Source organism: Conger conger, chromosome 13 (assembly GCF_963514075.1).
Source record: "Conger conger chromosome 13, fConCon1.1, whole genome shotgun sequence".
NCBI lineage: Eukaryota > Metazoa > Chordata > Actinopteri > Anguilliformes > Congridae > Conger > Conger conger.
This window is the reverse complement of record NC_083772.1, coordinates 12024399-12168577: the sequence shown is the minus strand read 5'-3', so window position 1 is coordinate 12168577 and position 144179 is coordinate 12024399. Positions and strand designations below refer to the sequence as shown.

The 144179-nt window shown below is 40.6% G+C and overlaps 6 protein-coding genes across 6 annotated transcripts; 1 reads left to right on the top strand and 5 right to left on the bottom strand.

Annotated features, from left to right (window-relative positions):
- Positions 1-47247: 47247 nt before the first annotated feature.
- LOC133107335 (odorant receptor 131-2-like) lies at positions 47248-49068 on the bottom strand. Its single transcript, XM_061216326.1, has 2 exons — positions 48951-49068; positions 47248-48197 (listed from the first exon to the last, which is right to left on the bottom strand). Exons 1-2 carry the CDS (start codon positions 49066-49068, stop codon positions 47248-47250), a joined length of 1068 nt encoding a protein of 355 aa, XP_061072310.1.
- Positions 49069-54302: 5234 nt separating this feature from the next.
- Positions 54303-59460, bottom strand: LOC133107334 (odorant receptor 131-2-like). The gene is made up of 3 exons (XM_061216325.1): positions 59043-59460; positions 58673-58874; positions 54303-54492 (listed from the first exon to the last, which is right to left on the bottom strand). Exons 1-3 carry the CDS (start codon positions 59458-59460, stop codon positions 54303-54305), a joined length of 810 nt encoding a protein of 269 aa, XP_061072309.1.
- A 5757-nt stretch (positions 59461-65217) lies between these two features.
- On the bottom strand, positions 65218-66429 carry LOC133107333 (odorant receptor 131-2-like). The gene is made up of 2 exons (XM_061216324.1): positions 65642-66429; positions 65218-65221 (listed from the first exon to the last, which is right to left on the bottom strand). The coding sequence occupies exons 1-2, from the start codon at positions 66427-66429 to the stop codon at positions 65218-65220; spliced, it is 792 nt and encodes a 263-aa protein (XP_061072308.1).
- A 4836-nt stretch (positions 66430-71265) lies between these two features.
- LOC133107332 (odorant receptor 131-2-like) lies at positions 71266-72180 on the bottom strand. Its single transcript, XM_061216323.1, has 2 exons — positions 71787-72180; positions 71266-71591 (listed from the first exon to the last, which is right to left on the bottom strand). The coding sequence occupies exons 1-2, from the start codon at positions 72178-72180 to the stop codon at positions 71266-71268; spliced, it is 720 nt and encodes a 239-aa protein (XP_061072307.1).
- Positions 72181-75745: 3565 nt separating this feature from the next.
- Positions 75746-76645, bottom strand: LOC133107331 (odorant receptor 131-2-like). Its single transcript, XM_061216321.1, has one exon. It carries the CDS (start codon positions 76637-76639, stop codon positions 75746-75748), a length of 894 nt encoding a protein of 297 aa, XP_061072305.1. The 5' UTR covers positions 76640-76645.
- A 2342-nt stretch (positions 76646-78987) lies between these two features.
- Positions 78988-106929, top strand: LOC133107330 (odorant receptor 131-2-like). The gene is made up of 4 exons (XM_061216320.1): positions 78988-79084; positions 96470-96553; positions 105442-105516; positions 105955-106929. Exons 2-4 carry the CDS (start codon positions 96491-96493, stop codon positions 106927-106929), a joined length of 1113 nt encoding a protein of 370 aa, XP_061072304.1. The 5' UTR covers positions 78988-79084; positions 96470-96490.
- The last annotated feature ends 37250 nt before the right edge of the window (positions 106930-144179 follow it).

Genomic DNA, 144179 nt, shown 5'->3' with positions numbered 1-144179 from the left:
ATGTTGGCCAGGAACATGTATTAGCAATGGTCAGGCAGACATTTTGTGTAATTAGTGGCAGACAAGCAGTTAAAAGGGTCCTCAGACAATGTGTTACATGTAGAAGGTGGAGTTCCAAGGTAGTTACACAGCGCATTGGACGCCACCAATCCGCCATTTAGTGGCGTAGGGATAGATTTCTTTGGTCCACTGACGGTTAAATGTGGCAGAAGTGTCTTGAAAAGATATGGGTGTTTGTTTACCTGCATGACGGTCAGGGCCGTTCACCTCGAAATGTGTCACTCACTTGACACGGATTCCTTTATTCACTGTTTGCACCGATTCATGGCTCGTAGAGGTTGTCCAAAGGACATTTACTGTGATAATGGGACCAATTTTGTTGGGGCTGAAAGACAGCTGAAGGGATTACTTGGGGGTTTGGACCAGAATAGGATTCAGGGAATGTTGCTCACCAAGGGAGTGGACTGGCATTTCGACCCACCTCATGCCCCTCATGTGGGAGGTGCCTGGGAGCGTTTAGTTCGGTCGGTAAAAAAGGTGTTGCGCCCCATGCTTTCAGAACAAGTAATGGATGATGAGGCCCTTACTACCCTAATGTGCATTGTTGAGTCTGTGATAAACAGTAGACCACTCACTACTTTCAGATGATGTGTCTGATTCAGAGCCGCTTACCCCAAATCATTTCCTTCGCCCAGGTACTTGTTCATTTGCTTACCCAGAGAAGGAGTTTGATCACAAGGATCTCTATGTCAGACGCAGATGGCAACAAGTTCAGTATCACGCAGACGTGTTCTGGCGAAGATGGACAAGAGAGTATCTCCCAATGTTGCAAGCTAGGGTAAAGTGGCACAAATTGCAAAGGGATATTGGAGATGTTGTTTTGCTAGTTGAAGAGACTCCAAGGGGAGAATGGCCTTTAGCGAGAGTAACAGAGATTTACCCAGGGGCAGGTGGGTGCAAGGTCAAGGTGAGGACAAGGTCCACAGAGCTTATCCGGCCTATTACAAGGTTGTGCTTGTTGGAGGAGGTAAATTAGGATAAAGGTCCCTTTGCGGCGCTTTAGGGGGGAGTGTAAGTTATGGAGTTGGATAATTGTATGCCCGCCTGGCCAGCAGGTGGAACCATTGATGTACCTATCGCATTAATGTGAGGCGCATAGATGACGTCTTCATGCAGCACAGGCGATTCAGAACAGTGCTAAGAAACAAAGCAAATGGTTGCATGGAGTTGAGCTCCCGAGAAAACAAGTGTTAATTCAAATGCGATAAAGTGGAAACGTTGTAAGTGCACTGTTTGTAATTATATGTGAATTCCGACTATCATATATACAAATGTTAGATCGAGTTTGAATGTTTGTATGAAGCTAAATGAGCTCGGTAGATTCTTGTATAATTCCGCGACTGAGCTAATGGCGGTAGCTATCGTGTTGTCAGGAAAACGCTTGTAAAATGCCGCTAATATTGTTTGTTTTATTATTACCGATGTGAATTTCATTTGATGCATTGTAAATGAGATATTTGATGTTAAGAAAAATGTATAAGTGCGTGGTCCACTTGGTAATTGAACTAAATGGAAATGTATGTATGTTCATGCAGGTTGAACCAGCTCAGAACGATCGCTACAGCTCACTACTGCTCAGCGCAGCACGTGCGCAGCACGTGTACAGCCAGTGTAAGGCCCCACAATAGTTGTCAGCATTTCGTCATCCGGCACGTGTTGTTCAGCAAGCTGTGTGTTCAGCTAGCCGTTTATCAGTCAACCAAACGACCAGCTTATGTTAGCTCATGTGCAGTTTGGAAACAGCTTATGTTAGCTTGTGTACAGGAAGAAATACATTTTCAACGAACATTTGTGTCATCTCGTCATTTATTGGGCTGCGTTCACAACGCCACTAAGTCTCAACAATTGCTACAGATAGTGAATCTGTGTCAGTCCAAACGTTTGTAGTTCAAACGTTTACATCATGTGTTGTTCAACTACCGACAGTAAAAGACTGTCAAGATAAGTTGCTTTGTGGCCATGTGCCTGACTAACTGCATGCCGTTTTTCAGACCAAATGTCAGAATGTGGAAGAAATGTGATAGAAGTGACTTTGACCGTGGATTGATTGTGGGTGCCAGACAGGGTGGTTTGAGTATCTCAGAAACTGATCTCCTGGGATTTTCATGCACAGTCTCTAGAGTTTGCAGAGAATGGTGCGAAAAAACAAAACCATCCAGTGAGCAGCAGTTCTGCGGGCAAAAACGCATTGATAATGAGAATGAAACTCTGTCAGTGAAAGATAAACAATAAATTTTAACTTTTATATGAATTTATGATAGGCGAAACATTGTGCCTACATTTAGAAATTGCTCTGGGTACGATTCAAAAGGATAGCTTAGTTATTGATTTTTATGTATTTATCGTTATTGTTATAGTTTGAACGTCTTATATTGGCCCCATTCAATACATTACATCTTTTCAAAACCAGATAACCTTTTTTTATCTTCACACTGTATGATTTTTCTAATTATCTCCTTTGGTGGGATTCAGTAGTAAACATGCAATAAACATAATGCTATGTTCTGTAGAAGTCCTAAGAATGTTTTGTGTGGGCTTATTATGAAGCTCTATCTGTATATCATGCAAGAAAATAACTATTTTCATTTTTTTCTGGACAATTCTGGTGGCACTCTCCCATATAGGTGCCAAACATTCAATTACTGTATTTTAGGCTTAAAATCTCACAGTTTTTTCATATTTATGGATAACAGGCCAGTCATTTAGGAGATGCTAAAAAGGTTACACACAAATGTAAACATTTTTCAATTGCAATAATCTTGCATTTATTTAAACTGTTGGGTACAATTTGGCCCCAAACATTCATTCATTCATTCATTCATTCATTATCCTAACCTGCTTATCCTGAACAGGGTCGCAGGGGGGCTGGAGCCTATCCCAGCATACATTGGGCGAAAGGCAGGAATACACCCCGGACAGGTCGCCAGTCCATCGCAGGGCACACATACCATTCACTCACACACTCATACCTATGGGCAATTTAGAATCAGCCTAACCTGCCTGTCTTTGGACTGTGGGAGGAAACCGGAGTACCCAGAAGAAACCCACGCAGACACGGGGAGAACATGCAAGCTCCACACAGAGAGGCCCCGGCAGACGGGGATTCAAACGCAGGACCTCCTTGCTGTGAGGCGGCAGTGCTACCCACTGCACCATCCATGCCGCCGGCCCCAAACATAAAAGCCGTAATTCAATCTTAACAGTTTATGAGGGGTAACTCAATTTAGACTGGATATTGTTTTTGAATTTTGGATTCTCCTGTCAAACGGTAAAGTGCGAGAAATTTATCACAAGCAATTAAATTTGTAATTACTTTTGAAAGTCACATGGCAGGTTATTTTATGTAATTTAATGCCCTGTTGTAGTAACTGAACTGGGCCAATTGCAATTTCAGAGTTGAAAAATGAAAACGTCAGCAGGCGGGATTTCAACCGAGGATCTCTGCTTTACTAGGCAGACGCCTTATCCACGAGGTCAAATAACAAGTACATGCCTGTGTCTGTTTTATCATTTTGAATTACCCAGCGTAACTAGCTGATTGTGCTCACAGGTTACTTTCTCATGCGTACAAGTTAGTTTCTCAAGCACACAAGTTTTCTTGTGAGCATGAGACACTTCATGATTCTTTTTTTTTTCAATGTTCCTTTAGGGGCTCCGTAGAAATGTAATCTATTAAAGAAGCTACCCCAAATTATGTAGGATGCATTTTTTATTTTTATTTTTATTTTTTATTTATTAAGTATGCATTCCGCATTCATTCCAAATCAACATTTCTTTGGAAACTAAAAACCATAACCCTGTGACACAGACATTTTCATGAGGTTAAAGGAAATCATAGGGGAAACATTGCGTTGTAAGCAAAGAAATTATTGATTGTGGTTTGTAATAGGAGTTTAATAGTTGTCCTTTCTTATGAATCCGTTTGCGACCTGGAAAATGAATAGGAGTGCACATCTTTCTCTAATTAACCTCTGGCTTGATTTTATTTTTCAGGCCAAAAGTGAAATAATGAATAAAGACAGGCCTGAACATTTCATCCCTCAACCCATATATCAGGGGACTCAGACACCTGGGAAGAATGATAAAAACCATGAAATTGACATATCTGACATTTGACCCTGTGCTGGCCTCCAAGCGTGATGCCAGCTCATTTAAAGCACCGACTGCAAAGGAAGACAGGCACAGGCCCAGCTGAATTAGGTGAAGCAGCACAGTGTTTCGGGCCTTTGTGGCCTTGTTTTTGTCGGAGGATGCAGATTTAGCCTCAACCATTATGGCAATATATGTGTACATGATAATGAACCCGACTAAAACAAAATAAACAACTGTGAACACTTTATTGATGTTGGAGAAAAATTTTAGATTCAACAATTGTCTTCGTCCACAATCAGCCTGCACTACAGCGAAAGGAGGCCCTATGTTAAGAAACAGGAAAAATTGTGTCACAGGATTCAATGAGCCCAGCAGCCACACCACGCCAATGGCTACACCAGTCCACTTACTGGTGGCAATCTCAGCATGCCTGAGTGGGAAGCAAATGGCAGAGTACCTCTCCAGAGCCATTACAGCCAGATTGAGTGGGGAGATGTAAGTGGTTATATTTGCCAGGGACAGGATAACACCACATAATCCATTGCTCATGTACACCTTTGCCACGGCGATAAAGTATGAAAGCATGCTACATAGAAACTGAAGGGAGTCAGCCAAGAGCATGTTGATGTTAAGAAAAATGTATAAGTGTGTGGTCCACTTGGTAATTGAACTAAATGGAAATGTATGTATGTTCACGCAGGTTGAACCAGCTCCGAACGATCGCTACAGCTCACTACTGCTCAGCGCCGCACGTGTACAGCCAGTGTAAGGCCACACAGTAGTGGTCAGCATTTCGTCTTCCGGCACGCTGTTGTTCAGCAAGCTGTGTGTTTAGCTAGCCGTGTATCAGTCAACCAAACGACCAGCTTATGTTAGCTCATGTGCCGTTTGGAAACAGCTTATGTTAGCTTGTGTACAGGAAGAATATCAAAAGTAACAAGCTGCAGTGGAGCAGCTAGTTCAAGAGCATCAGGAAGAGCCGCATCCTTATCTGTCATCGCAGAATCCCTGCAAGAGCGTCAACGTCTGGAGAGGGAGGAGCTGCGTATTCGCCAACAGAGGGAGGAGCTGGAGCTGAGGACCTAGTTGGCTGCGGCGCAGGCGGAGATGGCTGCCACAGGGGGGAGCCGGGTGTCAAGCATCCGATCGAACAAGGAACAGCAACGAGCTTTAACAAACGTGGACCGCAAAAAGAACGGGACACTGAATGCTGATGCAGAAGAGTTTTGTCCTCGACCTGCAGCTGTCAAGACTGTTGAGCCTTTTCAAGATGTTGCTGAGGCTGTCCGTTTAGGGCAGCAACAGATGTTAAATGTTGTACAGTTACCTAAACCAGAGCTTATTTGTTTCGATGGGGATGCATTGAAGTATTGGGTTTTTATCAAGGCTTTTGACAGTAGGGTGACTGCAGTAGATGATGCTGCCAAACTCATGCTCTTGATTCAGTATTGTTCAGGTAAGGCCAAAGCCCTCATCGAGCCTTGTGTGTGTTTTGAAAATGGGTATTCACGGGCAAGGGAATTACTGAAACAGCGATTTGGGGATGATTATACAATTTCACAAGCCTGGGTTAGGAAGGTAGCAGAGGGCCAACAGATTGGACCCAAGGATGCATTTAAGTTACAGGAGCTGGCAGATGATTTAAGCTGTTATGTTGATACTCTTAGGGTCGTTCAGTTCAAGCAGGTAGGCCGGCTGTAACAGCTAACAAGAGCTGTGAATTGTGTATGAATGGCAACCACAGTCTGTTTGGTTGTGGCAAGTTCAAGGATATGACTCCACAAAGTAGGAAGAAATATGTACTTAACAAACGCTTATGTTTTAATTGTCTCAGGACAGGTCATGTGTCATCCAGCTGTAAGTTGGATAGGTTTTGTACCGTAGATGGTTGTTCCCAAAAACACACAAAGTTCTTGCATATGCCTGAGTCACAAGGGAAGCCAGACTCAGAGTCTGAGAGTACATATGTTGCCAGTAAGGCAGGGTGCAATGCAGTCAGTGGAGGCAGATCCAGACTAGCTTTGCCTATTGTACCCGTAAGAGTTAAAGCGCCTGGTAGCAGCCAAATGTTTTGCACTTATGCTCTTTTAGAAAATGGGTCTACCTCAATGTTTTGCACAGACGGTTTGGTAGAGAGACTGGGGGTGAGAAGAGAAGTTGAAACTTTGATCCTAAACACTATTGATAGGCCTAATAAAATTGATACCAGGGTGGTTACTATTGAAATATCTGCTGTTAATCATGATGGGTTTTATGTGTTGAATCCTGTGTACACCAGGTTTGCTATCCCTTGCTATCGCCACTAAGGCTGATGTGGTGAGATTCCCCCACCTGAAAGGGTTACGTCTACCAGATGTGAGAAGTGATCAGGTCATGATTCATATTGGGCAAGACAACGCCGAATTGATGATACCCTTGGAGATCAGGAAAGAAGCGGGTCCTGGCATGCCATACGCTGTCAAGACCAGATTAGGTTGGGCTTTGAATGGGCCACTTTCGCCAGGTACAGGTATGTCATTGTCAGCCAATTTTGTAGACTGTCACTTAGAGGTCCAGTTCGAAAAGTTCTGGAAGGTTGAGGGTTGGGAACAGCGGAATGGTCCAGAGAAGTCGTTATCATTAGAGGATGAACGTACTTTGAGTTTGTGGAAGGGTACCATTACTCAGGATATGGATGGCCATTATGTGCTGCCGGTTCCATTCAGGGGCCAGCCCAGTTTTCCAGATAGCCGTCCTCTTGTTGAGAGAAGACTTCAGTCGCTCCGTAAGAGGTTAGTAAGGGATCAGGATTATGACCGCATTGTTCAGGAACGGTCATGCAAAGGAGGTATCAGAGTGTGATGCTGTTGATGACCCAGTGTGGTACTTGCCACACCATCCAGTTGTTTCTCCAAAGAAAGTGAGAGTAGTATTTGACTGTGCAGCTCAGGTTAATGATGTTTCACTGAATAAGCATGTCATGCAAGGCCCAGATGTTACCAATGATTTAGCTAGTGTTCTCCTCAGATTCAGACTTGGACCAATAGCAGTACAGGGGGACACAGAAGCTATGTTTTACCAGGTCAAGGTTTGTCCCAGGGACAGAGATGTTCTCCGGTTTCTTTGGTGGAGGGACGGGGACCTGAATGATGATGTGGTAGTCTATCGCATGACGACACATCTATTTGGTGGTACTTGGTCGCCTGCTTGTTGTGGGTTTGTGTTGCGTCATGTTGCCGACCAGGGTAGTGCCAAATATGGTAGTTTGGCTGTAGAGACAGTCAGAAGGAATTTCTATGTTGACGACTGCCTTGTGGCTGTTGACACAGTTCAGGGTGCTGTACGTCTAGTTCAAGATTTGAAAGGTATGCTTTCAGAAGGCGGCTTTAGAATAGCTAAGTTTGCTAGCAACTCCCGGGAAGTTGTGGATTCAATCCCTGTAGAGGACAGGGCTAAGGGTGTTCAGTATCTTGACCTTGATTCAGATGAAGTAGCTTATGAGAAGGCCCTAGGACTAATTTGGGAACTGGGCTCAGACACTTTGTCATTTAGTGTACGTACTGGAGACGAACCTCACACTAGAAGAGGCATGCTTTGTGGGGTTAGTGCTGTGTTTGACCCTCTTGGATTTGTGATGCCATTTGTGGTCAAGGGACCTTCAGCCTCCAGATGCTATTGTGACAGATTGGAAGAATTGTGGAACCATTGATGTCCCAATCACATTAATGTGAGGCGCATAGATGACGTCTTCATGCAGCGCAGCCGATTCAGAACAGTGCAACGAAACAAAGCACATTGTTGCATGGAGTTGAGCTCCCGAGAAAACAAGTGTTAATTTAAATGCGATAAAGTGGGAACGTTGTAAGTGCACTGTTTGTATTTGTATGTGAATTCCGAGTATTATATATACAAATGTTAGATGGAGTTTGAATGTTTGTATGAAGCTAAATGAGCTCGATAGATTCTTGTATAATTCCGCGACTGAGCTAATGGCGGTAGCTATCGTGTTGTCAGGAAAACGCATGTAAAATGCCGCTAATATTGTTTGTTTTATTATTACCGATGTGAATTTCATTTGATGCATTGTAAATGAGATATTTGATGTTAAGAAAAATGTATAAGTGCGTGGTGCACTTGGTAATTGAACTAAATGGAAATGTATGTATGTTCATGCAGGTTGAACCAGCTCAGAACGATCGCTACAGCTCACTACTGCTCAGCGCAGCACGTGCGCAGCACGTGTACAGCCAATGTAAGGCCCCACAATAGTTGTCAGCATTTCGTTCAGCTGTTTTTCAGACCAAATGTCAGAATGCGGAAGAAATGTGATAGAAGTGACTTTGACCGTGGATTGATTGTGGGTGCCAGACAGGGTGGTTTGAGTATCTCAGAAACTGATCTCCTTGAATTTTCATGCATTTTCTCTAGAGTGGAGAATGGTGCGACAAAACAAAAACATCCAGTGAGCAGCAGTTCTGCGGGCAAAAACGCATTGATAATGAGAAAGATAAACAATACATTTTAACTTTTATATGAATTTATGATAGGCGAAACATTGTGCCTACATTTTTCAGTTGCAATAATCTTGCATTTATTTAAACTGTTGGGTACAATTGGCCCCAAACATTCATTCATTCATTCATTATCCTAACCCGCTTATCCTGAACGGGGTCGCAGGGGGGCTGGAGCCTATCCCAGCATACATTGGGCGAAAGGCAGGAATACACCCTGGACAGGTCGCCAGTCCATCGCAGGGCACACACACCATTCACTCACACACTCATACCTATGGGCAATTTAGACTCTCCAATCAGCATAACCTGCATGTCTTTGGACTGTGCGTGGAAACCGGAGTACCCAGAAGAAACCCACGCGACACGGGGAGAACATGCAAACTCCACACAGAGAGGCCCTGGCCAACGGGGATTCGAACCCAGGACCTCCTTGCTGTGAGGCGGCAGTGCTACCCACTGCACCATCCATGCCGCCGGCCCCAAACATAAAAGCGGTAATTCAATCTTAACAGTTTATGAGGGGTAACTCAATTTAGACTGGATATTGTTTTTGAATTTTGGATTCCCCTGTCAAACGGTAGAGTGCGAGACATTTATCACAAGCAATTACATTTGTAATTACTTTTGAAAGTCACATGGCAGGTTATTTTATGTAATTGAATGCCCCGGTGTAGTAACTGAACTGGGGCTATTGCAATTTCAGAGTTGAAAAATGAAAACGTCAGCAGGAGGGATTTCAACCGAGGATCTCTGCTTTACTAGGCAGTCGCCTTATCCACTAGGTGAAATAACACAAGTACATGGCTGTGTCTATTTAATAATTTTGAATTACCCAGCGTAACTAGCTGATTGTGCTCACAGGTTACTTTCTCATGCGTACAAGTTCGTTTCTCAAGCACACAAGTTAGTTTTCTCATGAGCATGAGATACTTCATGATTCTTTTTTTTTTTTCAATGTTCCTTTAGGGGCTCCGTAAAAATGTAATCTATTAAAGAAGCTACCCCAAATTATGTAGGATGAATTTTTTTATTAAGTGCATTCCCCATTTATTCCAAATCAACATTTCTTTGGAACCTAAAAACTATAACCATGTGACACAGACATTTTCATGAGGTTAAAGGAAATCATAGGGGAAACATTGGGTTGTAAGCAAATAAATGATTGATTGTGGTTTGTAAAAGGAGTTTAATGGTTGTCCTTTCTTATGAATCCGTTTGCGACCTGGAAAATTAATAGGAGTGCACATCTTTCTCTAATTAACCTCTGGCTTGATTTTAATTTTCAGGCCAAAAGTGAAATAATAAATAAAGACAGGCCTGAACATTTCATCCCTCATCCCATATATTAGGGGACTCAGACACCTGGGCAGAATGATAAAAACCATGAAATTGACATATCTGACATTTGACCCTGTGCTGGCCTCCAAGCGTGATGCCAGCTCATTTAAAGCACCGACTGCAAAGGAAGACAGGCACAGGCCCAGCTGAATTAGGTGAAGCAGCACAGTGTTTCGGGCCTTTCTGGCCTTATTTTTGTCGGAGGATGCAGATTTAGCCTCAACCAATATGGCAATATATGTGTAGATGATAATGAACCCGACTAAAACAAAATAAACAACTGTGAACACTTTATTAATGTTGGAGAAGAATTTTAGATTGAACAATTGTCTTCGTCCACAATAAGCCTTCACTACAAAGAAAGGAGGCCCTATTGTTAGAAACAGGAAAAATCGTATTCCAGCATTCAAAGAGCCCAGCACCCACACCACACCAATGGCTACACCAGTCCACTTACTGGTGGCAATCTCAGCATGCCTGAGGGGGAAGCAAATGGCAGAGTACCTCTCCAGAGCCATTACAGCCAGGTTGAGTGGGGAGATGTAAGTGGTTATATTTGCCAGAGACAGGATAACAACGCATAATCCATTGCTCAGGTACACCTTTGCCACGGCGATAAAGTACGAAAGCATGCTACATAGAAACTGAAGGGAGTCAGCCAAGAGCATGTGGCCAAAGAGGATGTAGCGAGGCACTCCTTGGAATGCTGCCTTTCTTTTCAGGGTGAAAAGCATGACACAGTTGAGGTAGGTGAAGAAGACAACAGGGATCAGTGAAAAACTAAACTTTAGCATGTGAGAATAAGACAAATATTCCTGTGCATTGCTGGAAATGGTGGAGGCATTTTCCATGTCCCCTGGGGATAATCAGAAATTTAACAAAGTCAGATTTCAGTAAAGACAAAATCAGTATAAATGACAGTTAATATTCCAAGCAATAACAAGCCCTTCACAACATTTATCAGTTTTGGTTAATCAACCATGTTCTGCTCTGTCCTGCAACAAAACATCTTATTCATGCATTTTTATATGCAGCTGCATGCAAAGTATGGCTTATTTGCAGTGTCTTTCTAATACTTGACTGGTAGGGACAACATCAATAAAACATTTTTTAGATAGACTCTATGACTAATAACTGAAGAAAATATCACGGCACACCACACAACTGGAAATACAGCAGTTATTGTTCCCTTTTGCCGGCAGTCTTTCAGTAACCTGTGACCATTTTCTGCTGGCAGTAAAAATGAACTGTCAGCAGTTTATTTTTTGGCCTTACTATTTAGAATATATGATCCCATAAACTCTTATTCAAAGGTGGTCTGAAAGGTTTAAAACTCATACAAAGAACCCATTTTTCCTGACAAATATCCATTTCACTAAATCTTTTAGTTCTTCTAAGCCATCACAGGGTGTATATCAGTGCACTCATAACCTGTAAATGTACTGTATGTTTGAATAAATTTCATGACTTATATGAATATACCTTTGACTATAAACCTTGCAGCAGACATAACTGGTTCTGAAAGTGCAATATGGTGTCCCTTTTCACAATATGAAACAAATATTTACTCACTCTATGAAAAATCTTTACTTTACCTTGCCGTTGTCTTGTGACTCTGGTGACTGGCTGCTTGGAAGAGGATACATGGCAGATGTCTTCTGCCACTCTTCTTATCAGCTGAGACTTGTGACCAGTGACATCATTCAGTGTCATCACGACAGCCCACTGCTCTGTAGTCAGGGGCAAACTGACAGTTGTGTGCACGGGTATCACAATGGGGGAATAGTGGAACTGACCTCCCAGGTTGCAAGCCCCCAAAAGGCCTCGACTAAAATGTGGAAGGGGTCCCACAGAGACTTTATTTGCACAGGCCCCAGAAATCTGTGCTACACCTCTGGTTGAGTGTGATGGTTTGACAGGTAACATTGTTTTAGAGCTGCTAAGATGTCTAATCAGCCCCCTGGTTCCTGCTTGTTGAATTTCATGGGGGACGTAGGAATAGTGGGGGCAGGGAGACATTCAGGTTGGTGGGAGCTCATCAGTAGGCCTTGGTCATCCCTTCCTGTAGGACGTGGTTTTGCTGTTCTTATTGTGTGCTGAAGATCCCCCTTCCTACTCCTTAACTGCTTACCTGGTGTGCTGCTGTACCTGACTGCCAAAATGATCTGACTTCATTATGAAGCTTGAGACACATGAACATTATTGGCAGTGCCTTGGCCTCTATCTCAAGTAAGTCACAATATTTATATTATATTATATTATATTTATATTTATACTCACTTGTTGACCCTATTCATCACTTGGGCGAGTTTGTAAACATTAATTATTCAAATAAATATCAGATTTCTGGATTATCTGGGATCAGAGGAGACTGAGATTGCAGGTCATTGACAGGCTTTGCGATTTGATAATGATGTCATGTGTAAGTTATGTAGTTGGATAATTGTATGCCCGCCTGGCCAGCAGGTGGAACCATTGATGTACCTATCGCATTAATATGAGGCGCATAGATGACGTCTTCACGCAGCTCAGGCGATTCAGAACAGTGCAAAGAAACGAAGCACATGGAGTTGAGCTCCCGAGAAAACAAGTGTTAATTTAAATGCGATAAAGTGGAAACGTTGTAAGTGCACTGTTTGTATTTGGATGTGAATTCCGACTATCATATATACAAATGTTAGATCCAGTTTGAATATTTGTATGAAGCTAAATGAGCTCGGTAGATTCTTGTATAATTCCGCGACTGAGCTATTGGCGGTAGCTATCGTGTTGTCAGGAAAACGCTTGTAAAATGCCGATAATATTGTTTGTTTTATTATTACCGATGTGAATTTCATTTGATGCATTGTAAATGAGATATTTGATGTTAAGAAAAATGTATAAGTGCGTGGTCCACTTGGTAATTGAACTAAATGGAAATGTATGTATGTTCATGCAGGTTGAACCAGCTCAGAACGATCGCTACAGCTCACTACTGCTCAGCGCAGCACGTGTACAGCCAGTGTAAGGCCCCACAGTAGTTGTCAGCATTTCGTCTTCCGGCACGCTGTTGTTCAGCAAGCTGTGTGTTTAGCTAGCCGTGTATCAGTCAACCAAACGACCAGCTTATGTTAGCTCATGTGCAGTTTGGAAACAGCTTATGTTAGCTTGTGTACAGGAAGAAATTTTCAACGAACATTTGTGTCATCTCGTCATTTATTGGGCTGCGTTCACAACGCCACTAAGTCTCAACAATTGCTACAGATAGTGAATCTGTGTCAGTCCAAACGTTTGTAGTTCAAATGTTTACAGTTCAACAAAGCCCACAGTCTATCTGCAATTCTCACAATGTCCGCGGAGGTTCCGCAGCTGAAGGCAAGCCGTTGAGGTTTGCTAACCAAGAGGATAAAGGAAATTAATGAATCAGAGGATGATGTCCAGCGGTTACGGAATAGTCTAGATGCCGTGGCAGAGGCTTATGCGAAATTGCAAAGTGTTCAAGATCAAATATGTCAACTTTTAAATGAAGAAGATGAGATTGAAGAGCTGCAGGCCTATTTTGAAGGTATAGACCATGGAGTCCGTGAGCTCCGAGTACGGACAGAGGAAAAAATAAAGAAGCTGAAAGAAAGAAAGGTCCCATTCCAGTTCCCAGCTGATGACGTCAAGCCTGAAGATTCTGTGAGCCAAGCCGATCGCAGTAGTGCAGGAGGTTCGCGAGTATCAAGCTGCAGTGGAGCAGCTAGTTCAAGAGCATCAGGAAGAGCCGCATCCTTATCTGTCATCGCAGAATCCCTGCAAGAGCGTCAACGTCTGGAGAGGGAGGAGCTGCGTATTCGCCAACAGAGGGAGGAGCTGGAGCTGAGGACCTAGTTGGCTGCGGCGCAGGCGGAGATGGCTGCCACAGGGGGGAGCCGGGTGTCAAGCATCCGATCGAACAAGGAACAGCAACGAGCTTTAACAAACGTGGACCGCAAAAAGAACGGGACACTGAATGCTGATGCAGAAGAGTTTTGTCCTCGACCTGCAGCTGTCAAGACTGTTGAGCCTTTTCAAGATGTTGCTGAGGCTGTCCGTTTAGGGCAGCAACAGATGTTAAATGTTGTACAGTTACCTAAACCAGAGCTTATTTGTTTCGATGGGGATGCATTGAAGTATTGGGTTTTTATCAAGGCTTTTGACAATAGGGTGACTGCAGTAGATGATGCTGCCAAACTCATGCTCTTGATTCAGGTAAGGCCAAAGCCCTCATCGAGCCTTGTGTGTGTTTTGAAAATGGGTATTCATGGGCAAGGGAATTACTGAAACAGCGATTTGGGGATGATTATACAATTTCACAAGCCTGGGTTAGGAAGGTAGCAGAGGGCCAACAGATTGGACCCAAGGATGCATTTAAGTTACAGGAGCTGGCAGATGATTTAAGCTGTTATGTTGATACTCTTAGGGTCGTTCAGTTCAAGCAGGTAGGCTGGCTGTAACAGCTAACAAGAGCTGTGAATTGTGTATGAATGGCAACCACAGTCTGTTTGGTTGTGGCAAGTTCAAGGATATGACTCCACAAAGTAGGAAGAAATATGTACTTAACAAACGCTTATGTTTTAATTGTCTCAGGACAGGTCATGTGTCATCCAGCTGTAAGTTGGTTTTGTACCGTAGATGGTTGTTCCCAAAAACACACAAAGTTCTTGCATATGCCTGAGTCACAAGGGAAGCCAGACTCAGAGTCTGAGAGTACAGATGTTGCCAGTAAGGCAGGGTGCAATGCAGTCAGTGGAGGCTGATCCAGACTAGCTTTGCCATTTTGTACCCGTAAGAGTTAAAGCGTCTGGTAGCAGCCAAACGTTTTGCACTTATGCTCTTTTAGAAAATGGGTCTACCTCAACGTTTTGCACAGACAGTTTGGTAGAGAGACTGGGGGTGAGAGGAGAAGTTGAAACTTTGATCCTAAACACTATTGATAGGCCTAATAAAATTGATACCAGTGTGGTTACTATTGAAATATCTGCTGTTAATCATGATGGGTTTTATTTGTTGAATCCTGTGTACACCAGGTTTGCTATCCCTTGTGACAAGACTCACATCGCCACTGAGGCTGATGTGGTGAGATTCCCCCACCTGAAAGGGTTACGTCTACCAGATGTGAGAAGTGATCAGGTTATGATTCATATTGGGCAAGACAACGCCGAATTGATGATACCCTTGGAGGTCAGGAAAGAAACGGGTCCTGGCATGCCATACGCTGTCAAGACCAGATTAGGTTGGGCTTTGAATGGGCCACTTTCGCCAGGTACAGGTATGTCATTGTCAGCCAATTTTGTAGAGTGTCACTTAGAGGTCCAGTTCGAAAAGTTCTGGAAGGTTGAGGGTTGGGAACAGCGGAATGGTCCAGAGAAGTCTTATCATTAGAGGATGAACGTACTTTGAGTTTGTGGAAGGGTACCATTACTCAGGATATGGATGGTCCATTCAGGGGCCAGCCCAGTTTTCCAGATAGCCGTCCTCTTGTTGAGAGAAGACTTCAGTCGCTCCGTAAGAGGTTAGTAAGGGATCAGGATTATGACCGCATTGTTCAGGAACGGTCATGCAGAGGAGGTATCAGAGTGTGATGTTGTTGATGACCCAGTGTGGTACTCGCCACACCATCCAGTTGTTTCTCCAAAGAAAGTGAGAGTAGTATTTGACTGTGCAGCTCAGGTTAATGATGTTTCACTGAATAAGCATGTCATGCAAGGCCCAGATGTTACCAATGATTTAGCTAGTGTTCTCCTCAGATTCAGACTTGGACCAATAGCAGTACAGGGGGACATAGAAGCTATGTTTTACCAGGTCAAGGTTTGTCCCAGGGACAGAGATGTTCTCCGGTTTCTTTGGTGGAGGGACGGGGACCTGAATGATGATGTGGTAGTCTATCACATGACGACACATCTATTTGGTGGTACTTGGTCGCCTGCTTGTTGTGGGTTTGTGTTGCGTCATGTTGCCGACCAGGGTAGTGCCAAATATGGTAGTTTGGCTGTAGAGACAGTCAGAAGGAATTTCTATGTTGACGACTGCCTTGTGGCTGTTGACACAGTTGAGGGTGCTGTACGTCGAGTTCAAGATTTGAAAGGTATGCTTTCAGAAGGCGGCTTTAGAATAGCTAAGTTTGCTAGCAACTCCCGGGAAGTTGTGGATTCAATCCCTGTAGAGGACAGGGCTAAGGGTGTTCAGTATCTTGACCTTGATTCAGATGAAGTAGCTTATGAGAAGGCCCTAGGACTAATTTGGGAACTGGGCTCAGACACTTTGTCATTTAGTGCACGTACTGGAGACGAACCTCACACTAGAAGAGGCATGCTTAGTGGGGTTAGTGTTGTGTTTGACCCTCTTGGATTTGTGACGCCATTTGTGGTCAAGGGACCTTCAGCCTCCAGATGCTATTGTGACAGATTGGAAGAATTGGTCAGCTGAGTTACCAGTGCTGCAAGGGTTTAGAATTGACAGATGTGTGAAACCTACTAGTGCAATGAAGTTTCAGTTGCATCACTTCGCCGATGCATCAACCAAAGCATATGGTTCTGTCGTTTATTTACGCGTCCTGTCGGTGGACAATAGCGTTGATAGTCATTTGCTGATGTCAAGGTCCAGACTTGCTCCGTTGAAGCAGTTAAGTATCCCTAGGCTGGAGTTATCTGTCGCATCTTTGGCAGTATGCTACGAAGGGAGCTGTGTATTGAGATTGAGAACTCATATTTTTGGACTGACAGTATGATAGTTTTAGGCTACATCAAAAACCCCCCGAGGCGGTATCACACCTTTGTTGCGAACTGGGTTTCGGCCATTCAGGCAGGTTCCAGGCCTGATCAGTGGCGCCATGTGGCTTCTCACGATAACCCAGCAGATATCATTTCTCGTGGTGTAACAGCGCAGTCCCTCATTGACAGCAGTATGTGGATGAAGGGACCATGGTTTCTGACTAAGCCTGTAGAGTACTGGCCTATGTCAGATGTTAAGGCTACGGTAAATCCAAATGATCCTGAGGTCAAACAGCCACCACAAGTCAGTCTGAGTGTTGCTAGTAATATTGTTCAGGACTTCATCTTGTATCACTCGTCATGGTTTCAACTCAAGAGGAGAGTTGACTTGCTTTTAAGAGTCAAGGCTTGGCTAAGATTCAAGGTCTCAGATGGCGATGTACCTGATATTTCCCTGGCAGTTAATTCTCAGGAGATGGAAAAGGCAGAGCTTGCCATAATTCGCTTTGCTCAGAAGAAAGAATTTCCGTTGTACTTTAGGAAAGAGTTGCCACAGAGAGGCATGCTAGCTTCTCTCAGTCTTTGTGTCTCTGATGAGGACCTACTGGTGGTCGGTGGAAGGATTTCACGGGGGGAGTTTGAGGAGACAATGAAGCATCCTCTTATCCTGCCGAAACGGCATCACATTGTGGATTTAATAGTGCGTGAAGTTCACCAGACTCATGATCATGTTGGCCAGGAACATGTATTAGCAATGGTCAGGCAGACATTTTGGGTAATTAGTGGGAGACGAGCAGTTAAAAGGGTCCTCAGACAATGTGTTACATGTAGAAGGTGGAGTTCCAAGGTAGTTACACAGCGCATTGGAGGCCACCAATCCGCCATTTAGTGGCGTGGGGATAGATTTCTTTGGTCCACTGACGGTTAAATGTGGCAGAAGTGTCTTGAAAAGATATGGGTGTTTGTTTACCTGCATGACGGTCAGGGCCGTTCACCTCGAAATGTGTCACTCACTTGACACGGATTCCTTTATTCACTGTTTGCACCGATTCATGGCTCGTAGAGGTTGTCCAAAGGACATTTACTGTGATAATGGGACCAATTTTGTTGGGGCTGAAAGACAGCTGAAGGGATTACTTGGGGGTTTGGACCAGAATAGGATTCAGGGAATGTTGCTCACCAAGGGAGTGGACAAGGGAGCCTGGCATTTCAACCCACCTCATGCCCCTCATGTGGGAGGTGCCTGGGAGCGTTTAGTTCGGTCGGTAAAAAAGGTGTTGCGCCCCATGCTTTCAGAACAAGTAATGGATGATGAGGCCCTTACTACCCTAATGTGCATTGTTGAGTCTGTGATAAACAGTAGACCACTCACTACTTTCAGATGATGTGTCTGATTCAGAGCCGCTTACCCCAAATCATTTACTTCGCCCAGGTACTTGTTCATTTGCTTACCCAGAGAAGGAGTTTGATCACAAGGATCTCTATGTCAGACGCAGATGGCAACAAGTTCAGTATCACGCAGACGTGTTCTGGCGAAGATGGACAAGAGAGTATCTCCCAATGTTGCAAGCTAGGGTAAAGTGGCACAAATTGCAAAGGGATACCGCAGTTGGAGATGTTGTTTTGCTAGTTGAAGAGACTCCAAGGGGAGAATGGGCTTTAGCGAGAGTAACAGAGATTTACCCAGGGGCAGATGGGCGCAAGGTCAAGGTTAGGACAAGGTCCACAGAGCTTATCCGGCCTATTACAAGGTTGTGCTTGTTGGAGGAGGTAAATTAGGATAAAGGTCCCTTTGCGGCCCTTTAGGGGGGAGTGTAAGTTATGGAGTTGGATAATTGTATGCCCGCCTGGCCAGCAGGTGGAACCATTGATGTACCTATCGCATTAATGTGAGGCGCAAGGATGACGTCTTCATGCAGCGCAGGCGATTCAGAACAGTGCTAAGAAACAAAGCACATGGTTGCATGGAGTTGAGCTCCCGAGAAAACAAGTGTTAATTTAAATGCGATGAAGTGGAAACGTTGTAAGTGCACTGTTTGTAATTGTATGTGAATTCCGAGTATTATATATACAAATGTTAGATCGAGTTTGAATGTTTGTATGAAGCTAAATGAGCTCGGTAGATTCTTGTATAATTCCACGACTGAGCTAATGGCGGTAGCTATCGTGTTGTCAGGAAAACGCATGTAAAATGCCGCTAATATTGTTTGTTTTATTATTACCGATGTGAATTTCATTTGATGCATTGTAAATTAGATATTTGATGTTAAGAAAAATGTATAAGTGTGTGGTGCACTTGGTAATTGAACTAAATGGAAATGTATGTATGTTCATGCAGGTTGAACCAGCTCAGAACGATCGCTACAGCTCACTACTGCTCAGCGCAGCACGTGCGCAGCACGTGTACAGCCAGTGTAAGGCCCCACAGTAGTTGTCAGCATTTCGTCATCCGGCACGCTGTTGTTCAGCAAGCTGTGTGTTCAGCTAGCCGTTTATCAGTCAACCAAACGACCAGCTTATGTTAGCTCATGTGCAGTTTGGAAACAGCTTATGTTAGCTTGTGTACAGGAAGAAATACATTTTCAACGAACATTTGTGTCATCTCGTCATTTATTGGGCTGCGTTCACAACGCCACTAAGTCTCAACAATTGCTACAGATAGTGAATCTGTGTCAGTCCAAACGTTTGTAGTTCAAACGTTTACATCATGTGTTGTTCAACTACCGACAGTAAAAGTCTGTCAAGATAAGCTGCTTTGTGGCCATGTGCCTGACTAACTGCATGCCATTATCCAAATCATTAATGATTTGGTGCAATCCAGTGCCCAGTGAGGAACTGTACAGAGAACAAACAGCATTGGTGAAAGGTGACATCACTGAATGGGATATATTTATTTACACTTTACTAGATACACCTGTACACCAGCTTGTTAAGGCAAATATTTAATCAGCCAATCACCTGGCAGTAACTAAATGCATAAAAGACATGGTCAAGACGTTCAGCTGTTTTTCAGACCAAATGTCAGAATGTGGAAGAAATGTGATAGAAGTGACTTTGACCATGAATTGATTGTGGGTGCCAGACCCACATTCATACATTGAATAAAATCAGACAGGGTGGTTTGAGTATCTCAGAAACTGATCTCCTGGGATTTTCAGGCACAGTCTCTAGAGTTTGCAGAGAATGGTGCGAAAAAACAAAACCATCCAGTGAGCAGCAGTTCTGCGGGCAAAAACGCATTGATAATGAGAATGAAACTCTGTCAGTGAAAGATAAACAATAAATTTTAACTTTTATATGAATTTATGATAGGCGAAACATTGTGCCTACATTTAGAAATTGCTCTGGGTACGATTCAAAAGGATAGCTTAGTTATTGATTTTTATGTATTTATTGTTATTGTTATAGTTTGAACGTCTTATATTGGCCCCATTCAATAAATTACATCTTTTCAAAACCAGATAACCTTTTTTTAATCTTCACACTGTATGATTTTTCTAATTATCTCCTTTGGTGGGATTCAGTAGTAAACATGCAATAAACATAATGCTATGTTCTAAGAAGTCTTGTAGAAGTCCTAAGAATGTTTTGTGTGGGCTTATTATGAAGCTCTATCTGTATATCATGCAAGAAAATAACTATTTTCATTTTTTTCTGGACAATTCTGGTGGCACTCTCCCATATAGGTGCCAAACATTCAATTACTGTATTTTAGGCTTAAAATCTCACAGTTTTTTCCTATTTATGGATAAAAGGCCAGTCATTTAGGAGATGCTAAAAAGGTGACACACAAAAGTGTCTTTCTAATACTTGACTGGTAGGGACTAAATCAATAAAAAATTATTTTAATGAACTCGAAGACTTATAACTGAAGAAAATATCACTGTACACCACACAACCGGAAATACAGCAGTTATTGCCAGCAGTCTTTCAGTACCCTTTGATCATTTTCTGCCAACAGTAAAACCAAAACTTTATGTTGGCCTTTGTATTGAGAATATATGATGCCATACACTCTTAGACACTCTAAAGGTGTTCTGAAAGGTTTATTTGGCTTTTTACATTACATTATTGGCATTTGGCAGACGCTCTTATCCAGAGCGACGTACAACAAAGTGCATACCCATAACCAGGGATAAGTTCGCTGAAAGACCCTAGAGGTAAGTACAATTTCAGATAAGGACAAGGGCCATTTTTTTTTTTTTTTTTTTTTTTGAACAAACAAACAAACAGAGCAAAAGTCACCAAAGTTAACTATCCAAACACTGCTTACCTAGCCAACTAAAATACTGATACACAAGTCACAGAGACAACAATTAAGGTTCACAGGGAGGTAGGGAGGGATGGGGAGAGGTGCTGTTTGAAGAGGTGTGTCTTCAGCTTGCGCTTGAAGGTGGGGAGGGATTCTATAGTTCTGACCTCAACGGGGAGTTCGTTCCACCACCGTGGAGCCAGAACAGACAGTAGTCGTGAGCGTGAGGTGGAGGTTCTGAGAGGGGGAGGTGCCAAGCGGCCTGTGGAGGCTGAACGAAGAGGTCTGGCAGGGGTGTAGGGTCTGATGATTTTTAGCAGATAAGCTGGGGAAGACCCTTTAACTGCTTGGAAGGCTAGCACCAATGTTTTGAATTTGATGCGAGCCATGACAGGCAGCCAGTGGAGGGAAGTAAGCAGGGGGGTGACGTGTGAGTATTTGGGAAGGTTGAAGACCAGACGAGCTGCTGCATTCTGGATGAATTGGAGGGGTCTGATGGCGGACGCTGGGAGGCCAGCCAAGAGGGAATTGCAGTAGTCCAGGCGGGACAGAACCATCGCTTGGACCAGGAGCTGGGTCGAGTAGGGGGTGAGAAAGGGGCGGATTCTCCGTATGTTGTATAGGAAGAACCTGCAAGACCGGGTCACCGCCGCAATGTTCTCGGAAAGGGACAGTCTGCTGTCCATCACCACGCCGAGGTTCCTTGCACTGGGTGACGGCGTGAGTGTGGTATCCCCGAGGGAAATGGAGAGATCCAGATGGGGAGAGGTATTAGCAGGGATGAATATCATTTCAGTTTTACCTGGGTTGAGCTTTAGATGGTGGTTGTCCATCCAGCTCTGGATGTCCCTCAGGCAAGCAGAGGCTTTAGGTGTGAAGGGTGAAAACTCATATAAAGAACCCATTTTGCCTGACAAATAACCATTTCACTAGACTGCAATATGGTGTCCCTTTTCACAATATCAAACAAATATTTACTCACTCTATGATAAATCTGTACTTTACCTTGCCGTTGTCTTGTGACTCTGGTGACTGGCTGCTTGGAAGAGGATGCACGGCCGATGTCTTCTGCCACTCTTCTTATCAGCTGAGACTCGTGACCAGTGACATCATTCAGTGTCATCACGACAGCCCACTGCTCTGTAGTCAGGGGCAAACTGACAGTTGTGTGCACGGGTATCATAGTGGAGGGGATAGTGGAACTGACCTCCCTGGTTGCAAGCCCTCAAAAGGCCTTGACTACAAAGTGGAAGGGGTCCCTCAGAGACTTTATTTGCACAGGCCCCAGAAATCTGTGCTACACCTCTGGTTGAGTGTGATGGTTTGGCAGGTAACATTGTTTTAGACTCAGAGCTGCTAAGATGTCTAATCAGTCCCCTGGTTCCTGCTTGTTGAATTTCATGGGGGACGTAGGAATAGTGGAGGCATGGAGACATTCAGGTTGGTGGGAGCTCATCAGTAGGCCTTGGTCATCCCTTCCTGCAGGACGTGGTTTTGCTGTTCTTATTGTGTGCTGCAGATCCCCCTTTCTACTCCTTAACTGCTTACCTGGTGTGCTGCTGGACCTGACTACCAAAATGATCTGACTTTATTATGAAGCTTGAGACTCAGGATTATTACTGGTAGTGCCTTGGCCTCTATCTCAAGTCAGGCACAATATTTTGATTCAGAAGACCACTTGTTGACCCTATTCATCACTTGGGCGAGTTTGTAAACATTCATTATTCAAATAAATATCTGATTTCTGGATTATCTGGGATCAGAGGAGACTGAGATTGCAGGGAATTGACAGGCTATGCGATTTGATACTGATGTAATGTGTTGTTCAACTACCGCCAGTAAAAGTCAGTCATGATAAGGTGCTTTGTGGCCATGTGCCTGACTAACTGCATTTCATTATCCAAATCATTAATTATTTAGTGCAACCCAGTGACTAATGAGGAACTGTACAGAGAACAAACAGCATTGGTGAAAGGTGACATCACTGAATGGGATATATTTATTTACACTCACTGAGCACTTTATTAGATAGACCTGTACACCAGCTTGTTAATGCAAATATTTCATCAGCCAATCACATGGCAGCAACTAAATTCATAAAAGACATGGTCAAGAGGTTAATCTGTTTTTCAGACCAAATGTCAGAATGGAGAAGAAATGCAATCTAAGTGACTTTGACCATGGATTGATCGTTGGTGCCAGACAGGGTGGTTTGAGAACTCAGAAACTGATGTCCTCGGAATTTCAAGAACAGTCTCTTGAGTTTGCAGAGAATGGTGCGAAAAAACAAAAACATCCAGTGAGCAGCAGTTCTGTGGGCCAAAACGCATTGATTGTGAGATTGAAACTCTGTCAGTGAATGTTGGCCCCATTCAATACTTCACATCTTTTCAAGCCAGGTAACCTTTTTTCATCTTCACACTGTATGATTTTTCTAATTATCTCCTTTGGTGGGATTTAGTAGTAAACATGCAATAAAGATAATGTTATGTTTTCAGAAGTCCTGTACTTAGAATGTTTTGTGTGGGCTTATTATGAAACTCTGTATATCATGCAAGAAAATAACTATTTTCATTTTTTATCTGGACGATTTCGGTAGCGCTCCCATACAGGTGCCAAACATTCACTGACTGTACTTTCGGCTTAAAATCTCACAGATTTGTAATATTTATGGATAAAAGGCTAGTTATTTAGGAGATGGTAAAAAGGTGACACACAAATGTCAACATTTTTCAATTGCAATAATCTTGCATTCATTTAAACCAGTGGTCTCCAACCCTGGTCCTGGAGAGCTATTGGGTCTGCTGGTTTTCGTTCTTACCCTGCAATTAACTGTAATCAACTCCTCTAATTTAATTAACTCACCTCACCTTTTTACCTGGGTCTCAACAGGTGCTGATTTTAAGGTGAAAACAAAAACCAGCAGACCCAGTAGCTCTCCGGGACCAGGGTTGGAGACCCCTGGTTTAAACTGTTGAGTAGAATTTTGGATTCCCCTGTGAAACGATAGAGTTCGAGACATTTATCCCAAGCAATCAACTATATAATTACTTTTGAAAGTCACATGGCAGGTTATTTTATGTAATTTAATTCCTCATTCTAATAACTGAACTGGGCCAATTGCAATTTAAGAGTTGAAAAATGAAAACGTCAGCAGGCGGGATTTCAACCGAGGATCTCTGCTTTACTAGGCAGACGCCTTATCCACTAGGTCAAATAACAAGTACATGGCTGTGTCTATTTAATCATTTTGAATTACCCAGCGTAAATAGCTGATTGTGCTCACAGTGAAACGGGTGCGTGGGGGTTGGACCCAAAATGCACGACTCAGAAACAATAGTAATATAAAGTCCCGTCACGGCTTTATTCGGGACGAATCCCAGGAGCGTAGTCAAAACAAGCAAAGTCCATACATGTAGATCCTGCCAATGAAACAATAAATAGTCCGTAAACACGGTGCCGAAGGAAGAGGCAAACTCATAGTCGGTAGACGTGCAGGGAGATCCGGTAGCAGGAGAGCTGTCAGCGGGGCAGAAGTACAGGCGGGCGGCAGGCAGGGTCGTAGTGGAGGGCGATGCGGAAGTCGAAACCATAAACAAAGCAGCGAGGCAAAGGTACAAAAGCAGTAGGCGGGGACGTAGTCAAAAATAAAAGTGCGACTGGGCTATGAATGCGGGTGTAGACAGGTGTAGACAATTAGTTAGAGAGCAGCAAGGGAATGGAAAACAGGTGCGATGGATGACAAGTTTAACAAGGTAATTAGTAATCGTTAGTAATAAACCTATCCAGCCCTAGCATTAGTAAATTAGTAAATGACATGCACGAGAAACGTAAGGTAACATGAACACATGATTAGTATGTTAGTATTACCCAATCCTGATCTAGCATTAGTAGATTTTAGTAAATAGACAATCGAGACAATTAGGGTGTGAGTGACAGAAAGGGAGAGAGAGAAAGCCGGAATGCAAGGATTGCGGAAAGACAAGTAAACGTGTATGTTTAAACAACGACCAGTTTGTGTAACAATAAACATAAATCAAAACATAACACTAAACGAACTAAGACGATAACCACTCAACATACCAAGGTAAAATAATCGTAACGAAAACATAACTAGACATGACAAGACAATTAATCGTAACAAGAAATAAACTAAACAACATGACGAACCTAGACTAACATAATACATGATAAGACAATACGTGACTAAGACAAAATGATAAAACATAAAACAAGGCAAGACAGACCTGAAACGTGACACACAGGTTACTTTCTCTTGGGTACAAGTCAGTTTCTCATGCACACAAGTTTGTTTTCTTGTGAGCATGAGATACCTCATGATTCATTCTTTTTTCAATGTTCCTTTAGGGGCTCCGTAGAAATGTAATCTATTAAATATGCTACCCCAAATTATGTAGGATGCATTTTGAATAAAACATTTTTTTAAAGTAATTCAGTATGCATTCCACATTCATTCCAAATCAACATTTCTTTGGAAACTAAAAGCCATAACCATGTGACACAGACATTCCCATGAGGTTAAAGAAAAACATAGGGGAAACATTGGGTTGTAAGCAAATAAATTATTGATTGTGGTTTGTAACAGGAGTTTAATGGTTGTCCTTTCTTATGAATCAGTTTGCGACCTGGAAAATGAATAGGAGTGCACATCTTTCTCTAATTAATCTCTGGCTTGATTTTGCTTTTCAGGCCAAAAGTGAAATAATAAATAAAGATAGGCCTGAACATTTCATCCCTCATCCCATATATCAGCGGACTCAGACACCTGGGAAGAATGATAAAAACCATGAAATTGACATACCTAACATTATCACTTACGTGGGCCTCCAAGAGTGACGCCAGAGCACTTAAAGGAGTGACTGCAAAGGAAGACAGGCACAGGCCCAGCTGAATTAGATGAAGCAGCACAGTGTTTCTGGCTTTTGCAGCTTTGCTTTTGTCAGAGGATGCAGATTTAGCCTCAACCATTATGGCAATGTATGTGTAGATGATAATGAGCCCGACTAAAACAAAATAAACAGCTGTGAACACTTTATTAATGTTGGGGAACAATTTCAGACGGAAAGTTCTTCGTCCACAATATGCCTGCACGACAGATAAAGGAGGCCCTATTGCTAGAAACAGGAAAAATTGTGTCACAGGATTCAAAGAGCCCAGCACCCACACCACACCAATGGCTACACCAGTCCACTTACTGGTGGCAATCTCAGCATGCCTGAGGGGGAAGCAAATGGCAGAGTACCTCTCCAGAGCCATTACAGCCAGATTGAGTGGGGAGATGTAAGTGGTTATATTTGCCAGGGACAGGATAACACCACATAATCCATTGCTCATGTACACCTTTGCCACAGCGATAAAGTATGAAAGCATGCTACATAGAAACTGAAGGGAGTCAGCCAAGAGCATGTGGCCAAAGAGGATGTAGCGAGGCACTCCTTGGAATGCTGCCTTTCTTTTCAGGGTGAAAAGCATGACACAGTTGAGGTAGGTGAAGAAGACAACAGGGATCAGTGAAAAACTAAACCTTAGCATATGAGAATAAGACAAATATTCCTGTGCATTGCTGGAAATGGTGGATGCATTTTCCATGTCCCCTGGGGATAAACAGAAATTACAAAAAGTCAGATTTCAGTAAAGACAAAAAACTTTGTAAATGTATGACAGTAAATATTCCAAGCAATAACAAGCCCTTCAGAACATTTTTCAATTTTGGTTCATCAACCATGTTCTGCTCTGTCCTGCAACAAAACATCTTATTCATGCATTTGGATTTGCAGCTGCATGCAAAGTATGGCTTATTCGCAGTGTCTTTCTAATACTTGACTGGGAGGGACTAAATCAATAAAAAATGATTTAAATGAACTCGAAGATTAATAACTGAAGAAAATATCACGGCACACCACACAACCGGAAATACAGCAGTTATTGTTCCCTTTTGCCGCCAGTCTTTCAGTACCCTTTGATCATTTTCTGCCGAAAGTAAAAAAGATACTTTATGTTGGCCTTTGTATTGAGAATATTTTATGCCATACACTCTTAGACAAAGGTGTTCTGAAAGGTTTATTTGGCTTTAGGTGTGAAGGGTGAAAATTCATACGAAGAACCCATTTTGCCGGACAACCATTTCACAAGATTGGGTTCTTCTAAGCAATCACAGGGTTGTTATTGGAATAATTTTTTAGAGTGCATATCAGTGCACTCATAACCTGTAAATGTACTGTATGTTTGAATAAATTTCATGACTTATATGACTATACCTTTGACTATAAACCTTGCAGTAGACTTAGCTGATTCTGAAAGTGCAATATGGTATCCCTTTTCACAATATGAAACAAATAGTTACTCACTCTATGATAAATCTGTACTTTACCTTGCCGTTGTCTTGTGACTCTGGTGAATGGCTGCTTGGAAGAGGATGCAAGGCAGAGGTCTTCTGCCACTCTTCTTATCAGCTGAGACTCGTGACCAGTGACATCATTCAGTGTCATCACGACAGCCCACTGCTCCGTAGTCAGGGGCAAACTGACAGTTGTGTGCAGGGGTGTCACAGTGGGTTGGATAGTGGAACTGACCTCCCAGGGTACAAGCCCTCAAAAGGCCTCGACTAAAAAGTGGAAGGTGTCCCTCAGAGACTTTATTTGCACAGGCCCCAGAAATCTGTGCTACACCTCTGGTTGAGTGTAATGGTTTGACAGGTGGCATTGTTTTAGAATCAGAGCTGCCAAGATGTCTAATCAGCCCCTTGGTTCCTGCTTGTTGAATTTCATGGGGGACGTTGGAATAGTGGAGGCACGGAGACATTCAGGTTGGTGGGGGCTCCTCCGTAGACCTTAGTCATCCTTTCCTGCAGGAGGTGGTTTTGCTGTTCTTATTGTGTGCTGCAGATCCCCCTTCCTACTCCTTAACTGCTTACCTGGTGTGCTGCTGGACCTGACTGCCAAAATGATCCGACATTATTATGAAGCTTGAGACTCAGGATCATTACTGGTAGTACCTTGGCCTCTATCTCAAGTCAGTCACAATATTTTACACAAAATACAAAGACCACATGTTGACCCTATTTATCACTTGGGCGAGTTTGTAAACATTAATTATTCAAATAAATATCAAATTTCGGAATTTTCTGGGATCAGAGGAGACTGAGATTGCAGGGAAGTGACAGGCTATGCGATTTGATAATGATGTCGTGTTGTTCAACTACCGACAGTAAAGTCTGTCATGATAAGGTGCTTTGTGGCTATGTGCCTGACTAACTGCATGCCATTATCCAAATAATTAATGATTTGGTGCAATCCAGTGCCTAATGAGGAACTGTACAGAGAACAAACAGCATTGGTGAAAGGTGACATCACTGAATGGGATATAATTTACATGCACTGAGCACTTTATTAGATAGACCTGTACACCAGCTTGTTAATGCAAATATTTAATCAGCCAATCATGTGGCAGGAACTAAATGCATAAAAGACATGGTCAAGATGTTCAGCTGTTTTTCAGACCAAATGTCAAAATGTGGAAGAAATGTGATAGAAGTGACTTTGACCGTGGATTGATTGTGGGTGCCAGACAGGGTGGTTTGAGTTTCTCAGAAACTGATCTCCTGGGATTTTCATGCACAGTCTCTAGAGTTTGCAGAGAATGGTGCGAAAAAACAAAACCATCTAGTGAGCAGCAGTTCTGCCGGCAAAAACGCATTGATAATGAGAATGAAACTCTGTCAGTGAAAGATAAACAATAAATTTAAACTTTTATATGAATTCATGATAGGCGAAACATTGTGCCTACATTATGAAATTGCTCTGGGTACGATTCAAAAGGATAGGTTAGTTATTGTTTTTTATGTATTTATCGTTATTGTTATAGTTTGAACGTCTTATATTGGCCCCATGCAATACATTACATCTTTTCAAAACCAGGTAACCTTTTTTTATCTTCACACTGTATGATTTTTCTAATTATCTCCTTTGGTGGGATTCAGTAGTGAACATGCAATAAACATAATGCTATGTTTTCAGAAGTCCTGTAGAAGTCCTAAGTATGTTTTGTGTGGGCTTATTATGAAACTCTATCTGTATATCATGCAAGAAAATAACTATTTTCATTTTTTATCTGGACAATTCTGGTGGCACTCTCCCATACAGGTGCCAAACATTCAATTACTGTACTTTAGGCTTAAAATCTCACAGTTTTTTCCTATTTATGGATAAAAGGCCAGTCATTTAGGAGATGCTAAAAAGGTGACACACAAATGTCAACATTTTTCAATTGCAATAATCTTGCATTTATTTAAACTGTTGGGTACAATTTGGCCCCAAACATTCATTCATTCATTCATTCATTATCCTAACCCGCTTATCCTGAACAGGGTCTCAGGGGGGCTGGAGCCTATCCCAGCATACATTGGGCGAAAGGCAGGAATACACCCTGGACTGGTCGCCAGTCCATCGCAGGGCACACACACCATTCACTCACACACTCATACCTATGGGCAATTTAGACTCTCCAATCAGCCTAACCTGCATGTCTTTGGACTGTGGGAGGAAACCGGAGTACCCAGAAGAAACCCACGTGACACGGGGAGAACATGCAAACTCCACACAGAGAGGCCCCGGCCAACAGGGATTCGAACCCAGGACCTCCTTGCTGTGAGGTGGCAGTGCTACCCACAGCACCATCCATGCCGCCGGCCCCAAACATAAAAGCGGTAATTCAATCTTAACAGTTTATGAGGGGTAACTGAATTTAGACTGGATATTGTTTTTGAATTTTGGATTCCCCTGTCAAACGATAGAGTGCGAGACATTTATCACAAGCCATCAAATATATAATTACTTTTGAAAGTCACATGGCAGGTTATTTTATGTAATTGAATGCCCCGTTGCAGTAACAACTGGGCCAATTGCAATTTAAGAGTTGAAAATGTCAGCAGGCAGGATTTAAACCGAGGACCTCTGCTTTACAAGGCAGATGCCTTATCCACTTGGTCAAATAACAAGTACATGGCTGTGTCTATTTAATCATTTTGAATTACCCAGCGTGAATAGCTGAGTGTGCTCACAGGTAACTTTCTCATGCGTACAAGTTAGTTTCTCAAGCACACAAGTTTTCTCGTGAGCATGAGACACTTCATGATTCATTTTTTTTTCAATGTTCCTTTAGCGGCTCCGTAGAAATGTAATCTATTAAAGAAGCTACCCCAAATGATGTAGGATGCATTTTTTATTTTTATTTTTATTTTTTATTTATTAAGTATGCATTCCACATTCATTCCAAATCAACATTTCTTTGGAAACTAAAAACCATAACCCTGTGACACAGACATTTTCATGAGGTTAAAGGAAATCATAGGGGAAACATTGCGTTGTAAGCAAAGAAATTATTGATTGTGGTTTGTAATAGGAGTTTAATGGTTGTCCTTTCTTATGAATCCGTTTGCGACCTGGAAAATGAATAGGAGTGCACATCTTTCTCTAATTAACCTCTGGCTTGATTTTATTTTTCAGGCCAAAAGTGAAATAATGAATAAAGACAGGCCTGAACATTTCATCCCTCAACCCATATATTAGGGGACTCAGACACCTGGGCAGAATGATAAAAACCATGAAATTGACATATCTGACATTTGACCTTGTGCGAGCCTCCAAGCGTGATGCCAGTGTATTTAAAGCACTGACTGCCAAGGAAGATAGGCACAGGCCCAGCTGAATTAGGTGAAGCAGCACAGTGTTTCGGGCCTTTGTGGCCTTGTTTTTGTCTGAGGATGCAGATTTAGCCTCAACCATTATGGCAATATATGTGTAGATGATAATGAACCCGACTAAAACAAAATAAACAACTGTGAACACTTTATTGATGTTGGAGAAAAATTTTAGATTCAACAATTGTCTTTGTCCACAATCAGCCTGCACTACAGCGAAAGGAGGCCCTATGTTAAGAAACAGGAAAAATTGTGTCACAGGATTCAATGAGCCCAGCACCCACACCACACCCATGGCTACACCAGTCCACTTACTGGTGGCAATCTCAGCATGCCTGAGGGGGAAGCAAATGGCAGAGTACCTCTCCAGAGCCATTACAGCCAGATTGAGTGGGGAGATGTAAGTGGTTATATTTGCCAGGGACAGGATAACACCACATAATCCATTGCTCATGTACACCTTTGCCACAGCGATAAAGTATGAAAGCATGCTACATAGAAACTGAAGGGAGTCAGCCAAGAGCATGTGGCCAAAGAGGATGTAGCGAGGCACTCCTTGGAATGCTGCCTTTCTTTTCAGGGTGAAAAGCATGACACAGTTGAGGTAGGTGAAGAAGACAACAGGGATCAGTGAAAAACTAAACCTTAGCATATGAGAATAAGACAAATATTCCTGTGCATTGCTGGAAATGGTGGAGGCATTTTCCATGTCCCCTGGGGATAATCAGAAATTTAAAAAAGTCAGATTTCAGTAAAGACAAAATCAGTATAAATGTATGACAGTTAATATTCCAAGCAATAACAAGCCCTTCACAACATTGATCAGTTTTGGTTAATCAACCATGTTCTGCTCTGTCCTGCAACAAAACATCTTATTCATGCATTTTTATATGCAGCTGCATGCAAAGTATGGCTTATTCGCAGTGTCTTTCTAATACTTGACTGGTAGGGACAACATCAATAAAACATTTTTTAGATAGACTCTATGACTAATAACTGAAGAAAATATCACGGCACACCACACAACTGGAAATACAGCAGTTATTGTTCCCTTTTGCCGGCAGTCTTTCAGTAACCTGTGATCATTTTCTGCTGACAGTAAAAATGAACTTTTTTTTTTTTGGCCTTACTATTTAGAATATATGATGCCATACACTGTTATTCAAAGGTGGTCTGAAAGGTTTAAAACTCATACAAAGAACCCCTTTTTCCTGACAAATATCCATTTCACTAAATCTTTTAGTTCTTCTAAGCAATCACAGGGTGTATATCAGTGCACTCATAACCTGTAAATGTACTGTATGTTTGAATAAATTTCATGACTTATATGAATATACCTTTGACTATAAACCTTGCAGCAGACATAACTGGTTCTGAAAGTGCAATATGGTGTCCCTTTTCACAATATGAAACAAATATTTACTCACTCTATGAAAAATCTTTACTTTACCTTGCCGTTGTCTTGTGACTCTGGTGACTGGTTGCTTGGAAGAGGATACATGGCAGATGTCTTCTGCCACTCTTCTTATCAGCTGAGACTCGTGACCAGTGACATCATTCAGTGTCATCACGACAGCCCACTGCTCCGTAGTCAGGGGCAAACTGACAGTTGTGTGCACGGGTATCACAATGGGGGGATAGTGGAACTGACCTCCCAGGTTGCAAGCCCTCAAAAGGCCTCGACTAAAATGTGGAAGGGGTCCCACAGAGACTTTATTTGCACAGGCCCCAGAAATCTGTGCTACACCTCTGGTTGAGTGTGATGGTTTGACAGGTGACATTGTTTTAGACTCAGAACTGCCAGGTTGTCTAATCAGCCCCCTGGTTCCTGCTTGTTGAATTTCATGGGGGACGTAGGAATAGTGGAGGCAGGGAGACATTCAGGTTGGTGGGGGCTCATCAGTAGGCCTTGGTCATCCTTTTCTGCAGGATGTGGTTTTGCTGTTCTTATTGTATGCTGCAGATCCCCCTTCCTACTCCTTAACTGCTTACCTGGTGTGCTGCTGGACCTGACTGCCAAAATGATCTGACTTTATTATGAAGCTTGAGACACATGAACATTATTGGCAGTGCCATGGCCTCTATCTCAAGTCAGTCACAATATTTATATTCAGAAGATCACTTGTTGACCCTATTCATCACTTGGGCGAGTTTGTAAACATTAATTATTCAAATAAATATCAAATGAATTTTTTGGGATCAGAGGAGACTGAGATTGCTGGGAAGTGACAGGCTATGCGATTTGATAATGATGTAATGTGTTGTTCAACTACCGACAGTAAAAGTCAGTCATGATAAGGTGCTTTGTGGCCATGTGCCTGACTAACTGCATTTCATTATCCAAATCATTAATTATTTAGTGCAACCCAGTGACTAATGAGGAACTGTACAGAGAACAAGCAGCATTGGTGAAAGGTGACATCACTGAATGGGATATATTTATTTACACGCACTGAGCACTTTATTAGATAGACCTGTACACCTGTACAAAGTATTTCATCAGCCAATCACATGGCAGCAACTAAATTCATAAAAGACATGGTCAAGAGGTTAATCTGTTTTTCAGACCAAATGTCAGAATGGAGAAAAATGCAATCTAAGTGACTTTGACCGTGGATTGATCATTGGTGCCAGACAGGGTGGTTTGAGAACTCATAAACTGATCTCCTGGGATTTTCAAGCACAGTCTCTCGGTTTGCAGAGAATGGTGCGAAATAACAAAAACACCCAGTGAGCAGCAGTTCTGTGGGCCAAAACGCATTGCTTGTGAGATTGAAACTCTGTCAGTGAATGTTGGCCCCATTCAATACTTCACATCTTTTCAAAGCCAGGTAACCTTTTTTCATCTTCACACTGTATGATTTTTCTAATTATCTCCTTTGGTGGGATTTAGTAGTAAACATGCAATTAACATAATGTTATGTTTTCAGAAGTCCTGTACTTAGAATGTGTTGTGTGGGCTCATTATGAAACTCTCTGTATATCATGCAAGAAAATAACTATTTTCATTTTTTATCTGGACGATTCTGGTAGTGCTCCCATACAGGTGCCAAACATTCACTGACTGTACTTTCAGCTTAAAATCTCACAGATTTGTAATATTTATGAATAAAAGGCTAGTTATTTAGGAGATGGTAAAAAGGTGACACACAAATGTCAACATTTTTCAATTGCAATAATCTTGCATTCATTTAAACCAGTGGTCTCCAACCCTGGTCCTGGAGAGCTACTGTGTCTGCTGGTTTTCGTTCTTACCCTGCAATTAACTGTAATCAACTGCTCTAATTTAATTAACTCACCTCACCTTTTTACCTGGGTCTCAACAGGTGCTGATTTTAAGGTGAAAACAAAAACCAGCAGACCCAGTAGCTCTCCAGGACCAGGGTTGGAGACCCCTGGTTTAAACTGTTGAGTAGAATTTTGGATTCCCCTGTGAAACGATAGAGTTCGAGACATTTATCCCAAGCAATCAACTATATAATTACTTTTGAAAGTCACATGGCAGGTTATTTTATGTAATTTAATGCCTCATTCTAATAACTGAACTGGGCCAATTGCAATTTAAGAGTTGAAAAATGAAAACGTCAGCAGGCGGGATTTCAACAGAGGATCTCTGCTTTACTAGGCAGACGCCTTATCCACTAGGTCAAATAACAAGTACATGGCTGTGTCTATTTAATCATTTTGAATCACCCAGCGTAAATAGCTGATTGTGCTCACAGTGAGACGGGTGCGTGGGGGTTGGACCCAAAATGCACGACTCAGAAACAATAGTAATATAAAGTCCCGTCACGGCTTTATTTGGGACGAATCCCAGGAGCGTAGTCAAAACAAGCAAAGTCCATACATGTAGATCCTGCCAATGAAACAATAAATAGTCCGAAAACACGGTGCCGAAGGAAGAGGCAAACTCGTAGTCGGTAGACGTGCAGGGAGATCCTGCAGCAGGAGAGCTGTCAGTGGGGCAGAAGTACAGGCGGGCGGCAGGCAGGGTCGTAGTGGAGGGCGATGCGGAAGTCGAAACCATAAACAAAGCAGCGAGGCAAAGGTACAAAAGCAGTAGGCGGGGACGTAGTCAAAAACAAGCGATGGTCAACGAAACAGAAATCAATAAACAGTGGTCGAAAACAGGCTTGGATCTTAACGTGAAATCAATGGGATATAATGCTCAAGAGTTGCTTTGACGGACAAGAGGCAGACAATTTCGCAAAGAACAGAACTGCGACTGGGCTATAAATGCGGGTGTAGACAGGTGTAGACAATTAGTTTGAGAGCAGCAAGGGAATGGAAAACAGGTGCGATGGATGACAAGTTTAACAAGGTAATTAGTAATCGTTAGTAATAAACCTATCCAGCCCTAGCATTAGTTAATTAGTAAATGACATGCACGAGAAACGTAAGGTAACATGAACACATGATTAGTATGTTAGTATTACCCAATCCTGATCTAGCATTAGTAGATTTTAGTAAATAGACAATCGAGACAATTAGGGTGTGAGTGACAGAAAGGGAGAGAGAGAAAGCCGGAATGCAAGGATTGCGGAAAGACAAGTAAAAGTGTATGTTTAAACAACGACCAGTTTGTGTAACAATAAACATAAATCAAAACATAACACTAAACGAACTAAGACGATAACCACTCAACATAACGAGGTAAAATAATCGTAACGAAAACATAACTAGACATGACAAGACAATTAATCGTAACAAGAAATAAACTAAACAACATGACGAACCTAGACTAACATAATACATGATAAGACAATACGTGACTAAGACAAAATGATAAAACATAAACCAAGGCAAGACAGACCTGAAACGTGACACACAGGTGACGTTCTCATGGGTACAAGTCAGTTTCTCATGCACACAAGTTTGTTTTCTTGTGAGAATGAGATACCTCGTGATTCATTCTTTTTTCAATGTTCCTTTAGGGGCTCCGTAGAAATGTAATCTATTAAATATGCTACCCCAAATTATGTAGGATGCATTTTGAGTAAAAATTTTTAAAAAAGTAATTCAGTATGCATTCCACATTCATTCCAAATCAACATTTCTTCGGAAACTAAAAGCCATAACCATGTGACACAGACATTTCCATGAGGTTAAAGAAAAACATAGGGGAAACATTGGGTTGGAAGCAAATAAATTATTGATTGTGGTTTGTAATAGGAGTTTAATGGTTGTCCTTTCTTATGAATCAGTTTGCGACCTGGAAAATGAATAGGAGTGCACATCTTTCTCTAATTAATCTCTGGCTTGATTTTGCTTTTCAGGCCAAAAGTGAAATAATAAATAAAGACAGGCCTGAACATTTCATCCCTCATCCCATATATCAGTGGACTCAGACACCTGGGAAGAATGATAAAAACCATGAAATTGACATACATAACATTATCACTTGCATGGGTCTCCAAGCGTGACGCCAGAGCACTTAAAGGAGTGACTGCAAAGGAAGACAGGCACAGGCCCAGCTGAATTAGATGAAGCAGCACAGTGTTTCTGGCTTTTGCAGTCTTGCTTTTGTCAGAGGATGCAGATTTAGCCTCAACCATTATGGCAATGTATGTGTAGATAATAATGAGCCCGACTAAAACAAAATAAACAGCTGTGAACACTTTATTAATGTTGGGGAACAATTTCAGATGGAAAGTTCTTCGTCCACAATATGCCTGCACGACAGATAAAGGAGGCCCTATTGCTAGAAACATGAAAAATTGTGTCACAGGATTCAAAGAGCCCAGCACCCACACCACACCAATGGCTACACCAGTCCACTTACTGGTGGCAATCTCAGCATGCCTGAGGGGGAAGCAAATGGCAGAGTACCTCTCCAGAGCCATTACAGCCAGATTGAGTGGGGAGATGTAAGTGGTTATATTTGCCAGGGACAGGATAACACCACATAATCCATTGCTCATGTACACCTTTGCCACGGCGATAAAGTATGAAAGCATGCTACATAGAAACTGAAGGGAGTCAGCCAAGAGCATGTGGCCAAAGAGGATGTAACGAGGCACTCCTTGGAATGCTGCCTTTCTTTTCAGGGTGAAAAGCATGACACAGTTGAGGTAGGTGAAGAAGACAACAGGGATCAGTGAAAAACTATACCTTAGCATATGAGAATAAGACAAATATTCCTGTGCATTGCTGGAAATGGTGGATGCATTTTCCATGTCCCCTGGGGATAAACAGAAATTACAAAAAGTCAGATTTCAGTAAAGACAAAAAACTATGTAAATGTATGACAGTTAATATTCCAAGCAATAACAAGCCCTTCAGAACATTTATCAGTTTTGGTTCATCAACCATGTTCTGCTCGGTCCTGCAACAAAACATCTTATTCATGCATTTGGATTTGCAGCTGCATGCAAAGTATGGCTTATTCGCAGTCTCTTTCTAATACTTGACTGGTAGGGACTAAATCAATAAAAAATTATTTAAATGAACTCGAAGATTAATAACTGAAGAAAATATCACGGCACACCACACAACCGGAAATACAGCAGTTATTGTTCTCTTTTGCCAGCAGTCTTTCAGCACCCTTTGATCATTTTCTGCCAACAGTAAAAAAGGTACTTTATGTTGGCCGTTGTATTGAGAATATTTGATGCCATACACTCTGAGACAAAGGTGTTCTGAAAGGTTTATTTGGCTTTAGGTGTGAAGGGTGAAAATTCATACAAAGAACCCATTTTGCTGGACAAATAACCATTTCACTAGATTGGGTTCTTCTAAGCAATCACAGGGTTGTTATTGGAATCATTTTTTAGAGTGCATGCCAGTGCACTCATAACCTGTAAATGTACTGTATGTTTGAATAAATTTCATGACTTATATGACTATACCTTTGACTATAAACCTTGCAGTAGACTTAACTGGTTCTGAAAGTGCAATATGGTGTCCCTTTTCACAATACGAAACAAATAGTTACTCACTCTATGATACATCTGTACTTTACCTTGCCGTTGTCTTGTGACTCTGGTGAATGGCTGCTGTGAAGAGGATGCATGGCAGATGTCTTCTGCCACTCTTCTTATCAGCAGAGAGCCTTGTGACCAGTGACATCATTCAGTGTCATCAGGACAACCCACTGCTCCGTAGTCAGGGGCAAACTGACAGTTGTGTGCAGGGGTGTCACAGTGGGGGGGATAGTGGAACTGACCTCCCAGGGTACAAGCCCTCAAAAGGCCTTGACTAAAAAGTGGAAGGTGTCCCTCAGAGACTTTATTTTCACAGACCCCAGAAATCTGTGCTACACCTCTGGTTGAGTGTAATGGTTTGACAGGTGGCATTGTTTTAGAATCAGAGCTGCCAATATGTCTAATCAGCCCCTTGGTTCCTGCTTGTTGAATTTCATGGGGGACGTTGGAATAGTGGAGGCACGGAGACATTCAGGTTGGTGGGGGCTCATCAGTAGACCTTAGTCATCCTTTCCTGCAGGAGGTGGTTTTGCTGTTCTTATTGTGTGCTGCAGATCCCCCTTCCTACTCCTTAACTGCTCCTGGTGTGCTGCTGGACCTGACTGCCAAAATGATCTGACTTTATTATGAAGCTTGTGACACAGGATCATTACTGGTAGTGCCTTGACCTCTATCTCAAGTCAGTCACAATTTTGTACACAAAATACAAAGACCACATGTTGACCCTATTTATCACTTGGGCGAGTTTGTAAACATTAATTATTCAAATAAATATTTCTGGATTATCTGGGATCAGAGGAGACTGAGATTGCAGGGAAGTGACAGGCTATGCGATTTGATAATGATGTCATGTGTTGTTCAACTACCGACAGTAAAGTCTGTCATGATAAGGTGCTTTGTGGCCATGTGCCTGACAACTGCATTTCATTATCCAAATCATTAATGATTTGGTGCAATCCAGTGCCTAATGAGGAACTGTACAGAGAACAAACAGCATTGGTGAAAGGTGACATCACTGAATGGGATATATTTATTTACACGCACTGAGCACTTTATTAGATAGACCTGTACACAAGCTTGTTAATGCAAATATTGAATCAGCCAATCACCTGGCAGGAACTAAATGCATAAAAGACATGGTCAAGATGTTCAGCTGTTTTTCAGACCAAATTTCAGAATGCGGAAGAAATGTGACAGAAGTGGCTTTGACTGTGGATTGATTGTGGGTGCCAGACAGGGTGGTTTGAGTATCTCAGAAACTGATCTCCAGGGATTTTCATGCACAGTCTCTAGAGTTTGCAGAAAATGGTGCAACAAAACAAAAACATCCAGTGAGCAGCAGTTCTGCGGGCAAAAATGCATTGATAATGAGAATGCAACTCTGTCAGTGAAAGATAGACAATAAATTTCAATTTTTTAATGAATTTATGATAGGCGGAACATTGTGAAACAACATTAAGAAATTGCTCTGTGTGCGATCCAAAAGGATAGTTTAGTTATTGTTTTTTAATGTATTTATAGTTATTGTTATGGTTTGAACATATTATGTTGGCCCCATTCAATACTTCACATCTTTTCAAAACTAGGTTACCTTTTTTCATCTTCACTCTGTATGATTTTTCTAATTATCTCCTTTGGTGGGATTTAGTAGTAAACATGCAATAAACATAATGCTATGTTTTCAGAAGTCCTGTACTAAGAATGTGCTGTGTGGGCTTATTATGAAACACTCTATCTCTATCATGCAAGAAAATAACTATTTTCATTTTTTATCTGGACGATTCTGGTGGCACTCTCCCATACAGGTGCCAAACATTCACTTACATTCACTTTCAGCTTAAAATCTCACAGATTTCTCATATTTATTGATAAAAGGCCAGTCATTTAGGAGATGGTAAAAAGGTGACACACAAATGTCAACATTTTTCAATTGCAATAATCTTGCATTTATTTAAACTGTTGGGTACAATTTCGCCCCAAACATAAATGCAGTCATTAAATCTTCACATTATATGAGGGTTAACTCAATTTAGACTGGATACTGATTTTGTATTTTGTATTCCCCCGTGAAACAGTCGAGTGCGAGACATTTATCTCAGGCAATCAAATTTATAATTACATTTGAAAGTCACATGGCAGGTTATTTTATGTAATTTAATGCCCCGTTGTAGTAACTGAACTGGGCCAATTGCAATTTAAGAGTTGAAAAATGAAAATGTCAGCAGGCGGGATTTAAACCGAGGATCTCTGCTATACTAGGCAGATGCCTTATCCACTAGGTCAAATAACAAGTACATGGCTGTGTCTATTTAATCATTTTGAATTACCCAGCGTAAATAGCTGAAGTTACTTTCTCATGCGTACAAGTTAGTTTTCCCATGAGCATGAGATACTTCCTGATAAAAAAAAAATGTAATGTTCCTTTTCGGGCTCTGTAGAAATGTAATCTATTAAAGAAGCTACCCCAAATTATGTAGGATGCAATTTGAGTTTTTTATTTTTTTATTCAGTATGCATTCCACATTCATTCCAAATCAACATTTCTTTGGAAACTAAAAACCATCACCATGTGACAAAGACATTTTCATGAGGTTAAAGAAAAACATTGGGGAAACATTGGGTTGTAAGCAAAGAAATTATTGATTGTGGTTTGTAGTAGGAGTTTAATGGTTGTCCTTTCTTATGAATCAGTTTGCGACCTGGAAAATGAATAAGAGTGCACATCTTTCTCTAATTAACCTCTGGCTTGATTTTGCTTTTCAGGCCAAAAGTGAAATAATGAATAAAGACAGGCCTGAACATTTCATCCCTCATCCCATATATCAGCGGACTCAGACACCTGGGAAGAATGATTAAAAACATGAAATTGACATACCTGACATTTGACCCTGTGCGGGCCTCCAAGCGTGATGCCAGCTCATTTAAAGCACTGACTGCAAAGGAAGACAGGCACAGGCCCAGCTGAATTAGGTGAAGCAGCACAGTGTTTCGGGCCTTTGTGGCCTTGTTTTTATTGGAGGATGCAGATTTAGCCTCAACCATTATGGCAATATATGTGTAGATGATAATGAACCCGACTAAAACAAAATAAACAACAGTGAACACTTTATTAATGTTGGAGAACAATTCCAGATAGAGCAACTGTCTTCGTCCACAATAAGCCTTCACTACAAAGAAAGGAGGCCCTATTGTTAGAAACAGGAAAAATCGTATTACAGCATTCAAAGAGCCCAGCACCCACACCACACCAATGGCTACACCAGTCCACTTACTGGTGGCAATCTCAGCATGCCTGAGGGGGAAGCAGATGGCAGAGTACCTCTCCAGAGCCATTACAGCCAGATTGAGTGGGGAGATGTAAGTGGTTATATTTGCCAGAGATAGGATAACACCACATAATCCATTGCTCATGTACAATTTGGCCACAGCGATAAAGTATGAAAGCATGCTACATAGAAACTGAAGGGAGTCAGCCAAGAGCATGTGGCCAAAGAGGATGTAGCGAGGCACTCCTTGGAATGCTGCCTTTCTTTTCAGGGTGAAAAGCATGACACAGTTGAGGTAGGTGAAGAAGACAACAGGGATCAGTGAAAAACTAAACTTTAGCATGTGAGAATAAGACAAATATTCCTGTGCATTGCTGGAAATGGTGGAGGCATTTTCCATGTCCCCTAGGGAGAAACAGAATTGACAAAAAGATTGATATAAATGAGCAATACTGTCAGGTTTCAGTAAAGACAAAATCAGTATAAATGTATGACAGTTAATATTACAAGCAATAATAAGCCCTTCACAACATTTATCAGTTTTGGTTCATCAACCATGTTCTGCTCTGTCCTGCAACAAAACATCTCATTCATGCATTTTTATATGCAGCTGCATGCAAAGTATGGCTCATTCGCAGTATCTTTCTAATACTTGACTGGTAGGGATTAAATCAAAAAAACATTTTTGAAAATTAACTCTAAGGCTAATAAGTGAAGAAAATATCACGGCAAACCACACAACTGGAAATACAGCAGTTATTGTTCTCTTTTGCCGGCCGTCTTTCAGTACCCTGTGATCATTTGATCTGTGATACCCTGTGATCTGCTGACAGTAAAAATAAACTTCATGTTGGCCTAACTATTTAGAATATATGATGCCATACACTCTTATTCAAAGGTGGTCTGAAAGGTTTAAAACTCATACAAACAACCCATTTTGCCTGACAAATAACCGTTTCACTAAATCAGATTCTTCTAAGCAATCACAGGGTGTATATTAGTGCACTCATAACCTGTAAATGTACTGTATGTTTGAATAAATTTCATGACTTATATGAATATTCCTTTGACTATAAACCTTGCAGTAGACTTAACTGGTTCTGAAAGTGCAATATGGTGTCCCTTTTCACAATACGAAACAAATATTTACTCACTATTTGATAAATCTTTACTTTACCTTGCCGTTGTCTTGTGACTCTGGTGAATGGCTGCTGGGAAGAGGATGCATGGCAGATGTCTTCTGCCACTCTTCTTATCAGCAGAGAGCCTTGTGACCAGTGACATCATTCGGTGTCATCACGACAGCCCACTGCTCTGTTGTCAGGGGCAAACTGACAGTTGTGTGCACGGGTATCATAGTGGGGGGGATAGTGGAACTGACCTCCCAAGGTACAAGCCCTCAAAAGGCCTCGACTTAAATGTGAAAGGGGTCCCACAGAGACTTTATTTGCACAGGCCCCCGAAATCTGTGCTACACCTCTGGTTGTGTGTGATGGTTTGACAGGTAACATTGTTTGAGATTCAGAGCTGCCAGGTTGTCTAATCAGCCCCCTGGTTCCTGCTTGTTGAATTTCAAGGGAGACCTTGGTATAGTGGAGACAGGGAGACATTCAGGTTGGTGGGGGCTCATCAGTAGGCCTTGGTCATCCCTTCCTGCAGGACGTGGTTTTGCTGTTCTTATTGTGTGCTGCAGATCCCCCTTCCTACTCCTTAACTGCTTACCTGGTGTGCTGCTGGAACTGACTACCAAAATGATCTGACTTTATTATGAAGCTTGAGACTCAGGATTATTACTGGTAGTGCCTTGGCCTCTATCTCAAGTCAGTCACAATATTTTACACAAAATACAAAGACCACATGTTGACCCTATTTATCACTTGGGCGAGTTTGTATACATTAATTATTCAAATAAATATCAGATTTCTGGATTATCTGGGATCAGAGGAGACTGAGATTGCAGGGAAGTGACAGGCTATGCGATTTGATAATGATGTAATGTGTTGTTCAACTACCGACAGTAAAAGTCTGTCATGATAAGGTGCTTTGTGGCCATGTGCCTGACTCACTGCATGCCATTATCCAAATCATTAATGATTTGGTGCAATCCAGTGCCCAATGAGGAACTGTACAGAGAACAAACAGCATTGGTGAAAGGTGACATCACTGAATGGGATATATTTATTTTCACGCACTGAGCACTTTATTAGATAGACCTGTACACCAGCTTGTTAATGCAAATATTGAATCAGCCAATCACCTGGCAGGAACTAAATGCATAAAAGACATGGTCAAGATGTTCAGCTGTTTTTCAGACCAAATGTCAGAATGCGGAAGAAATGTGACAGAAGTGACTTTGACCGTGGATTGATTGTGGGTGCCAGACAGGGTGGTTTGAGTATCTCATTCTCCCTCCCTCTTCCTCCCCATCCTCCTCCCCCTCCTCCAACCCACACTTCCTCAGCCCGCCGTAACCTCCGCTCCCTCTCACCCTCTTCCTTTGCCAGCACCGTCACCGCCTCACTCCCCCCTCTCGAATCCTTCTCCAAACTCCCCGCTGACTCTGCATCTGCCACCCTCCTTTCATCTCTCTCCTCCGCCTTTGACTCTCTCTGTCCCCCTGTCTCAAAACCACCTCGCACATCCCCTCCCAGTCCTTGGATATCTGACACCCTCCGTACCTCCAGGGCCAGCCTCCGCGCAGCGGAGAGGAAGTGGGGGAAATCCAGAGACGCTTCCGTCCTCATGACTTACCAGTCTCTCCTGGCGGCATTCTCTTCCGATGTCACTGCCGACAAAGCAAAATACTATCAAACACAAATTCAGAACTCTGCTTCTAACCCCCGGAAACTTTTCTCCATTTTCTCCTCTCTCCTCAACGCACCGCCTCCTCCTCCTCAGTCCTCCTTCGCTGCTGATGACTTTGCTGATTTCTTCGATGAGAAGGTCACAGTCATCCGCAGATCCTTTACAACCACCGCCCCCCTCACTGTGCCCTTCCCCCCCTCTAGGCCCATCCCTTCCTTTTCCACTTTCTCCCCCCTTACGGACTCTGATGTTTCTCAACTCCTGCTCTGCCACCGCCCTACAACCTGTGCCCTTGACCCTATCCCCTCTTCTCTTCTCCAAACTATCACACCTGACATTCTCCCATTTGTCACCTCCCTTGTCAACTCCTCCCTGTCTTCCGGCTGTTTTCCGGCATCACTCCGCTGCTAAAAAAGCCTACCCTAGATCCCTCCATCATCCAGAACTACCGCCCGGTATCTCTTCTTCCTTTCCTTTCTAAAACTATAGAACGAGCCGCTTCTACTCAACTTTCTTCCTTCTTTTCTAACAACAACCTGCTAGACCCCCATCAGTCTGGCTTCAGATCGGGCCACTCGACAGAGACTGCGCTCCTCTCCGTCAGTGAGTCACTTCATGCCGCACGAGCAGCCTCCCTCTCCTCTATCCTCATTCTTCTAGATCTCTCTGCTGCCTTCGACACTGTGGATCACTCCATCCTCCTGTCTGCCCTGTCAGCAACGGGCATCTGTGGCACAGCCCTGGACTGGATTGAGTCCTACCTCTCTGGTCGCTCCTTCCAGGTTGCCTGGGCTGGTTCGGTATCGACACCTCGGCCCCTCGCCACAGGAGTTCCCCAGGGCTCAGTCCTTGGCCCACTTCTTTTTTCTCTCTACACTCGCTCCCTTGGCCCTGTGATCACTGCACATGGGCTATCCTACCACTGCTATGCGGACGATACCCAACTCTTCGTCTCGTTCCCGCCGTCTGATACGCAGGTTTCAGCCCGTATCTCTGCTTGCCTGCGGGACATCCAGAGCTGGATGGACAACCACCATCCAAAGCTCAACCCAGGTAAAACTGAAATGATATTCATCCCTGCTAATACCTCTCCCCATCTGGATCTCTCCATTTCTCTCGGGGATACCACACTCACGCCGTCACCCAGTGCAAGGAACCTCGGCGTGGTGATGGACAGCAGACTGTCCCTTTCCGAGAACATTGCGGCGGTGACCCGGTCTTGCAGGTTCTTCCTATACAACATACGGAGAATCCGCCCCTTTCTCACCCCCTACTCGACCCAGCTCCTGGTCCAAGCGATGGTTCTGTCCCGCCTGGACTACTGCAATTCCCTCTTGGCTGGCCTCCCAGCGTCCGCCATCAGATCCCTCCAATTCATCCAGAATGCAGCAGCTCGTCTGGTCTTCAACCTTCCCAAATACTCACACGTCACCCCCCTGCTTACTTCCCTCCACTGGCTGCCTGTCATGGCTCGCATCAAATTCAAAACATTGGTGCTAGCCTTCCAAGCAGTTAAAGGGTCTTCCCCAGCTTATCTGCAAAAAATCATCAGACCCTACACCCCTGCCAGACCTCTTCGTTCAGCCTCCACAGGCCGCTTGGCACCTCCCCCTCTCAGAACCTCCACCTCACGCTCACGACTACTGTCTGTTCTGGCTCCACGGTGGTGGAACGAACTCCCCGTTGAGGTCAGAACTATAGAATCTCTCCCCACCTTCAAGCGCAAGCTGAAGACGCACCTCTTCAAGCAGCACCTCTCCCCATCCCTCCCTACCTCCCTGTGAACCTTAATTGTTGTCTCTGTGACTTGCTTTGTGTATCGGTATTTTTAGTTGGCTAGGTAAGCAGTGTTTGGATAGTTAACTTTGGTGACTTTTGCTCTGTTTGTTTGTTTGTTTGTTCAAAAAAAAATAAATACAAAAAAACCCTTGTCCATATCTTTGTTGTACAGGTAGCAGTTGAAATTGTACTTACCTCTAGGGTCTTTCAGCGAACTTATCCCTGGTTATGGGTATGCACTTTGTTGTACGTCACTCTGGATAAGAGCGTCTGCCAAATGCCAATAATGTAATGTAATGTAATGTAATCTCAGAAACTGATCTCCTGGGATTTTCATGCACAGTCTCTAGAGTTTGCAGAGAATGGTGCAACAAAACAAAACCATCCAGTGAGCAGCAGTTCTGCGCACAAAAACGCATTGATAATGAGAATGAAACTCTGTCAGTGAAAGATAGACAATACATTTGAACGTTTCAATCAACTTATGATAGGTGGAACATTGTGCCTACATTTAGAAATTGCTCTGGGTGCGATCCAAAAGGACAGCTTTAGTTATTGTTTTTTTTTGTATTTATAGTTATTGTTATGGTTTGAACATATTATGTTGGCCCCATTCAATACTTCACATCTTTTCAAAACCAGGTAACCTTTTTTCATCTTCACTCTGTATGATTTTTCTAATTATCTCCTTTGGTGGGATTTGGTAGTAAACATGCAATAAACATAGTGCTATGTTTTCAGAAGTCCTGTACTAAGAATGTGCTGTGTGGGCTTATTATGGAACTCTCTATCTCTATCAAGCAAGAAAATAACTATTTTCATTTTTTATCTGGACGATTCTGGTGGCACTCTCCCATACAGGTGCCAAACATTCACTTACATTCACTTTCAGCTTAAAATCTCACAGATTTTTTATATTTATGGATAAAAGGGCAGTCATTTAGGAGATGGTAAAAAGGTGACACACAAATGTCAACATTTTTCAATTGCAATAAGCTTGCATTTATTTAAACTGTTGGGTACAATTTGGCCCCAAACATAAATGCAGTCATTAAATCTTCACATTATATGAGGGTTAACTCAATTTAGACTGGATACTGATTTTGTATTTTGTATTCCCCTGTGAAACAGTAGAGTGCGATACATTTATCTCAAGCAATCAAATTTATAATTACATTTGAAAGTCACATGGCAGGTTATTTTATGTAATTTAATGCCCCGTTGTAGTAACTGAACTGGGCCAATTGCAATTAAAGAGTTGAAAAATGAAAACGTCAGCAGGCGGGATTTCAACCGAGGACCTCTGCTTTACGAGGCAGATGCCTTATCCACTTGGTTAAATAACAAGTACATGCCTGCGTCTGTTTAATCATTTTGAATAACCCAGTGTAAATAGCTGAAGTTACTTTCTCATTCATACAAGTTAGTTTCTCATGCACACAAGTTTGTTTTCCCGTGAGCATGAGATACTTCCTGATAAAAAACAAATGTAATGTTCCTTTAGGGGCTCCGTAGAAATGTAATCTATTAAAGAAGCTACCCCAAATTATGTAGGATGCAATTTGAGTTTTTTATTTTTTTTATTCAGTATTCATTCCACATTCATTCCAAATCAACATTTCTTTGGAAACTAAAAACCATCACCATGTGACACAAACATTTTCATGAGGTTAAAGAAAAACATTGGGGAAACATTGGGCTGTAAGCAAAGAAATTATTGATTGTGGTTTGTAATAGGAGTTTAATGGTTGTCCTTTCTTATGAATCAGTTTGCGACCTGGAAAATGAATAGGAGTGCACATCTTTCTCTAATTAACCTCTGGCTTGATTTTGCTTTTCAGGCCAAAAGTGAAATAATAAATAAAGACAGGCCTGAACATTTCATCCCTCAACCCATATATCAGCGGACTCAGACACCTGGGCAGAATGATTAAAAACATGAAATTGACATACCTGACAAACCTGACATTTGACCCTGTGCCGGCCTCCAGGCGTGATGCCAGCTCATTTAAAGCACTAACTGCAAAGGAAGACAGGCACAGGCCCAGCTGAATTAGGTGAAGCAGCACAGTGTTTCGGGCCTTTGTGGCCTTGTTTTTATTGGAGGATGCAGATTTAGCCTCAACCATTATGGCAATATATGTGTAGATGATAATGAACCCGACTAAAACAAAATAAACAACTGTGAACACTTTATTAATGTTGGAGAACAATTCCAGATAGAGCAACTGTCTTCGTCCACAATAAGCCTTCACTACAAAGAAAGGAGGCCCTATTGTTAGAAACAGGAAAAATCGTATTACAGCATTCAAAGAGCCCAGCACCCACACCACACCAATGGCTACACCAGTCCACTTACTGGTGGCAATCTCAGCATGCCTGAGGGGGAAGCAGATGGCAGAGTACCTCTCCAGAGCCATTACAGCCAGATTGAGTGGGGAGATATAAGTGGTTATATTTGCCAGAGATAGGATAACACCACATAATCCATTGCTCAAGTACAATTTGGCCACAGTGATAAAGTATGAAAGCATGCTACATAGAAACTGAAGGGAGTCAGCCAAGAGCATGTGGCCAAAGAGGATGTAGCGAGGCACTCCTTGGAATGCTGCCTTTCTTTTCAGGGTGAAAAGCATGACACAGTTGAGGTAGGTGAAGAAGACAACAGGGATCAGTGAAAAACTAAACTTTAGCATGTGAGAATAAGACAAATATTCCTGTGCATTGCTGGAAATGGTGGAGGCATTTTCCATGTCCCCTAGGGAGAAACAGAATTGACAAAAAGATTGATATAAATGAGCAATACTGTCAGGTTTCAGTAAAGACAAAATCAGTATAAATGTATGACAGTTAATATTACAAGCAATAATAAGCCCTTCAGAACATTGATCAGTTTTGGTTCATCAACCATGTTCTGCTCTGTCCTGCAACAAAACATCTCATTCATGCATTATTATATGCAGCTGCATGCAAAGTATGGCTCATTCGCAGTGTCTTTCTAATACTTGACTGGTAGGGATTAAATCAAAAAAAATTTTTTTTAAATAAACTCCAAGACTAATAACTGAAGAAAATATCACGGCAAACCACACAACTGGAAATACAGCAGTTATTGTTCTCTTTTGCCGGCCGTCTTTCAGTAACCTGTGATCATTTTCTGCTGACAGTAAAAATAAACTTCATGTTGGCCTAACTATTTAGAATATATGATGCCATACACTCTTATTCAAAGGTGGTCTGAAAGGTTTAAAACTCATACAAACAACCCATTTTGCCTGACAAATAACCGTTTCACTAAATCAGATTCTTCTAAGCAATCACAGGGTGTATATTAGTGCACTCATAACCTGTAAATGTACTGTATGTTTGAATAAATTTCATGACTTATATGAATATTCCTTTGACTAGAAATCTTGCAGTAGACTTAACTGGTTCTGAAAATGCAATATGGTGTCCCTTTTCACAATACGAAACAAATATTTACTCACTATTTGATAAATCTTTACTTTACCTTGCCGTTGTCTTGTGACTCTGGTGACTGGCTGCTTGGAAGAGGATGCATGGCAGATGTCTTCTGCCACTCTTCTTATCAGCTGAGACTCGTGACCAGTGACATCATTCAGTGTCATCACGACAGCCCACTGCTCCATAGTCAGGGGCAATCTGACAGTTGTGTGCAGGGGTGTCACAATGGGGGGGATAGTGGAACTGACCTCCCAAGGTACAAGCCCTCAAAAGGCCTCGACTTAAATGTGAAAGGGGTCCCACAGAGACTTTATTTGCACAGGCCCCCGAAATCTGTGCTACACCTCTGGTTGTGTGTGATGGTTTGACAGGTAACATTGTTTGAGATTCAGAGCTGCCAGGTTGTCTAATCCTGCTTGTTGAATTTCAAGGGAGACCTTGGTATAGTGGAGGCAGGGAGACATTCAGGTTGGTGGGGGCTCATCAGTAGGCCTTGGTCATCCCTTCCTGCAGGACGTGGTTTTGCTGTTCTTATTGTGTGCTGCAGATCCCTCTTCCTACTCTTTAACTGCTTACCTGGTGTGCTGCTGGAACTGACTGCAAAAATGATCTTGAGACACAGGATCATTACTGGTAGTGCCTTGGCCTCTATCTCAAGTCAGTCACAATATTTTACACAAAATACAAAGACCACATGTTGACCCTGTTTATCACTTGGGCGAGTTTGTAAACATTAATTATTCAAATAAATATCAGATTTCTGGATTATCTGGGATCAGAGGAGACTGAGATTGCAGGGAAGTGACAGGCTATGCGATTTGATAATGATGTAATGTGTTGTTCAACTACCGACAGTGAAAGTCTGTCATGATAAGGTGCTTTGTGGCCATGTGCCTGACTAACTGCATTTCATTATCCAAATTATTCATTATTTAGTGCGCTCCAGTGCCTAATGAGGAACTGTACAGAGAACAAACAGCATTGGTGAAAGGTGACATCACTGAATGGGATATATTTATTTACACTCACTGAGCACTTTATTAGATAGACCTGTACACCAGCTTGTTAATGCAAATATTTAATCAGCCAATCATGTGGCAGGAACTAAATTCATAAAAGATATGGTCACGAGGTTAATCTGTTTTTCGACCAAATGTCAGAATGGGGAAGAAATGTGATATTGATTGACTTGAAGAAATGTGATAGAAGTGACTTTGACCGTGGATTGATTGTTGGTGCCAGACAGGGTGGTTTCAGTTTCTCAGAAACTGATCTCCTGGGATTTTCATGAACAGTCTCTAGAGCAGGGGTCACCAACCTTTTTGAAACTGAGAGCTACTTCATGGGTACTGAGTCATACTAAGGGCTACCAGTTTGTTTTGTCATGCGCACAATACTGACCTTTGAACTAGAGTAGGTCACCTCAAGTTATCTAAACTTCATGCATAATAAACATATTTTTAAGATATTGTCATTTTTAAATCTATATAAATGCAAGTGTGATTTAAAAAAAATAGCAACAGAATAAAATTAAATTTTAGATGCAGCTCACTAGTGAGTTGTGCTATTTTTAGAACAGGCCTGCGGGCAACTCATGTGGTCCTTGGGGGGACCTGGTGCCCGCGGGCACCGTGTTGGTGACCCCTGCTCTAGAGTTTGCAGAGAATGTTGCGAAAAAACAAAAACACCCAGTGAGCAGCAGTTCAAACAATACATTTTAACATTTGAATCAACTTATGATAGGTGGAAGTTACTTTGTCATTGTGCTTACATGAAGAAATTGCTCTGGGTGCAACCAAAAATCATAGTTTTAGTTGTTGTTTTTGCTGCATTTCTAGTTATTTTTATAGTGTGAACATATTATATGCATTCTGTTTGCATGTTCTCCCCGTGTCTGCGTGGGTTTCCTCCGGGTACTCCGGTTTCCTCCCACAGTCCAAAGACATGCAGGTTAGGCTGATTGGAGAGTCTAAATTGCCGATAGGTATGAGTGTATGAGTGTGTGAGTGAATGGTGTGTGTGCCCTGCGATGGACTGGCGACCTGTCCAGGGTGTATTCCTGCCTTTCGCCCAATGTATGCTGGGATAGGCTCCAGCCCCCCTGCAACCCTGTTCAGGATAAGCGGGTTAAGATAATGGATGGATGGATGGAATTATGTTTGGGGTCAATTTGACCCCATTCAGTATTTCACATCTCTTAAAAACTAGTTAACCTTTTTTCATCTTGACTCTGTATGATTTTTATCATTATCTTATTTGGTGGGATTAAATTGTAAAATATGCAATTAACATGTGTTTTCAGAAGTCCTGTACTAACTTATGAACCTCTCAATCTGTATAACATGCAAGAAAATAACTTTACATTTTTTATCCGGACGATTCTGGTGGCACTCTCCCATACAGGTGCCAGACATTCACTTACTGTACTTTAGGCTTACAATTTGGATTTTGATCACAGATTTTGAATATTCATGGTAAAAGGCTAGTCACTTAGGAGATGGTGAAAAGGTGACACACAAATGTCAACATTTTTCAATTGCAATAATTTTGCATTTATTTAAACTGTTGGGGCCAATTTGGCCCTAAACATGAAAGCAGTCTTTAAATCTTAACGTTATATGAGGGTTAACTCAATTTAGACTGGATATTGTTTTTGGATTTTGTATTCCCCTGTGAAACAGTAGAGTGTGAAACATTTTTCTCAAGCTCACATATTTTAAAGGTTTTGATACTTTTGTCTTGATTGTGCACTTTTGCCCTTCAAATACTGCCGTCATGCTTGCCTCTGTTTTGTGTTGCCACAAAGCTAAAAGGCTTTATTAACGATTTCTGCAAACAAACCAAAAATGACCTTTATAAGTGCAAGGGGATATAAGGTTATAAGATAATCAGCCATCTAGCACAGCCATATAGTTAATAGGTAGTGACATAAATTTTCCCGATACTTGAAACGCCTGTAACCACAAACATTACTTAGGTATCAAGTGCATTAATGCATTTCTAGTACTTCAGTTATGCTCTGTTTTGGGAAAAACCTACAGTACTGTGTCAAAGTTTTAGGCAGGTGTGAAAAAATGCTGTGAAATAAGAATGCTTTCAAAAATCGAAATGTTAGAAGTTAATTGTTATCAACAAAATGCATGAACAGAAGAAGTGAATGAACAGAAGAAAAATCTAAATCAAATCAATATTTGGTGTGACCACCCTTTGCCTTCAAAACAGCATCAGTTCTTCTAGGTATACTTGCACACAGTTTTTGAAGGAACTCGGCAGGTAGGTTGTTCCAAACATTTTGGAGAAATAGCCACAGTTCTTCTGTGGATTTAGGCAGCCTCAAATGCTTCTGTCTCTTCATGTAATCCCAGACAGACTCAATGATGTTGAGATCAGGGCTCTTTGGGGGCCATACCATCACTTCCAGGACTCCTTGTACTTCTTTACACTGAAGATAGTTCTTAATGACATTGACTGTATGTTTTGGGTCATTGTCCTGCCACATAATACATTTGGGGCCAATCAGATGCCTCCCTAATGGTATTGCATGATGGATAATATCTGCCTGTACTTCTCAGCATTGAGGAGACCATTAATTCTGACCAAATCCCCAACTCCGTTTGGAGAAATGTAGTGCCAAACTTGCAAGGAACCTCCACCATGCTTCACTGTTGCCTGCAGACACTCATTCTCGCACCGCTCTCCAGCCCTTCGGTAAACAAACTGCCTTCTGCTACAGGCAGATATTTCACATTTGGCTCATCAGTCCAGAGAACCTGCTGCCATTTTTCTGCACCCCAGTTCCTGTGTTTTTTCGTGCATAGTTGAGTCGCTTGGCCTTGTTTCCACGTCGGAGGTATGGCTTTTTGGCCGCACTTCTTCCATGAAGACCACTTCTGACCAGACTCCACACAGTAGATGGGTGTACCTGGGTCCCACTGGTTTCTGCCACTTCCGAGCTGATGGCACATCTGGACATCTTCCGATTGTGATGTAAGCATGGTATGTCTTTCATCTGCTGCACTAAGTTTCATTGGCCGACCACTGCGTCTATGGTCCTCAACGTTGCCCGTTTCTTTGTGCTTCTTCAACAGAGCTTGGACAGCACATCTGGAAACCCCTGTCTGCCTTGAGATTTCTGCCTGGGAGAGACCTTGCTGATGCAGTATAACCACCTTGTGTCTTGTTGCTGTGCTCAGTCTTGCCATGGTGTATGACTTCTGACATTAAACTGTCTTCAGCAACCTCACCTTGGAAGCAAAGTTTGGCTGTTCCTCACCCAGTTTTAATCCTCCTACACAGCTGTTTCTGTTTCAGTTGATTGTGTTTCAACCTATATATTAAATTGATGATCATGAGCTCCTGTTTGGTATAATTGGTTAATCACACACCTGACTATATGCCTACAAAATCCCTGACTTTGTGCAAGATTTGAGAGCAAAGGGTGGTCACACCAAATATTGATTTGATTTAGATTTTTCTTCTGTTCACCCACTTTGCATTTTGTTAATTGATCAAAATTTAACTATTAACATTTCATTTTTTGAAAGCATTCTAACATTACAGCATTTTTTCACACCTGCCTAAAACTTTTGCACAGTACTGTATTTGTCACTGTCTTTCAGTCACCTCTTGTTCGGGCCACACCCCTCATACCTAAGCACCGGAAGTCGGCTATATCAACTCCCAGACATAAGAAATAATTGATGCAGAAAGAGTTGGGGAAAATGGAAGTAATCCAGGAATTGCACAGTGACTGGGGCAACCTGATCATTCTTATTCCTAAATTGATGAGTCTGTTAGATTCTGCTTTGATTATCAAAAGGTAAATGCAGTTTTGAAATCTGAATCAAAATGTATCAATTTGACTTCTATATTTGAATGGTCTGAGTTCTGAGGATGAGAGGGGCCCGTGAAAAAATCTTGCAAAGATGCCCATCATATCTAGCTTCCACCACTGAATTTAGGCATTTTCTTTGTGCACTGGTTTAAGTTGCTTTGGATAGGAGCGTAAGGTAAATGCTTAAATTGTACATGTAAAATCTAAATCTAAAATCCAATATCAAATCTAATCATCTTCATTTGTAGCATTATTAATTCTAGTCAAAACATAAATGTAAGACAGTTCATCTATTAAAGAAGCCACCCCAAATCATGTAGGATGCATTTTTAGTTTTTTACAAAGTATGCATTCCACATTTATTCTAAATCAACATTTATTTGGAAACTAAAAACCATAACCATGGAACACAGACATTTCCCTGTGGTTAAAGAAAAACATAGAGGAAACATAGGGTTGAAAACAAGGAAATCCTTGGCTGTGGTTTCTAATAGGAGTTTAATGATTGTCCTTTCTTATGAATCAGTGTGAGACCTGGAAATGAATTGGAGTGCACATCTTTCTCTAATTAACCTCTGGCTTGATTTTGCTTTTCAGGCCAAAAGTGAAATAATAAATAAACACAGGCCTGAACATTTCATCCCTCATCCCATATATCAGCGGACTCAAACACCTGGGCAGAATGACAAAAACCATGAAATTGACATACCTAACATTATCACTTGTGTGGGCCTCCAAGCGTGACACCAGAGCACTTAAAGGAGTGACTGACAAGGAAGACAGGCACAGGCCCAGCTGAATTAAATGAAGCAGCACAGTGTTTCTGGCTTTTGCAGCTTTGCTTTTGTCAGAGGATGCAGATTTAGCCTCAACCATTATGGCAGTCTCTAGAGCAGAGGTCACCAACCTTTTTGAAACTGAGAGCTACTTCATGGGTACTGAGTCATACTAAGGGCTACCAGTTTGTTTTGTCATGCGCACAATACTGACCTTTGAACTAGAGTAGGTCAGAGTTCACCTAAACTTATCTAAGCTACATGCATAATAAACATATTTTTAAGATATTGTCATTTTTAAATCTATATAAATGCAAGTGTGATTAAAAAAAAATAGCAACAGAATAAAATTAAATTTTAGATGCAGCTCACTAGTGAGTTGTGCTATTTTTAGAACAGGCCTGCGGGCGACTCATGTGGTCCTTGGGGGCGACCTGGTGCCCGCGGGCACCGTGTTGGTGACCCCTGCTCTAGAGTTTGCAGAGAATGTTGCGAAAAAACAAAAACACCCAGTGAGCAGCAGTTCAAACAATACATTTTAACATTTGAATCAACTTATGATAGGTGGAAGTTACTTTGTCATTGTGCTTACATGAAGAAATTGCTCTGGGTGCAACCAAAAATCATAGTTTTAGTTGTTGTTTTTGCTGCATTTCTAGTTATTTTTATAGTGTGAACATATTATTTGCATTCTATTCAGATTCTGGTATTGACCTTCATAATTATGTTTGGGGTCAATTTGACCCCATTCAGTATTTGACATCTCTTAAAAACTAGTTAAAATTTTTTCATCTTGACTCTGTATGATTTTTATCATTATCTTATTTGGTGGGATTAAACAGTAAAATATGCAATTAACATTATGTTTTCAGAAGTCCTGTACTAACTTATGAACCTCTCAATCTGTATAACATGCAAGAAAATAACTTTACATTTTTTATCCGGACGATTCTGGTGGCACTCTCCCATACAGGTGCCAGACATTCACTTACTGTACTTTAGGCTTAAAATTTGGATTTTGACCACAGATTTTGAATATTCATGGTAAAAGGCTAGTCACTTAGGAGATGGTAAAAAGGTGACACACAAATGTCAACATTTTTCAATTGCAATAATTTTGCATTTATTTAAACTGTCGGGGCCAATTTGGCCCTAAACATGAAAGCAGTCTTTAAATCTTAACGTTATATGAGGGTTAACTCAATTTAGACTGGATATTGTTTTGGGATTTTGTATTCTCCTGTGAAACAGTAGAGTGTGAAACATTTTTCTCAAGCTCACATATTTTAAAGGTTTTGATGCTTTTGTCTTGATTGTGCACTTTTGCCCTTCAAATACTGCCATCATGCTTGCCTCTGTTTTGTGTTGCCACAAAGCTAAAAGGCTTTATTAACGATTCCTGCAAACAAACCAAAAATGACCTTTATAAGTGCAAGGGGACATAAGGTTATAAGATAATCAGCCATCTAGCACAGCCATATAGTTAATAGGTAGTGACATACATTTTCCCGATACTTGAAACGCCTGTAACCACAAACATTACTTAGGTATCAAGTGCATTAATGCATTTCTAGTACTTCAGTTATGCTCTGTTTTGGGAAAAACCTACAGTACTGTGTCAAAGTTTTAGGCAGGTGTGAAAAAATGCTGTGAAATAAGAATGCTTTCAAAAATCGAAATGTTCGCAGTTAATTGTTATCAACAAAATGCATGAACAGAAGAAGTGAATGAACAGAAGAAAAATCTAAATCAAATCAATATTTGGTGTGACCACCCTTTGCCTTCAAAACAGCATCAGTTCTTCTAGGTATACTTGCACACAGCTTTTGAAGGAACTCGGCAGGTAGGTTGTTCCAAACATTTTGGAGAAATAGCCGCAGTTCTTCTGTGGATTTAGGCAGCCTCAAATGCTTCTGTCTCTTCATGTAATCCCAGACAGACTCAATGATGTTGAGATCAGGGCTCTTTGGGGGCCATACCATCACTTCCAGGACTCCTTGTACTTCTTTACACTGAAGATAGTTCTTAATGACATTGACTGTATGTTTTGGGTCATTGTCCTGCCACATAATACATTTGGGGCCAATCAGATGCCTCCCTAATGGTATTGCATGATGGATAATATCTGCCTGTACTTCTCAGCATTGAGGAGACCATTAATTCTGACCAAATCCCCAACTCCGTTTGGAGAAATGTAGTGCCAAACTTGCAAGGAACCTCCACCATGCTTCACTGTTGCCTGCAGACACTCATTCTCGCACCGCTCTCCAGCCCTTCGGTAAACAAACTGCCTTCTGCTACAGGCAGATATTTCACATTTGGCTCATCAGTCCAGAGAACCTGCTGCCATTTTTCTGCACCCCAGTTCCTGTGTTTTCGTGCATAGTTGAGTCGCTTGGCCTTGTTTCCACGTCGGAGGTATGGCTTTTTGGCCGCACTTCTTCCATGAAGACCACTTCTGACCAGACTCCACACAGTAGATGGGTGTACCTGGGTCCCACTGGTTTCTGCCACTTCCGAGCTGATGGCACATCAGATGGACATCTTCCGATTGTGATGTAAGCATGGTATGTCTTTCATCTGCTGCACTAAGTTTCATTGGCCGACCACTGCGTCTACGGTCCTCAAAGTTGCCCGTTTCTTTGTGCTTCTTCAACAGAGCTTGGACAGCACATCTGGAAACCCCTGTCTGCCTTGAGATTTCTGCCTGGGAGAGACCTTGCTGATGCAGTATAACCACCTTGTGTCTTGTTGCTGTGCTCAGTCTTGCCATGGTGTATGACTTCTGACATTAAACTGTCTTCAGCAACCTCACCTTGGAAGCAAAGTTTGGCTGTTCCTCACCCAGTTTTAATCCTCCTACACAGCTGTTTCTGTTTCAGTTGATTGTGTTTCAACCTATATATTAAATTGATGATCATGAGCTCCTGTTTGGTATAATTGGTTAATCACACACCTGACTATATGCCTACAAAATCCCTGACTTTGTGCAAGATTTGAGAGCAAAGGGTGGTCACACCAAATATTGATTTGATTTAGATTTTTCTTCTGTTCACTCACTTTGCATTTTGTTAATTGATAAAAATTAAACTATTAACATTTCTATTTTTGAAAGCATTCTAACATTACAGCATTTTTTCACACCTGCCTAAAACTTTTGCACAGTACTGTATTTGTCACTGTCTTTTAGTCACCTCTTGTTCGGGCCACACACATTTATGGTTTCTAGATTGATGGATACAATGACTTTGCACACCCCTCATACCTAAGCACCGGAAGTCGGCTATATCAACTCCCAGACATAAGAAATAATTGATGCAGAAAGAGTTGGGGAAAATGGAAGTAATCCAGGAATTGCACAGTGACTGGGGCAACCTGATCATTCTTAATCCTAAATTGATGAGTCTGTTAGATTCTGCTTTGATTATCAAAAGGTAAATGCAGTTTTGAAATCTGAATCAAAATGTATCAATTTGACTTCTATATTTGAATGGTCTGAGTTCTGAGGATGAGAGGGGCCCGTGAAAAAATCTTGCAAAGATGCCCATCATATCTAGCTTCCACCACTGAATTTAGGCATTTTCTTTGTGCACTGGTTTAAGTTGCTTTGGATAGGAGCGTAAGGTAAATGCTTAAATTGTACATGTAAAATCTAAATCTAAAATCCAATATCAAATCTAATCATCTTCATTTGTAGCATTATTAATTCTAGTCAAAACATAAATGTAAGACAGTTCATCTATTAAAGAAGCCACCCCAAATCATGTAGGATGCATTTTTAGTTTTTTACAAAGTATGCATTCCACATTTATTCTAAATCAACATTTATTTGGAAACTAAAAACCATAACCATGGAACACAGACATTTCCCTGTGGTTAAAGAAAAACATAGAGGAAACATAGGGTTGAAAACAAGGAAATCCTTGGCTGTGGTTTCTAATAGGAGTTTAATGATTGTCCTTTCTTATGAATCAGTGTGAGACCTGGAAATGAATTGGAGTGCACATCTTTCTCTAATTAACCTCTGGCTTGATTTTGCTTTTCAGGCCAAAAGTGAAATAATAAATAAACACAGGCCTGAACATTTCATCCCTCATCCCATATATCAGTGGACTCAAACACCTGGGCAGAATGACAAAAACCATGAAATTGACATACCTAACATTATCACTTGTGTGGGCCTCCAAGCGTGACACCAGAGCACTTAAAGGAGTGACTGACAAGGAAGACAGGCACAGGCCCAGCTGAATTAGATGAAGCAGCACAGTGTTTCTGGCTTTTGCAGCTTTGCTTTTGTCAGAGGATGCAGATTTAGCCTCAACCATTATGGCAATATATGTGTAGATGATAATGAACCCGACTAAAACAAAATAAACAGCTGTGAACACTTTATTCATGTTGGAGAACAATTTCAGACTGAAAGTTCTTCGTCCACAATAAGCCTGCACTACAGCGAAAGGAGGCCCTATTGCTAGAAACATGAAAAATTGTGTCACAGGATTCAATGAGCCCAGCACCCACACCACACCAATGGCTACACCAGTCCACTTACTGGTGGCAATCTCAGCATGCCTGAGGGGGAAGCAGATGGCAGAGTACCTCTCCAGAGCCATTACAGCCAGGTTGAGTGGGGAAATGTGATTTGTTATATTTGCCAGAGACACAAAAACACCACATAATCCATTGCTCATGTACACCTTGACCACGGCAATTAAGTATGAAATCATGCTACATAGAAACTGAAGGGAGTCAGCCAAGAGCATGTGGCCAAAGAGGATGTAACGAGGCACTCCTTGGAATGCTGCCTTTCTTTTCAGGGTGAAAAGCATGACACAGTTGAGGTAGGTGAAGAAGACAACAGGGATCAGTGAGAAACCAAACAGTAGAAGGTGAGTATCAGACAAATATTCCTGTGCATTGCTGGAAATGGTGGAGGCATTTTCCATGTCCCCTGGGGATAAACAGAATTGACGAAAAGATTAATATAAATGAGCAATACTGTCAGGTTTTAGTAAAGACAAAATCAGTATGCCAGTTAATATTCCAAGCAATAACAAGCCCTTCAGAACATTGATCAGTTTTGGTTCATCAACCATGTTCTGCTCTGTCCTGCAACAAAACATCTTATTCATGCATTTTTATATGCAGCTGCATGCAAAGTATGGCTTATTCGCAGTGTCTTTCTAATACTTGACTAGTAGGGACTAAATCAATAAAAAACTTTTAAAATAAACTCTTAAGACTTATAACTGAAGAAAATATCACTGCACACCACACAACTGGAAATACACCAGTTATTGTTCTCTTTTGCCGGCAGTCTTTCAGTACCCTGTGATCATTTTCTGCTGACAGTAAAAATAAACTTCATGTTGGCCTTTCTATTGAGAATATATGATGACATACATTCTTATTCAAAGGTGTTCTGAAAGGTTTAAAACTCATACAAAGAACCCACAATATGGTGTCCCATTTCTCAATTACAAACAAATATTTACTCACTCTAAGTCTTTACTTTACCTTGCCGTTGTCTTGTGACTCTGGTGACTAGCTGCTTGGAAGAGGATTCATGGCAGATGTCTTCTGCCACTCTTCTTATCAGCAGAGAGCCTTGTGACCAGTGACATCATTCAGTGTCATCACGACAGCCCACTGCTCTGTAGTCAGGGGCAAACTGACAGTTGTGTGCAGGGGTGTCACAGTGGGAGGATAGTGGAACTGACCTCCCAGGGTGCAAGCCCTCAAAAGGCCTCGACTAAAGAGTGGAAGTGGTCCCACAGAGACTTTATTTGCACAGGCCCCAGAAATCTGTGCTACACCTCTGGTTGAGTGTGATGGTTTGACAGGTGACATTGTTTTAGACTCAGAGCTGCCAGGTTGTCTAATCAGCCCCCTGGTTCCTGCTTGTTGAATTTCATGGGGGACGTTCAGATTCGTGGGGGCTCATCAGTAGGCCCTTCCTGCAGGATGTGGTTTTGCTGTTCTTATTGTGTGCTGCAGATCCCCCTTCCTACTCCTTAACTGCTTACCTGGTGTGCTGCTGAACCTGACTGCCAAAATGATCTGACTTTATTATGAAGCTTGAGACACAGGATCATTACTGGTAGTGCCTTGGCCTCTATCTCAAGTCAGTCACAATATTTTACACAAAATACAAAGACCACATGTTGACCCTATTCATCACTTGGGTGAGTTTGTAAACATTAATTATTCAAATAAATATCAGATTTCTGAATTATCTGGGATCAGAGGAGACTGAGATTGCAGGGCAGTGACAGGCTATGTGATTTGATAATGATGTAATGTGTTGTTCAACTACCGACAGTAAAAGTCTGTCATGATACGGTGCTTTGTGGCCATGTGCCTGACTAACTGCATGTCATTATCCAAATCATTAATTATTTAGTGCAATCCAATGCCTAATGAGGAACTGTACAGAGAACAAACAGCATTGGTGAAAGGTGACATCACTGAATGGGGTATATTTATTTACACTCACTTTATTCAATAGACCTGTACACCATCTTGTTAATTCAATCAGCCAATCAAGTGGCAGGAACTAAATGTGACATCCACTCAGAGACCCAAGCGCAGACCAAGGGATAATCAGAATTGTAGTTTAATCAGTCCAATAGTCAAAGCCAGGTATTCCAATATACACAGTTCCAAAATCGAATAGTATAGAATAGAAGGTAAAACAGTCCAAGATCAAAATCCAAAAAGCAGAAGTGCAAAAGTACAAAAGGATAAGGCAAACGGGAAGTCGAAGAAACAAAATGGGTATCAAAACCAACTTGGAAAACGACAAATCTAAAGGGCAAAGGCAAACATGAAGTTGGGCAAAGGTGTGTCTCAGGAATCTCATACAATACAGGCTAACTAAGAATCGGCACTGGAAAGATGATAAACATTCTGACAAGGTTTCTACCAGAGATGGGGGGTTTAAATACATGAAGGGAAGTGACATACTAGGGTGGCACGGGAGTGAGGAGGGCTAAACAATTAAACAACAGGTGAGGAACATGATAGGGAAATATAACAATCACACGGGGGAAACGAAAACGCGAACTGGGTACACATAAACGAACACGTAAAACATACGGCTCCGGATTAGGGAGTGGACATTTGCAGAGAGTAGAAGACGTAGTGATAGCGAGAGGCAGGTGCAAACACTTCGCTGAAACTAGGCAAGTAATCAGTGATAGAATAGGGAGGCGGAGTTACAGGACAGAATTTAAACTGGAGATACGTTAATAAGTTAGTTATGCGCTTAAATCTAAATTACCCCAAACTTGTGACTGTTAGTTAATTAGTTAAACAGACAGTAAATGTGTTAATATAATTAGTACTGTACAATATCTATATTAGTCGTTATTAATAAGTTTAGAGCTATTCAACATGGGCTAGCGAGAAAGCAGGAAGTAAGAAAATGCGAGAGTGGGAAGGAATTGTGGAAACCCGGAAATGACTGAAACAAGGACTACAGGAACAAAACACTAAATGCATAACAGACAGGGTCAAGAGGTTCAGCTGTTTTTCAGACCAAATGTCAGAATGGGGAAGAAAAGTGATCGAAGTGACTTTGACCATGGATTGATTGTTGGTGCCAGACAGGGTGGTTTCAGTATCTCAGAAACTGATCCCCTAGTATTTTCATGCACAACAGTCTCTAGAGTTTGCGGAGAATGGTACAATAAACAAAAACCATCCTGTGAGCAGCAGTTCTGCAAACTTATGATAGGCGGAATATTGACCTTCTAATATTGATATTGACCTTCATATTATGTTTGGGGTCAATTTGACCCCATTCAGTATTTGACATGTATTAAAAACCACTTAACCTTTTTTCATCTTGACACTGTATGATTTTTATCATTATCTTTTATGGTGGGATTAAATAGGAAAACATGCAATAAACATAATGCTATGTTTCCAGAAGTCCTGTACTAACTTATAAACCTCTCTATCTGTATATCATGCAAGTAACAAAATAACTATTTTCATTTTTTATGTGGACAATTCAGGTGGCACTCTCCCATACAGGTGCCAGACATTCACTTACTGTACTTTAGGCTTAAAATCTCACTGATTTTTTCTATACATGGTTAAAAGGCTAGTCACTTAGGAGATGGTAAAAAGGTGACACACAAATGTCAACATTTTTCAAATGCATACATTTTGCATTTATTTAAACTGTTGGGTACAATTTGGCCCCAAACATAAAAGCGGTCTTTAAATCTTAACATGATATGAGGGTTAACTCAATTTAGACTAGATATTGTTTTTGGATTTTGTATTGCCCTGTGAAACAGTAGAGTGCAAGACATTTAACTCAAGCTCACATATTTGATAGGTTTTGATACTTTAGTCTTGAATGTGCACTTTTGCCCTTCAAATACTGTTGTCATGCTTGCCTCTGTTTTGTGTTGCCACAAAGCTAAAAGGCTTTATCTAAGAAGAAGAGTGCAAACCAGCCAAAAATGACCTTTATAAGTGCAAGGGGATCGAAGGTTATAAGATAATCAGCCATCTACCACAGCCATATAGCTAAATAGCTAGTGATATAAATTATCCCGATACTTGAAACGCCTGGAACCACAAACATTACTTAGGTATCAAATGCATTAATGCATTTCTTGTACTTCAGGAATGCTCTGTTTTAAAGTTGGGAAAAATCTTTTTGTCTATTAAGTCACCTCTTGTTTAGGCCACACGCATGTATGGTTTCTAGATTGATGGATACAATGACTTTGTTGCACACCCCTCATAGCTAACCACCAGAAGTCACCTATATCATCTCCCTGACATAAGAAACAATTGATGCAGAAAGAGTTTGGCTGGTGCAACCTGATCATACTTAATCCTAAATTGATGGGCCTGCTAGATACCGCTTTGATTATCAAAGGGTAAATGCAGTTTTGAAATATTTAGCCAATCCTGTGCCTTGTGGGAACAAGTTGTTGGGTTGGTTGAGTACGGCTCATTTTTATTCAACACTGGTAATGTTGTGGTGATGTGATCTATCCCTCCAGCCATTACATTTCTAGGTGATCACACAAACACACACACACACACACACTTTTGAATTGATTATTTTTTTGCAGGCCAGAATGATTTTAACTTTTTTGCACTTAGTGCACACATATTTTTACCAGCCAAAACAAGTAATAAAATATAAATCTTGCCTTGCTGGTTGTAGCAAGTGTATCTGTATCTGTCTGACTTCTTAGTTCTGAGGATGAGAGGGGGCCCGTGAAAAAATCTTGCACAGATGCCCATCATATCTAGCTTCCGCCACTGAGAGATGCCCATCATATCTAGTTTCCACCACTGAATTTAGGCATTTTCTTTGTGCCCTGGTTTAAGTTGCTTTAAAATGTACATGTCAAATCTAAATCTAAAATCCAATATCAAATCTGGGGTGCGTTTCCCAAAGCCTTCTTAACGTTACGTCGTTCGTAATTGCACCCTAAGCTCTACCTTAATGCTTCAGCGTGTTTCCCAAAACGTTCTAAACTAAGTATACCTTCTGTACGTCGTACTTTCGTATGGTTGGTCTAGACCACTCTTAGCGATGTTGTCACCTTGCTCCGCGAGTGTTACGACCGCAAGCCTCTGAAATCAGCTGTTGCTCTTAGTTGGATCTCAATCTGTTAAGTGATATGTACACTAATAATTCTACAGTTGTAGTTGGCTAATAATATTACTAAAATACCGCATTAATGGCATGGTTTTCATGCAAATAATACAATTGTAAATTACGAAGGATGCATATTGCACTTCATTGAATATGTTGCCTAATTGCCTTTTAAATGATATTCGTAAACTGATGATTTCCCACTCTCTCTGTGTGCTGGAGTGATGTTTAACCGTAGTTCTTTCTTTGTTTTGTTGGGCACGTAGTCCTAAAACTGGGAAATAATGTTTCTTTACTCAGCGCCACAAATAAAAATATCTCCCTTTCGTTTGCTGTGAATCTGTGGGACGGATTATTTATTTGTTTAGTTTTTTCCGCCGTATCTTATGTGAAAGAAAAGAAAAGAAAAAAAAATGGCGTGTGTTGGTGCATTTTGCTTGTTGGTGCGCTTTTATTGAAAACGTCAGCTAATCAGAGACAATAGTGAATTACACCAGTACTGTGATGGTGCTGCTGCCAAATCAACCCTGATTGCAAAGTCATTTAAGTCATTATGAAAAGATATAAAAATAATGAAAAAATGAAACATGACATGCCAAAGAAGGTGTATTGCAAGATGGTGTAGCCACAAACCGTATCACTAACCATACATATAATTTGGCGAAAATTATATTTATGGTTGGATAATTTAGTTTGTAAGTTCTTTATTCTATTCATACATTCCCACCAGTCGTGATAAATGCAATATGTTTAAGAATTCCTGCAGTGTTTTATTCATAAATAACACTACTTTCTCTCATAATGCAGTCAAACAGTCACTGCATGGAGTGAATAATCGATCTTAGAGCGAGTCGATGGGCCTAGTAACGTCGCAAGTAAAAGCTATCGCTTAAGCAACTGCTTAAGCGATAGTTTGGGGAACACACGTAGAAAAGTAAACAATTTTAGTAAGGTATACCTTAAAGAATCTTCGTTAAGCGCTAAGAGACAGCGTTATCCGGAAACGCACCCCTGATCATCTTCATTTGTTGCATTATTAAATCTAGTCAAAACATAAATGTAAGACAGTTCATCTATTAAAGAAGCCACCCCAAATCATGTAGGATGCACTTTTAGTTTTTTACAAAGTATGCATTCCACATTTAATCCAAATCAACTTTTCTTTGGAAACTAAAAACCATAACCATGGAACACAGACATTTTCATGTGGTTAAAGAAAAACGTAGAGGAAACATAGGGTTGAAAACAAGGAAATCCTTGGTTGTGGTTTCTAATAGGAGTTTAATGGTTGTCCTTTTTCATGAATCAGTGTGAGACCTGGAAAATGAATTGGAGTGCACATCTTTCTCTAATTAACCTCTGGCATGATTTTGCTTTTCAGGCCAAAAGTGAAATAATAAATAAACACAGGCCTGAACATTTCATCCCTCATCCCATATATCAGCGGACTCAAACACCTGGGCAGAATGACAAAAACCATGAAATTGACATACCTAACATTATCACTTGCGTGGGTCTCCAAGCGTGACGCTAGAGCACTTAAAGGAGTGACTGACAAGGAAGACAGGCACAGGCCCAGCTGAATTAAATGAAGCAGCACAGTGTTTCTGGCTTTTGCAGCTTTGCTTTTGTCAGAGGATGCAGATTTAGCCTCAACCATTATGGCAATGTATGTGTAGATGATAATGAACCCGACTAAAACAAAATAAACAGCTGTGAACACTTTATTCATGTTGGTGAACAATTTCAGACTGAAAGTTCTTTGTCCACAATACACCTGCACTACAGCGAAAGGAGGCCCTATTGCTAGATACATGAAAAATTGTGTCACAGGATTCAAAGAGCCCAGCACCCACACCACACCAATGGCTACACCAGTCCACTTACTGGTGGCAATCTCAGCATGCCTGAGGGGGAAGCAGATGGCAGAGTACCTCTCCAGAGCCATTACAGCCAGGTTGAGTGGGGAAATGTGATTTGTTATATTTGCCAGAGACAGGAAAACACCACATAATCCATTGGTCATGTACACCTTGACCACGGCAATTAAGTATGAAATCATGCTACATAGAAACTGAAGGGAGTCAGCCAAGAGCATGTGGCCAAAGAGGATGTAGCGAGGCACTCCTTGGAATGCTGCCTTTCTTTTCAGGGTGAAAAGCATGACACAGTTGAGGTAGGTGAAGAAGACAACAGGGATCAGTGAGAAACCAAACCGTAAAAGGTGAGAATCAGACAAATATTCCTGTGCATTGCTGGAAATGGTGGAGGCATTTTCCATGTCCCCTGGGGAGAAACAGAAATGACAAAAAAGCTTGAAATAAATGAGCAATACCATCAGTAAAGACAAAAATACTTGACAGTTAATATTCCAAGCAATATCAAGCCCTTCAGAACATTTATCAGTTTTGGTTCATCAATCATGTTCTGTTCTGTCCCTCAACAAAACATCTTATTCATGCATTTTTATATGCAGCTGCATGCACAGTATAGCTTATTCACAGTGGCTTTCTAATACATGACTGGTAGGGTGTAAATAAATAAAAAATGTATTTAACTCAAGCCTTGGATAAGAAACAGCATTGCACAGCCTTGTTCTTAAACTTATCCAAGGCGATAAGGTGGATCATGCTGTATTGACAGCTAGATTGATCAATGTAGGTCTATCTATGCAATTAGTCAGCTGGCTTGAAAATTATCTTTTTGACAGGACTCAATGTGTCCAAATGGATAATTATGCATCAGATTTTATGGCCACACGTAATGGGGTGCCCCGGCGTTCAATTCTCAGCCCTATCCTGTTTACTATATGTAAATTAACTGGGTCAAAACGTGGCAAATACCCATCTTCATTTTTATGCAAATGACACAGTATTATGTACTTTTGTGGCTTCAGTTAACGTGGCCTTGGAAGACCTTCAAAATGCTTTTAATAGTATTCAGGTGATCTTTTCTAAAACTTGGACTCAGGCTTTGAAACAACACATTGTAACCCAACGAAATAAATGAATAGATCAGGTAACTACATACAAGTACTTGGGATTTAATTTGGACTGTCAACTTTCTTTCACAAGTCATGTAGAAAAACTCAACAGAAACTGAAAATCAAATTGGATTTATTTTATAGAAAAAAAGCATGTTTTTTATTTCATGCTAGAAGACAACTTGTAATGGCAACATTTTTGTCAGTGATTGATTATGGAGCTGTTGTTTACATGCAGGCAAGTAAATCCTGTTTAAGCTTATTGGACTGTTTATAATGCAGTGTTAATGTTCATGACTGACTCCACTTATTGCACACATCACTGTACTCTGTATCTGAAAGCTGGACTGCCCTTACTCTCAGCATGTAGGCAACCCGATTGGTTAATTTTGATTCATAAAGCTGTCCTTGGTCAGCTCCTACTGTATTTAAGTTCTTTGCTAGAGTGGACAAATACAAATTCATTAAGATCACATGACATCATTTTGTTTAATGTTCCAAAAGTAAGTACTATTTTTGGTGAAGAAGCTTTCAGTTATGAAGAAGAAGCGACAAGAAAAAATCAAGCTTCATACACTGATACCGTTACAAACTTTTAAACTGCTTATCGGCGATACAATGGACACTGTTTGTTTTAGCCTAAATTATTGGTATATTGTCTATGTTCTGTTGTGTCTTGCTGTGTGTAATGCAACATCTGTGTTATTTCTTCTATTTTAAGCCATTTTGGCCAGGACCTGTAAAAGAGATGTAAATCTCAATGGGACTATTTCCTGGTAAAATAAAGGTAAAATAAAAAAATTGAATTAAATAAACTCTACACTTTATAACTACAGAAAATATCACTGCACACCACACAACTGGAAATACAGCAGTTATTGTTCTCTTTTGCCAGCAGTCTTTCAGTACGCTTTGATTATTTTCTGCCAACAGTAAAAAATAAACTTTCTATGTTGGCCTTTGTATTGAGAATATATGATGCCATCCACTCTGTGTCAAAGGTGTAAAACTTATACAAAGAACCCATTTTGCCTGACAAATAACCAATTCACTAAATCGGTTCTAAGCAATCACAGGGTTGTAATTGGAACCATTTTTTAGAGTATATATCAGTGCACTCATAACCTGTAAACGTACTGTATGTTTGAATAAATTACAAGTGCAATATGGTGTCCCATTTCACAATTACAAACAGATATTTACTCACTCTATGATAAATCTGTACTTTACCTTGCTGTTGTCTTGTGACTCTGGTGACTGGCTGCTTGGAAGAGGATGCACGGCCAATGTCTTCTGCCACTCTTCTTATCAGCAGAGAACCTCATCACCAGTGACATCATTCAGTGTCATCACGACAGCCCACTGCTCCGTAGTCAGGGGCAAACTGACAGTTGTGTGCAGGGGTGTCACAGTTGGGGATAGAGGAACTGACCTCCCAGGGCACAGGCCCTCAAAAGGCCTTGACTAAAGAGTGGAAGTGGTCCCACAGAGACTTTATTTGCACAGGCCCCAGAAATCTGTGCTACACCTCTGGTTGAGTGTGATGGTTTGACAGGTGACATTGTTTTAGACTCAGAGCTGCCAGGTTGTCTAATCAGCCCCCTGGTTCCTGCTTGTTGAATTTCATGGGGGACATAGGAATAGTGGAGGCAGGGAGACATTCAGGTTGGTGGGGGCTCATCAGCCATGATAAGTTGTTTTGTGGCCATGTGCCTGACCAACTGCATTTCATTATCCAAATCATTAATTATTTAGTGCAACCCAGTGCCTAATGAGGAACTGTACAGAGAACAAACAGCATTGGTGAAAGGTGACCACTGAATGGGGTATATTTATTTCCACTCACTGAGCACTTTATTAGATAGAAATTTACACCAGCTTGTTAATGCAAATATTTAATCAGCCAATCACATGGCAGCAACCAAATGCATAGAAGACATGGTCAAGAAGTTCAGCTGTTTTTCAGACCAAATGTCAGAATAGAGAATAAATGCGATCTAAGTGACTTTGACTGAAATGATTGTTGGTGCCAGATAGGGTAGTTTGAGTATCTCAGAGACTGATCTCCTGGGATTTTCATGCACAACAGTTGAGAGTTTGCAGAGCATGGTGCGATAAACCAAAACCATCCAATGAGCTGCAGTTCTGCAGGCAAAAATGCATTGATAATGAGAATGAAACTGTCAGTGAAAGATGTGACAATACATTTTAACTTTTAAATGAACTTGTGATCGGCGGAAGTTAATTTGTCATTGTGCGTACAGGAAGAAATTGCTCTGGGTGCGATCCAAAATTATAGTTTGTTATTGCTGCATTTATAGTTATTGTTACAGTGTGAACTTATATGCATTCTGTTCGGATTCTGGTATTGACCTTCATAACATGTTTGGGGTCAATTTGACGCCATTCAATTATTTGGCTAACCTTTTTTCATCTTAACACTATGATTTCTCATTATCTCATTTGGTGGGATTAAATAGTAAAACATGCAATAAACACAATGCTATTGTGACCTGGAATAACACCACTCGATTACGCCACCTTGGGAATTATGCCCAAGGAAATAGTTTGTAAGACTTGAGGATTGGTGATCAATCCCCACATAGGTATGTTCAATTAAATGAACAAGCAGAGACGTGGATTCAATTGTAAATCCTAAAATCCTACAATCCTAAAAAACCCCCACAAAAAACCACAGGGTCCCCAAACGTATGACATCAGCCGTTAAGCCTTCCCCGCCGCTAGGGGCGCTACTGGGTGCGTGCGGGTACGGGTCCGTGGAGGGTGGAGGACTTACCGGAAGTGGAACCGAAAGGTCACTCACTTGTGAAGGTGCTGTTGCGACAAATTCTATCCCGCTTACAAAACGTATCCCCTCCGGTTTCCGGTTCCGTCTCTGCAATGACGTCAATCATAGCCAAAAATTACCTTCATAAGTGCAAGGGGATATAAGGTTATACGATACTTCAGGAATGCTCTGTTTTAAAGTTGGGAAAAATCTTTTTGTCTATGTTTTAAGTCCCCTCTTGTTTAGGCCACACGCATGTATGGTTTCTAGATTGATGGATACAATGACTTTGTTGCACACCCCTCATAGCTAACCACCAGAAGTCACCTATATCATCTCCCTGACATAAGAAACAATTGATGCAGAAAGAGTTTGGCAAAATGGAAGTAATACAGGAATTGCACAGTGACTGGTGCAACCAGATCATACTTAATCCTAAATTGATGGGCCTGCTAGATTCCGCTTTGATTATCAAAGGGTAAATGCAGTTTTGAAATAATAAGCCAATCCTGTGCCTTGTGGGAACAAGTTATTGGGTTGGTCGAGTACGGCTCATTTTTATTCAACACTGGTAATGTTGTGGTGATGATGGTACTGTATCTATCCCTCCAGCCATTTAATTTCTAGGTGATCACACATACACACACACACACACACACACACACACACACACACACACACACACTTTTGAATTGATTATTTTTTTGCTGGCCAGAATGTCTGGGAGATTTTAACTTTTTTGTACTGACTGCATATTTTTACCAGTCAAAAAAAGTAATAAAATAAAAATTTTGGCTTGCTGGCTGTAGCAAGATGTATCAGTCTGACTTCTATATTTCAAAGGTCTTTGTTCTGAGGATGAGAGGGGCCCGTGAAAAAGTCTTGCACAGATGCCCATCATATCTAGCTTCCGCCACTGAATTTTCTTTGTGCACTGGTTTAAGTTGCTTTGGATAGGAGCGTAAGGTAAATGCCTAAAATGTACATGTAAAATCTAAATCAAAAATCCAATATCTAATCATCTTCATTTGTTGCATTATTAATTCTAGTCAAAACATAAATGTAAGACAGTTCATCTATTAAAGAAGCCACCCCAAATCATGTAGGATGCATTTTTAGTTTTTTACAAAGTATGCATTCCACATTTATTCTAAATCAACATTTATTTGGAAACTAAAAACCATAACCATGGAACACAGACATTTCCTGAGGTTAAAGAAAAACATAGAGGAAACATAGGGTTGTAAACAAGGAAGGTTTAATGCTTGTCCTTTCTCATGAATCAGTGTGAGACCTGGAAAATGAATTGGAGTGCACATCTTTCTCTAATTAACCTCTGGCTTGATTTAGATTTTCAGGCCAAAAGTGAAATAATAAATAAAGACAGGCCTGAACATTTCATCCCTCATCCCATATATCAGTGGACTCAGACACCTGGGAAGAATGATAAAAACCATGAAATTGACATACATAACATTTGACCTTGTGCGAGCCTCCAAGCGTGATGCCAGCTCATTTAAAGCACTGACTGCCAAGGAAGACAGGCACAGGCCCAGCTGAATTAGGTGAAGCAGCACTGTGTTTTGGGCTTTTGCAGCCTTGCGTTTGTTTGAGGATGCAGATTTAGCCTCAACCATTATTGCAATATATGTGTAGATGATAATGAGCCCAACTAAAACAAAATAAACAGCTGTGAACACTTTATCCATGTCTGTGTACAATTTCAAATTATATAAATCTTCTTTTCTACAATATGTCTGCAGAACAACGAAAGGAGGCCCTATTGCTAGAAACATGAAAAATTGTGTCACAGGATTCAATGAGCCCAGCACCCACACCACACCAATGGCTACACCAGTCCACTTACTGGTGGCAATCTCAGCATGCCTGAGTGGGAAGCAGATGGCAGAGTACCTCTCCAGAACCATTACAGCCAGGTTGAGTGGGGAGATGTGAGTGGTTATATTTGTCAGAGACAGAAGAACACCACATAATCCATTGGTCATGTACACCTTTGCCACGGCGATAAAGTATGAAAGCATGCTACATAGAAACTGAAGGGAGTCAGCCAAGAGCATGTGGCCAAAGAGGATGTAGCGAGGCACTCCTTGGAATGCTGCCTTTCTTTTCAGGGTGAAAAGCATGACACAGTTGAAGTAGGTGAAGAAGACAACAGGGATGAGTGAGAAACTAAACTTTAGCCTGTGAGAATCAGACAAATATTCCTGTGCATTGCTGGAAATGGTGGAGGCATTTTCCATGTCCCCTAGGGAGAAACAGAAATGTCAAGAAGCTTGATATAAATTCGCAATACTGTCAGGAATCAGTAAAGACAAAAATGCTTGACAGTTAATATTCCAAGCAATTACACGCCCTTCAGAACATTTATCAGTTTTGATTCATCAACCATGTTCTGCTCTGTCCCTCAACCAAACATCGTATTTGTGCATTTTTATATGCAGCTGCATGCAAAGTATGGCTGATTCACAGTGGCTTTCTAATTCTTGACTGGTAGGGACTAAATCAATAAAAATGTCTTTAAATAAACTCTACTGTTCTCTTTTGCCAGCAGTCTTTCAGTACCCTGTGATCATTTTCTGCCAACAGTAAAAAAACTTTAATAACTTTATGTTGACATTTGTGTTGAGAATATATGATGCCATACACACATACACACATAAAGGTGCTCTGAAAGGTTTATTTGGCTTTAGATGTGAAGTGTGAAAACTGTCATACAAAGAAACATTTAACTAGATAGGGTTCTTCTTAGCAGCCACAGGGTTGTTATTTGAACCATTTTTTAGAGTGTATATCAGTGCACTCATAACCTGTAAATGTACTGTATGTTTGAATAAATTATATGAATATACCTTTAACTTTAAACCTTGCAGTACACCTAACTGGTTCAGAAAGTACAATATGGTGTCCCTTTTCACAATTACAAACAGATATTTACTCATGCTATGATACATCTTGTGACCAGTGACATCACTCAGTGTCATGGGGGTTGGTGGACTTGCGTTGTATTTATTTATTTCATTCAGATGTCCAAACTATGACCCTATTCATCACTTGTGCCAATTTGCCAGCATGATTAAATCAGGCATCTCAGCTGTCTTGGATGAGAGGGGTCTGAGGTTGTGGTTACAGGCTTTGTGGTTACCATGATTTGATAATGATGCAATGTGTTGTTCAGCTACAGACCATAAGAGACTTCATAATAAGGTGCTTTGTGCCTAATTAACTGATTGTCTTTATCCAAATCATATAACTGGTAATTAATTATTTACTACAAGCCAGTGCCTAATGAGGAACTGTGGAGAAAACAAACAGCCTTGTTGAAAGGTGGCATCATTTAATAACTGAGAAATTAAAAATAGGCAAATATGGGTTTACAGATCACATTCAGTCACAAATAATCATCAACAAAATGCTTTCAATAAATAGTCTTCATCAAATACCATCATTTGTAGGTTTCATAAAAATATAAAACATAAAACATAAAAAATATGTTTCATATCATACAGCTTGTTACGTGGTAGGGCCAAATATTTCTGATGATCAACCAGCAGGATTGTGTACCTGCTGCCCAAGCCTTCTAAGAGAGACAGAATCCAATGTTTTTAGGTTTAATGTTTTGTAATGTTTACCCTTTCCTTTGTGATCTCCCAAAATTAGTCTCTTTGTTTTCTGCCCGCAACAACACAAAGAGGGGTCTGGGATTGCAGGGCAGTGACAGGCTATGTGATTTGATAATGATGTAATGTGTTGTGTTACCTACCATAACAAATTGGAGGTACGGTCATATTAAGGTGATTAGCGCCTGTGTACCTAATTAACTCTGAATCATAGAATTGGACATTAATTATTCAGTGCAATCCAGTGCCCACTGAGGAACAGTGGAGAGGACAAACAGGTGACATCACCCAATGGCTAAGAAATTACAGATAGGCAAATATGGGATACATTTATTTTAAAAAGACTTTTTCTGACTTTACACAGATCACATTAGGTCAAAAATAACTATCAACTTATTGCTTTCGATGATGAATATTTTCTTCATCAAGTCCTGTCATTTGTAAGCTTCTGAGCTTTCAGCTTTCTGAGCATGCACAGATCAACATTGAACCCAATGTGTCTTATTTCATTATGTTTATCACAATCCTCTTGAAAATATGTTTCATATCATACAGCTTGTTACGTGGTAGGGCCAAATGTTTCTGATGATCAACCAGCAGGATCGTGTACCTGCTGCCCAAGCCTTCTAAGAGAGACAGAATCCAATGTTTTTAGGTTTAATGTTTTGTAATGTTTACCCTTTCCTTCGTGATCTCCCAAAATTAGTCTCTTTGTTTTCTGCCCGCAACAACGCAAAGAGGGGTCTGGGATTGCAGGGCAGTGACAGGCTATGTGATTTGATAATGATGTAATGTGTTGTGTTACAGACCATAACAAATTGGAGGTACGGTCATATTAAGGTGATTAGCGCCTGTGTACCTAATTAACTCTGAATCATAGAATTGGACATTAATTATTCAGTGCAATCCAGTGCCCACTGAGGAACTGTGGAGAGGACAAACAGGTGACATCACCCAATGGCTGAGAAATTACAGATAGGCAAATATGGGATACATTTATTTTAAAAAGACTTTTTCTGACTTTACACAGATCACATTAGGTCAAAAATAACTATCAACTTATTGCTTTCGATGATGAATATTTTCTTCATCAAGTCCTGTCATTTGTAAGCTTTCTGAGCTTTCAGCTTTCTGAGCATGCACAGATCAACATTGAACCCACTGTGTCTTATTTCATTATGTTTATCACAATCCTCTTGAAAATATGTTTCATATCATACAGCTTGTTACGTGGTAGGGCCAAATGTTTCTGATGATCAACCAGCAGGATTGTGTACCTGCTGCCCAAGCCTTCAGAGAGAGACAGAATCCAATGTTTTTAGGTTTAATGTTTTGTAGGTGTAATGTCTTTTCCTTCCTATGTATGAATATCATGGGATGTATTAATTTGACTGAAGAAAGTGAAAATATTTTTTCTTAGCTACATTCGGTTTATCAAAATTGTGATTTTATTCAAGATTATTATTATTTTTTATTAATGCAGAGTAGGTTGACTGAGCACACAGCCTACTCTGCATAGCTTTGTACTGTGGGAGTACCCACACAGGCATGAGGAGAACATGCAGACAGAAGGGCCCTGGCCAGGATTTGAACCCACTGCACTTTTTTCGGGGGAAACATACATGATTTATGGAATTCAATATAGACTGTGCTGGTGAGATAGTGTCACGTTTTTTAATTTTATGCGTGTGTGTGTGTGTGTGTGTGTGTGTGTGTGTGTGTGTGGGCTTTTTTTAGTTTGGAAACATGGTGCAAAGATTTAGGTTTCCTGGAATATTTAAAGAAAAGTGTCATAGAACAGAATTATAGAACATATTATTATTGTTATCGTTATTCTTATGGTTATCATTATTTTCAATTCCTCTCTCCCCTCTTCAGGATGTTGGCATAAAGGCTACTGGGACACTGGAGTGTAGACTCAAAGAAATATGTTATAGTTACCCCAAACATTTGTGGAAATCTAAAAAAATAAAGACACAAATAGAAGTTAAATTCAGAAGTAGAATGAATACATACATTGTATTTTATTTTTACAACATGGAAATTGTCCAGTTGACAAATGCTTATTCACAAATTTAGCAATTTATTCAGAAATAAATGTTTAATTGCAACAGTGTTTTATACAAAGGATTGATGTATGACGTAATGTACAAAATTTGAGATGTACATGTATCGGTGGTATTGTAGTTTAGAGGTCATCAGAGGCTGGAGATGTTTTCTTTTTCAACCCACAAAGGGCATAATATTTCAGAACCATGAAAAACTTCTCATCTCTTAAACCGTACACAAGTGGACTGAGACATCGTGGGGCAAGGATGAAAGCAATATAGTTAAAATATCTCAGTAATCTGAACAGTTTATAATCAGTCTCCATTATTGCCGTCTCTATGAACGGGCACCACAGCTGAATCAAACAAAGCAGCAGCTGAATTCCATGAAGGGCGACTGTTCTCAGACCCTTGGTGGCAGATTTCTTATTGTCCGTCGAAGCAAGTTTGGCGGCGGCCATTATTTTTACATACGTGAAGACAATGACACTGGACATGACCAGAAAGTACAGCTGAGAAATTGCTGCCCTGAGATTCCCCTGCCATTTGTGCACAATAATCAACTCCACATTGCACAGCTTTTCAGTTGTGTAAAAACTCAATGGGACGCTGTAGATGAAGATAGAACTGATAATGATGAGCTGTATGGAGCTGAGCGCGTGGATGACTGGGATGCAGCGTATGGCTTTAGACGGGGTGGAGATTTCTGCGTGCCTTAGGGGTAAGCAGATAGCCACATAGCGCTCCAAGCTCATGGCCATCAGGGTCAGAGGCGTAGAAAACTTGAGGGTGCTCATCAGCATATAGAAGCACAGACACAGCCGAACAAGCATCAGAATGTGGTAATGGCTCAACAGAAGCAGGATGTTTGTCAAAATCAGGAGCAGGCTGTCACAGAACAGAATGTGCGCAAAGAAGATGTAGCGCACATTGTTATGAAAGGCCTCCTTCTTGAAAAATGTGAAGATCATGACACAGTTCACATAGAGGAAGATCCCCACTAACACCTGTACTAACAGGATCTTCTCATTCATTGGCCGCAATGTGGGGCTGGTGCCCATGCTGCCATTCTGGGCTGTGATGTTTTTAATCATGCTCACTCGCTGATATTTTAATAATTACAATACTACACATGCACATAAGAGAATCTAATTTTAAAAGCTGAAATTACCACATACCACACAAGATAATATTATGTTTTCCTGGAGTATTGTATTAAATATTTTGTCTTTACATATTAAAATATTGAGAAACAAAATGTTGAAAAGGGTTAAAATCATTACCTGTTTAATTCTTAAGATTGTCTTATTATTGCACATGAATCAATTATCAAAATTACAGATTAAATAAATTGACATTATTGAAGTACAATTTTCCCAGTAGAGTATCATTCTCCTTCATATGTCCTCAAGTGCAATCCTGGAAAAAGAGGATTGAACACTTCTTTTATAGGCTAAAATAAACTAATTAATTCTCTGAAGCGTGATACTGAGTTGTGAACAGTAAACAAATCAGATCCATGGCAACAATGATTGAAAAATATTCAAATGCACTAAGCACTGTACCTATAAAAAAATATATATCCCAAGGGGAGGAATTAGCTAAAATGTGAAAACTATGGGCCTGATTTACTTTAGTATGTGCAAAACATTTTAGTGCACATACAACTAATAACACAACCAATGGTTTGAGTGAATTACATGCAATGACCAAGTTAATTTAGTGTTTTTTTTAAGCCGTAAAGGTTAGCAATATGTTTGCCCTCAACAGCATCCTGGGGACAGATGGTCGTGTCAAAAGGGTCTTCTTGCATTGGCATATTGTGCCTACATGTTTGCGAGTCAATCAGGGAAGAAAATACAAAGAGAGCAAAAGGCTGCTCTGGCTCCCAGCAGATTGGTGTTGTGGTTAATGCAATTGTCTCTCATGCAGGAGAACTGGGTGCAAGACTCACGTGTTCCTTTTTTCCACTTATATCCTTTTTCGGTGCCAGTAATGTTGAATACAGTAAATTAACTGGTTATTTAAGCTTTGCACAATATGGAGCAATCGTGGACCACCTGTTGAAAGCCCAGCACCTTGAACAGGGCTTCCTATCCCTGTTTCTGGAAATCTACTGTCCTGTAGATTTTCACTCCAACCCAAAGAAAGCACATCACATTCAACAGTTTGAGATTTAGTTGAGCTGCTAATTCGTAGGAATTAAATTAAATTAAAACCTACATGATGGAATATGGTTGGGCAGCCCTAGCTTAGAGGATAGCACCAAAGCAATACTTATTTCTAATGTGGTCCTACATGGAGAAATCAGATCTAACAACACTGACATTATCATTTTATGGAACTTGACATAGAAACAGCAACAAATATTCAGTGGCCAGATTATTATTTTTCCAACAAAGGCATCTGGATTTGAAATTTGATTGTGAAGTGTAGAAAATCATCTTCATTATTCCATGGGTTTGAGAGTGCATTGTGTGGTGGAAAGTCTGTTTATCTTCCTTAAGGTGAGGTTGTCCAAAAAGACAGTCAGACAATATACACTCAGTCAGCAATTTATTAGGTTGACCTGTACACCAGCTTGTAAATGTTTAATCAGCCAATCATGTTTTGCACTGAAATCTCAATTAGTAAGTCAAGGATCTAGCCAGATCTACTTTGTATTTGGGCTCAAAGTTGATGTCAACTTGTGTACAAAATTTGAACGCCTGTCGATAAGAAAAAAAACCTATATGTTTATTCATGCAACTTCTGAATTGTATATTTTTGCTCTTATATTGGAAGATGTTTTTTTTCCACGTAGTGAAATGGTATCAAGGGTTGTTAGAAAATGCAGTTTTATTGCCCTGCTTTGCAAATATGGGGCAAACATTGAAAAAGCACGGTCGCCCTTTAACTTCAACCAGGACCTTGGAACAGCTAAAAGTAATTGATCAGAGGACCTCTAGTCACATAAGGGGACAGTAGGTCAGTAATGAATAAGGGAGCAAGCCCATTAAGTGCTTTTAAAACAATAAGTGAAATCGTAAAATGGATTCTAAAATGGACTGGAAGCAAGTGTAAGGAGGCTAAAATAGAGGTGATGTGATCCCTCTTCTTAGAACCTGTGAAGTCTTGCAGCAGCATTTTGAAGTAATTGTAAACGTGTTCGGAGAAACTGATTGAACCCAGCGTAAAATAAATTTCAGTAGTTTGGCGAGATGATTGTAACCTAGGTTAATATAACAGTAATCAAGTAATAAAAGTGCCATTTTACTTTGTGTACTGTTCCTTTAACAATTGCAGCGGTAATAGCCAATCAGTGTAACTATAGCACCGTTTTCTAGAAAGATTGAATAGTAGCTAAAAAGACGAGCAGTAGAATAGAATATAAAGTAGAATATAAACCCAGATTTTCCCAATTTTGGAGGATTTTGTGTTCACCTTTTATCTACCTTGCTGGTTTATGTTATTTTTATTTGAGTTTGAACAAGTATTTGGTGAGTTAAAACTATTTCTCCCCGTGTAAATTAGCATGCTATCTTTATTCTGCAAGCCCAACGTGCAACCGGCATGGTTAAGTTAGCCTTGTTAATAAAGTGATGTGAATGGCGCCCAATTTGAAAGTGCGGTTCCGATTAAATGAACAATTAACCTGTATTTAGTTGCAAGTCTTCCTCGAGTACTTCATTTTGTTAGGAAATATCTAAGACTAAAATGTTTGTATGTATATTGCACTGTTGTGCAACAGGCCAGGTTTTTTTTTTTTTTGTGAGGATCGCTTGGTGTTGGAAAAACTGGAAAAACTGGAAAAACTGGAAAAACAAGATGGCGAGCCACCCATAGGAGGAATTGCGTTGTTTCTGCAAGACCGAACTACACTCCAAAGATAATAAGGACATTGATTCATGCACCTGGATCGTGGGAGGACGGAATCTTACGTGTTTTGTTCCAAACCGCAGTGAAATTTAATCGGACTTGTAAAGGATTCAACAAAGGGACTGATTACACACGGTTTCAAAATACAAAAAGGGGTTGTGTTTCTGTACATTCTAAACTTAGCTTATGTACTGGTTAAGTAAATAAATGAGAAGATAGAGCTAAAGTCTTAAATAGGCCTAACTGAGAAAACGAGAACTAAAGTCTGAGTCAGCTCAAAGAAACGAGAAGCTAATAACAATTTAAAAATTTCCTTTTGAACCAAAGAGGTTTAATTCAGTGGTCTCCAACCCTGGTCCTGGATAGCTACTGGGTCTGCTGGTTTTTGTTTTCACCCTGCAATTAACTATAATCAACTGCTCTAATTTAATTAATTAACTCACCTCACCTGGTTACCTGGGTCTCAACAGGTGCTGATTTTAAGGTGAAAACAAAAACCAGCGGACCCAGTAGCTCTCCAGGACCAGGGTTGGAGACCCCAGGTTTAAATCAAACTCAAGTGAGGTGAAATAGGGAGAAATGCTCATAACATAGGATTTGGTTTTATGTTGGATGGTTTCAAGCGATTTACATACAAAAATCTGTGTGTGCATGAAATATGTGTTTTGGTACCAACTTATGCGTATGTCTACTACCAACTGTTCTATATAAATAAGCCGGCAGTTCAAATTTATCCCTTAGTCTGTGGTATGTTATTCCTGATTTCTAGTTATAAACTGCTCATCCGAACCTAGACTCTGGTCCTAGCTATCTGTAAATACTTGCAGTGCTACACTATCCTTCTTAATTGGAAGAAGCTCCCTTAAATAACCAAGATTATCTGTCTGTTAAATCAGAGCTCTGATTTGAACAAAACACCTAGGTTCCTGCCATGGGATTTGACAAATGGGCAGAGTTGACCTACACATTTTTATTTGTAGTCAAACAATTTATGTAGTTAAAGTGCAGATTTTCAGCTTTTATTAAAAAATATTGTATACATTTTGGTTTCACTAGAAATTACAGCACTTTTTATATATAGTCCCCTCCCCCCCATTCAGGATGCCATAATATTTGGGACCAATCACAGGTGCTAAATCAGGTCTGTTCAATAGCTTCCTTAATGCAGGTATAAGCGTATGCAATCTTGACTATTTGATTGGCACGTTGACTTTAGCTTAGTTATCATTTTATAGTGATAGCTAAGATGGTTCTACTGGTGTAGTCATTCTCCTACCATGTATACAGTATGTCATCTTAACAGTTTACAATCAGAGGTGGGTAGAGTAACAAATACTGTATTAATAATTAATACACCAATAATTCATATCTATTAATAATAATTAATAATAATTACTGAAGTAAAAGTTCTCTTCCAATTAACTACTCGGTTTATACTCGGTCTGCTAACATGGAATAATGGCCGGTGTGGAGGCTAAGAACCCCCCTGACGCATAGGTTATTATTCCACAATAGCAGACCACCTCTGAGTGGATGATCTCTTACATAAAGGCATATGGTGCAGGATTTTAATCTTGAAAATATTGTAAAACAAACATGCTCAGTCATTACTATGATACACTGGCTGAGTCTGTTCACTTTTTTTCAAGACCATGGTTGTCTACTTGTATTAGTTATTGTAAAAACTGCTTGGGCCTCTTCTGGACATGCATGTGTCCAACACACTGAACTCATACATTCTACAATCCAGTTGAAGGTGGATGGAGGGCAAAAGGAGACATTTGGCTTCTACAGGTGAGCTGGGTTTGCGATAGATCAGCCTAGATCAGCCTTTCTCAAACGTTGGCTGGGGCCCAGTCATATTTGACTTTGGGGTTTCAAGGCCCAGTAGGTGATGCCACCACCACCGCCACCGCCAACCGGCATAACTAGCTTCTCCCCCATCGTAAACGGTGCCTGACATTTTGAGATGTGGTGTGAAAGTAAGTAAGATGCTTTTGCTAACTTTTCATTTGCAGTGAAATTTGTTTTAAGCACAGTTGGTTTGGCTTGGTTGGCCAATTCATCTCTCTTTCTTTTAAAAAAATCTTCTGGTTTGTCTTAAGTGGGGATGTTGAGTTTCTAAATGCCAGCGCAATTTCGATGGCTTCATTGCCTCGTTGCTTAGCATTGCCTGGAAAATAACACAGATGGGTTGGGGGGAGAAGAATTGTTGGACACAAAGCGGAATTTGATGTAATTTTGGCCATCATTTTGAGTAAATGGGCGATGTTGTTTTGCCGGTGATTCATTGGGAACATCAGGTGTAGCATTAGTAGGTGCATCAGGTTGCCTTTTAAAGAAACCCTTGATACTAGCTTGCTTTGAGCATGCCATATAGTGCTCGTAGACGTAGTGTGTGTATGCCTGCGATTGAACGTTCAGAGTGACAGTGACAGATGGAACAGAGCACGTAACCTCTCGCGGACGGGAAAGCATCACGTTAGAGACTGTTGGACGGGCGACGTAGGGACGAGGGCGTGCCGAGCAGAGTCGCGATCATAGACAGTAAAAGAAATTGAATTTTGAGTGGAGGAAGGGCAGGATTCAGGGGACCGGCAGCGACCTCTCCACGGACCGGCACCGGTCCGCGGCCCATAGATTGAGAAACGATGGCCTAGATGGCTAACCATTAATCAAATAGCTGGCCAGCTTTCATTAAAATTAATTAGGTGCCGCATTATGAGAACTAGACTCAGTTTTGTATATCAGCTGCCTGGCTGCGATAACTGGGTCCCTTTGCACAGTACTAATGCTACTGCTTATGTTTTCGAGAGAGTCCACCAGCATATTTAATGGGGAGGGAGTTCAGGGCTAAATCCAAAATATAAAAATAAAAGTGGTAATGAGTTCATGCAAGTATGAGTATGCATGCTTATGTTACAGAATTGTCCAGGCAGGCTAACAGTTAGAGCAGACAAGTGGTGTGCAATGCGACTCATTTACTTCCGATTAGTGAAGTGGGTGGGGCGAGGAAACTCACCAGTACTTTCCTCCAAACTCTATAATTACAAAGGAAAGACAAAGCAATTGGTATCAAGTGGACCTAGCTGTGATTTTGATTATCATTCTGTTTTGTTTTGTTAAAACTATGCTGGCTGCTCAAACTGCCTCGGGAGAAAATAAGCAGTCTGCATCGAAGGGGAGGCGCACACTACTGCTCATCCCCATTGAAAACTTGTGGGGTGACATTAAAAATGCAGTTTCTGGAACAGAACCAAAAAATTCACAGGAACTGTGGGATGTAGTTTGTTCATCCTGGGCTGAAATACCTGTTTCTAGGTGCCAGAAGTTGGTTGACTCGATGCAAAGCAGATGCGCAGCAGTTATCAAAACCAATGGTTATGCAACTAAATATTAGTTCAGTAATTTAAGGTGAAATCTTGAAAAAGTTATTCAGTTTATACAGTAAGTGTTTGAGCTTGAAGAGAAAAATGTCGACACTGCCATTATTTTGAACAGATTAATATTCCTTTTCTTTGCTAGCTGTTAAAGAATAACACAAACTTGATAAAATGTGTTAATGCTTTGATTTGGAATTGAATGTGTAATGTTTCCACTATGTTTGAAATATGGCTATTAAAATATTTTTGTACTTTATTCACTTTATTTAAGGCACTACTATTTATTTGAACACAACTTTAGCATCACCTACTCAGGCCAAGTTCAGATATATTAAAACTCCCTGCACTGATAACAGCTGCCAGACAGTTACATTAAAGGAATATCAATACATCGCCATAAACTTAACAAATTATATTCCTGGGAGAGCAGTAAATGGAACACTTTATGCCCTGGGATGATATGTTGATATCATCCAATTAGACCTGCGTTTGGATCCTCCAATAGAGTCTGGTTGTTGGATTTGCCACCGGCATGGCAACATTAAAAAAGACATTGGACTGAAAACATGCTCACACTATAAAAACAGCCAGCAGCTGTTTCAATTTCACTGAGGGTTAGAATGCTAGAGTGAAGGGGTCAAGGTATAGACTATCATTATATACCTCTTTCATACCTGTCGGTGAGAAGTTTGAAATGTGATGGAGTCTGTTGAGGACTATTCATAACCTTTTTTCCTGGACTATTTTATTTATATTTTGAAAGCATTACTGGATGTGGAGTTGTTTTATTGTTGTCAACTATTAGAAAAGGTCTATATATTACACCCATTCATTATTTATAGTGCAATGTACATGTGTCAAAATGTATGACTAGATCGGATTAGATTAAAGTATGCTGAATGAGAGTACTTACAATCCTTTGTAACCCGCTTTTCCACTTTTCTCCAATAGGCTGCAGGTTTGAGCCATGAATCACAACAACAGCAGTGAGGAACTGCAGATAATTAGTAGCAACCCCATGGCGGCAAGCGTGAGGGTGACCATAGTGCAGATTCTGGTGTGGTTCTTTATTTTCATCGACATCTTCATGCTCTTCACCTTCTTCAGTCAGCAGGCTTTCCGGGGTAATACACGATATATCTTGTTTGCCCACACCCTGCTGATGGACTCAATCTACTTTCTGCTCACAAACCTCGTGGTGTTGCTTCACTTTTCGTATGTGCTGATTTCTGTGAGTTCCTGTATCGTGCTCTGCATTGTCATGGAGATTGTAACCATCTGCACACCACTGACCATCACTGCTATGTGCATAGAGCGCTATGTGGCCATCTGCATGCCACTGAGGCATGCTACCATCTCTACCACTGGCAGGACATTGGCTGCCATCGCCATCATCTCAGCCTATAGCTCCCTCAGCCCTTCTGTGGACCTCTTCATTCTGATTTTCACATCCCCGCCAGGCTACTTTGCCAGGCTGACTGTTTGCTACTATGATATCATGATTTTGAATGAGTGGCATCACGTCATGCATGTTATCTGGGGTCAAGTGGACCTAGCTGTGATTTTGATTATCATTCTGTTTTGTTTTGTTAAAACTATGCTGGCTGCTCAAACTGCCTCGGGAGAAAATAAGCAGTCTGCATCGAAGGGGAGGCGCACACTACTGCTCCATGCGTTACAGCTCTTCCTGTGTTTGTTTGACATGTTGAGTCCGTACACTGAGAAAATGGCTCTGGAGCGCAATTTGCAGCTCTACTTGACCATCCGATACTTCAATTTTGTGGCATTCGGTATCATCTCCAGGGCTCTGAGTTCAATAATATATGGGCTCCGGGATAAAAAGTTTTGTCTTAGTCTGATATATTATATACTACCTGCAAGTTCAATCACAATATAGCACCTTAAAACTATATTAAAAATGATAAGATTATAAAAATCCAATAAAATATCAAATAAAATTTTACAAGTCATAGATTTGTATAGATGAACAACAATGGGGGTTCTCCAAGGCCTCTTCGGCACTTGTAATTTGTGAATACCCCCAAGTCAAATATGCACTTGAAATACTTTAATTCTCCAGATGACTGTGAAATTAAAAAAAAAAAAAAATTCATTTGAAATGTATATGCAAGTAATTTGTAAATGTGTAAGCAGAAATTTGGCTGAAATTATATCAGAATTTTTTGACCCAGGTCTGATTAGATTAATAGTCTAGTGCAATACATATGTTACATTATTTGGGAAATGTTATATTCGGAGATGAATGAAATATGTGAAATCCTGTCTATTTCTGTTGTAGTTTTTATTTCTAGCATAAAGTGTCTTATAAAATGTCAAACTGCATAATATAATAAACAGTGAAATATAAGCATAAGACACTAAAGAAGGCTTTTCTCAATTACAAAAATTGAGGGGCGACTTTGTGTTTTGCCAAGGAATTTAAATAATACATTTTTTAGTAAAACACAATTTGGCGAATCATGTTTAACCCTCCTATTATGTTATGATTACGCCCTGGTGTGTCGAAGTGTCTCTGAGCAAGACACCTAAACCCAAATGCTCCGGATGACCTGGTTGGTGCCTTGCATGGCAACCAATCGCTGTTGTTGGGTGAGTGTATGTGTGAATGGGTGAATGAGAAGCCTTAATTGTACAGCGCTTTCGATAAAGGCACTATATAAATGCCAACCATTTACCATTTAAACACAAAAAATATTGTAATAGAAACATTTTGACATGTAGTGTATTGCCTTCTTATTGTCTCTGAGGCTACTAGGCTTGTATCCATAACTAGGAAAAATCTTTGAGAAACATCTTATTTTAGAGCCTAAGGAACAGTAAGTGAAAGTTTGGCACCTGTATGGAAAAATGTAAATGGTTTTATATTTTCTTAGATTTTATACTGTTACAGAGGGTAAAAATACTATATTCTTACCCTCAAATTCTATATTCTATGTCTACACTCAGTGATCAGTGTATTAGGTAGACCTGTACACCAGCTTGTTAATGCAAGTATATGCTGGGGGTTTTATTATGGCAAATCTGATTATTTCTGTTTCAAACCTGTTCAGTACGGCCATAGATATCAAGCTGTTGTTATGCCTAACATACTTGCCCCCATGGCGCCTCAAAAGCCTCCTCAGGAAAATATACAATGAAGTGTAGATGTTTAATTTCTGTCTTATTTTAGTTATTTTCTTTATTATTCTTATTATGATTATTTGTTATTATGATTATGATTATTTTTTATATGCTAAAGTTTAGTAAAGTAAATGTCATAAGTTATTTTACTAAACTTTAGTCTTTAGAGATTAACTTTTACTCAGTTAATCTCTTAAGTATTGCCCCATTTTCTTAACACAAGCTTGCAATTGACATACTCAGTGAGCACTTTTGGGCATTTATTAGACTTAAAACATCGACCTTTTTTAGGCATAAAGAACAGTCTCAGTGTATGTACTGAAATGTTATGATATCCTTTATGCAGGCTAAACATGTGTGTTGCTTTATGAGAAACACTGTTGAAAACTTAATTTCATGAGCTAAAATTGTAATCAATCGGCACTTTAATAGCATACACCGATCCAGTTGTATGCTGAGCAGAAGATATACTGTAGATTTCTGTATCAAAGAGGTGCGTTGCCTATAATTCAGCGACTGCTTTAATGGTACTGGTCAGAGATCCTTGTAGGTGTGCGGAATAGTAGGTGTTCCAGAGGGCCTATACAGAATGTAGATGATAGCGTTCATATGTACAAGTACTTTTGTGCAAGTATGCAATGACAAAATTTACAAAAAGCATAATTCCTCCAATTTTCTAGTTCAAAATGGTTTGCTTGACCCTTGTGAAAGGCTGGATTTCCAAAATACAGAGAAGATAAATCACTCAGTGGCCATATGAACATACCCTCTATGAATGTACCACATTTTATAGGTCTCACTGATGGTTAAATCAAAACAGAAAAGTGGACAATTGCTAATATAATTTCCATAATACACACAGTGAGGACATTAATAGGTATTTATTCGACATATTGTTTTGACTTATTGGTGTTCTGCTCCTGTAGCCAACGGCGGACTGAGGAAGTGTGGGTGGGAGGAGGGGGAGGAGGATGAGGAGGAAGAGGGAAGGAGAATGCGATGAAGTGGTGACACACTCCTTAATAAAAATCACCCTCAGCAAATGGTTTTCCATACTTCGCTATTAGCTTAGCAACCTCGTAGCTAGCCCTGGTAGCATTCTGCTGCATTTGATTGGCCCAACAAAACTGGGTTTGTTTAAATGACAGGCTTGCCGCCAACTGCTTTGCTTTCTCTTCTCTGACTGCTCTAGTATATGCCTTAAAAGACAGGGAATGTTTCATTTCATAATGTCTCTTAACATTAAATTATTTCATCACTGCTACTAGGGGTGAGCGAGTACTGCATTATTCCTATCCGTTTCCATATCCGTTAAACCAATAAAATTTTCCGTATCCGGCTATTCGTACTTGGAAGTGGGCGTAACATAACCTGGTAGTGGTGTCATTTAAACAGTCCCCTGTACTACATTGCGATTTACAGTACATTGACACCAAGACTTTCACCAGAATCACAACTACTACTGTTTTGCACTCTGTTATGCAGGTAAATCTCTATTAGATATTTATCAGGTTCATCTTAACATTAATTAAAAACCGAAACTGTCAATAAAAAAGGATGTGTGTACGTGTGTGAACAATTTTACAAGGAACACATTTTCCTGAGCCACCTGCTCGTTCGTATCAGAACCACTATCCATGTTGCCGTCACACTCGCCTTTAAAACACACACCCACGTTGTCCTAAAGCTCTGTATTCTTAAGCAACACATCTGTTACAGTTTGTTACACAAATAAAATAATTCAGATAAAAATCTTTTTTCTCCGATCAGGGATAATGTTCCAATTACTTGTACAACACTAAAAAAATAAAAAAAATTCGGAACTCAATAATCGTTATGGGTACTCATCTAAAATGAATACTCATATCACCCCCTAACTGCTACTATAACCTTAAAAATGAAACTTACACACTTGCCTCGGTACTCAGTGAAAAAGTATACATTTTGCCATTGTGACTGGAATTTCCAATTCACTTTCCACCTTTCGCTTCTTTGTAGTTGCCTTGTTGAAAAGCTTACGTGAAAAGCCCATTTTTAAGCCGCAGTAGCTGGAGAATTGCACATGATTATTATTCTTTGGTTTGGTGGATTGGCAAGTAACCTTGCTTCCCCCTAGTGTTAAACAACGAACAGACTTTTCCCTCTCATTTGCTGCAATGGGCCAGATTCTTCTGAAATGATTGGAGGGTTGGTTTGAAATGCTTCATGGGTTGTAATTGGCCCACAAGCTGTAGTTTGGACACCCCTGCTCTCGATGATACCTGCCAAATATTGTGGTGAACCGTTCAATGGCGTAGTAAAATAGAATCTGTAATTCTGGAGAAACAAATTGTGATTGATAAAACAATTAAATGGCAGAAAATGCAATATGGTGGAATTTGATGTGAATTGTGTTGATAGGACCTACGGATGAAAAAATGATCTTGACTATGCCAAACCATTCAAAAGTTAAGGGCAAAAATCTTTGGAGATGAACTGACCACAAAATTGGTGACTGGATAACTTGTCCTTTATCAGTGTGCAAAATTCCACAAAAATCTCCCAAGTGATTATATGGGTTACCACAGACTATCATGCCGGAAACTGGTTGTGAAAGATTCTAACAAGTACAATAGGTTCTTGTCCCATGAACGTATTACAAGTTACTATTCCCTGTACTTTTAACAGTTACAGTAGAAGAACCTTGAGCCATTGCCATATACTGAACAAAAAAAAAGATTCCTGGGATATAGCTGTAAATGGATCACTTTATGCACTGGGATGATATACTGATATCATGCAATTAGACCTGAGTTTGGATCCGCAGTAGGGCATGGCTGTTGGGTTTGTCACCAGCATGGAAATACTGAAAACAATTCCCTTTCCAGCCATTGGATAGAAAACATGCTCACCACTCTATAAAAACCGCTATCCGTTGTCACAATTTTACAGAGGGTGAGAATGCTAGATCAAGGTAAATAGACCATGTACAATCCATTTATGTTTTGCTTAATTTATATTGTAGTATCTACGGACATAACATTCAGAAATTGTGGAACTACAAATTTGTATCTTAATAATTAAGAAAAATCTAAACCATTTTATAGCTCCTTTGGTAGCAAATCTGAATGGGTTTATTTGATTGTTGCCTTCAAAAAGATTTGTTCAGCATTTAAATGATGGCTTATAGCTGTTTAGTGCTGCTTTTCAGAAAGATTCAGTAGTAGAAAGAAGAAAATATAATTTGTATTATTTTGTAACCCCCTTTTCCACTTCTCTCCTGGAGGTTGCATGTGTATGAGCCATGGATCTGAACAGCAGCAGTGAGGAACTACAATTAATTAGTAGCAACCCCATGGTGCTAAGGATGAAAATGGTCATAGTGCAGGTACTGGTGTGGTTCTTTATTTACATCAACATCTTCATGCTCTTCACCTTCTTCAGTAAGCAGGCTTTCTGGGGAACAGCACGCTACGTCCTGTTTGCTCACACCCTGCTGATGGACTCAATCTACCTGCTGCTCACAGCCCTGGTGGTGCTGCTTACTTATGACTATGTGTTGTTGCCTGTGGGTTCCTGTATCCCAATCTGCGTTGTCATGGAGATTGTTAGCAACTGCTCACCACTGACCATCACTGCTATGTGCATGGAGCGCTATGTGGCCATCTGCATGCCACTGAGGCATGCTAAGATCTCCACCATCGGCAAGACGTTGGCAGCCATCGCCATAATCTCAGCCTGGACCTCTGTTAGCCCTTTTCTGGACCTCTTTATCCTGCTTTTCACATCCCCGCCAGGCTATTTTGCCCGTCCAACCTTCTGCCACTATCAGATCATGATTCTGACTGAGTGGCATCACTCCATGTGGACTTATTGGTATCAAGTGGACCTAGCTGTGATTTTGATTATCATTCTGTTTTGTTATGTTAAAATTATGCTGGCTGCTCAAACTGCCTCGGGAGAAAATAAGCAGTCTGCATCAAAGGGGAGGCGCACACTCCTGCTCCATGCGTTACAGCTCTTCCTGTGTTTGTTCGACATGTTGAGTCCATACACTGAGAAAATGGCTCTGGAGCGCAATTTGCAGTTCTACTTGACCATCCGATACTTCAATTTTGTGGCATTCGGTATCATCTCCAGGGCTCTGAGTTCAATAATATATGGGCTCCGGGATAAAAAGTTTTGTCTTAGTCTGATATATTATACTACCTGCAAGTTTAATCGCAATATAGCACCTTAAAGACTCTTGAGGGATAGATTTGTATAGATGAACACAATGGTAGTTCTCCAATGCCTCTTTAGCACTTGTAATTTGTGAATACACCCGAGTCAAATATGCACTTGAAATACTTGAATTCTCGAGATGACTGAAATTTCAAACACTTCTGAAGATTCCTCAGAATTTGTGGAAACACATGACTAATCATTGATGAAAAATATTTTTTTTTATTTGAAATGTATACGCAAGTAATTTGTAAATGTGTAAGCAGAAATTTGGCTGAAATTATATCAGAATTTTTTGACCCAGGTCTGATTAGATTAATAGTCTAGTGCAATACATATGTTACATTATTTTTGGGAAATGTTATATTCGGAGATGAATGAAATATGTGAAATCCTGTCTATTTCTGTTGTAGTTTTTATTTCTAGCATAAAGTGTCTTATAAAATGTTAAACTGCATAGTACTGCATAATGTAACAAACAGTGAAATATAAGGATATAATATACTTTGTATAGAAGGCTTTTCCCTATTACAAAATTTTGAGGGGCAGATTTGTGTTTTGCCAAGGGATTTAAATAAATTTGGAAAATCATGTTTAACCCTCCTATTTCACCGGTTTGGGGGTGAAATTGAGCCCAACAGTTGAAATAAACACAAAAATATTGTAATAGAAAAATTTGACATGTAGTGTGCCTTCTTATTGTCTCCAGAATTACTAATATGAAAAATCAGTGAGAAACATCTTATTTTAGAGCCTAAGGAACAGTAAGTGAATGTTTGGCACCTGTACGGAAAAGTGGTACCAGATAAATTCACAAATAAATCCGAGAAAAATCTTTTAATGGTTGTATATTTTCTTACATTTTATACAGTTACAGAGGGTAAAAATAACTCCGCACAATACATTTGTCTGGTTGGTACAGGACTTTGCATAGCATTATGTTTATTGCATTTTTACTATATTTAATCCCACCAAATTAGAAAAGTCATACAGTATCAATATAAAAAAAATAGGTCAAAACTGGATGCTTTTCTCACAAAAGCTCTTCTTACAAAAGAGATTTATTAATTGTCAACAAAACATAAGGGCTTTTCCTTACAAAGTTACTCTAAACTCTAAAAGTCACATTTTGTTTTTCCATCATGACCCCCAGCAAAGTGTGAATGGCTCGAAAACAAAAACAAAACTGAGTATGATGCTCAAATTCTATATTCCATGTCTAAACTCAATGATCAGTTTCTTAGGTAGACCTGTACACCAGCTTATTAATGCAAGTTTTTAATCAGCCAATCAAGTGGCAGCACCTAAATGCTTACAAGCATGCAGGCATGGTCAAGAGGTTCTGCTGTTTTTCAGACTGAATTTCAGAATAGGGAATAAATGTGATCTTAGTGACTTTGTCAGCCAGTCAAGTAACCTTGCATATGGACACCTTCCTCCTTTATTTGTTGTCTGAGCTCATCCATGCTCCTCTTTCTTGGCTGCTGCTTCACTGGGTTCCCTGGCATCACAGGCCTCCCAAGCCCTGGGCCTTGTGATATAGGGATCCAACACTTTGTCTGAGCAGTTGCACTGACCTCTACATTTTCCTGCTACATATAGAGATGAATGAGGCATTGAGAAAGCAGGGAGGAATCTGCAGGCGGGCTTGTCTTCATTCACTTATTCCCCAACCCTGCATGTCAATGAGGTTCAGAGATATGGTATTATTTACAGTAATTTGACCCGATGATTGGATCCCAACAGATGGTACTCCTGTTGTCCTTCTGTCACCAAGCCATAAAATTACAATTTACATTGAAATAAAATCCTTTTGCCCGCCTCATTGAAGCTTGACAGGGTATGCAGATGTACTCAGAACCAGTATAATGTTACACAACACCCCAGAGAAACCTTGCTTTCTCAACAAAAGAACAAACATGAAGGTGCAATTAGGCACAGGTCTCAGGAGTTGTCCCATATTTTGTGGGAGTGTTTTCACTGTGGTGGTGGTGGTGGTGGTGGGGGTGGGGGGGGGGCTCTTAATTTGCTCTCTGGAGTTTTCTGGCAATGGCTCCCTCCGTGTGCAGAGCTGGAAGCATGCTGTAGCTACAGTATATTGCAATCTCCTCAGTCATGTTTCATCATGTGGTGGTTTGCTGCTTAAAGAGCTGGGCCACAAACAATGATTTGAAGGCCTAAAATGAAAGGCACTTTTGTGCTCTCCCATGTAATTTCAGAATTAAAAAACCTCAAATGTGCTCTGATAAAGCAATGTATCTATAAACAGGCAATGCTCTCAATGTATAAAAGCAGTGCAATGTTTGTCTAAAACAAAATTGTGTATTTAAAACAAAATGTACAGTTAGTGCATGATTAGTACAATTTCAGTGAGACGCATCAGACAGATCACATTTCTGAGCCATTCTTGCTCTTTAATTAAAGCCTGAACAACACGGAACAGGAGTTCAAGCACAGGAATTACTGGCCAACAACAACATCGCTGGTCACACACTCTTATTATATCTAGCATTCAGCTCCATGTGTAAATCTGTTATACAAATAATTGCGGCCCGTAAGTGCCTAATCAACAGACCAATAAACCTTGCACAGAGAAACCTTGCTTTCTCAATAAAATAACAAACACGACACTGCAATTAGGCAATTTAGTAACAATTATTTGCGCTACTGGTTAGTTACTCCAGTATTTCCTTGTGTGGCAAGTTTGGCGGGTTGGCGACAAGGCAAACAGTCAGCTGCTGCAAACAGGTCCTCCTCTACATGGTTCCCCTCTTTCCTTTTCTGCCAGTGGGTCTGGCCAAGGTGAGGATGTTACAGGCCAGGGCCCAGCAGTTGTGGATGGCAGATCTGGTAGCATTGCTGGGGGGATCCCCCAGCATCTGCCAGCCACACCAGAAATGCTGTCTCAAGCAGAGGGACTCCTGTGGTACCGGCATCCAGGACTTTACAGACTACATGTTTGCCCCTTGGAGAAGAGCCATCCAGCAGTCTTGAGACCGCAGTTTATGACCATTTTACAGGCCGTGAGGACCCCCTCCACTAGGGTGTTTATTTTTACATTATTACACTTATTCATGTGGTTATCTAATCAGCCAATTGTGTGGCAGCAGTGCAATACATACAATCATGTAGATATGGGACAGAAACTTCAGTTTATGTTAGGGGTGGCCTGTAGCGTAGTGGTTGAGGTAAATGACTGGGACACGCAAGATCGGTGGTTCTAATCCCGGTGTAGCCACAATAAGATCCGCCCAGCCGTTGGGCCCTTGAACAAGGCCCTTAACCCTGCATTGCTCCAGGGGAGGATTGTCTCCTGCTTAGTCTAATCAACTGTACGTCGCTCTGGATAAGAGTGTCTGCCAATAAAGTACTCACTGAGTGTAGACTTGACAGTTGGCTCTTCATGGAACTTCAGGGTTGTCTTTGATACACTTACAAAGTCCCCCTTGAATCCCTAGCTAGAGCTTGTAAGGGTAATTTTCTTAATTGACAATGTGTGTTAACATATAGACAATCACATGATTACAAATAAGCTTTTAGTGATAATCCTTATTACTATCAGACCACTTTCTGAATTAAGTGCTTACGATGAGTCTTTCTCTGTCTCTCTCCCAGCAGACAGACAGCCTTTGACCTTAATGCCTCTGCTTCTCAGCTAGCACATTCTGGTCTTACAGCAACAAGGGGTATTCAGAATACCGATAAATGTTCCTGGCCAGCTTCATGTCTTTTTGTTTTGGTAAAGCCCCCCCTTCTGGAAAAGTTTCAAGATTCAAATCAGAAAGCCGGTAAGCTTTCTCACTTTCTGTTATTTCTTTGCAAATAAATATGAAAGTTAAACTCAAGTATAGCTATCGTTTTTACTGGGATCCGTTTCATCAGGCGATGCTCACCTGTGAAATGTTAATCTTACAAAAACCAAACGTTCTTCTCGCCAATGCCTCAGCGCTGCATGTGAGTGAGCTACTGAAGGTTCTATCCGAAGGTTCTGCCTCCATGGTGGTTTTCCATCATATTTCATCTTTAGAAGCCGTCTCTTAGAGCAATGTAAATTTAACCCTTTCCACTTTGCCCCCCTAGAGGGCAATTTCCATCTATTTTGTACGAGTCCTATAAAAGTGTCAATATCTCAAACTGTTTACTGCACACACCAACCATTCCACCCTCCTGTTCCCCAGTCCCGCTGCTTGATCTCCCAGCTCTGACCTTTGCCTGTTTTTGGACATCGCTCTGCCTTCTGCTCATTGGTCTGCTTGCTTGGAATTTGACCCCTTGCCTGGACTTGACTATGTTTCTGGTAACCCTGTATTGCCCTGTTTGCCAGTTGTCTATGCACTTCGATTAAGGCCTGTTATTTACTACATATTAGTGTCTGTTAGTGGATCTGATTGGTTCTCCTAACAGAAGATCTGGCCACAATGGAACCAGCAGACCCACGTCAGGCTTCCGAGGCCCTTTGGTACCAGAGCGTACGGCTGGGATAGAACGACACGGAGCTGCGGTTGTTCCAACCGTCCAAGCCACCTGCACTGCTCTGCTCCAGGTCCACTCTTAATGTATTTTTATTATTTTTATCCATTTCATTAAATAATGAATGTGCTGTTCACAATTTTTTCTCATTGCAACCTGAATATTAATGCCATTAATAAAGGCAGAGTAGTGGAGTAAGAAGTCCAAGAAAAGTATTTGATTATTAAAACATTTTGATGAAATTGTGCATGTTTAATCAACATTTGCAAATTAATTAATTTGATTTCCACCATAATTTTTTTCTGTCAAACCAACAACAATTGAAGAATATTCAAACAAAAAGTGTTTGAAACTAACATATCTAAAATATCAACAAATGATTACATCACCAATCAACAAACAAAATAACCCAACATCATTTTCTCATGTACAATGGTAAGCAAAACATTATGCTGTCACAGTGAAGTTGACCTTTGACCTTTTTGAGATAAAATCTCATCACTATCATTTTATGAGATATTTGTGTGAAATCTTTTTAATTAAATTAGCTTATGAATTCTCGAGTTATGGCCAAAAATGTATTTTGTGAGGTTACAGCGACCTTGACCTTTGACCACCAAAATCAATCCTTTATCCTTGAGTCCTACTGGACGTTTGTGCCAAATTTGAAGATATTCCCTCAAGGCGTTCCTGAGATATCGCGTTCACAAGAATGGGATGGACGGATAGACAACAGACAGATGGATGGACGAACAACCCGAAAACAGATGTCAAAAGACACATTATAGCATATTTATCACGGTGAATGGTTTCAGATCCTGAGACAAAATGCAATATTCGACAAAGAGGACCTGGGTAAACAGAAACTGGGTGAATCTGTTTAATGGGAATTGTTCCTTCAAAACCAAACAGGAAAGGCTTAAAAATATATCTTGTTTAGTAGCATTTTCCAAGCAATTGTCTCCCTTACTGCACATAGAGATAATTGCACTCTGGGACACCAGCATTACTGGAATGTGATGGGTCCCATGTAACACACATCCTCAATGGGCCCTGTTGAATCATTTTTGCAAACAATACATCAATATCCAATAGTTCCTTCTGGAAGAGAAACGGGTCCCACCTCTATATATGCACCACAGAGCACAGCATTTGTCATTATGCTGAGGATCTCCTGACAAGAATTATTCAAGGTAATATGGGACTAGATTGAAATAATAGCTGTTCATAATTGCCTTATATTTATTTTTGAATGGATTTGGGATGTTTTTCATTCACTGTTTTTTTTTTTTTTGTACCTTTGCGATACTGTACTTCTAATAAGAGAGTAGATGTAAATTATGACTGTGAAATCTGACCATTAGAACTTGAAAATACAGGGGTATGCTTTCTATTTCAGAGCTATATATATCTATATATATATATATATATATATATTGATTTGTTTTTTTGACTACAGTTTAGTGTGAATGGCTTTTCTTGTCATTTGACCTGTGCTGTTGCAGAAACTACAACAGAGGGAGTTGCTAGTTCTTGATGTTTACTAGCGTTGCAATTAAACAAAGCGCAAGTCAGGTGTTTAAATATATTCTGTTTTATCAATCGTACATATTTCTACTTTAAAACAAGATTCCAGGCAAAATTGTTGACACAATTATTCTTTGCGGGTAATAAAAATGGATATTAATATTCTGTATATAGATAGATTTTCTTCTATGAGTGAGTATTAGAGTATTGCAGAGGCATGTTTAGTGTGAGAAGTACTGTTTTAGTCACAATTCACATTTGTTCCTTTCACATTTTCTCCAGTATCCTGCAGGTGCACGAGCCATGGATCAGAACAGCAGCAGTGAGGAGCTCATTCTTATTGACCGTGACCCCAAGGTGTTGAGGGTGAGGACAGCCATAGTGCAGGTGCTGGTGTGGTTCTTTGTCTATATTGACATCTTCATGCTCTTCACCTTCTTCAGTAAGCAGGCTTTCCGGGGTGACCCGCGATACATCCTGTTTGCTAACACCCTGCTGGTGGACTCTACACTCCTGCTGCTCACAGACCTGGTGGTGCTGCTTGGCTACTTCAATACACGGATACCTGTCAGTTACTGCATCGTGCTCTGCTTTGTAATGGGGATCAGCGTTAAAAGCACACCTTACACCATCACCGCTATGTGCCTGGAGCGATACGTGGCCATCTGCATGCCGCTTAGACATGCCAGCATTTCCAGCACTGGGAGGACAGTGGCTGCCATCATTATCATCTGGGCATTCAGCTCTGTCAAGGTCATTATAGATGTTGTTATCGTCACTGTTACAGCCCCACCAAGCTACTTTGCCATGCCCACCTCATGCTACTATCAGGTCATGCTGGTGACTGAGTGGCACCACCTCATGCATGTCATCTTTAGTCAGATGGACTTCTTTATTATTGCAGTGATAGTACTGTTCTGCTACACAAAGATAATGCTGGCAGCTCAAGCTGCCTCCAGAGAAAATAAACAGTCTGTATCAAAGGGGCGACGCACACTCCTGCTCCATGGCGTACAGCTTGTTTTATGCATGGCTGACTTGTGGTGCCCCTATATTTTGGCAGTTCTTAGGAAGCAGAGTCAACACTTGTACCTACCAGTCAGATTCTTCAATTTTATTGTTTTTACCCTTGTCTCAAGGGCTCTGAGTCCCCTTATCTATGGCCTCAGGGATAAAAAGTTTTACCTTGCCCTGAAATATTACATGAGGTGCAGGGCTAGCCCCTCTCTGGAGAAACGCAGCCACTTAGGATGAATGTGTAACAGAGAAAGCCACAAAATTGTGTACATTGGTATTTTAACCCAAAAGTTGAAATGAAAAGGTGAAATTAATAGAATTTGCCTATTCTGGTTCCTTTCATTTAATATTTTGTTAATTGCATCTAAACCAAAATTAGCCAGGATACTGTGCTCCCTTTATTTCAAAATGACAATTCAGCAAACCTTCAAAGGTTACTTAACACTCTCAGGAATAAAGTGTCCATTTTTGTTCTTCAAAGTGCAAATTTCCCAAATGTACCCTAAAAGCGGGGACGCCTGAAGTGGGAGTGTGTTACAGCAGTGCTAAATTAAATAATAGAAATAGAAACTAGGATTAGCCTAAGTTATCTGGATCTATTAAATCAAAATGTAGGAAAATCGAGCATTTCCAGATCCAAATATGAGGATCAGAGAAAGCCTGTGCCAGTAACTATGATATCTTATGCTCTGAAACTAACCTTCCACCAGGCAGGTTCATTTGAACAAACCGGACCTACCTATCAGAGAATAATTACCCAGACTCAACACCTTATCTGATCATGCCCTGTAATAATATGCAGTATAGCCTATCATAAGTAAATGGTGAAAAGACACATTGTTGTCAGTGAATAACTGTACGATGGTATGAAATCATGTTATTCGCTTGTATATAGCCTAACCACTGAGATCTATTTTGCAAGGGGATCTGAAATCTGTGGCACCAGTTAGCCTACTGGTGTGCATGTTATCGTTTCGCACTGACTGTTCCACCACTTCAGCCAATATTTTGTGACACTGCCAGCCTTTTTGTTCAGTATGTTAATCCGTATTTTCCCCTTAAAATTTACAACAAATGATAATTTCACATCCATTCTTTTTTTTAAACTATCTAAATGGTTCCGGTTCTCAGGGTCGATGTGTTTCAGCACCCTAAATGTTTTCTTTCGGTACAAATTTGTATGTTTTCAAAGCAAAAAGATACAAATTAATGGTATATTGCTGGCTTAGGGTACAATTTCCTGTACCTTTTGAGTACTGCCCCAGGGAGAAGCATTGGTACCTTTTTTGCCACTTTTTGTACCTTTATTTTTATGAGTGAATGCACAAGCTTTGTACTTGTGTCCCAAGATTACATTGATCTCAATGCCTTAAAATATAAAAGGTCTTGCAGAGAGAATAATGAAATTGCAAAAAAAAAGACATTTTTCCATTTTGATATGAAAATATATGTAGCTGTAGTCATGTCAGGAATTATAGCTTTCATCAGCCCAAGCACAATGAAATGTATACAGTACTGTGCCGAAGTCTTAGGCACCCTAGACTTTTATTATATATATGTTTTTTGTGTGCATTAGTACAAATGATTGCCAAATATTCATTTACCAAAATATTTAATTTTAGAGACATTTTTTAATTTAATTTTAAAAAGTTACATATTACTGTAAGCAATTGACTACTTTTTAGATAAAAGGTTTATCAAGGCTGGCTGAGATCAGAAGCAAGGAGCCAACCAAAGTCTGCAGGAGAACTGTGGCAAGTTCTCCAACATGCTTGGAACAACCTCCCTGCTGATTGTCTTAGAGAACTGCTGGACAGCGTTGGCTATCTCAGAAAAGTGATGCAATTTTAACGCCGAAGGGTGGTCACAAAAATATTGATTTGATTCAGTTTTTAACTATTCTGCTAAATTACTCAAATGTAATGTCAAATGTATAGTACAGTTATTGAGGACCTTTCATTGAATTATTTTTGAAAGAATCTTATCTGTACAGAATGTTATACAGGTGCCTGTACAGTACTGTATATTTTGTGGTTTCTCACCGGCATGACATCGCAAACCAGCATATGTACAACATACCGAGTGTCATTATTCCTGGGTGTAGGGCACTTTTGCATTCCTGTAAGAAATGGCTTTTAAGACAATGGCAGCTGATTGTCGGAAATCAGTGTACTACAAGAGTGTACACAGGGATAGTGTGACCATATATGTGTGCACTGGCAACATATTTTGCATTTTGTCAGCAGGTTTCCATAAATAAATATAATGCTAATTCAGTAAAGACTAATGTTTTTGTACTATGGAACTGAAACTTTTTCATATCTTTGACCTCTCTACTGGAGGTCTGAGCTCAAAAGCCCCACCTCTTCCTTGGCTGCTGCCTCACTGGGTTCCCAGGCATCACAGGCCTCCCAGGCCCTGGGCTTTCTGATGTGGAGACCCAACACTGTGTCTGAGCTTCTGCGTTGACCTCTGTGCTCTGTTGCTGAAAATTAAGATGAATGAGGTATAAGCAGATAAGCTATAATTTTCTCATATACTACAATCATCAGCAGATCCAGATCAAAATTCAAGTGTAGTGTTATGCCTTTATCATTGTTTTAAAGACATTGTACAGCCCTCCAGGAAAGCCCTTTGGTTGAAGAAATGGTTAAAGAAAACTGGATAGAGCAATAGTAAATACTTGGAGTCATATTATTGTTTTGAAATCCACCCTCAGTCACAAAAGTAATTACATAAAGCAAGCCGAATACTACATAACTACTGTTGGGGTTCTGTCAGCAAGCCATAAGTTACATTTGCCCTCCTCATTGAAGCTTGACACTGTCTGCAGATGTACTCCCCAAATGGAAAAAATATTCTAAGATTCTTGTGGTACAAATATTAAATTTTTTTATTGGATTATACTTAAAGGTCTTATGTTACTCATGTCATGACGTACGTTATTTGTGTCATGTTTATGTCCACATTTATATTAGAAAGTATACATGAAATACACATCTTGCTAGATTTTTGTTGGAATTTTCCATGTGGGTCAGACTGTGTATAATGTAACGTAACTCCACAGAGAAACCTTGAACAGACAAAAACAAAAGAAAAACAGGATGGTGCAATTAAGTAAATGTCCCAGGATGTCTGTTAATATTTTATGTGGCAGCTCTCTGGAGTATTCTGGTAATACCTCCCTCCCTGCATGGCACAAACAAGTGTACAGAGCTGGAAGTGAGCTGTAGCAACAGTGTATTGTAATCTCCTCAGTTGTGTTTCATCATGTGGTGGTTTACGTATTTGTTGTTTGCAAACAGCTTCAACAGCAGGGCTACAAACAACCATGTGGCATTTTCCTAAAGTCTAAGAAATTGAGAAACAAATATTGTATCTGCCCTCCAATGTCATTTAATTTCAATGAAAACAAATTCAAAGGTGCTCAGATAATAATGTATCAAGAAACAAACAATGCTCTCAATCTGTCTCTCATCACATTCTGCCTTCTATTGTGTAGGTTAGTCTCATTGTGCTAGTCCCTTAATTGTAATGATTTCTGCTGATTCCACATTATCAAGTCTTTCAACCCAAATTAGTGAGATCCAGTAACATAACATGACATAATGACAACAGGCCATTCAGCCTGTCAATGCTCGCCTTTTCCTGCCACTAGAGCTTACCTACTGCTCAGTTTGCCAGTTAAATACTATCTAAATACTATCTAGCACCGTATCAAGATTTTGAAAATCCCCAGTGTTTCTGCCTCCACTACATGTCCTGGCAAGCTGGCAGTGACCCCTCTCTGTGTGAAAAAAAGACTTCTGAATGTCTTTTCTTTGCTAATTTCTATTTATGCCCCCGTTATGCCTTCCACTTAGGCACTTCATTCTGCCTTGGCAGCAAGGCTTACCACACATCTCTGTCCATGGACCCTCAGCAGAACTGGGGGAGGCTGCTCAGCAGAGGATGCAGGCTTCTGACCCTTCCTGAATCTGAAGAGGTTTTCTGCAACATCTATCATTTTGGAACGCTTTGCCTTTCACACCTCTTTTCATCCATGGGCCAGGAGGACAAGTTCACCACAGCAGACCTTCGCAATACATATTTACATTTTCCAATTCTTAAAGAACACACAAAATACAAACACAGTGTGTTTATGTTTCAAGGAAATGCGTTCAAGCACAGGTTTCTCCCCTTTAGTCTGTCCCTAACTCCCCTTCACAGATGAGCTTGTATGTTTTGGATCATGAGCAGATCCCTTCTTTCTCCACACTTTGGCCTTTCCATCACAGGTTAATCTTTGTCTCATCAGTCCATAAAACTTGGTTCCAGAACTTTTGTGGCTCATCTCTGTACTTTGCAAATTGTAATCTCGCCTTCCTATTCTTACTACTGATAAGTGGTTTGCATCTTGAGGTATAGCCTCTATATTGCTGCTCTCTAAGTCTTCTTCAAATGGTTGATTGCAATGCCTTCACCACTGCCCTGTTGAGATTATTTGGGATGTGACAGACTGATGTTTTGGGGTTTATCTTCTTACAATGTTTCTGGCATCAACTGCTGTTGTTTTCCTTGGTCGACCTGTTTGATGTCTGTTGCTTAGTACGGCATGTTTTTTTTCCAGGACAAGTTTTTATACAAGCTATCCCCGTTGTTTGTGAAATGGCTTTGATTGATTTCCCTTTTTTCTTAGCTTCAAAATGGCTTGCTTGTCTTCCAAAAACAGCTCTCTGGTCTTCATGTTGGTTTATCTTTTCTTCCACAAATGCAGTCTTCCCAGGCAAAACCCAAGGCTAAAACCAAGAGTAGACATTCAGAACAATTTATTGCTTGACCAATCAATCTAACAGGACACATCTGAGCAACAAGAAACACCTGTCAGTCACAATACTTTTTCTCACCTAAATATTGGGTGGTCTGATACAAATGGTGATATGTTCTAAGTTGTTTAAGAAATCTAGATAAAAAATACCAGGAAATTGTCATGATCCTGAGTTTTGTCTGTTAGGTTTTCCGGTTTCCCACGATTCCTTCAGTCTCGCTTTTTTTACTTCCTGCTTTCTCTCCATTTCATTTTTGTAGATAGCACTAATTTACTAATTCCAACTAACATAGAATTTGTACAGTAGTAATTATATTAACACACGAATAAGGTTGCCTACCTAACAAACTAACATTCACTAGTTTTGGGTATTTGTAATTTAATTATGTTGCTAACAGACAAACTCTTACTCTATTTCAATTCTGCTCTATAACTCTGCCTCCCTGTTCTATCCCTAAATTTCTTGCCTCGATTCAGTGAATGTTCGCACCTGCTCTCCCCTATCACTACATTTCTTAATTCTGTGCAATTGTCTACTCCCTAGTCCGGAGCTGTTTGTATTACATGTGTGTCTTTGTGAATCCAGTCCGCGTTTTTGTTTCCCCCTCGTTCCCCTGGTGGTATTATTACCCTTTCATGTTTCTCACCTGATGTTTATTTGTTTGACCACCCTCACTCCCATTCCCGCCTTGGTTGTCTCATTCCCCTGTGTATTTATACCTGTCCTTCTCAGTTGCAGTTCGCTAGTTTGTCTTATCCTGTTTATCCCCTTATATTCCTTTACCCTTGTTCTAGTCTCCTTGTTCCCAAGCCCTTGCCCTTGTGGCATTCTGTCCTGGTGGTTTTTGTTTTCTGGATTCTTGTTTATGACCCCTGCCCGCTTCTCTGGACTCTTCTCTTGTTTTGTGGGATTCTGTACCTCTGCCTTGTTTGGACTGACCTCCTGGTTTTTTAACTTTGCCTGTTTTCGACTCCACTCTGTCTACCCCTTCATCTGCTTATTAAACCTGCCATTTTTCAACATCCCTGAGTCTGCTATTGGTTCCTCTGCTCCGCTGTTGTGACAGAAACTAAGTGTATAGCAAAAACATAGGAATTGACCTTGCTGTTACCATACTTTTTGAAGGGACTGTGTATTGACCTGGTTTTGCAATCAACTGTGATGAGAGCCATTGTGTGTCAGTGCTCATATATGCAAACATGCAACTGTTGTGCAACAAGTGAACACTACCAAGTCAGAGAAATAGGAAATCCCCCCATCATTCCTCTTTCTCCCAAGTGACATGAATGCAGCATCACTGCTTGGAGCTGTCTGAGCACTGCAGTGAGGGACAGCTGCACTTCATTCACTAAGGACCAGCTGCATACAGTTTCAGTGAACAGTGAACAGGCAGCTGTATGAGTGAATTAAGTGGGCAATCTGGGGGAAGAGGCCAATGGTTGCTCATCCTTTCATGTGCTTTCAGTTATTCTCAAATTCACCAGCTAGTGGCCTACATGACCCCTGCCTTACTTTTGTCCTATATAATAAGCGGAAAGCAATGGAAATAATTGGAAAGTGTAAATAGTTTTTTCAATTTTACTTTATTTCTAAGTTCCACACTCACTCTGAGTGTAATTCACTGGAGTGAAATTGTGATTTTCTGGAGAAGATTATTTGCTGCTTAAAGTCTTAAAGTTTCTCTGTCTGTCTCTGTTGTCCTAGTTTTAATTTATCATGAACAGATTCAAGTTTTGAACCTGGGGACTGAAGTATAAATTAAAGACCACTATGTCAGACATTCTTGTGAGTATGTAATATGGAGCGATCTGCCAAATTATGAGAAATCCACAATTTTCTCTGAATTGATAGGTGCAGTTCCATCCACCATAATGCATTCTCGATTGTCCAAAACTCTTTATCATGAAACACTCACTGCTTTGCTTCAAATACTTGATCAGTACTTGTGCATCATGGCTGTTTAGAAATTTGAGCTACAGGTCTGTATGTTGGCTGTAATGCTGTGTCACCTCCAGAGTGCTTTCCACAAAGATCACCCTCCAAGAGCACATTTCAAACCTGGTCCACAGATCTATCTGATTGATGACTGGCATTAGCAACAAGATTTATTAAATGAGGGTACAGAAAATGTAGTACGGAGAACAACAAAGGCCTGGCTTTCAGAGATTGTAACTGAAAGTTGAACTTTGAGGCACTTGAGAGACAATATACCGAACCTCAGTAAACTAGAAAATGACTGCAATGCATCCAATATCCAGGAATATTTGAGTCACACATACTGAACCATTAAGAAAATAAAACCTTTCAGACCAGTGTAGCTGATGCTACCAAGCTAATGTTAGACTGACAGTCAGGAAGCTTGTGAGTGAGCCAAACAACATGTGTTCACTTGGATTGGACTTACTTCACACTTTAATAACCCATCCTTTGGTAGCATTTACCAAGCACGTGACACTCGGAGCAGTCCCAACCTCTTACCATATTTATAAATAACTAGATTGGGACGCCAACATTGAGGGAATTTCATGGCTTCTTGATTTGGTCCCATGTAACAAATTTCCTCAATGGGCCCTCTTGACTGACTTTTTTTTTTAAACAATATTCATTCTGTTGTGTAATATTCAGTGGGATATTTTAAAAACGTCTGGCCCCACCTCTATATATAACAAGATGCCATAGACTCATTTGTCATTTTCCTGGGAATGTGGTGTGAAGAATTAGTCAAGGTAGTATGAAGTTATCCTAAAATAATAGTTGCACTTAATAGCCTTAAACTTTTTTGAAAGCATTTTGTTAATTCACAGTGAATGTGCTGTTTAAAAATCATGCACGGTTACTATTCTTTTAGAAGTAATGGATTTAATACTAATCTTTGTTGTATGTCGCTCTGGATAAGAGCGTCTGCCAAATGCCAATAATGTCATGTAATGTAATCTTAATTTTGCATGTTCATTAACTATTTTGTTGGTATATTTGTTATTTACAAATGCAGTCTATGATATGAGCAGATGATTGAGACCATTGGGTAGTTGTGCATACATCTGACCATTAAACCTTCAGGGGCAGCATGAATTTTATTTTCTAATTTGAAAAAATAAGGCTGATACCTTATACCAATACCATGGAGCAAATACCACTTACAAACTTGGGACTTGTATCATTCATGACAGTGCATTCTCTCAAACTGAAGAGCAAATAAATGCATTATAATAATAATAATAATAATAATAATAATAATAATAATAATAATGATTAATAAAAATAATGTTAAAATATTCATGTCTTTACTTTGAAGCACCTGAAGCAAGGGAAAATTGCCCACGCAATTATATTCTGAGTGAAAGCAGTCCATGAAGAGCTATTTTAAGTGTGAGAAGTACTGCATTAGTCACAATGAATGTCTGCCTTTTTCTCTATCTTCTCCTGTAGCCTGCAGGTGTACCTGCCATGGACCAGATCAGCAGCAGTGAGCAGCTGGTTCTACTTTCTAGCGACCCCATGGAGGTGAGGATGAAGTTTGCCATAGTGTAGGTGCTGGTGTGGTTTTTTATTTACGTTGGCAAATTCATGCTCTACACATTCTTCAGTGAGCAGGTTTTTTATAACACACGTTATATCCTGTTTGCTCACACCCTGTTGATGGACTCCTGCTGCTCTCCTTGTGGTGCTGCTTGTCTACTTCTATATTCTGATACCTGTGGGTTTAAATATATTCTGTTCTATCAATCGTACTTATCTTTAATTTAAGATTTCAGGGAAAATTGTCTCATTCTTTGAGTGTAAGAATTATGCATATTCATATTCAGTATATAGTCTGTGATTATGTCCCTGAAATAATTTTTCTTTCATGAGTCAGAACAGCAGTATTGAAGAGATATGTTTAGTGTGAGAAGTACTGTCTTAGTCACAATTAATATTTGCTCCTTTTAACATTTTCTCCAGTATCCTGCAGGTGCACGAGCCATGGATCAGAACAGCAGCAGTGAGGAGCTCATTCTTATTGACCGTGACCCCAAGGTGTTGAGGGTGAGGACAGCCATAGTGCAGGTGCTGGTGTGGTTCTTCATCTATATTGATATCTTCATGCTCTTCACCGTGTTCAGTAAGCAAGCTTTCCGGGGTGATACGCGATACATCCTGTTTGCTAACACCCTGCTGGTGGACTCTACACTCCTGCTGCTCACAGACCTGGTGGTGCTGCTTGGTTACTTCAATACACGGATACCTGTCAGTCACTGCATCGTGCTCTGCTTTGTAATGGGGATCAGCGTTAAAAACACACCTTACACCATAACCGCTATGTGCCTGGAGCGATACGTGGCCATCTGCATGCCGCTTAGACATGCCAGCATTTCCAGCACCGGGAGGACCATGGCTGCCATCATTATCATCTGGGCATTCAGCTCTGTCAAGGTCATTATAGATGTTGTTATCGTCACTGTTACAGCCCCACCAAGCTACTTTGCCAAGCCCACCTCATGTGACTACCGGATCATGCTGGTGACTGATTGGCAGCAACTCATGCATGTCATCTTTGGTCAGATGGACTTCTTTATTATTGCATTGATAGTACTGTTCTGCTACACAAAGATAATGCTGGCAGCTCAAGCTGCCTCCGGAGAAAATAAACAGTCTGTATCAAAGGGGCGACGCACACTCCTGCTCCATGGCGTACAGCTTGTTTTATGCTTGGCTAACCTGTGGGTCCCCTTTATAATGGATGTTGTTAGGAAGCAAAGCCAACACTTGTTCCTACCTGTCCGATTCTTCAATTTCATTGCTTTTACTATTGTCTCAAGGGCTCTGAGTCCACTTATCTATGGCCTCAGGGATAAAGAGTTTAGCCTTGCCCTGAAATATTACATGAGGTGCAAGGGCAAGCCCCTCTCTGGAGGGCTATGTAGCAGCTTAGGATGAATGTGTACAGTAGAACGCCAGAAAGACTTCCATGTACACTGATATCTTGACATGAAAAAGATGAAACAAAAATGTGAATCTAATACTTTAAATTTGAGTTTTAATGAAGCAGGAAAATTCATTAAATGTGACCTAAATTGCAGTGTGTTGTAGCCTTTGCATTTTATAGATCTTTTCATATTTTATACATTTCATCTAAACAACCAAAATGAACCAGGATCCCATTCCCCCTAACTCTCATCATTTCAATTCAGCAAACCTGTTATCTCTAACTAGTTTCCTTCAAGGTGAGTTTTCTAAGAAGATTAATTAGTGCACAAGCTGCATGCTAGTGTCCCAAACTTTAAAATGAGTCTTCTCAATCTCTTAAAGAAAAAAAGGCCACCCATTTTTCTGATAAATAAAATTATACATGTAAACACGTATAACTCAACATTGTTCTTTGTTTAATATACTTCAAAAAAATAATTTTGTGGAAATACAAGTGTGGATTGTAGGAAATAGTGCCATCGGCTAATCACAGCATGGGAGAATATTTTGGTCCAGCTTGGAATCAAGAGATACATAAGTGTATGTGCTTTTACACATGGCAATTTTTATAATGCATTGAAATAATTCAGATAGATTGCAACCTTACTGTGCTGTTAACTTATGTACATTACTATGAATATGGCTTATGAAATGATGTTGAATTATGTACCATATTATCAGCATGTAAGCAGAAATCAAAAAGATGCTATTTCAGTGAAGATTCAAGTATTTTGTATTGTGCAAAATAATGTTCACTTATGGAGTAGTTCTTGGTTGAATAGATCTCTTGTGGAAAATACAAGTTATATTTGTTCTATGGAACTGAATCTTTATGTTCTGCCTCTATTGAGCTCAAAAGCCCCTCCTCTCCCTTGGCTGCTGCCTCACTGGGTTCCCAGGCATGAACGGCCTCCCTGGCCCTGGGCTTTCTGATGTGGAGACCCAACACTGTATCTGAGCTTCTGCACTGACTTCTGCTAAACATTAAGATGAATGAGACATTGAAAAAGCAGGGAGGAATCGACAGGGGGCTTGTTTTCATTCACAGCTCATTCCCCAGCTCTCCATGTCATTTAGTTTCAGAGATACAGTATTATTTACAGATATAATACAATCAGCAGGCAACCCAGAATGTTCAATAAGCTATTTGAATATAACAATTTAAGTCTAGTGTTAGGCACTTATCTCTGTTCAATCTTGTATGATTTCAAATAAAAAACAACAACATTGTACAGCCCTCCAGGGCCACTGACCAACAGAACTGTGAAACATGAAACGGGTATTACTTAAAAAAGCAAAAACAAAACAGCTGCTAAAATGCAATTAGTCAGAATGCTCTCAATGGTGCAGCGGTAAATGTTCACCAGTATCTGGGGAGACAGGTGGGCTTTCTTCTACTCAGGAAGTAAAGGTGCTGTTGCGCTTTTTTGACCAGGGTGGAGGAGTTGAGGGTCCAAGAGAGGTCCTCAGAGAAGTGGACAACCAGGAACTTGAAGCTGGACACGCGCTCCACCTCAGTCCCATTGATGTAAATAGGGATGTGGTCGCAGCCTTTGGCGCTCCTGAAGTCCACAATAAGCTCCTTGGTCTTTCTTGTGTGAAGAGTCGGGTTGTTTCCAGTGCACAATGTTGTGCACTCCTGCTCCATGGTGTACAGCTTGTTTTATGCATGGCTGACTTGTGGTGCCCCTATATTTTGGCAGTTCTTAGGATGCAGAGTCAACAGTTGTATCTAACTGTCAGATTCTTCAATTTTATTGTTTTTACCCTTGTCTCAAGGGCTCTAAGTCCCCTTATCTATGGCCTCAAGGATAAGTTTTAAGTTTTACCTTGCCCTGAAATATTACATGAGGTGCAGGGCTAGCCCGTCTCTGGAGAAACGCAGCAGCTTAGGATGAATGTGTAACAGAGAAAGCCACAAAATTGTGTACATTGGTATTTTAACCCAAAAGTTTAAATGAAAAAGTGAAATTAATAGAATTTGCCAATTTTGGTTCCTTTCATTTAATATTTTTTGAATTGCATCTAAACCAAAATTAGCCAGGATACTGTGCTCCCTTTATTTCAAAATGACAATTCAGCAAACCTTCAAAGGTTACTCAACACTCTCAGGGATAAAGTGTACATTTTTGTTCTTCAAAGAGCAAATTTCCCAAATGTACCCTAAAAGCGGGGACGCCTGAAGTGGGAGTGTGTTACAGCAGTACTAAATGAATGATGAGAAGACCAATTTTTCTTATCAACAATAGATGTGTGGAAACAACCATGCCCTGGTGTCCATTATAGAAACTAGCCTAAGTTATCTGGATCTATTAAATCAAAATGTAGGAAAATTCAGCATTTCCAGATCCAAATATGAGGATCAGAGAAAGCCTGTGCCAGTAACTATGATATCTTATGCTCTGAAACTAACCTTCCACCAGGCAGGTTCATTTGAACAAACCGGACCTACCTATCAGAGAATAATTACCCAGACTCAACACTTTATCTGATCATGCCCTGTAATAATATACAGTATAGCCTATCATAAGAAAATGGAGAAAAGACACATTGTTATCTGTGAATAACTGTACGATGGTATGAAATCATGTTATTCGCCTGTATTTAGCCTAACCACTGAGATCTATTTTGCAAGGGGATCTGAAATCTGTGGCACCAGTTAGCCTACTGGTGCACATGTTATTTAAATGGTTTCGCGCTGACTGTTCCACCACTTCAGCCAATATTTATTGGCTGAATATTTTAGCCTTTTTGTTCAGTATGTTAATGCATATTTTCCCCTTAAAATTTACAACAAATGATAATTTCACATCCATTCTTTTTTTAAAACTATCTAAATGGTTCCGGTTCTGCACCCTAAATGTTTTCTTTCAGTACAAATTTGTATGTTTTCAAAGCAAAAAGATACAAATTAATGATATATTGCTGGCTTAGGGTACCATTTCCTGTACCTTTTGAGTACTGCCCCAGGGAGAAGTATTGGTACCTTTTTTGCCACTTTTCGTACCTTTATTTATTTATTTTTTTTAAGTGAATGCACAAGCTGTGTACTAGTTGCATGAAAGCTTGCATGTCTTGCAGAGAGAATAATGAAATTGCAAAAAGAAAAATCATGTTACTTGACATTTTTCCATTTTTATATGAAAATATATGTAACTGTAGTCATCTCAGGAATTATAGCTTTCATCAGCCCAAGCACAATAAAATGTATACAGTACTGTGCAGAAGTCTTAGGTACCCTAGACTTTTATTATACATACGTTTTTTTGTGTGTGTTAGTATAAAAAACACATTTGAGATTTCCAAATATTCATTTTCCAAAAGATTTAATTTTACAGAGACATTTTTGGTATTTTATTTTAAAAAGTAACATATTACTGTAAGCAATTGACTACTTTTTACACAAAAAGTTGATTAAGGCTGGCTGAGATCAGAAGCAAGGAGCCAACCAAAGTCTGCAGAAGAACTGTGGCAAGTTCTCCAACATGCTTGGAACAACCTCCCTGCTGATTGTCTTATAGAACTGCAGGACAGCGTTGGCTATCTCAGAGAAGTGATGCGGTCACAAAAAATATTTCTTTGATTCAGTTTTGAACTATTCTGCCAAGTTACTCTAATGTATAGTACATTTATTTAGTACCTTTCATTGAATTATTTTTGAAAGAATCTTATCTGTACAGAATGTTAGACAGGTGCCTAAGACTTTTGCATAGTACTGTATATTTTGTGGTTTCTCACCGGCATGACATCACAAACCAGCATATGTACAACATACCGAGTCATTATTCCTGCGTGTAGGGCACTTTTGCATTACTGTAAGAAATGGCTTTTAAGACAATGGCAGCTGATTGTCGGAAATCAGTGTACTACAAGAGTGTACACAGGGATAGTGTGACCATATATGTGTGCACTGGCAACATATTTTGCATTTTGTCAGCAGGTTCCCATAAATAAATATAATGCTAATTCAGTAAAGACTAATGTTTTTGTACTATGGAACTTAAACTTTTCCATATCTTTGACCTCTCTACTGGAGGTCTGAGCTCAAAAGCCCCTCCTCTCCCTTGGCTGCTGCCTCACTGGTTTCCCAGGCATCACAGGCCTCCCAGGCCCTGGGCTTTCTGATGTGGAGACCCAATACTGTATCTGAGCTTCTGCGTTGACCTCTGTGCTCTGTTGCTAAGAATTAAGATGAATGAGGCATTAAATAACAGGGAGGAATCTGAATGGGCTTGCCTTAATCCACAGCTCTCTTTCCCCAGCTCTGCATGTCAATGAGTTCCACAGTTAAGCTATAATTTTCTCATATAATACAATCATCAGCAGATCCAGAATGTTCAATAATCAATAAAAGTGTAGTGTTAAGCCTTTATCATTGTTTTAAAAACATTGTACAGCCCTCCAGGAAAGCCCTTTGGTTAAAGAAATGGTTAAAGAAAACTGGATAGAGCAATAGTAAATACTTGGATTCATATTATTGTCTTGAAATCCACCCTCAGTAACAAAAGTAATTACATAAAGCAAGCCTAATACTACATAACTACTGTTGGGGTTCTGTCAGCAAGCCATAAGTTAAGCCATTTGCCCTCCTCATTGAAGCTTGACACTGTCTGCAGATGTACTCCCCAAATGGAAAAAATATTCTAAGATTCTTGTTTTTATTGGATTATACTTATGTTACTCCTGTCATGCCTTATTCGTGTCATGTTTATGCCCACTTTTATATAAGAAAGCATACATGAAATCCATATGGGAAAATAAATGAAATTGTCTATTCATTTGTGATTGCTTATCTTGGGATAAAACATCTATGTGGGTAAAGACCTCTACGTGCTGAATTTTGTATGCCCACATAGGCAGCAAACTTGGTCTCACATATTTCTCACCACATAGATTAGCTTATCTGTGCCTTATCCATTTGCCATGCCATATTTGTCAGACCTTCTTAGGATCTAACATACATTTTGTATGTGCGTTTGCTAATATAAATGTTAATTATATGATTTGTATTGAACACATCTTGATAGATTTTTGTAGGAATTTTCCATGTGGGTCAGACTCTGTATAATGTAATGTAAGTTCACAGAGAAACCTTGAACAGACAAAAAAAAAAATAAAAAAATAAAAAAAACAGGATGGTGCAATTAAGTAAATGTCCCAGGATGTCTGTTAATATTTTATGTGGCAGCTCTCTGGAGTATTCTCCCTCCCTGCATGGCACAAACAAGTGTACAGAGCTGGAAGTGTGCTGTAGCAACAGTGTATTGTAATCTCCTCAGTTGTGTTTCATCATGTGGTGGTTTACGTATTTGTTGCTTGCAAACAGCTTCAACAGCAGGGCCACAAACAACCATGTGGCATTTTCCTAAAGTGTAAGAAATTGCGAAACAAATATTGTATCTGCTCTCCAATGTCATTTCAGAATTAAAACAAATTCAAAGGTGCTCAGATAATAATGTATCAAGAAACAAACAATGCTCTCAATCTGTCTCTCATCACATTCTGCCTTCTATTGTGTAAGTTAGTCTCATTGTGCTAGTCCCTTAATTGTAATGATTTCTGCTGATTCCACATTATCAAGTCTTTCAACCCAAATTAGTGAGATCCAGTAACATAACATGACATAATGACAACAGGCCATTCAGCCTGTCAATGCTCGCCTTTTCCTGCCACTAGAGCTTACCTACTGCTCAGTTTGCCAGTTAAATACTATCTAAATACTATCTAGCACCGTATCAAGATTTTGAAAATCCCCAGTGTTTCTGCCTCCACTACATGTCCTGGCAAGCTGGCAGTGACCCCTCTCTGTGTGAAAAAAGACTTCTGAATGTCTTTTCTTTGCTAATTTCTATTTATGCCCCCATTATGCCTTCCACTTAGGCACTTCATTCTGCCTTGGCAGCAAGGCTTACCACACATCTCTGTCCATGGACCCTCAGCAGAACTGGGGGAGGCTGCTCAGCAGAGGATGCAGGCTTCTGACCCTTCCTGAATCTGAAGAGGTTTTCTGCAACATCTGCCATTTTGGAACACTTTGCCTTTCACACCTCTTTTCATCCATGGGCCAGGAGGACGAGTTCACCACAGCAGACCTTCGCAATACATATTTACATTTTCCAATTCTTAAAGAACACACAAAATACAAACACAGTATGTTTATGTTCCGAGGAAATGCGTTCAAGCACAGGTTTCTTCCCTTTAGTCTGTCCCTAGCTCCCCGTACAAAGTGTATGAATGCAGCACTTGTTCCACGGTCCATTGGCAGGGTATATCAACTTGTTTTGCAATACACTGAATGCATCTGGGGTTGAGATAAAAAGATGAACATGAGACAAGAGAAGGTATCAGACCACCCAATTTTTAGGTGAGCAAAAGTATTGGAATAGAGAGTATTTAAGTAAATAAAAGTGAATAAACACTTGAAATTTGGTAGCATAACCCTTGCTTGCAATATCTGCATCAAGTCTGCAACCCAGTGACATTACCAAAGTGTTTCATTCTTATTTTGTGATGAATTTCCAGGCTTTTGCTGCAGCCTCTCTCAGTTTGTTTTGGGTGGGTTTTTTTCTTCTAAAAAACTTTTTTCCCCAAATGAAGTCCTTTGTTGTGTTGGCAGTGTGTTTTGGGTCATTGTCTTGCTGCATGATGAAGTTCCTCCCAATTAGTTGGCAGACAGGCTGTTTTTCTAGACTTCTGAATTAATCCTGCTGCTACTATCATGAGTTGCATCATCAATAAAGAGTAGTGAGCCCACTCCAGAAGCAGTCATGCACGCCCAAGCCATGCTACTTCCTCTACCGTGCTTCACAGATGAGCTTGTATGTTTTGGATCATGAGCAGATCCCTTCTTTCTCCACACTTTGGCTTTTCAATCACTTTGGTAGAGGTTAATCTTTGTCTCATCAGTCCATAAAACTTGGTTCCAGAACTTTTGTGGCTCATCTCTATACTTCTTTACAAATTGTAATCTCGCCTTCCTATTCTTACCACTGATAAGTGGTTTGCATCTTGAGGTATAGCCTCTATATTGCTGCTCTCTAAGTCTTCTTCGAATGGTTGATTGAAATACCTTCACCACTGCCCTGTCAAGATTGTTTGGGATGTGACAGACTGATGTTTTGGGGTTTATCTTCAGAGCTCTTCCAATGTTTCTGACATCAACTGCTGTTGTTTTCCTTGGTCGACCTGTTCGATGTCTGTTGCTTAGTACGGCATGTTTTTTTTTCCAGGACATTCCAAGTTTTTATACAAGCTATCCCCGATGTTTGTGAAATGGCTTTGATTGATTTCCCTTTTTCTAAGCTTCAAAATGGCTTGCTTGTCTTCCAAAAACTGCTCTCTGGTTTCATGTTGGTTTATCTTTCCTACCACAAATGCGGTCTTCCCTGGCAAAACCCAAGGCTAAAACCAAGAGTAGACATTCAGAACTATTTATTGCTTAACCAATCAATCTAACAGGACACATCTGAGCTACAAGAAACACCTGTCAGTCACAATACTTTTTCTCACCTAAATATTGGGTGGTCTGATACAAATGGTGATATGTTCTAAGTTGTGTAAGAAATCTAGATAAAATTACCAGGAAATTGTCATGATCCTGAGTTTTGTCTGTTTGGTTTTCCAGTTTCCTACGATTCCTTCAGTCTCGCTTTTCTTACTTCCTGCTTTCTCTCCATTTCATGTTTGTAGATAGCACTAATTTACTAATTCCAACTAGAACATATAATTTGTACAGTAGTAATTATATTAACACACGAATATGGTCATCTAACTAACAAACTAACATTCACTAGTTTTGGATATGTGTTATTTAATCATGTAACTAACAGAATAACTCTTCCTCTGCTTCAATACTGCTCTTCCTCCCTGTTCTATCGCTAAATTGCTTGCCTTGATTCAGTGAAATGTTCGCACCTGCTCTCCCGTATCACTACATTTGCAATTCTGTGTAATTGTCTACTCCGTAGTCTGGAGCCATTTGTATTACATGTTTGTCTTTATGAATCCAGTCCGCATTTCATTTCCCCCTCGTTATTGTATTATTACCCTTTCATATTTCTAAACTGGTGTTTATTTGTTCGATCACCCTCACTCCCATGCCCCGCCTAGGTTGTCTCATTCCCCTGTGCATTTATACCTGTCCTTCTCAGTTGCAGTTCGCTAGTTTGTCTTATCCTGTTTTTCAAGTCCCGAGCCCTAATATTCCTTTACCCTAGTTCTAGTCTACTTGTTCCCAAGCCCTTGCCCTTGTGGCATTCTGTCCTGGTGGTTTTTGTTTTCTGGATTCTTGTTTATGACCCCTGCCTGCTTCTCTGGACTCTTCTCTTGTTTTGTGGAATTCAAATCAGTGTGTGTGCATCATGGCTGTTTAGAAATTTGAGCTACAGGTCTCTATGTTGGCTGTAATGCTGTGTCACCTCCAGAGTGCTCTCCACAAAGATCACCCTCCAAGAGCACATTTCAAACCTGGTCCACAGATCTATCTGAGTGATGACTGGCATTAGCAACAAGATTTATGAAATGAGGGTACAGAAAATGTAGTATGGAGAACAACAAAGGCCTGGCTTTCAGAGATTATAATTGAAAGTTGAACTTTGAGTTGAATTGTGGAAACAATATAACGAACCTGAGATAACTACAAAATGTAGTGCCTACAACATCCTAATGTTAGACTGACAGTCAGGAAGCTTTTGAGCTAAACATCATGTCTTCACTTGGATTTGACCTACTTGACACTTTATAACCTATCCTTTGGTAGCATTTACCAAGCAATTGACACACTCAGAGGAATCCTAACCCCTTACCATATTCATAAATAATACAATTATTGGACAACATTGCTGGAATTTCATGGCTTCTTGATTAGGTCCCATGTAACAAATTTCCTCAGCGGGCCCTGACGAGAGTAATATTCAGCAAAAAAAAAAAAAAAACTGGCCCCACCTCTATATATAACAAGATGCCTTTGACTCATTTGTGATTTTGCTGGTAATGTGGTGTGAAGAATTAGTCAGGGTAGGATGAAGTTATATTTAAACAAAAGTTGTGCTTGATAGCCTTACACTTTTTTGAAAGCATTTTTGCTCATTTTGCATGTTCATAAACTATTTTGTTGGGACGTTTCTGAAAGTGCACAGTCTATTGTATGAGCAGATGATCGAGGCCATTGGGTAGTTCAAAAACAGTAGATGAGGGAGTAATCTTTTGTTTTCAAAGCTTATTTACAGAATACCATGTTGCAAATACCTCTTACAAACTTTGGACAAACATCACTTATTGTTGTATAATTGATCATTGTGCATTCTCTGAAACTGAAGCAAATAAATGCAAAAAAAAATTAAAAAAAATGATGTTCATATTTTTCGTGTCTTTACTTTAAGGCACCTTTCAAGGGAAAATTGCCAACACAATTATATTCTGAGTGAAAGCAGTCCATGAAATGAAGAGCTATTTTAAGTGTGAGAAGTACTGCATTAGTCACAATGAATGTCTGCTTTTTTCTCTATCTTCTCCTGTAGCCTGCAGGTGTACCTGCCATGGATCAGAGCAGCAGCAGTGAGGAGCTGGTTCTACTTTCTAGCGACCCCATGGAGGTGAGGATGAAGTTTGCCATAGTGCAGGTGCTGGTGTGGTTTTTTTATTTACATCGACATCTTCATGCTCTTCACTTTCTTCAGTAAGCAGGCTTTCCACAGTGACACACGTTATATCCTGTTTGCTCACACCCTGTTGATGGACTACTTCTATATTCAGATTCCTGTGGGTCACTCCTGTGGGTTTAAATATATTTCTGTCAATTGTACATATCTTTACTTTTAAAACATATTTCATGGAAAATTGTCAACAAAATTATTATTTAAGTGAAAAAATTATTGATATGAATAATCTGTATATAGTCTGATTAGTTCTTGTTTTATTTTTTTCTTGTATCATATGAGTCAGAACAGCAGTATTGAAGAGGCATGCTTAGGGTGACTATCTTAGACACAATTCACATTTGTTCCTTTACACATTTTCTCCAGTATCCTGCAGGTGCACGAGCCATGGATCAGAACAGCAGCAGTGAGGAGCTCATTCTTTTTGACAATGACCCCAAGGTGCTGAGGGTGAAGACAGCCATAGTGCAGGTGCTGGTGTGGTTCTTTGTCTATATTGATATCTTCATGCTCTTCACCTTCTTCAGTAAGCAGGCTTTCCGGGGTGATGCGCGATACATCCTGTTTGCTCACACTCTGTTAATGGACTCTACACTCCTGCTGCTCACAGACCTGGTGGTGCTGCTTAGCTACTTCCATACGTGGATACCTGTCAGTCACTGCATCGTGCTCTGCTTTGTGATGGGGATCAGCGTTAAAAACACACCTTACACCATCACCGCTATGTGCCTGGAGCGATACGTGGCCATCTGCATGCCGCTTAGACATGCCAGCATTTCCACAACCGGCAGGGCCATAGCTGCCATCATTATCATCTGGGCATTCAGCTCTGTCAAGGTCATCATAGATCTTGTTATCGTCACTGTCACAGCCCCACCAAGCTACTTTGCCAAGCCCACCTTATGCAACTACCAGATCATGCTGGTGACTGAATGGCAGCACCGCATGCATGTCACCTTTAGTCAGATGGACTTCTTTATTATTGCAGTGGTAGTACTGTTCTGCTACACAAAGATCATGCTGGCAGCTCAAGCTGCCTCTGGAGAAAATAAACAGTCTGTATCAAAGGGGCGACGCACACTCCTGCTCCATGGCGTACAGCTCTTTCTGTCCATGGCTAACCTGTGGGTCCCCTTTATAATGGATGTTGTTCGGAAGCAAAGCCAACACTTGTACATACCTCTCAGATTCTTCAATTTCATTGCTTTTACTATTTTCTCAAGGGCACTGAGTCCACTTATCTATGGCCTCAGGGATAAAGAGTTTAGCCTTGCCCTGAAATATTACATGAGGTGCAGGGCTAGCCCCTCTCTGGAGAAACATAGCAGCTTAGCATGAATATGTACAGGAGAAAACTGGAAATAAGACTTCCATGTACACTGGTATCTTGACCTCAAAAAGATTAAAGAACAATAGGACTGTAAAACTGTAAATTTGCATGAGTTTTAATGAAGCAGGGAAATTCATAAAATGCTAAATTGCAGTATGTTGTAGCCTTTGCATGTTCTAGTTCCTTTTATATTGAGTACATTTTATCTAAACAACCAAAATGAACCAGGATCCCGTTCCCCCTAAGTTTCATAATTACAATTCAGTAAACCTGTAACTTCTTACTAGTTTCCTTCAAGGTGAGTTTTCTCAGAAGATTAATTAGTGCACAAGCTGCATGCTAGTGTCCCAAACTTTAAAATGAGTCTTCTCATTCTCTGAAAGAAAAATAGCCCACCCATTTTTCTGATAAATAAAATTCTATATGTAAGCACATTTAACTCAACATTGCTCTTTGTTTAATATAATTCAATATAATCACAGCATGGGAGAATATTTAGGTCCAACTTGGATTTTTTTTAATGCAATGAAATAATTCAGACAGATTGCAACCTTACTGTGCTGTAAAGGTATGGACATCATTATGAAGGTGGCGTACAAAATCGTGTAATTATGTACCATATTATCAGCATGTGAGCAGAAATCAGTAAGTATTTCAGTGAAGAATGATTGATTTTGTATTGTGCAAAATAATGTTCACTTATGGACTAATTCTTGGTTGAATAGATCTCTTGTGCAAAATACAAGTTATATTTGAAGTTCCATAGAACTGAATCTTTATGTTCTGCCTCTATTGAGCTCAAAATCCCCTCCTCTCCCTTGGCTGCTGCCTCACTGGGTTCCCAGGCATCACAGGCCTCCCAGGCCCTGGGCTTTCTGATGTGGAGACCCAACACTGTATCTGAGCTTCTGCACTGACTTCTGCTAAACATGGAGGAGGGGCTTGTTTTCATTCACAGCTCATTCCCCAGCTTTCCATGTCATTTAGTTTCAGAGATACAGTATTATTTACAGATATAATACAATCAGCAGTCAAACCAGAATGTTCAATAAGCTACGTGAATATAGCCATTTAAGTTTAGTGCTAGGCACTTATCGCTGTTCCATCAGGTGTGATTTAAAAAACAACAACATTGTACAGCCCGCCACCACACCTTGTTAAACACACAGTCTGGACCTTATCACATAGTCCTCCACATCACGTTCCAGGCGATTTCAGAAGAACCTGTGTCTGGTCAGGTATAATGTCCTCTGTTGACCCTGGTGGGTACCCATCAACACCATGGCACGTATTGAAGCTGGAACCACATAAAGGTGAGTCTTTTCTTGGTGATAACATTCGTAGTGATGCGGTATAGCACCCCCATCCTCATGGCAAGCTTTCCCCATCTCCTAACCAGTCGCAAGACTTCTGCAGGCTTGTGAGCCTGTTCTTGCAGAGATGGCCGTTGCCCTCTCTCTACAAAGAAGATGGCTCTGCACACCACGGGATCTTGACGCTGTTCACTCATCAGTCAGTCATGAGTCAGTGGTCGAACCATCTTTTTACAGGGCACCAGAGGGCGAGATTAGATTAGATTAGATTCAACATTATTGTCACTACACAAAGTACAAGTACTATGACAATGAAATACAGCTTGGCATCTAACCAGAAGTGCAAAATAGTATACATAAGATGCAATATGTCACAAAAATAATAAGCACAGGATAAATATGAATATACAGTATGTACAATGATAAATGATAAAGTGCTAATTATTGTTATAAATATCGGTATTGGTCATAGAATATGGGTGGGGAATGAATACAAAATAAAGTATATATATTATGTACAGTGCAGAATATACACTTGCAATAGAGGGGTAGTGCACACGATAAAAACTACAAATATATTATTAAGGTAGAGTTCAGGTGGTAGGGGTAGGGGAATGGGGAGTCGGTGTTGGGGGGGGGGGGGGGGGGGGGTAGCAGGTTAATGTTCTATTGTCATTGGTTCAACAGGGTGACAGCTAACGGAAAGAAGTGTTCCTAAGCCTGTTGGTATGGGAACAGAGGCTCTTGTAGCGCCTCCCAGATGGAAGGAGGGCGAGCTGTGTCTGTGGTTTGGATGGGAGATGTCCTTTATGATGCCTCTCGCCTACTGCAGACATCCCTGGTGCTGAAGGTCCTTAATAGAGGGGAGCTGGGTACCGGTAATGTGCTGGGCAGTCGTTACCACCCGCTGCAGGGCCGTCCGATCTGAGACGGTGCAGCTGCTGGACCACACTGAGATGCAGTTGGTCAGAATGCTCTCAATGGTGCAGCGGTAAAAGTTCACCAGGATCCGAGGAGACAGGTGGGCTTTCTTCTACTCTCGAAGTAAAGGCGCTGTTGCGCTTCCTCGGAGAAGTGGACAACCAGGAACTTGAAGCTGGACACACGCTCCACCTCAGTCCCATTGATGTGAATTGAGCCTTTGGCTCTCCTGCAGACCACAATAAGCTCCTTGGACTTTCTTGTGTTAAGAGCCAGGTTGTCTCCAGTGCACAACGTTGCCAGGTGCTAGAGCTCCTACCTGTAGGCTGACTCGTTGTTGTCACTGATTAGGCCTACCACCGTGGGGTCATCTCTAAACTGGATTATGGCGTTGGAGCCATGGACAGGAACGCAGTTGTAGGTGAAGAGGGAGTAGAGAGGGCTCAGCACACAGCCCTACACCAGTGTTCAGTGTCAGGGTGGAGGAGGTGCGCTTGACTCACCTGACAGATTGAAGTAGGTTGGTCAGAAAATCCATGATCCAGTTACAGAGCGACGTACTGATACCAAGGTCTTGGAGTTTGATGACCAGTTTAGAAGGGATGATAGTGTTAAATACTGAACTGAAGTCAATGAACAGCATCCATACATAGGTGTCTCTATTATCCAGGTGAGTCAAAGCTGAGAGTAGTGCAGTGTAAATAGTATCCTCTGTGACCTGTTGTGATGATAGGCAAACTGGTGACGGTCCAGGGTCGGGGGTAGGTAGGTTTTCAGATGGGCCAGCACCAACTTCTCGAAGCACTTTGTGATGATGGGGGTAAGTGCAACGGGCCAAAGTCATTCAGGCTTGTTGCAGCAGAATATTTGGGTAAAAACTCAAGCAGGGTACTGTGCATAACTGAGTGATTTGCTAGGAAATGCTATCGGTTATTTTGGAGAAGATTCATAGCAGATTAAACACCATCTCTGTGGTCCAGGTATTGATTTTTCAAGTATAAATTAAGGCCCATTATGTCAAACCTGTGGCGGCATGGATGGTCCAGTGGGTAGCACTGCCGCCTCACAGCAAGGAAGTCCTGGGTTTGACTCCCCGTTAGAAAATTCCTGTGCGGAGTTTGCATGTTCTCCCCGTGTTTGTCTGGTACTCTGGTTTCCTCCTACAGTCCAAAGACATACAGGTTAGGCTGATTGGAGAATCTAAATTACATTACATTACATTAATGGCATTTGGCAGACGCTCTTATCCAGAGTGATGTACAGTTGATTAGACTAAGCAGGAGACAATCCTCCCCTGGAGCAATGCAGGGTTAAGGGCCTTGCTCAAGGGCCCAATGGGGCTGTATTGTGGCTACACCATACTAAACAATACAATTATTGGACACCAACATTGCTAGAATTTCATGCCTTTTAGATTCGGTCCCATGTAACAAATTTCCTGTTGACTGACTGATTTTTTTCAATTTTTTCAATTTTATTTTGGCAGTTCTTAGGAACTGAGTCAACACTTGTACCTACCAGTCAGATTCTTCAATTTTATTGTTTTTACCCTTGTCTCAAGGGCTCTGAGTCCCCTTATCTGTGGTCTCAGGGATAAAAAGTTTTACCTTGCCCTGAAATATTACATGAGGTGCAGGGCTAGCCCCTCTCTGGAGAAACGCAGCAGTTTAGGATGAATGTGTAACAGAGAAAGCCACAAGAATAATTGTGTACATTGGTATTTTAAGGTGAAATTAATAGAATTCTGGTTCCTATCATTTTATATTTTGTAAATTGCTTCTAAACCAAAAGTAGCCAGGATACTGTGCTTCCTTTATTTCAAAATGACAATTTAGCAAACCTTCAAAGGTTACTCAACACTCTTAGGAATAAAGTGTACATTTTTGTTCTTCAAAGAGCAAATTTCCCAAATGTACCCTAAAAGCGGGGACGCCTGAAGTGGGAGTGTGTTACAGCAATACTAAATGAATGATGAGAGGACCAATTTTTCTTATCAACGATAGATGTGTGGAAACAACCATGCCCTGGTGTCCATTATAGAAACTAGGATTAGCCTAAGTTATCTGGATCTATTAAATCAAAATGTAGGAAAATGCAGCATTTCCAGATCCAAATATGAGGATCAGAGAAAGCCTGTGCCAGTAACTATGATATCTTATGCTCTGAAACTAACCTTCCACCAGGCAGGTTCATTTGAACAAACCAGACCTACCTATCAGAGAATAATTACCCAGACTCAACACTTTTATGATCATGCCCTGTAATAATATACAGCATAGCCTTCCATAAGAAAATGGTGAAAAGACACATTGTTGTCAGTGAATGACTGTATGATGGTATGAAATCATGTTATTCGCCTGTATTTAGCCTAACCACTGAGATCTATTTTGCAAGGGGATCTGAAATCTGTGGCACCAGTTAGCCGACTGGTGCACATGTTATTTAAATGGTTTCGCGCTGACTGTTCCACCACTTCAGCCAATATTTTGTGACAAACTCCCAGCCTTTTTGTTCAGAATGTTAATGCATATTTTCCCCTTAAAATTTACAACAAATAATATAATAAGATAATTTCACATCCATTCTTTTTTTTAAACTATCTAAATGGTTCCGGTTCTCAGGGTCGATGTGTTTCAGCACCCTAAATGTTTTCTTTCGGTACAAATTTGTATGTTTTCAAAGCAAAAAGATACAAATTAATGGTATATTGCTGGCTTAGGGTACAATTTCCTGTACCTTTTGAGTACTGCCCCAGGGAGAAGCATTGGTACCTTTTTTGCCACTTTTCGTACCTTTATTTTTTAAAGTGAATGCACAAGCTGTATACTAGTTGCATGAAAGCTTGCATGTCTTGCAGAGAGAATAATGAAATTGCAAAAAGAAAAATCATGTTACTTGACATTTTTCCATTTTTATATGAAAATATATGTAACTGTAGTCATCTCAGGAATTATAGCTTTCATCAGCCCAAGCACAATAAAATGTATACAGTACTGTGCAGAAGTCTTAGGCACCCTAGACCTTTATTATATATACGTTTTTTTGTGTGTGTTAGTATAAAAGAACACATTTGAGATTTCCAAATATTCATTTTCCAAAAGATTTAATTTTACAGAGACATTTTTGGTATTTTATTTTAAAAAGTAACATATTACTGTAAGCAATTGACTACTTTTTACATAAAAAGTTGATCAAGGCTGGCTGAGATCAGAAGCAAGGAGCCAACCAAAGTCTGTGGCAAGTTCTCCAACGTGCTTGGAACAACCTCCCTGCTGATTGTCTTAGAGAACTGCAGGACAGCGTTGGCTATCTCAGAGAAGTGATGCAATTTTACGCCGAAGGGTGGTCACAAAAAATATTTCTTTGATTCAGTTTTTAACTATTCTGCCAAATTACTCTAATGTATAGTACATTTATTTAGTACCTTTCATTGCATTATTTTTGAAAATCTTATCTGTACAGAATGTTATACAGGTGCCTAAGACTTGCACAGTACTGTATATTTTGTGGTTTCTCACCGGCATGACATCACAAACCAGCATATGTACAACATACCGAGTGTTGTTATGCATGGGTGTAGGGCACTTTTGCATTCCTGTATGAAATGGCTTTTAAGACAATGCCAGCTGATTGTCGGAAATCAGTGTACTACAAGAGTGTTTCCATAAATAAATATTATGCTAATTAAGTGTTTTGTACTATGGAACTGAAACTTTTCCATATCTTTGACCTCTCTACCGGAGGTCTGAGCTCAAAAGCCCCTCCTCTTCCTTTGGCTGCTGCCTCACTGGGTTCCCAGGCATCACAGGCCTCCCAGGCCCTGGGCTTTCTGATGTGGAGACCCAACACTGTGTCTGAGCTTCTGCGTTGACCTCTGTGCTCTGTTGCTGAAAATTAAGATGAATGAGGCATTAAATAACAGGGAGGAATCTGCAGGGGCTTGTCTTAATCCACAGCTCTCTTTCCCCAGCTCTGCATGTCAATGAGTTCCACAGATAAGCTATAATTTTCTCATATAATACAATCATCAGCAGATCCAGAATGTTCAATAATCAAAATTCAAGTGTAGTGTTATCATTGTCTTAAAAACATTGTACAGCCCTCCAGGAAAGCCCTTTGGTTAAAGAAATGGTTAAAGAAAACTGGATAGAGCAATAGTAAATACTTGGAGTCATATTATTGTTTTGAAACCACCCTCAGTCACAAAAGTAATTACAAAAAGCAAGCCTAATACGACATAACTACTGTTGGGGTTCTGTCAGCAAGCCATAAGTTAAGCCATTTGCCCTCCTCATTGAAGCTTGACACTGTCTGCAGATGTACTCCCTTGTGGTACAAATATGACTTTTTTTATTGGATTATACTTATGTTACTCATGTCATGATTTATGTTATTCGTGTCATGTTTATGCCCACTTTTATATTAGAAAGCATACATGAAATCCATAAGCGAAAATAAATGAAATTGTCTATTCATTTGTGATTGCTTATCTTGGGGTAAAACATCTATTGGGGTAAAGACCTCTACGTGCTGAATTTTGTATGACCACATAGGCAGCAAACTTGGTCTCATATATTTCACACCACATATGTTAGCTTATCTGTGCCTTATCCATTTGCCATGCCATATTTGTCAGACCTTCTTAGGATCTAACATACATTTTGTATGTGTGTTTGCTACCATATATGTTAATTATATGATTTGTATTGAACACATCTTGCTAGATTTTTGTAGGAATTTTCCATGTGGGTCAGACTCTGTATAATGTAACGTAACTTCACAGATAAACCTTGAACAGACAAAAACAAAAACAAAAAAAAACAGGATGGTGCAATTAAGTAAATGTCCCAGGATGTCTGTTAATATTTTATGTGGCAGCTCTCTGGAGTATTCTCCAGAGAGGCTTACCACACATCTCTGCCCATGGACCCTCAGCAGAACTGGGGGAGGCTGCTCAGCAGAGGATGCAGGCTTCTGACCCTTCCTGAATCTGAAGAGGTTTTCACACCTCTTTTCATCCATGAGTCAGGAGGATAAGTTCACCACAGCAGACCTTCGCAAAATACATATTTACATTTTCCAATTCTTAAAGAACACACAAAATACAAACACAGTTATGTTTATGTTTCGAGGAAATGCATTCAAGCACAGGTTTCTCCCCTTTAGTCTGTCCCTAGCTCCCTGTACAAAGTGTATGAATGCAGCACTTGTATGTTTTGGTTCATGAGCAGATCCCTTCTTTCTCCACACTTTGGCCTTTCCATCACTTTGGTAGAGGTTAATCTTTGTCTCATCAGTCCATAAAACTTGGTTCCAGAACTTTTGTGGCTCATCTATTTACTTCTTTGCTAATTGTAATCTTGCCTTCCGATTCATACAACTGATAAGTGGTTTGCATCTTGAGTTATAGCCTCTATATTGCTGCTCTCTAAGTCTTCTTCGAACGGTTGATTGAAATACCTTCACCACTGCCCTGTCAAGATTGTTTGGAATGTGACAGACTGATGTTTTGGGGTTTATCTACAGAGCTCTAACAATGTTTCTGACATCAACTGCTGTTGTTTTCCTTGGTCGACCTGTTCGATGTCTGTTGCTTAGTATGGCATGCTTTTTTTCCAGGACATTCCAAGTTTTTTTACAAGCTATCCCCGATGTTTGTGAAATAGCTTTGATTTCCAAAAACTGCTCTCTGGTTTCATGTTAGTTTATCTTTTCTACCACAAATGCGGTCTTCCCAGGCAAAATCCAAGGCTAAAACCAAGAGTAGACATTCAGAACTATTTATTGCTTAACCAATCAATCTAACAGGACACATCTGAGCAACAAGAAACACCTGTCAGTCACAATACTTTTTCTCACCTAAATATTGGGTGGTCTGATACAAATGGTGATATGTTCTACGTTGTGTAAGAAATCTAGATAAAATTACCAGGAAATTGTCATGATTCTGAGTTTTGTCTGTTAGGTTTTCCGGTTTCCCACGATTCCTTAAGTCTCGTTTTTCTTACTTTCTGCTTTCTATCCATTTCATGTTTGTAGATAGCACTAATTTACTAATTCCAACTAACATAGAATTTGTACAGTAGTAATTATATTAACACACGAATATGGTCGTCTAACTAACAAACTAACATTCACTAGTTTTGGGTATTTGTAATTTAATTGCGTTACTAACAGACAAACTCTTCCTCTACTTCAAAAGTGCTCTATAACTCTGCCTCTCTGTTCTATCCCTAAATTGCTTGCCTCGATTCAGTGAATGTTCGCACCTCCTCTCCCCTATCTGTTACGGGGCGGGCACACAAGGACCCAGGTGCAGACCGGAGGTATGAGGCAAAAACAGATTTATTTCCAGTAAGATTCAACAAGACAAAAAGCCAAACTCCAGAATCAAAAAGGGAAAAGCTCAAAAATCCAAACTCAGAAAGGTCGCTGAAAACCGAGGGACAAAATATTCTCAAAAACAAAAACTCGGAAAAATCGCCAAAAGGGCAGATACAAAAATGTAATCAAAAATCCACTATAAATTTATAATTTACTATAAACCGAAAACCAAAGAATCACAAATGAGCACAAGGAAACAGAGAGAAAACAGGCAGAGCAAAAACGGGCAGAATCTCTCCAAACATTGAGGCACGATCTGGCAGGGACTAAATAGAAGGGAAGAACTTAAATAACAGAGGGAAGCTACTAATGGGCAGGAGACAATGAGGAACAGGGAGGAATCAATCAAAACAATGAGAATGCAAATGAACCCTGTGGGTTAATTTGTCCTCTACATTTGACCCATCCTAGTTACCTAGGAGCAGTGGGCAGCCACAGTGCAGCGCCCAGGGAGCAATGTGGGGTTAAGGGCCTTGCTCAAGGGCCCAACGGCTGTGCGGATCATTTATTGTGGCTCGACCGGGATTCGAACCACTGACGTTGTGGCTCCCAGTCATGTACCTTAACCACTACGCTACAAGCCGCCCCCTGGTGGTATTATTACCCTTTCATGTTTCTCACCTGATGTTTATTTGTTTGACCACCTTCACTCCCATGCCCCGCCTAGGTCTCATACCCCAATGTATTTATACCTGTCCTTCTCAGTTGCAGTTCGCTAGTTTGTCGTATCCTGTTTTTCGAGTCCCGAGCCAGTATATTCCTTTACGAGCCCTGATATTCCTTTACCCTTGTTCTAGTCTCCTTGTTCCCGAGCCCTTGCCCTTGTGGCATTCTGTCCTGGTCGTTTTTGTTTTCTGGATTCTTGTTTATGACCCCTGCCGCTGGGGACTCATATATAAATTAAAGCCCACTATGTCAGACATTCTTGTGAGTTTGTGATATGGAGCGATCTGCCAAATTATGAGATATCCACAATTCCACGGAATTGATAGGTGCAATTCCATCCACCATAATGCATTCTCCATTCTCCAAAACTGTTAATCATGAAACACTGCATTGCTTCAAATACTTGATCAGTATGTGTGCATCATGTCTGTTTAGACATTTGAGCTACAGGTCTGTATGTTGTCTGTAATGCTGTGTCACCTCCAGAGTGCTATCCACAAAGATCACCCTCCGAGAACACATTTCAAACCTGGTCCACAGATCTATCTGAGTGATGACTGGCATTAGCAACAAGATTTATTAAATGAGGGTACAGAAAATGTAGTATGGAGAACAACAAAAGCCTGGCTTTCAGAGATTATAATTGAAAGTTGAACTTTGAGTTGAATTGTGGATACAATATAACGAACCTGAAATAACTACCAAATGTAGTGCCTACAATATCCTAATGTTAGACTGACAGTCAGGAAGCTTTTGAGCCAAACATCATGTCTTCACTTGGATTTGACCTACTTGACACTTTATAACCTATCCTTTGGTAGCATTTACCAAGCAATTGACACACTCGGAGCAATCCTAACCCCTTACCATATTCATAAATAATACAATTATTGGACAACATTGCTGGAATTTCATGGCTTCTTGATTAGGTCCCATGTAACAAATTTCCTCAGCGGGCCCTGACGAGAGTAATATTCAGCAAAAAAAAAAAACTGGCCCCACCTCTATATATAACAAGATGCCTTTGACTCATTTGTGATTTTGCTGGTAATGTGGTGTGAAGAATTAGTCAAGGTAGGATGAAGTTATATTTAAACAATAGTTGTGCTTAATAGCCTTACACTTTTTTGAAAGCATTTTTGCTCATTTTGCTTGTTCATTAACTATTTTGTTGGGACGTTTCTGAAAGTGCACAGTCTATTGTATGAGCAGATGATTGAGGCCATTGGGTAGTTCAGAAACAGTAGATGAGGGAGTAATCTTTTGTTTTCAAAGCTTATTTACAGAATACCATGTTGCAAATACCTCTTACAAACTTGGAACAAACATTACTTATTGTTGTATAATTGATCATTGTGCATTCTCTGAAACTGAAGCAAATAAATGCAAAATTTTTTTTAAAATGATGTTCATATTTTTCGTGTCTTTACTCTAAGGCACCTTTCAAGGGAAAATTGCCAAGACAATTATATTCTGAGTGAAAGCAGTCCATGAAGAGCTATTTTAAGTGTGAGAAGTACTGCATTAGTCACAATGAATGTCTGCTTTTTTCTCTATTTTCTCCTGTAGCCTGCAGGTGTACCTGCCATGGATCAGAGCAGCAGCAGTGAGGAGCTGGTTCTACTTTCTAGCGACCCCATGGAGCTGAGGATGAAGTTTGCCATAGTGCAGGTGCTGGTGTGGTTTTTTATTTACATCAACATCTTCATGCTCTTCACTTTCTTCAGTAAGCAGGCTTTCCACAGTGACACACGTTATATCCTGTTTGCTCACACCCTGTTGATGGACTCTATACTCCTGCTGCTCACAGACCTGGTGGTGCAGCTTAGCTACTTCTATATTCAGATTCCTGTGGGTCACTCCTGTGGGTTTAAATATATTTCTGTCAATTGTACATAGCTTTACTTTAAAACAAATTTCATGGAAAATTGTCAACAAAATTATGATTGAAGTGAAATAATTATTGATATGAAGTCAGAACAGCAGTATTGAAGAGGTATGCTTAGGGTGACTATCTTAGACACAATTCACATTTGTTCCTTTACACATTTTCTCCAGTATCCTGCAGGTGCACGAGCCATGGATCAGAACAGCAGCAGTGAGGAGCTCATTCTTATTGACAATGACCCCAAGGTGCTGAGGGTGAAGACAGCCATAGTGCAGGTGCTGGTGTGGTTCTTTGTCTATATTGACATCTTCATGCTCTTCACCTTCTTCAGTAAGCAGGCTTTCCGGGGTGATGCGCGATACATCCTGTTTGCTCACACTCTGTTAATGGACTCTACACTCCTGCTACTCACAGACCTGGTGTTGCTGCTTAGCTACTTCAATACGTGGATACCTGTCAGTCACTGTCTCGTGCTCTGCTTTGTAATGGGGATCAGCATTAAAAACACACCTTACACCATAACCGCTATGTGCCTGGAGCGATACGTGGCCATCTGCATGCCGCTTAGACATGCCAGCATTTCCACAACTGGCAGGGCCATAGCTGCCATCATTATCATCTGGGCATTCAGCTCTGTCAAGGTCATCATAGATCTTGTTATCGTCACTGTCACAGCCCCACCAAGCTACTTTGCCAAGCCCACCTTATGCAACTACCAGATCATGCTGGTGACTGAATGGCAGCACCGCATGCATGTCACCTTTAGTCAGATGGACTTCTTTATTATTGCAGTGATCGTACTGTTCTGCTATGCAAAGATCATGCTGGCAGCTCAAGCTGCCTCCGGAGAAAATAAACAGTCTGTATCAAAGGGGCGACGCACACTCCTGCTCCATGGCGTACAGCTTTTTCTGTCCATGGCTAACCTGTGGGTCCCCTTTATAATGGATGTTGTTTGGAAGCAAAGCCAATACTTGTTCCTACCTCTCCGATTCTTCAATTTCATTGCTTTTACTATTTTCTCAAGGGCACTGAGTCCACTTATCTATGGCCTCAGGGATAAAGAGTTTAGCCTTGCCCTGAAATATTACATGAGGTGCAGGGCTAGCCCCTCTCTGGAGAAACATAGCAGCTTAGCATGAATATGTACAGGAGAATACCAGAAAGAAGACTTCCATGTACACTGGTATCTTGACCTAAAAAAGATTAAAGAAAAATAGGACTGTAAAACTGTAAATTTGCATGAGTTTTAATGAAGCAAGCTGCATGCTAGTGTCCCAAACTTTAAAATGAGTCGTCTCAATCTCTGAAAGAAAAAAAGCCCACACATTTTCCCGATAAATAAAATTCTACATGTAAGCACATATAACTCACCATTGTTCTTTGTTTAATATCATTCAAAAAAATAATTTTGTCAAAATGCAAGTGTAGATTTGCATCTGCTAATTACAGCATGGGAGAATATTTTGGTCCAGCTTGGAATCAAGACATATGTAAGTGTATGTGCTTTTACACATGGCAATTTTTATAATGCATTGAAATAATTCAGATAGATAACCTTACTGTGCTGTTAACTTATGTACATTACTATGAATATGGCTTCCGAAATGATGTTGAATTATGTACCATATTATCAGCATGTAAGCAGAAATCAATAAGATGCTATTTCAGTGAAGATTCAAGTATTTTGTATTGTGCAAAATAATGTTCACTTATGGAGTAGTTCTTGGTTGAATAGATCTCTTGTGGAAAATACAAGTTATATTTGTTCTATGTTCTTTGGAACTGAATCTTTATGTTCTGCCTCTATTGAGCTCAAATGCCCCTCCTCTTCCTTGGCTGCTGCCTCACTGGGTTCCCAGGTCTCAAAGGCCTCCCAGGCCCTGGGCTTTCTGATGTGCAGACCCAACACTGTATCTGAGCTTCTGCACTGACTTCTGCGAAACATTAAGATGAATGAGACATTGGAAAAGCCCCTGCTTTCGGCAGGGGGCTTGTTTTCATTCACAGCTCATTCCCCAGCTCTCCATGTCAGTACAGATACAGTATTATTTACAGATATAATACAATCAGCAGTCACATCAGAATGTTCATTAAGCTACTTGAATATAGCCATTTAAGTTTAGTGCTAGGCACTTATCGCTGTTCCATCAGGTGTGATTTTAAATGTGATTTAAAAAAACAACAACAACTCCAGGACCGCTGACCAACAGAACAGTGAACCATGAAATAGAGCGATAAGATCCACACAGCTGTTGGGCCCTTGAGCAAGGCCCTTAACCCTGCATTGCTCCAGGGGAGGATTGTCTCCTGCTTAGTCTAATGTATGTCACTCTGGATAAGAGTGTCTGCCAAATGCCAATAATGTAATGTAATGTGAAATAGGTATGAGTAAAAAAAAAAATGGACCGACAGGAAACAGGCTAATGGGTAGACAGAAAAGGAGAGAAGAGAAGAAAAAATAATTCTGAACCTGGGGTATATGTGTGTGTATTTCCATTCTACAGATATTTACAAAAACTGGGTGAAGCAGCTTCAACAGAAAGATGGTCAAACAAACACAGACAGATGGACAGATGGACGAATGAACGGACATACAGACACAACACCAGTAAAGACGATGACACTAGTTGTTGGGAGGTGAAGAAGTTGAATAAATCAAGTTATGGAGAGATAAAAATATTTCTGTGGATGTGTTTTGACCATGGTGGTGATAGTTATGGCAGAAAATAAAGAAAATAAATAGACATGAATAAAGGCGTGTGTGTATGTATTTAGGTGCGTGTGTGTGTGTGTGTGTGTGTGTGTGTGGGTGGGGATGTGCAGTCAGTAGTAGTGGGATTAAGAGAGTGTATGTGTGGGTGTGTCTGTGCGTATAACAACCATTTGCCTAAAATGTAGGAAACAAATATCTGCTCTCCAATGTCATTTCAGAATGAAAACAAATACAAAGGTGCTCCGATAATGTATCAATAAACAAACAATGCTCTCAATCTGTCTCTCATAACATTCTGCCTTCTGTTCTCTAAATTAGTCTCATTGTGTTAGTCAGGACCCTTAATTGTAATGATTTATACTGATTCCACATTATCAAGCCTTCCAACCCAAATTTGTGAGATCCAGTGACATAACATGACATAATGATAAGAACAGGCCATTCAGCCCATCAATGCTCCAGTTTTCCTGCCACTAGAGCTAATCTACTGCTCAGTTTGCCAGCTAAATACTATCTAGCACCTTATCAAGCCTGATTTTGAAAACCCCCAGTGTTTCTGCCTCCAGTACAATGTCTTGGAAAGCTATTCCTCATAGTGACCCCTCTCTGTGTGAAAAAAGACTTCCTAATGTTTGTGCAGAATTAGTATGATTGCGAAGCAATCCAAAACTTTTATTCATTATTCCGCCGCTTTTTTGTCCGCCTACTCTTCACACAGTTTTTGAGCTATCAACACCAAACCGACTGGAAAATGTCCAGCTTGATCCCGAATGGTGAGCTTGTTCATAGCTTTTCAATATTCCCATTCATTTCTGAGCCATTTAAGGTTTTCCAGGGAAAGAAGTCCCATCGGAATGAATGGAGGACAACTAGAAGGACGGCCTGTAGCGTAGTGGTTAAGGTACATGAGTGGGACCCGCAAGGTCGGCGGTTCGATTCCCGGTGTAGCCACAATAAGATCCGCACAGCCGTTGGGCCCTTAACTCAACTCTGCATTGTTCCAGGAGGATTGTCTCCTCCTTAGTCTAATCAACTGTATGTCGCTCTGGATAAGAGCGTCTGCCAAATGCCAATAATGTAACGTAAGGAAGTATGAATGTATCTGTTGCCATTCTGTTGTTTAGATCATTTATATAATTTGTCTACTTTTGAAGACCAATACCAATATTAAGTCCATTTAAGTTGCATTTGCTATTTATGAATAATTTCATTTAGTACAAGCAATAGTACTATTATTTTGAAGTTTCAGCTCAAGGCAAGATTACGTACGTACCTCGTTAAGCTGCTCTCACGTGAGTACAAAATTTGAAGAAACTGCGCCAAGCAAGTAGTAGCAAAGAAATCATATATGCGCCATTAAGTTTTATGCTGGTCACAACAGGTTTAATTTGAATGTTAATAAGGAAGACTTGAAGACTATTCCATTTTATAGCATGCAGCCAACAAGGTATGTTGTTTTGTTTGTCTGTATTTAACTTGGTAAACGTTATTTCACATGCTGTGCATGCTATGCTATTGTTTTATGTTAAGCTAACATCGTCTCAATATTTTCCTGTCAATACTGTGTTTAGTGGATGGATTTGGATTTGGAGAGAAGCCTTCAAATAAACCTGTAGCAAGAAAGCCACTTGTGTCTGCCTGTGCTTTGAGGGAATTACAGTGAAGACTTACACTGTCCATCGACGATGTGGCAAGCTCAACGTACCAGCCGGCTAGTCGCGATGTAGCTACGTGCAAGAAGACGTTATTGAAGAATTGTCGGATGAGCTGAAAACACGCACATGAGGAAGAAAGACGACGCACACAAGAGCAAAACCAAAACCAAAACCAAAAATAACTTGGACACTAATAAGTCAATAGTGGTCTAAGAAGAGGGCTTTTGTAAAGGTTTGCCAAAGTATGACTGTGCATGATAGCTAGCTGTGTGGTAAGGGTTTTGACTTATTTGCGCATGTAATGTAATTGAAGCTAGCAATTTATAGACACATTTAAGGTGCCAAAGTTAAAAAATAAGTAAAGGCTATTTGCCATTTGATGTTGAAGTTGCCTAAGAGTTCTGAAGTGTGTTATATATATTGTGTGTAAATTACATTATTGGCATTTGGCAGACGCTCTTATCCAGAGCGACGTACAACAAAGTGCATACCCATAACCAGGGATAAGTGCGCTGAAAGACCCTAGAGGGAAGTACAATTTCAACTGCTACCCATACAACAAAGATTCTTTTTTTTTTTTTACAACAAATAAACAAACAACAAAGCAAAAGTGACCAAATTTAACTATCCAAACACTGCTTACCTAGCCAACTAAAAAAATACCGAAACACAATGTAAATCACAAAGACAACAATTAAGGTTCACAGGGAGGTAGGGAGGGATGGGGAAAGGTGCTGCTTGAAGAGGTGCATCTTCAGTTTGCGCTTGAAGGTGGGGAGAGATTCTACAGTTCTGACCTGAACGGGGAGTTTGTTCCACCACCGTGGAGACAGTAGTCGTGAGCGTGAGGTGGAGGTTCGGAGAGGGGGAGGTGCCAAGCGGCCTGTGGAGGCTGGACGAAGAGGTCTGGCAGGGGTGTAGGGTCCGATGATTTTTTGGAGGTAAGCTGGGGAAGACCCCTTAACTGCTTGGAAGGCTAGCACCAATGTTTTGAATTTGATGCGAGCCATGACAGGCAGCCAGTGGAGGGAAGTAAGCAGGGGGGTGACGTGTGAGTATTTGGGAAGGTTGAAGACCAGACAAGCTGCTGCATTCTGGATGAATTGGAGGGGTCTGATGGCGGACGCTGGGAGGCTAGCCAAGAGGGAATTGCAGTAGTCCAGGCGGGACAGAACCATTGCTTGGACCAGGAGCTGGGTAGGGGGTGAGAAAGGGGCGGATTCTCCGTATGTTGTATAGGAAGAACCTGCATGACCGGGTCACTGCTGCAATGTTCTCGGAAAGGGACAGTCTGCTGTCCATGACCACGCCGAGATTCCTTGCACTGGGTGATGGCGTGAGTGTGGTATCCCCGAGGGAAATGGAGAGATCCAGATGGGGAGAGGTATTAGCAGGGATGAATATCATTTCAGTCTTACCTGGGTTGAGCTTTAGATGGTGGCTGTCAATCCAGCTCTGGATGTCACTCAGGCAAGCAGAGATACGGGCAGAATCAGATGTATCAGATGGTGGGAATGAGATGAAGAGTTGGGTATCGTCTGCATAGCAGTGGTAGGATAGCCCATGTGCAGGGATAGTGTAAATTCCCAAGACCGCCCTGAAGAAGGTCTAGTGAGTGGTGCTGAAGCCCAGCAGCCAAGACGAAGTCAAAGAACCAGAACTGTAACAGAGAAGGGTAGAGAAAAAAAACGCTTCAACAAAGGTTTAACTTTATTTCCGACAAATGGAGAACACAAGTTAAATCTTCTAAGCAACCATTATCACAATTATCACAGCCTTTATCTGATGATCTGCTTAATGACATCGTTGGTGATGTCACAAGTCTTTCTGCAGATGTCCAGCATGTTTATGATGAACTATGTAAAGTCTCAACTCCAGACCAGGTCACACGTCGAAGAGTGGATCTGTGTGTAGCGATTTCTAAGTTCATTGTATCCAGAGCCTCAAGTCGACTGGACGGAAGGATTCCAAAAGAAGAAGAGCAAGATTGGCCGGAAGCAGGCTCTCAAGCACCTATAAATCGGGTTCTGTTGCTTCTATTTTGAAAGGCACCGCAGAGCATTCAAGCAGCTCTTCTGTAAAACGACAAGAAGCTGCCGCTGATGCTGCTGCAAGCCAAGCTGTTCTGAGAGTGTTACAAGAGCAAGAAAGAGAACAATTGGAAATACAGCGCCTAGAAGCAGAAGCTAAAAAGAAGATAGCTGATCACGAGGCAGCAGTCATAAAGCGTTGTTTAGAATGAAAAGCAGATGAGGTGAAACAAAGGATTCAGAGAGGAAGAGGAAGCTAAAATTAAAGCTCAACAGGAAGACGAGCATGCAGCTCTACAAAGGACTCTTGAGGAAAAACGGAGAAAGATACAGCATTTGGAGGCAGTAAAGGGTCTCAATGCAGCACGAGCGAAAATGCAGGTGTACGATCAAGTGAAGGCCATAGAAGAGCGGAAAGACATACTAGAACATGAGATAGTAGCAGATAACCAAGTTTCTGCTCCCATAAGTCCTCTGTCCCTGCATATGTCTCCCATACCACAGGCTGTGACCACCTCCTCAAATGAAAGTACAACAGAGCTCCTGTCAGCAGCTTTACGTGCAAACAAAAAAGCGTAGTCCAGCATTCAGAAAACAGCATACAGAGACAAGCTCCAAGCTCTAAGCGTGGCCCAAGATGGGATATATGGGACAGCTTTGAGCTCAGAGAGTTCATTGATTTTCTCCGTAGTTGTGAGGCTGCCATGGTCCACATCAAGGCATTGGAAATTCTGAATGACTGTAATGAAAACAGGAAAGTTCTTTCAAAGTTACCGGATTGGCTAACAGCGAGATGGAACCGGAAGGTTATCGAAGTAGAAGAAAAAAGTAACCAATTCCCCTCCTTCAGCCTATTTGTCAAATTTCTAACAAGGGAAGCAAAAATCGCCTGCAACCCTGTCTCATCGCTGCAGTCACTGAAACAAGGTGAGGCTGAAAAGACTAAATTCAAAAGACATCAAAGCTTTGGAGCAAAGACACTGACCACAAGTTCCAATGAAGATATTGTTATAACATGCTTTATCTGTAAGAAGAACGGGCATACTTTGCACAAATGCAGGAAGTTCATGGAGAAAGCAGTTTCAGACAGAATCAAATTTGTTCAAGCTGAAAGGCTATGCTTTGGTTGTCTCAAGTCTGGTCATTACTCAAAGAGCTGCAACAGTAGGAGTGTTTGCAACATGTGCCACAAGCGGCATCCTACCTGTCTCCATGAGGAGCGAGCCAATGAAGAAAAAAGACCACCACAAACCAAGCAAAATTCTAGTCAAGAAAAGCCAACTACAAGTCAAGAAAGGTAAAAAGAAAAATCAACACAACACAAGGAAACAACCACAGCTGCTACTTCAAATAGAGTAATACTTGATGAAGCTAACACGCAAACAGCTGCAATAATTCCTGTCTGGCTTTCATCCACAACTCAACCAGCACAAGAAGTCCTGGGTGTCTGCCTGTGCTGTCTGCCTGTGCTTTGAGGGAATTACAATGAAGTTGACATGTTGTTTAAACTGCCATTACTCTGTCAATGTTTTACACTACATACATATTATACATCAACATGTTCATATACTCAAGGGAACGCCGTAGTAGCTAATAGTCCACTGATTTGCCACAATCACACTGCATTTTCTAGAGGAAATGCATATATCTAGATTCTATTTATGCCTCAGCCGGCTACCTGGGATCTGCTTCTGCTTCTGCCCTGGCAACGAGGCTTACCACACATCTCTGTCCATGGATCCTCAGCAGGACTGCGGGAGGCCGTTGGAAGGGTATTCATGTAACAAGCTACCTGGGTGATTTTTTGATATGTGCCCCTATGGGACAAGGAGCCAGTAGAGTATTGCTGAGACTCTGCTGAAAGTTCATCTCCTCAACCTGAGTTTGACCTTAAACAGGGAGAAAAGTTGCTTTACTCATTTGAGAGCAGTGACTTATCTCTTGGTTTTGCATTCCACCATGATGAGATCCTTTGTGTGTCAGTGCTCATATATGCCTGTTGTGCAACAAGTGAACACTACCAATTCAGAGAAATAGGAAATCCCCCCATCATTCTTCTTTCTCTCTTGTGACATATGCAGCATCACTGCTTGGAGCTGTCAGTGCTGCAGTGAGGGACAGCTGCACTTCATTCACTAAGGACCAGCTGCAGACAGTTTCAGTGAACAGGCAGCTGTATGAGTGAATTAAGTGGGCAATCTGGGGGAAGAGGCCAATGGTTGCTCCTCCTTTCATGTGCTTTCAGTTATCCTCAAGTTCACCAGCTAGTGGCCTACATGACCCAAGGCAAAGATATGGACCTGCCTTACTTTTGTCTGTGCCTGAGCCCGATATAAAAAGCGGAAAGCAATGGAAGCAATTGGAAAGGGTAAATACTTTTAGCAATTTTTCTTTATTTCGAAGTTCCACACTCACTCGAGTGTGGAATTGTGATTTTTCTGGAGCAGATTATTTGCTGCTTAAAGCCAGTTTCTCTGTCTGTCTCTGTGGTCCTGGTTTTGATTTATCATGAACAGATTCCAGTTTTGAAGCTCAAGTATGAATTAAAGCCCACTATGTCAGACATTCTTGTGAGTTTGTGGTATGGAGCGATCTGCCAAATTATGAGATATCCACAATTCCACGGAATTGATAGGTGCAATTCCATCCACCATAATGCATTCTCCATTCTCTAAAACTGTTAATCATAAAAAACTGCATTGCTTCAAATACTTGATCAGTATGTGTGCATCATGTCTGTTTAGAAATTTGAGCTACAGGTCTGTATGTTGGCTGTAATGCTGTGTCACCTCCAGAGTGCTCTCCACAAAGATCACCCTCCAAGAGCACATTTCAAACCTGGTCCACAGATGTAAATGTAGTATGGAGAACAACAAAGGCCTGGCTTTCAGAGATTATAACTTTGAGTTGAATTGTGGATACAATATAACGAACCTAACTACCAAATGTAGTGCCTACAATATCTTAATGTTAGACTGACAGTCAGGAAGCTTTTGAGCCAAACATCATGTCTTCACTTGGATTTGACCTACTTGACACTTTAAAACCTATCCTTTGGTAGCAATTACCAAGCAATTGACACACTCTGAGCAATCCTAACCCCTTACCATATTCCATATTCATAAATAATACAATTATTGGACAACATTGCTGGAATTTCATGGCTTCTTGATTAGGTCCCATGTAACAAATTTCCTCAGCGGGCCCTGACGAGAGTAATATTCAGCAAAAAAAATAAACTGGCCCCACCTCTATATATAACAAGATGCCTTTGACTCATTTGTCATTTTGCTGGTAATGTGGTGTGAAGAATTAGTCAAGGTAGGATATAGGAGGTAAGTTATATTTAAACAATAGTTGTGCTTAATAGCCTTACACTTTTTTGAAAGCATTTTTGCTCATTTTGCTTGTTCATTAACTATTTTGTTGGGACGTTTCTGAAAGTGCACAGTCTATTGTATGAGCAGATGATTAAGGCCATTGGGTAGTTCAAAAACAGTAGATGAGGGAGTAATCTTTTGTTTTCAAAGCTTATTTACAGAATACCATGTTGCAAATACCTCTTACAAACTTGGAACAAACATCACTTATTGTTGTATAATTGATCATTGTGCATTCTCTGAAACTGAAGCAAATAAATCCAAAAAATGTTAAAAAAAAATGATGTTCATATTTTTCGTGTCTTTACTCTAAGGCACCTTTCAAGGGAAAATTGCCAACGCAATTATATTCTGAGTGAAAGCAGTCCATGAAGAGCTATTTTAAGAAGTACTGCATTAGTCACAATGAATGTCTGCTTTTTTCTCTATTTTCTCCTGTAGCCTGCAGGTGTACCTGCCATGGATCAGAGCAGCAGCAGTGAGGAGCTGGTTCTACTTTCTAGCGACCCCATGGAGGTGAGGATGAAGTTTGCCTAGTGTAGGTGCTGGTGTGGTTTTTTATTTACATCGACATCTTCATGCTCTTCACTTTCTTCAGTAAGCAGGCTTTCCACAGTGACACACGTTATATCCTGTTTGCTCACACCCTGTTGATGGACTCTATACTCCTGCTGCTCACAGACCTGGTGGTGCTGCTTAGCTACTTGTATATTCAGATTCCTGTGGGTCACTCCAGTGGGTTTAAATATATTTCTGTCAATTGTACATATCCTTCCTATAAAACATATTTCATGGAAAATTGTCAACACAATTATTATTTAAGTGAAAGAATTATTGATATGAATAATCTGTATATAGTCTATGATTAGTTCTTGTTTTAGTTTTTTCTTGTATCATATGAGTCAGAACAGCAGTATTGAAAAGGCATGCTTAGGGTCAATTCACATTTGTTCCTTTACACATTTTCTCCAGTATCCTGCAGGTGCACGAGCCATGGATCAGAACAGCAGCAGTGAGGAGCTCATTCTTTTTGACAATGACCCCAAGGTGCTGAGGGTGAAGACAGCCATAGTGCAGGTGCTGGTGTGGTTCTTCGTCTATATTGATATCTTCATGCTCTTCACCTTCTTCAGTAAGCAGGCTTTCCGGGGTGATGCGCGATACATCCTGTTTGCTCACACTCTGTTAATGGACTCTACACTCCTGGTCCTCACAGACCTGGTGGGGCTGCTTAGCTACTTCCATACGTGGATACCTGTCAGTCACTGCATCGTGCTCTGCTTTGTAATGGGGATCAGCATTAAAAGCACACCTTACACCATCACCGCTATGTGCCTGGAGCGATACGTGGCCATCTGCATGCCGCTTAGACATGCCAGCATTTCCACAACCGGCAGGGCCATAGCTGCCATCATTATCATCTGGGCATTCAGCTCTGTCAAGGTCATCATAGATCTTGTTATCCTCACTGTCACAGCCCCACCAAGCTACTTTGCCATGCCCTCCTTATGCAACTACCAGATCATGCTGGTGACTGAATGGCAGCACCGCATGCATGTCACCTTTAGTCAGATGGACTTCTTTATTATTGCAGTGATAGTACTGTTCTGCTACGCAAAGATCATGCTGGCAGCTCAAGCTGCCTCCGGAGAAAATAAACAGTCTGTATCAAAGGGGCGACGCACACTCCTGCTCCATGGCGTACAGCTCTTTCTGTGCACGGCTAACCTGTGGGTCCCCTTTATATTGGATGTTGTTCGGAAGCAAAGCCAACACTTGTACATACCTCTCAGATTCTTCATTTTCATTGCTTTTACTATTTTCTCAAGGGCAGTGAGTCCACTTATCTATGGCCTCAGGGATAAAGAGTTTAGCCTTGCCCTGAAATATTACATGAGGTGCAGGGCTAGCCCCTCTCTGGAGAAACATAGCAGCTGAGGATGACTGTGTACAGGAGAAAACCAGAAAGAAGACTTCCATGTACACTGATATCTTGATCTAAAAAAAGATTAAAGAACAATAGGACTGTAAAACTGTAAATTTGCATGAGTTTTAATGAAGCAGGGAAATTCATAAAATGCAACCTAAATTGCAGTGTAATGTAGCCTTTGCATGTTCTAGTTCATTTTATATTGTATACATTTCATCTAAACAACCAAAATGAACCCTAAATTGCATCATTACAAACCTGTAACTTCTTACTAGTTTCCTTCAAGGTGAGTTTTCTAAGAAGATTAATTAGTGCACAAGCTGCATGCTAGTGTCCCAAACTTTAAAATGAGTCTTGTCAATCTCTGAAAGAAAAAAAGCCCACCCATTTTTCCGATAAATAAAATTCTCTATGTAAGCACTTATAACTCAACATTGTTCTTTGTTTAATATACTTCAAAAAAATAATTTTGTGAAAATGCAAGTGTAGATTTGCATCTGCTAATCACAGCATGGGAGAATATTTTGGTCCAGCTTGGAATCAAGACATATGTAAGTGTATGTGCTTTTACACATGGCAATTTTTATAATGCATTGAAATAATTCAGATAGATAACCTTACTGTGCTGTTAACTTATGTACATTACTATGAATATGGCTTCTGAAATGATGTTGAATTATGTACCATATTATCAGCATGTAAGCAGAAATCAATAAGATGCTATTTCAGTGAAGATTCAAGTATTTTGTATTGTGCAAAATAATGTTCACTTATGGAGTAGTTCTTGGCTGAATAGATCTCTTGTGGAAAATACAAGTTATATTTGTTCTATGTTCTTTGGAACTGAATCTTTATGTTCTGCCTCTATTGAGCTCAAATGCCCCTCCTCTTCCTTGGCTGCTGCCTCACTGGGTTCCCAGGTATCAAAGGCCTCCCAGGCCCTGGGCTTTCTGATGTGCAGACCCAACACTGTATCTGAGCTTCTGCACTGAGTTCTGCGAAACATTAAGATGAATGAGACATTGGAAAAGCAGGGAGAAATCGGCAGGGGGCTTGTTTTCATTCACAGCTCATTCCCCAGCTCTCCATGTCAGTACAGATACAGTATTATTTACAGATATAATACAATCAGCAGTCAAATCAGAATGTTCAATAAGCTACTTGAATATAGCCATTTAAGTTTAGTGCTAGGCACTTATCGCTGTTCCATCAGGTGTGATTTTAAATGTGATTTAAAAAAACAACAACAACTCCAGGACCGCTGACCAACAGAACAGTGAACCATGAAATAGAGCGATAAGATCCACACAGCTGTTGGGCCCTTGAGCAAGGCCCTTAACCCTGCATTGCTCCAGGGGAGGATTGTCTCCTGCTTAGTCTAATATATGTCACTCTGGATAAGAGTGTCTGCCAAATGCCAATAATGTAATGTAATCTGAAATAGGTATGAGTAAAAAAAAAAATGGACCGACAGGAAACAGGCTAATCGGGAGACAGAAAAGGAGAGAGAGAAGAGAAGAAAAAATAATTCTGAACCTGGGGTATATGTGTGTGTATTTCCATTCTACAGATATTTACAAAAACTGGGTGAAGCAGCTTCAACAGAAAGATGGTCAAACAAACACAGACAGATGGACAGATGGACGAATGAACGGACATACAGACACAACACCAGTTAAGACGATGACACTAGTTGTTGGGAGGTGAAGAAGTTGAATAAATCAAGTTATGGAGAGATAAAAATATTTCTGTGGATGTGTTTTGACCATGGTGGTGATAGTTATGGCAGAAAATAAAGAAAATAAATAGACATGAATAAAGGCGTGTGTAGGTATGTAGGTGTGTGTGTGTGTAGGTGTGTGTGTGTGAGTGTGTGTGTGTGTGTGGGTGGGGATGTGCAGTCAGTAGTAGTGGGATTAAGAGAGTGTATGTGTCGGTGTGTCTGTGCGTATAACAACCATTTGCCTAAAATGTAGGAAACAAATATCTGCTCTCCAATGTCATTTCAGAATGAAAACAAATACAAAGGTGCTCCGATAATGTATCAATAAACAAACAATGCTCTCAATCGGTCTCTCATAACATTCTGCCTTCTGTTCTCTAAATTAGTCTCATTGTGTTAGTCAGGACCCTTCATTGTAATGATTTATACTGATTCCACATTATCAAGGCTTCCAACCCAAATTTGTGAGATCCAGTGACATAACATGACATAATGATAAGAACAGGCCATTCAGCCCATCAATGCTCCAGTTTTCCTGCCACTAGAGCTAATCTACTGCTCAGTTTGCCAGCTAAATATTATCTAGCACCTTATCAAGCCTGATTTTGAAAACCCCCAGTGTTTCTGCCTCCAGTACAATGTCTTGGAAAGCTATTCCTCATAGTGACCCCTCTCTGTGTGAAAAAAGACTTCCTAATGTTTGTGCAGAATTTTTTTCTTCACTAATTAGTACGATTGCGAAGCAATCCAAAAGTTTAATTCATTATTCCGCCGCTTTTTTGTCCGCCTACTCTTCACACAGTTTTTGAGCTATCAACACCAAACCGACTGGAAAATGTCCAGCTTGATCTCGAATGGTGAGCTTGTTCATAGCTTTTCAATATTCCCATTCATTTCCGAGCCATTTAAGGTTTTCCAGGAAAAGAAGTCCCATCGGAATGAATGGAGGACAACTAGAAGGACGGCCTGTAGCGTAGTGGTTAAGGTACATGAGTGGGACCCGCAAGGTCGGTGGTTCGATTCCCGGTGTAGCCACAATAAGATCCGCACAGCCGTTGGGCCCTTGAGCAAGGCCCTTAACTCAACTCTGCATTGTTCCAGGAGGATTGTCTCCTCCTTAGTCTAATCAACTGTATGTCGCTCTGGATAAGAGCGTCTGCCAAATGCCAATAATGTAACGTAAGGAAGTATGAATGTATCTGTTGCCATTCTGTTGTTTAGATCATTTATATAATTTGTCTACTTTTGAAGACCAATACCAATATTAAGTCCATTTAAGTTGCATTTGCTATTTATGAATAATTTCATTTAGTACAAGCAATAGTACTATTATTTTGAAGTTTCAGCTCAAGGCAAGATTACGTACGTACCTCATTAAGCTGCTCTCGCGTGAGTACAAAATTTGAAGAAACTGCGCCAAGCTACTTGCAAAGAAAGCAAAGAAATCATATATGCGCCATTAAGTTTTATGCTGGTCACAACAGGTTTAATTTGAATGTTAATAAGGAAGACTTGAAGACTATTCCATTTTATAGCATGCAGCCAACGAGGTATGTTGTTTTGTTTGTCTGTATTTAACTTGGTAAACGTTATTTCACATCCTGTGCATGCTATTGTTTTATGTTAAG

What these genes read in the sequence shown, in the direction of transcription:
- LOC133107335 (XM_061216326.1), bottom strand. Translation starts at nt 49,068, where the DNA reads ATGACACTGAATGATGTCACTGGTCACGAGTCTCAGCTGATAAGAAGA. An exon ending in AGTCACAAGACAACGGCAAG is followed by an intron (nt 48,198 to 48,950) that starts GTAAAGTAAAGA and finishes GTTTCTCCCTAG; the next exon opens with GGGACATGGAAAATGCCTCC.
- LOC133107334 (XM_061216325.1), bottom strand. Translation starts at nt 59,460, where the DNA reads ATGGAAAATGCCTCCACCATTTCCAGCAATGCACAGGAATATTTGTCT. An exon ending in GTGGACTGGTGTAGCCATTG is followed by an intron (nt 58,875 to 59,042) that starts GTGTGGTGTGGG and finishes ATTTTGTTTTAG; the next exon opens with TCGGGTTCATTATCATCTAC. An exon ending in CACACAAGTGATAATGTTAG is followed by an intron (nt 54,493 to 58,672) that starts GTATGTCAATTT and finishes CACTCCTTTAAG; the next exon opens with TGCTCTGGTGTCACGCTTGG.
- LOC133107333 (XM_061216324.1), bottom strand. Translation starts at nt 66,429, where the DNA reads ATGGAAAATGCCTCCACCATTTCCAGCAATGCACAGGAATATTTGTCT.
- LOC133107332 (XM_061216323.1), bottom strand. Translation starts at nt 72,180, where the DNA reads ATGGAAAATGCCTCCACCATTTCCAGCAATGCACAGGAATATTTGTCT. An exon ending in GCATGCTGAGATTGCCACCA is followed by an intron (nt 71,592 to 71,786) that starts GTAAGTGGACTG and finishes ATTTTGTTTTAG; the next exon opens with TTGGGCTCATTATCATCTAC.
- LOC133107331 (XM_061216321.1), bottom strand. Translation starts at nt 76,639, where the DNA reads ATGAATGAGAAGATCCTGTTAGTACAGGTGTTAGTGGGGATCTTCCTC.
- LOC133107330 (XM_061216320.1), top strand. Translation starts at nt 96,491, where the DNA reads ATGGATCAGAACAGCAGCAGTGAGGAGCTCATTCTTATTGACCGTGAC. An exon ending in GTGACCCCAAGGTGTTGAGG is followed by an intron (nt 96,554 to 105,441) that starts GTGAGGACAGCC and finishes CTTCTCCTGTAG; the next exon opens with CCTGCAGGTGTACCTGCCAT. An exon ending in TTTCTAGCGACCCCATGGAG is followed by an intron (nt 105,517 to 105,954) that starts GTGAGGATGAAG and finishes CATTTTCTCCAG; the next exon opens with TATCCTGCAGGTGCACGAGC.